Raw genomic sequence first — 144,179 nt, 5'->3', positions numbered from 1 at the left:
ACCTTAGGCGTCAATCAATAGGAACAGATAATGACCCTAATATCTCTGCAGTTGAGGATATTGACATGAATAATATTATTGGATCGAATCTGTCTGACACCCCAGATTTAAATAAATGTATACAAGGAGAAGATGATTGTAATGAGGGTGAGGTGTCCTGGAACCCTACAGAGAATTCACTTAATAACTCCTTTAATAGAGACATGAGCGGGGTCAATGCAAACTCCCTTGAGGTTGGGGAAAAATTTGATGCTCTCACTACTATGATGGTTTTATTGACCATCTGTACTAAGTTGCTTAAAGAACAGAGGGATATTAAGGTACTGGTACAACAGAACATTGACAATACCAGATCCCTTGGGTCTGGGATACAGGAATATTGGGGGGGGGGGGTGGAGTATCCAATGGAAATAAGTGACGATTTAGGAGAACTGAGTAAATTGGTCCTAGTGGCCGAAAATGAAAGTAAGAAAGAATATGCTCAGTCAAATCTACCCCCCCAGGAGCCGCCCAACCCTAGGGATAATATACCTATAGAAATAACCCCGAATGAGAGTATTGTTGAAGTAACAGTATCTCAAGGTTTGAAGAGACGAATTAGGCGAAAAAGGAAAAATAGAAAGCCCACTCGGAAAAGGGTGGTGATGGCTAAGGTCATAACTACTAAGAAAATTAAGAAGAATACTATGGCTCTAGCAGCTACGGCTTCTTCAGATTCTGAATGTGTTGAAGTGGGGAATCACTTTGAAATTATTGAACATCAGCAGATATCGGATCCAGGAAAAAAAAATAAAAAAATGGAAACAAAAAAAGGGGGTCTACAGAACTGGTTAAAAAGTAACAAACAGGTGATGGAGGAATCAGGAGCCAAGGATATGGTACCTATGGGAAATAATTTTAAATATGTTACAATACCTAGGAATAGTACTTCTTTGTCTCTCACTAAAACAGAGCAGGAAATATATATTAGGGAGATGGAGCGCTTGGCCATGCATAGTAATCAAAAAATTGGCATGGCTAATTTTGCTGGAATGAATGAAGAGCCTCAGCTCTCAGTGGGAAAAACCATAAAGATTATAGAAAAGGGCACTACAGATGAAAGCCCCTTTTTAAATCGGGCATGGCTATTGAATAAATTGTTATCCATACCGCAGCTACAAAATATTAACACAGGGGACATAGAATCCATCACCCTACCGAAAATTGGAAGCTGGGAAAATTGGGTCATTGTCCGATTTAGATCCGTGGTGTTTGTTGATCTTATACGGGAGAATTCTAATGGAATATGGGGGAATGAATATGAAATTGTGATATGCAATTCTCCCAAACATAAAAATCCTAGTGTAATAAATAGGGGTTTGGAGGGGTTCCCCTCAACTAGCATGGAATATGGTAGTAACTCAAAGGAAATAACAAGTTTGGAAGGAAACATCCCATGCTCTAACTTAGATAAGGGATGTATTAATGAATACACCCTTCTCTCTTGGAATTGTAGGGGTTTTAACTCTCTTTTACATGAGGATGGCATACAACTATTATTAGAGAGTGACATTTTTGCCCTGCAAGAAACTTGGATCACTGGGGAAATCTTATTGGATGGATATAATATATGGCATAAAACTGCCAATAAAGGGGAGAAGGGTCGTCCCTATGGAGGGCTTTGTATTGGGATAAAAAATCACTTTAATTATAAACCATATGAGAAACATGGGAATTTTCGGAATGTCATGTGTGCATCTATAAATAGAGGAAGCTCCACAAGGAAATTTCTTCTTATAAATATCTACTCTCAACCTGGTGGGGAAAATATCCGGGAGATTGGGGAGTATCTCAATTTGACTCTTGAAAGCTGGTCTCTGGAATCACCTGATTCTGATATTTGTATAGTGGGAGATTTTAATGCCCACTGTGATTTAGCTGTAAAGGATATGAATAGGTGTAAAGAATTGTGGGAGGAAACAGCTATAACTGCATCAATAGAATCACAGGATTGTATCGGGGTTGGGGGGAAAAGCCACCAAACCCTATTGGGCTGTCGATGGATGAATCTGATGACTGATTGGGGACACATGTACTGGGAAACAAATATAGGTACAGGTGATGGGAATACTTGGTCTAATGGAAAGGCCTCTTATAGGTTAGACTACATGTTCGTAAATAAAAACCAAAGATGTTCTAACATCTCATTCGAGCATGTAGATATCCTGTTGAGTGACCATATTCCTCTTAGGGGTAAATTTAACTATGACCCTGGAACCCAAAGATGGGGAGTGGACAAGGAGATGAACATACAATTCTCAGCAAGTGGAAATCGGATTACGTGGTCTGATAAAAATCTAGCTCTTTCAATGGTCTGTTTGATCGCTTAATCATTGATGGTCAAGACATTGCCTGCAATGGGCTTAACTCTATTACCAACTTGTTGGGTATAATACGACGCACAAATAGTAATGTCATTTTGAAAAATACAAAGGGGAAAAACTATTCACATAAGTTTGATCAAGCAATCTATGATAGGAAAAAAGAGATGATGCGTGACATCCAAAAACTTAAGCAGATGTGTGACTTAAATGACAAAGAGAGAAGTAAAAGAATTAGTAACATAAAGACGCACTATAAAAATTGGATAAAGGATTATAAATATAACACCAATAATGCAAATTGGAGATGCATATATAAGCTATGCAAAACCCATGACTCAAAAAAATGTTGGTATCTTTATCGACAATTTCTAATGGATGAAGACAATAGGGAAAATAATTATGTTGGCCAGGAGGCTTGGAAGCAATATATTACCAAGATCTTTTTCAAGACTAGTCACATATCTGATATTATTAACATAAATCCATGTGGTATGGCTAATTTCCCCTTTGATATTACAGACATTCTTAAAGTGATCTCAAAAATTAATTCCTCTCATGCCCCGGATGGGCTGGCCAACATTGCTATAAAACAAGACCCTAAGAAATGGGCAGGCATCTTTTTCCAACTATTCACAAGTATATGGGAAACAGGTATTATACCAGAAAGTTGGAAGAAAGCTATTGTTGTCCCTATTTTTAAAAAAGAGGACAGAAAATTGCTGGATAATTACAGACTACTGGCAATGGCGGATAGTAGTTGTAAGATCTTTTGTTCCTTGCTAGTGGGTAGTTTGAATAAATGGATAGAGTATAATAGTCTTCTCTCTATTCAACAAACGGGCTTCCGAATAGGGATATAGTACCCTGGATAACTTGACTATGCTGAACTACATCATAGCTAGCTCAAAGGATAAGGGGGAAAAATTATATGTATGTTTTATAGACTACTCTAAAGCCTTTGACTGTGTCCATAGGGGACTTTTGTGGGAGAAACTGAGAGGGAAAAAGATTTGTCCAAAAATTCTCCATTTTTTACAGGAAATGTATAGGGAAACCACGGTGACCGTCTGCTTGGGTAAAGGAAGGATGTTGTCATCTGAGATTAGAACTAATTCTGGACTCAAGCAGGGTTGTGTCACTTCTCCTATATTGTATAATCTATATGTATTAGACATGTGGGAGAGTTTTAAGAGTATAAACAATTTTCCACCTATTGTGGCTGGGAAACCAATATGCGGACTCATGTCCGCAGATGATACTATCCTTATGGATAAAACGCCGATAGGATTGCAAAGAATGCTGGATGGTTTGTCTGTTTATTCAGAGGCAAATAACCTTAATATTAATATAAATAAAACTAAAATTATGGCATTTGGAGTTACTAAACAAGAAAAGAAAAAGCTTAACTCGAGATGGCACATTAATAACATTAAATTGGAGGTTGTTGATGCCTACCCCTATCTGGGGATGCCCATTATGAGTAAACCATGTATTAATTTCTTTCAAGAGGTTGTTACTTTGAAAACTTTAAAGAAATGGAACGTGATAAGGAAATACATGGTTAGTAAGGGTGGTCACTCCATTGAAGGCTTTCTAGAAATATATAAGAGTTGTATTATCCCTGGAATCATGTATGCTATAGAAACAGTGGAAAGCAAATATCTGAGTAAATTAGACCAACTCGAAGGGAAGCTTTGGAGGCCAGTTCTTGGGTTACCTAAAGCTGTGCCTATACAAGCAATAAGATGCGAGTTGGGGACCACTTCCCTTTCCACGTTGTGGAAAATAGGATGTTGTAAACTCTACTTTAAAATAATATTGAGGGAAGAGGGGAATGAAAACCTTCTTGGTCTCATAGGGAAAAATAAAAGTGAAGGCAGGTATCAGAACTCTTATATGGTTAGTTTACAACAAACAGTACTACCCTTCCTTGAAACCTTAGGGTAGTACCGAATGAATTTACGGGGAAGGATAATATTGCATGCATCCTGAAAAGCCTCAAAGAAAAAGCGTGTATTTCGGATTTGAGTGAAAATCAGTCCTATCTATATAACATTCCTCGATATGCAGTTTATGCCCTTCAAGGTCTTAAACCAGCTACTCCTAAACAGTATTTGTTAAATACAGGAAATAGGACCCTGAGGAGATTTATTTTACAGTTACGTATAAATACTCTCCCCTGTAATGAAATAATCGGGGCTTGGACTAATATACCCCATGCTGAAAGATTGTGTAGACACTGTAAATTAGAGGTTGAGACAGCAAGACTCCTTTTAACTATGTGCACCAAACTAAAGGAATGGTATTCTAAAGGGTACTCAAATTTTGTTGGGGATCTTCAAAGGATTGAATCTAATCAATTCTGGTCAGCTATCTTTGATGGAGAAATTAAGGTTTTTATGGAGGCAGCTTTTTATATTTGGAAGCGAGCAATTTGTCTCTTTCAAAAAGAATGTATCATCTTTGTTCTCTATATATGAATAATATGAAATCAATGTATGTCTTTTCTCTTATTATTGATGTAATTGTTATTTGATAGTGTATAAGGTTTTAATTAACGAATACGCACTTTAAATTTAATTTTAAAAAAAAAATATCTGCCCGGCTGCTTCATGGGTGCACGTCTGCATGTGCCGTTGTCTTCTCGCTTCGCAGAGCACCCCACCGACATCTTGGGCATGCTGTGTAATCCTCCAGGCCACCACTGCTCGATGTTTCCCCTGCTGTGTAAAACCCCAGACCCATGCTATAATATTTATTCCACATAAGAAAAATCCCCTTGCATATTATGTAATCCTTTAGCCCTGCATAAAGCCAGCCCTGTGCAGTTGCATGACCTACACATTATTAAACAAACAAAAATGGGTGCCCTGGTGGACTGGCAGCAGAACGGGCAAAAGTAATGTTAGGAACACACAAAGGGGACTGCTGCCGGTGTTGGTATAAGTGTGGTTATTGATTTCTAACCACCGATGGGGTTCCTCTGGTGTAATATTCATTACACACTCTCTTATCCTTATCTCTGTGTTGTTTTTTTTTATTAATGTGGGCTTCTAGATAGCGCATGCACCAGCTATAAACCAACACTATTGCATTAAAGTATAGATTTAGAGAAATTGGCTATGCGCAGGGACACCCAGTGTGTAGTTGTTGTTCGGTTATTTGCCCACCCATTGACTGCCCATGATATCCCTGTTGCTATTCTAACCCAGTTCCCGTCCCTCCCTGCCAAAAACACTTCCTCCAGAGAACTCTTTGACTTTGCTTTAATCAAGCTTTACCATCAAACTTTGCACTCAAAGTGCCTGAAAGTGTTTTTTTGTGAAGCAGCCTTCTGAGAGTTAATGACTTAATTGGAGTTGTAAACCCACTACTGGTGTAATAAAAATGTCATCACCAGGTCTGCTTTTAGCCACTCGACTAATAAGCTAATAAGCACTATGCATGCCCTTCACTTAAGTCCTGTTAAAAATAAACATTGGTAAATTCAACAGTTTTGGCTTTTGTATAAGTATTAGGCATTTGCCAGGCACTGCCCATTGGTGCCCAGGTAATCACACCGTTTTGCACCTGCTACCATTAATGGCCAGTTAATACCAATACAGCGGTGCTTGGAAAGTGCTCTTCCCATGCCTCCACAAACTGTTGGCATTGCCAATGCTTGTTTTCAATATGATGGAATCGACCAGCCCTATTTTGTAATAGTGCCCCTTGGTGCAGTAATATTTTCCTGTGCACTAATATTGCTTGCTCATGCAGCGAAATATGGGGCCACTTTGATCAAATTTTCCAGGGCCTCTTTTGGTTCCCAGTCTGGCCCTGCTTTCTAGGGGGGGCAGGGGCTGGCCTTGGGGTGGCCTGGCCTGCCTGGCCCCCCTGCTGGAGCCAGGCCTGCTGCTGGATGATGGATGGACCGTTTAATTCCCATATTCAACACAAATGAGAACACTCAGACATCATCATGTCTTGCAGGGTGCAAGGGTGCCTTCCTCTGCATCCTCGCAGCATGCACTGCAAACTTTGGGCACAGCATTTCACACTGTTACCAAACCCCCTGCATGCCACAGTGATATCATCAGAAAGGCTCTGGCATGAGGATCAATGGAGCTCCCGTTCCAACAATCAACGGTGAGTTTCGGACACCTTGACCGCTGCAATGTACATTGAAGTGAGCGCAGGCCGGACCACAGGGGGCCCTCTCTCTACCTCTGCTTAAAATACCAAAACTGGACTTCTCTCCCCTTGCCACATTAGTGTGCCTTGATGGAAGTGCTGGCACACAGCGCTGGCTGCACTTTAGGTAGCCCCTCTTCCAGGCACTTAATTGAGCCCCTCTCAAGCCGCATGGGAACCAGTGCAGGGAATCATCGTAAAGCAACACTGGGGTGACGGTGCCATCAGCTTCCCAGTTGCTTCTCAGTTCCAAATTTCACTCATGTTGGGAGACATGCCTAATGTTGTCCTCCAAATAGCCTGAACGCAGCCCTACACAGCCTTACTAGCCCTGGGTGGTGGAATAACTTTGCTGTGGGAAGTGGAGTCTCTCCTTTTATCACTAACACATGCTCCTCCTTCGTGCATCCCCTCAGCACCTTACTTGTCTTTCCTTTGTCCTTGTCCATCTCACCAACTGCCCTTTCACCTCCTTGAACATCGCTACAGCAGCTGTTATCTCCTTCACTTTCAGGGCCCAGACCAAGACCAGCTTATTGCCAGTTGTTACGATAGGAACTTTTTGTAGACAGCTGAGGTAAGGCGTTACTTGTTACTTTATTCAGTTACATACGATAGGTACATAAGTTGACATGACAAGTATAGGATCAGGTAGAAAGCCAAATGGCCCCCACCACCCAGGCTACATGGTTTCCAACTGCCTTTCTGTGGAACACTCACACTAGGGAACATTCCACCTCACCCAACATTCCACAAATGACATCACTCAGACACTGACATTATTCACTCGGCACACACTCAGGTCTAGTCATCACCTGCCCAAGTCCAGTCATAACACTTCCTTCCCATCACAACCAAATACAGCAACATAACAAGAGGTCAGCCTACTACGCAACATTCCCCCTAGGGGTGTCCGTAAGCGGGACCTCACAGGGAGAGACTCCCCTCTTGGGGATAAGATTTCCTGTTCTGTGACGCAACTCCCTAATACTCTTTCCTATGAGACCCTGAGACCCTCATTGTCACAAGCAGTCCAACTTAAAGAAACTACTGTTTGATATTGTAATTTCTCTTCTTTTACTCAACCAAGACCTGAAACCACTGAGAAGAGGAAGAGTAAAAGAAACACAAAGAATGGCAATAGTTTGGAACCCAAAAGTACTGAGAAGAAGAAGATGAAGGAGCAATAACAACTACTCCTTCAGTGAAGATAGCCAGTACTGAAAAGAGTTGGCCCCAAGGACCTCTTGGAAACAAAGGAAGGACTCTGATCCTCCACTGGGGAGGGCCCAGCAACAGAGCATAAAAACAGAACAAAGACTTGGTAAAGTGAGAAGCTAGCATCAAGCCAGCAGAGCCCGTTCGCAGTACAGGGGACAACGAAGAAATGACAGAGAAGCAATCTGGGAGCTGGCAAAGGGCCGACTCAGTTGAAGCTTGGGATAATTCGGACAGTGACTTGACCTCAGGGAGGTGGACTGTGTGGTTCGCATACAGCGCCGGAACCACCAACCCAAGGGCTCTGTGTAGCCGCAGAATGAGAAGAGAAGCTGGGAAAAGAAACACTGAGAGCCCCTACTGGAGAGAAGCCAGCCCGAGACCCCAGGAAGAACTGGTGATGTGCACCTGCCAAGTCAGAGGTAACAGGAACTGCAGGAGACCCAGGAGAGGTCAGGGAATTGTGAAAGCCTTATGAAAGCTCAAGAGTGGCATGGGATGGATCTCATTAGTCACAGTGATTGTGAAGACCATAAGAAAAACCAAGAGTGTTACGGGAGAAATCTCCCTCATCACAGTGATTGTGAAGACAATAAGTAAAGTCAAGAGTAGTACGAGAGGGCGTGGCCAACTGTGAGATGCAATAGACCTGAGCCTCTTGAGCTCCCGCTACCGCGGCTGACATCCTGATTGTACCGCCTGCATATCTGCATCTGCCGACCTTTAAAACACACCTGCCGGTGTGTGACACCTTGGGGCACATCCACACCAAAAATCGGCGCATATTGCACCGAGGCGGCGAGACTGGAGGCTGGTGAAGATTTCCCCCGATGCCGCAAGCAACCAAGATTGCCACCGGAATCGGTCTAATGGGCGTACTGTGAGAGGACATCGGGACGGCCCGGCAGCTGTTAAGGACCGCCGACCCACCAGCCTGCAGCCTACCGCAGCGAGGATCTGAAGCGCTGGGTGAGGTGGAGGCTCCCCAGGCACATTGACTGAGACAGCGGTCGCATCTCGAGGATTGAGGGCAGGAGGACGCGAAGGAGCAAGGACGGAGAACCGAGGGACCCCGGCTCGGAGGGATCAGAAATCTGAGCCACCCGTTCGGGCCCTAAGAGGCAAGGAGGGGCCCAACTGAGACAGTGCTGATCCAGCACAGCGACAGCAGATCCTGAACCTGTCGGTGAGTGCTCATACCAGAGCCCCCCTGCGCGAAGCGCAGCCCCCCTGCTCACCCGAACGGGAGGCACACTGACCAGCCACGTTCTCTCTTGCCCCAGAGTGCACTGCAATGTGTGAGGAGCTCAAGAACCACCCGAACCCTACCCAGAGGAATTACTACGCGGCCAGCCAGCATATCCACGAACGCTGGGCCCATAACCCTCTTGAATGAACGCATAACTCATAGGGGTGTATCGACCGTGGTTCCCAGTTGCCAAGAGCTGCGTGGGGCGAGCCACGCATAAGAGAGGCAACCAGTGGGGTGGCAATGCGAACAGTCGCTGAGCGGAACCAGGAGAGCATCTACCTCACAATCTCCCCCACCCCTGCTCAGAACAAGCTAAACAGTGCTGAAACACACTGGGGCACATAGGGGCGAGAAGTGGCGCAGCAGGGCCTATAACCCACGGGGAGAACAGTAAACTCACAGTACAACAACTACTGCCTCCAATGACCGAGAGTGGCGGGACACCGGCCTGGCACCGCAAGCAACAAGTAGAAGAACGACAGGGAAGACTGTCACTGACCGAGGGCCGACTGCTGGGGGCAGAACCTTCGTAATCCCCCGCCCTCGCTAAAGCTTAATCGCTACAGAGAAGACGCCGGGCTTCCTTGGGGAGACCAGGCCGCACAACAACGTACTCAGCTCATCTGAAGAGTGTCAACATCCTGCAAGGCTGACAAAGATTACAACAGGTGAGAGCCGACCACCACAGCTGCAAACTGCAGCTTGACAACTGTGGTCCGCCATCGTTCAGGGGGCCGACAACAGGGAGTGAACCACACTGCACCCCCCCTCCTCGGAGCTGGATTAACCCCAATGTTTTGACATAGAGCTGCTAAGTGGGGATCGACCTTCGCAATAAGCCTTGCGATCAGCAAGACAGGAACCTCGCTATAAGATCACGCCCGCAGGGCCTGGCAGCAAGCATGGGAAAAGAAAAAACGAAGAAACGCACCATGCAAAATAGGATCAACCAATACACTGTTCCCCCACCACAGTCCCTCGAACTCCAACCGCTGCCCTCTGAAGACACAGACTCTGCACACACGCTCTCCATACGTGATGTCATGGCCGCCATAGCTGATTCCCGCTCATCCATGGAGCAGAAGATAGACGGAATAAGCCTGGATGTATCCCTCCTCAGACATGACTTACAGAAGCTATCGGCGCGCACTGGAGAAGCAGAAGAGCGCATTTCCAACACAGAGGATGGCCTACATAGTGTGCAACAACAACTACAAGGAGTCTCCGCCAAGCTCAAGACTCTGGAGGCTAGGGTCGAGGAAGGCGAAGGAAGGTCCAGACGTAACAATGTTCGCATACTCGGTATCCACGAGAAAACTGAAGGTCCATGTATCGAACTTTTCCTGGAGCAGTGGCTGACAGACCTGTTTGACCCGCAATCCTTCTCCAAATTTTTATCTATAGAAAGAGCACACCGCATGCCCACAGGTAGACCGCTGCCCGGCGCTCCCCCACGAACTGTGATAGCAAAGTTGCTAAACTACCGAGATCGAGATGCACTTTTACAGCAGGCACGAACCAAGGGCACAATAAACTTAAATGGATCCAAGATAGCCTTCTTCCCCGACTATACGAGGGAGGTACAGAAGGCAAGACAATCCTTTGGAAAGCTCAAAAGACAACTGCAAACATTAGGAGTTAAATACGGCCTCCTTTTTCCTGCGCAGCTGAAAATCTATCATAAAGGCACAACGGTCCACTTTGACGACCCTGGGGAGGAATGGCGCTGGGCAGAGCAGCACATAGAGAGGGACTGGTCAGCACCCTGAGGTAATGGGGCAGAAACCCCAGACCACCAGCGGACCAACGTCGAGTGCCGGACCAGCCACCACTACCGGAGCATCCGGCGAATGCTGAGGATGGACCCCCGCCCTGATCCCCACTGAGGGCTCAGAACCTACCGGCAGGCACAAAACCATTCTATGGACAACGCCGGAGCGTGTCCTCAGTAACCTACATAAGGCGTTCCACATATTTATAATGCGGTAAGCAGAGGCTTACTACCCTCGCACTTGGGGAACCCCCCCAACTTTCTAGTTTAACTCAATCAGGGGCTTTTAATGTTGACACCCTACTTCTTTTGAGTGTCAGCAATGTTTGGGCGACAGGTACTTCGTGTTGGGGTGGAGTATTGGGAGGGTTAGGGAGGGGCTAGTTGGGAAGAGTTTTTTGTTGCCCCAGGACCAATCCACCCATGCAGGCCTCAGGGGTTATTATGGTTCTTGGTTAGTTGGGACCACAGCATACTCGGACAGCAATTCAATCACCATTCTTCGCATGATTTACATTACATCACCATACAACGGGATTCTATCCCTGCAAGGCATCCGGCCAACCCTCTAATAGATTTCTTAGATGGCACCTGACCAATCTCAGTCGTTATCGACTGAACGTCCCAAGTCCCTGAAGGTGCTCACTTGGAATGTGAACGGGATGGGCTCCACGATCAAACGGCGCCTGGTTAAGCATTTACTCAGTAGACACTCCCTCGACGAGGCCCTGCTAACAGAAACACACCTAGCGCGATTACACTGTACTCTCTTCCAGAGATCCAATTATAGGACCGCCTTTCATGCCGGATACACAATGGGATCCAGGGGCACCCTCACTCTTATACACAAACGCATCCCATTTGGCTTGCTTCCTGGGGTCGCTATGTGCTAATCCTAGGAACGCTCTAGGGTGAGAAAGTTGGGCTTGTCTCAATTTACTCTGCACCTGGACTGGGGCAGGAACTGTTACATGAATTCACTACCCTCATGGGCAAACATCATCCTGATAAGTGGTTTCTGGGTGGTGACTTTAACGACGTCACGTGTAACACAATAGACAGCACCCATCTCAAACAACGCAACCCGAATACCCCCACGAGGCTGTCCAACTTTGTATCCACCTTATGTCTTTGCGACGTGTGGTGGGAACTACACCTGGAAACTAGAGGTTATTAATTCCACTCGGGAGCCCACGGTTCCCTCTCCAGGCTTGACTACCTCTTCCTTCTGCATATAGACCTCTTCAGAGTACTGTCGGCAGACTTAGTCCCCCGGGGAGTCTCCAACCACTCCCCTCTGACAGTGGAGATACGGTTGCAGGGTATAACCCTCCTAAAACGTGGAGGCTGAATAAATACAATCTGGGGTTCCCCGAGCTGATGGACTGCCGTTACTGAAGTCTCCACCAAATACTTTGAGATTAATGACACTGGGGAAAATGACCCGGTAGTGATATGGGAGGCCAACAAAACCGTGTTGCGGGGAGAAATAATTTCCTGGACAGCAAACAAAAAGAGGGAGAAACTTTGGAAGATAATAGAGGCAGAAGGGGAGGTAACCCAATGGGAGAATAACCACAGCCTTGACCCAACCCCTCAAACCCAAACATCCCTCAAACGCACCACCGAGCGCCTCCGAAACCTAACGCTAGATAATGGCAAAGAAGTCCATTGGGAATCCAGAGCAAGAGTATAAGTGTTTGGGGACAAAGCGGGCAAAATGTTAGCCTGGCTAGAGAAGAGAGATGAGGGACAACGCTGTGTCCGGGAGATCGTTCCCCCACAGGGAGAGAGGTGCAGGTCGGGCGCTGAGATAGCGGAAGTCTTTGCCCAATTCTACGCCGCACTATACCAGGCCCCAACCTCGTCACTAGATCCAACCCTCCTAAACAACATAACAATCCCAACCCTGTCAGCACAACAGAGGGCGACACTGGACTCTGACCTCTCAGAAGCTGAACTAGATGAAGCCCTAGAACAACTGCAATCGGGGAAAACTCTGGGCCCTAACGGGTTCCCGGTTGAAATCTGTGAAAAACTAGGCGGGGATAACATAACGCCCCACCTGCATCAAATGCTGCTAAGCGCCAGGGATCAGGGCACCCTCCCACCGGACCTGTGCAAGGCAACTTTTGTAGTTATCCCTAAGCCCGACAAACCCCAGGAGAGATGTGCCTCTTACAGGCCGATATTGTTAATTAACGGTGAAGCCAAGGTCCTGGCCAAACTCCTAGCTAACAGGCTCCAACCAATGGCAGACACTCTGATAAATCTGGACCATTGTGGCACACAAGTCAACTCGAATGAAACTGCGTCATCTTCACCTAGCACTAGAACGGGCCCCTATCATTGACACTCCACTCGCCCTTTTGGCAATTGATTTTGAAAAGGCCTTTGACTCGATCCAGTGGGATAGCCTTTGGGAGATCATGAAACGCATGGAGTTTGGAGATGGTTTCTTGGGATGGGTAAAACTGCTCTATATGAATATCCAGGCAGAGGTCAAGGTTAACGGATGGACTTTCCGATCCTTCCCTTTGGGCAGGGGTATGCGACAGAGTTGCCCCCTCTGCCCCCTCCTCTTCGCCCTCGCGATTGAACCACTCGCCCTATGGCTCCGCTAGAGCGCGGCCTGGACGGGATTTAGATGGCCTGAGGGACATGAAGACCGAACCTCCCTATACGCAGATGACCTCCTGGTATATCTGGGCAAACCGGCCCGGACCTGCCCTATAGTAACTCAGATGCTCATCTGTTACGGGGAGTTCAGTGGATTGAGAATCAATTGGAAGAAATCCGTATTCTTCCCGGTGAAGGGCGGAGGGCAGGCCAACCCACAGGATTGCCCGTACCGCACGGGCAACACGGCTTCAGGTACCTGGGAATCTGGATAACAGCAGATCTTACCAGATATGTATCGCACAATCTTCAACCAATCATTGACCGGTTTGTCAATAATGTTCACCACTGGAAACTTCTCCCTCTGACCCTCATGGGTAGAGTCGCACTTTTTAAAATGATGGCTCTTCCGAGATTCCTCTATGCCCTGCAGAATGCCCCACTGAAGATCCCAAATTCTGAATTTAACCGGGTTGAGACCCTTCTTAGGGAACTTATATGGGGTGGAGGCCAATCACGTATAGCACTGACCACACTTCAAGGTCTGAGAAGAAGTAGACTGAAGGAGCAATAACAACTACTCCTTCAGTGAAGATAGCCAGTACTGAAAAGAGTTGGCCCCAAGGACCTCTTGGAAACAAAGGAAGGACTCTGATCCTCCACTGGGGAGGGCCCAGCAACAGAGCATAAAAACAGAACAAATACTTGGTAAAGTAAGAAGCTAGCATCAAGCCAGCAGAGCCCGTTCGCAGTACAGGGGACAACGAAGAAATGACAGAGAAGCAATCTGGGAGCTGGCAAAGGGCCGACTCATTTGAAGCTTGGGATAATTCGGACAGTGACTTGACCTCAGGGAGGTGGACTGTGTGGTTCGCATACAGCGCCGGAACCACCAACCCAAGGGCTCTGTGGAGCCGCAGAATGAGAAGAGAAGCTGAGAAAAGAAACACTGAGAGCCCCTACTGGAGAGAAGCCAGCCCGAGACCCCAGGAAGAACCGGTGATGTGCACCTGCCAAGTCAGAGGTAACAGGAACTGCAGGAGACCCAGGAGAGGTCAGGGAATTGTGAAAGCCTTATGAAAGCTCATGAGTGGCACGGGATGGATCTCATTAGTCACAGTGATTGTGAAGACCATAAGAAAAACCAAGAGTGTTACAGGAGAAATCTCCCTCATCACAGTGATTGTGAAGACAATAAGTAAAGTCAAGAGTGGTACAAGGGGGCGTGGCCAACTGCGAGATGCAATAGACCTGAGCCTCTTGAGCTCCCGCTACTGCGGCTGACATCCTGATTGTACCGCCTGCATATCTGCACCTGCCGACCTTTAAAACACACCTGCCGGTGTGTGACACCTTGGGGCACATCCACACCAAAAATCGGCGCATATTGCACCGAGGCGGCGAGACTGGAGGCTGGTGAAGATTTCCCCCGATGCCGCAAGCAACCAAGATGGCCACCGGAATCGGTCTAATGGGTGTACTGTGAGAGGAGATCGGGACGGCCCTGCAGCTGTTAAGGACCTCCGACCCACCAGCCTACAGCCTGCCGCAGCGAGGATCTGAAGCGCTGGTTGAGGTGGAGGCCCCCCAGGCACATTGACTGAGACAGCGGTCGCATCTCGAGGATTGAGGGCAGGAGGGCGCGAAGGAGCAAGGACGGAGAACCGAGGGACCCCGGCTCGGAGGGATCCGAAATCTGAGACACCCGTCCGGGCCCTAAGAGGCAAGGAGGGGCCCAACTGAGACAGTGCTGATCCAGCACAGCGACAGCGGATCCTGTCCTGCCGGTGAGTGCTCATACCAGAGCCCCCCTGCGCGAAGCCCAGCCCCCCTGCTCACCCGACCGGGAGGCACCCTGACCAGCCACGTTCTCTCTTGCCCCAGAGTGCACTGCAATGTTTGAGGAGCTCAAGAACCACCCGAACCCTACCCAGAGGAATTACTACGCGGCCAGCCAGCATATCCACGAACGCTGGGCCCATAACCCTCTTGAATGAACGCATAACTCATAGTGGTGTATCGACCGTGGTTCCCAGTTGCCAAGAGATGCGTGGGGCGAGCCACGCATAAGAGCGGCAAACAGTGGGGTGGCAGTGCGAACAGTCGCTGAGCGGAACCAGGAGGTCATCCACCTCACAATCCCCCCACCCCTGCTCAGAACAAGCTAAACAGTGCTGAAACACACTGGGGCACATAGGGGCGAGAAGTGGCGCAGCAGGTCCTATAACCCACAGGGAGAAAAGTAAACTCACAGTACAACAACTACCGCCTCCAATGACCGAGAGTGGCGGGACACCGGCCTGGCACTGCAACAACAAGTACAAGAACGACAGGGACGACTGTCACTGACCGAGGGCCGACTGCTGGGGGCAGAACCTTCATAATCCCCCGCCCTCTCTAAAGCTTAATCGCTACACAGAAGACGCCGGGCTTCCTTGGGGAGACCAGGCCGCACAACAACGTACTCAGCTCACCTGAAGAGTGTCAACATCCTGCAAGGCTGACAAAGATTGCAACAGGGGAGAGCCGACCACCACAGCTGCAAACTGCAGCTTGACACCGTGGTCCGCCATCATTCAGGGGGCAGACAACAGGGAGTGAACCACACTGCACCCCCCCTCCTCGGAGCTGGAGTAACCCCACTGTTTTGACATAGAGCTGCTAAGTGGGGATCGACCTTCGCAATAAGCCTTGCGATCAGCAAGACAGGAGCCTCGCTATAAGATCACGCCCGCAGGGCCTGGCAGCAAGCATGGGAAAAGAAAAAATGAAGAAACCCACCATGCAAAATAGGATCGACCAATACACTGTTCCCCCACCACAGTCCCTCGAACTCCAACTGCTGCCCTCTGAAGACACAGACTCTGCACACACGCTCTCCATAAGTGATGTCATGGCCGCCATAGCTGATTCCCGCTCATCCATGGAGCAGAAGATAGACGGAATAAGCCTGTATGTATCCCTCCTCAGACATGACTTACAGAAGCTATCGGCGCGCACTGGAAAAGCAGAACAGCGCATTTCCAACACAGAGGATGGCCTACATAGTGTGCAACAACAACTCCAAGGAGTCTCCGCCAAGCTCAATACTCTGGAGGCTAGGGTCGAGGAAGGCGAAGGAAGGTCCAGACGTAACAATGTTCGCATACTCGGTATCCCCGAGAAAACTGAAGGTCCATGTATCGAACTTTTCCTGGAGCAGTGGCTGACAGACCTGTTTGACCCGCAATCCTTCTCCAAATTTTTATCTATGGAAAGAGCACACCGCATGCCCACAGGTAGACCGCTGCCCGGCGCTCCCCCACGAACTGTGATAGCAAAGTGGCTAAACTACCGAGATCGAGATGCACTTTTACAGCAGGCATGAACCAAGGGCACAATCAACTTAAATGGATCCAAGATAGCCTTCTTCCCCGACTATACGAGGGAGGTACAGAAGGCGAGACAATCCTTTGGAAAGCTCAAAAGACAACTGCAAACATTAGGAGTTAAATACGGCCTGCTTATTCCTGCGCAGCTGAAAATCTATCATAAAGGCACAACGGTCCACTTTGACGACCCTGGGGAGGCATGGCGCTGGGCAGAGCAGCACATAGAGAGGGACTGGTCAGCACCCTGAGGTAATGAGGCAGAAACCCCAGACCACCAGCGGACCAACGTCGAGTGCCGGACCAGCCACCACTACCAGAGCATCCGGCGAACGTTGAGGATGGACCCCCGCCCTGATCCCCACTGAGGGCTCAGAACCTACCGGAAGGCACAAAACCATTCTATGGACAACGCCGGAGCGTGTCCTCAGTAACCTACATAAGGCGTTCCACATATTTATAATGCGGTAAGCGGAGGCTTACTACCCTCGCACTTGGAGAACCTCCCCAACTTTCTAGTTTAACTCAATCAGGGGCTTTTAATGTTGACACCCTACTTCTTTTGAGTGTCAGCAATGTTTGGGCGACAGGTACTTCGTGTTGGGGTGGAGTATGGGGAGGGTAAGGTACGGGCTAGTTGGGAAGAGTTTTTTGTTGCCCCAGGACCAACGCACCCATGCAGGCCTCAGGGGTTATTATGGTTCTTGGTTAGTTGGGACCACAGCATACTCGGACAGCAATTCAATCACCATTCTTCGCGTGATTTACATTGCATCACCATACAACGGGATTCTATCCCCGCAAGACATCCGCCCAACCCTCTAATAGATTTCTTAGATGGCACCTGACCAATCTCAGTCGTTATCGACCGAACGTCCCAAGTCCCTGAAGGTGCTCACTTGGAATGTGAACGGGATGGGCTCCACGATCAAACGGCGCCTGGTTAAGCAATTACTCAGTAGACACTCCCCTGACGAGGCCCTGCTAACAGAAACACACCTAGCGCGATTACACGGTACTCTCTTCCAGAGATCCAATTATAGGACCGCCTTTCATGCAGGATACACAATGGGATCCAGGGGCACCCTCACTCTTATACACAAACACATCCCATTTGCCTTGCTTCCTGGGGTCGCTATGTGCTAATCCTAGGAACGCTCTGGGGTGAGAAATTTGGACTTGTCTCAATTTACTCTGCACCTGGACTGGGGCAGGAACTGTTAGATGAATTCACTACCCTCATGGGCAAACATCAACCTGATAAGTGGTTTCTGGGTGGTGACTTTAACGACGTCACGTGTAACACCATAGACAGCACCCATCTCAAACAACGCAACCCGAATACCCCCACGAGGCTGTCCAACTTTGTATCCACCTTATGTCTTTGCGACGTGTGGTGGGAACTACACCTGGAAACTAGAGGTTATTCATTCCACTCGGGAGCCCACGGTTCCCTCTCCAGGCTTGACTACCTCTTCCTTCTGCATATAGACCTCTTCAGAGTACTGTCGGCAGACTTAGTCCCCCGGGGAGTCTCCGACCACTCCCCTCTGACGGTGGAGATACGGTTGCAGGGTATAACCCTCCTAAAACGTTGAGGCTGAATAAATACAATCTGGGCTTCCCCGAGCTGATGGACCGCCGCTACTGAAGTCTCCACCGAATACTTCGAGATTAATGACACTGGGGAAAATGACCCGGTAGTGATATGGGAGGCCTACAAAACCGTGTTGCGGGGAGAAATAATTTCCTGGACGGCGAACAAAAAGAGGGAGAAACTTCGGAAGATAATAGAGGCAGAAGGGGAGGTAACCCAATGGGAGAATAACCACAGCCTTGACACAACCCCTCAAACCCAAACATCCCTCAAATCCACCACTGAGCGCCTCCGAAACCTAAAGCTAGATAATGGCAAAGAAGTCCATTGGGAATCCAGAGCAAGAGTATACATGTTTGGGGACAAAGCGGGCAAAATGTTAGCCTGGCTAGAGAAGAGAGATGAGGGACAACGCTGTGTCCGGGAGATCGTCACCCCACAGGGGGAGAGGTGCCGGTCGGGCGCTGAGATAGCAGAAGCCTTTGCCCAATTCTACGCCACACTATACCAGGCCCCAACCTCGTCACTAGATCCAACCCTCCTAAACAACATAACAATCCCAACCCTGTCAGCACAACAGAGGGCGACACTGGACTCTGACCTCTCAGAAGCTGATATAGATGAAGCCGTAGAACAACTGCAATCGGGGAAAACTTTGGGCCCTAACGGGTTCCCGGTTGAAATCTGTCAAAAACTAGGCGGGGATAACATAGCGCCCCTCCTGCATCAAATGCTGCTAAGCGCCAGGGAACAGGGCACCCTCCCACCGGACCTGTGCAAGGCAACCATTGTAGTTATCCCTAATGTCATGATGCCTACCCCCGGAGCACCAGGCCAGGCCCAGCACCCCCGGAAGCAGGCATCATGCCCTCGGGTAAAAGCCCAGCGGCCCCTTATAGGGACTCTTTGGACTCAGTCCCAGGGCCTTTGGCGCCAGGCTCATGTTGGACATCAGTCCTGGCGCCATAGGCGCCAGGCTCATAAAGGGAAGTGTTTTGTGCACTTACCTGATGCAGACCATGCTGCACGCTTCAGGCCTCCCTGAGACTTGAAAGGGACTATTTTTTCATAGGGACTATTTTTTCACTCGGGCGTGGCCAGGGAAGGATACATACCTAGTTGGGGAAGGATACATACCTGGGACTTCTTTGGAGGCTATTTAAGCCACGCCCAGACAGCAGCTCATGCTTCGCGTTGTTCTGCTTCCTGCAGCTTAACGCTCACCGTGTCTGCTCCTGCACCTGGACTCCAGCCACGCCCGCCTCGAACCTGGAAGACCTGCAAGGAAGGAAGAGAAGAGAAAGGTGAAAACCAAGGACTATTTCAAACTTCTTACCTGCATCCGTAATCTTCTCGCCAGCATCCCTGAAGAAAGACTTCCATTTAAAAGCAATGCGTTGCTCGCTGCAGCGCCATGCTTCACTCACCTGTCCTCGAGACATCTCCCGGCTCCATCGCGGCTGTCAGCATCGGGCGCCACATCTCTGCACCTAGGGGAGAGAGGAAGAAACAAAAGGTGAGCAGAAGGAACACAGAAGGAAAGCCTGATTAACAGCCATAATACTTACCGGCTTTTCTTCCACATTTCGGGTTGGTGCCGCCCCGTTGGCAGGTACCGTACCCCGGCCCCTATGGGGAAAGGACAAGAGACATTTCTGGGGAATGATAAGGACATTTAGAGGGATCGCCCTCATCACTACTCACTTCGGCAGTTTAACCCCTCGACGCATCGCCTTCATTCTGCACCTGAAATAAAGGACAGATCACAGGTTAGAAAGACAACATAAAGGGGGCCTCACTTGAACTTTGAACTTTCATACTTACAGCGCATCGCTCAGGAAAGTCAAGTGGATTTTGCCAGCGCCATTCTGAAAACCAGTGAAGTAACTGGACGAACACGCGCCCCTGCACCAGAAGCAGGATGGAGAGTTCGTCCTTCCAAACCATAGGGTGAGCTTAAACCGGGGTTTGGAGGAAGTTAGAGAGGAACGAAGGGGGAAGGGGGAAAGGGGGGAGCTAGCACACTATTCTGCAGACTGTTAATCCCCTTTCTCATCTGCAGAAGGATATTCCTACGGGCCAGGCAAGCACGATTTGGAGGTCCTGTCCAATCGGTGTTCCGGGTCCTGCTCATCACGCTAGAAGAGGCCACAGCAATCCAGACTAGACCAGCGCCCCCGTGGGAACCAGGTGAGCGTTACAGAACGCGAAGCCTTCCTACAAATTCCCACCCAGGCGCTATGGAAACTTCCGAAACTGACCAGTTGGCCCAATTACTGGGGGAATTACGGGCCTAAGTACACGCCGCTCATCAAGAGACTAGTGCCCTCAGGAGATAAGTGATTGTAATAAAGGATAGAGCTGATGACCTGGCTAGACAGCTTTTGCAAGGTCAAGCTGGACAAACTCCTTTACCCGGTTCCGGGGGGAACCCCGCTCCTATGGTTTCCAGTAACCAGGTGCAGATTAATCTACCTGGAAACATGCCACTGGCCCCACCTGAACGCTTTGCTGGGGACCCCAAACGATTCGCCGTATTCATGAATAAGTGTCGTTTGCACTTCCTATGCAGACCTGGGGCCTTCCCTAATGATCAGACCAAGGAAGCCTTTGTACTGTCATATCTCAGCGGCTGTGCTGCCGATTGGTCAGTCCCACTGGTAACTCAAGATGACCCGATTCTTCGTGATTTTCAAGGATTTCAAACAAGCATGGAAAGGTTATTTGCTCAATACTCCCAGGGACAGGCTCTGGATGACGAACTTCTATCTCTGCGACAGGGCAATCAAGACCTTCTATCCTACATTGCAACCTTCAATAGACTAATTGTGGAAACTGGTTGGCCAGAGGATAAAAGAATCACGTTATTCTATCGAAGTCTACGCGGAGAACTTAAAGATGTCCTGGCACAAGTTGTAAATCCGCCCCAAGAATGCACTGAATATATAGACTTAGTGGTCCAATTGGATCACAGGCTGCAAAACAGAAAAGCAGATCGGTCCAAGTTTGAAACCCGGGTGTTGGCCAAGACCCACGCTAACCCCAAGGGGGCTGATGCCTCGGAGCCTATGCAAATCAGAGGTGTTAAAAGGACCCCTAACTCAAAAAGAACGGGAAAGAAGACGACAGATGCAATTATGCCTTTATTGTGGGTCCTCTGGACACTTTCTACGAGATTGCCCGGTTAAGCCGCCCAAGAATGTGGTAGGAGCCGCTGATAAAATCCATGGAAACTCTGTATCGGGAAACGACCACGCCCGGCAAGCATAGGGGTCGCTTGCCGAGCTTGAAAACTAACTCTCAGACCTCGCATTTCATTGTGTCAATGGTCCTCGTAGATCCGGAACAGCCTAAACGGTTGCATGCTATAAAGGCATACATCGATAGCGGGGCTATAGGAAACTATGTGGATCGAGAATTGGTCTCTAGGATAAACCTCCCTCCGCATCCTAAAACCAACAAAGATGTCATCACCACAGTAGATGGAACCGAAATTGCCTCTGGACCGGTAACACATTCCACAGCTGAGGTGACACTTGTAGATCCGGATGGCCATCGGGAGGCAGTTGTGTTTGATGTAATCAAGGCTCCACAGTTTCAGCTTATTCTCGGAATCCCTTGGTTAGAGACACATAATCCTCGAATTGATTGGCGAGCGAAGAGAATAACCTTCCCGGATTGTGCACAAACCTGCTACCCAGAAAATCCAAAAATTAATCTAGCATCAGTAACCTCTGTCCCCGTGCAACTACCTCCAGAGTACCAAGACTTTCAGGACGTCTTCCAAAAGGAACAGGCCAACACGTTACCTCCCCACAGATCGTACGATTGCAAAATCGATCTGGTGCCCGGTGCACAACCCCCTTGTAGCAAGATTTACGCCCTTACTGAACCAGAGAATCTGCATTTGAGACAATATTTAGATCAATACCTCGCCAATGGTTTCATTCGCCCGTCAAAGTCCCCGGCATCCTCAGCTTTGTTCTTCGTGCCTAAAAAAGAAGGCGACCTTAGAACTTGTATCGATTACCGCGCATTGAACCAGATAACTGTTAAAAATCGTAACCCTCTGCCTCTGATCCCTGAACTCCTTGACCAGGTGAAGGACGCTTGCGTATACACCAAGGTAGATCTCCGGGGGGCTTATCATCTGGTACGAGTAAAAGAAGGCGATGAATGGAAAACGGCCTTCCGTACAAAATATGGACTATTCGAATACCAGGTGATGCCTTTCGGGTTGTGCAACGCGCCTGCAGCCTTCCAATTCTTCATGAACGATGTCCTTCGGGAAATCATCGATGTCTGTGTTGTCGTGTATATCGATGACATTCTTGTGTACTCCTCTTTGGAATCTGATCACAGAAAGCATGTCAGGGCCGTCCTAGAGAAACTGCGCCAGCACAAACTGTTTGCCAAGTTGGAAAAATGTGTTTTCCATACCACCGAGGTTGAGTTTCTCGGATTCATCCTGACACCTAAAGGGGTCCGAATGGATTCACGGAAAGTGGATGCCATCCTCAAATGGCCATCACCTAGTTCGGTGAAAGGTGTCCAAAGCATGCTTGGTTTTGCCAACTTTTATCACAGGTTTATCCCAGAGTTTTCACGTGTGGTGCAACCCATCACTGCACTATTGCGAAAAAATAAACGTTTTGAACGGACAGAGGAAGCCGAACAGGCCTTTCAGGAGTTGAAAGCTAAGTTCACGTCCGCACCTATTTTGAAGCACCCGCGTCCCGATCTCCCATATGTAGTCGAAACCGACGCGTCCAGCTTAGCCATGGGAGCTGTCCTGTCTCAGAGAGACCCTGAAACCAACCAACTGCACCCCGTAGCATTTTGGTCCAGAAAGTTCTCGCCGCCGGAGATAAATTATGCGATCACCGATAAGGAACTATTAGCCATTAAGTCCGCCTTCAAGGCTTGGCGGCATTATCTCCTCGGCGCCCGGCATACCATCACCGTGATCACTGATCACCGAAATTTACAATATTTAAAAACTGCCAAGGCTCAATTGTCTCGACAGCTCCGATGGGCTTTGTTCTTTGCTGAGTTCGTTTTTGTAATCACCTACCGCCCCGGCTATAAGAATGGGTCGGCGGACGCTCTATCCCGAATTGGAATGGAAGAAATAGACACAAACTCAGAACCTGTGCCGATAATTCCCGAACAAAGAATTTTGGGGATAACCACTTTACAAACCCTTGAAGACATTCAAGCACGAGTGAAACAATTCCTGGACTCTTCAGCCTTGCAGGATTGGATCAAAAGGGGGTCTCACTTTTCAGTCAAGGATGGCTTACCTTACTTCCAAGGACGCTTATTTTTGCCAGAAAAGGAATTGCAAGAACTGGTTATTTCCCGTCATCATGATACCCTGATGGAAGGACATCCTGGTATTGCCAAAACAGAGGAAAAGGTTAAACGGCAATTCTGGTGGCCTTCCTGGCGAAAGGATATTAAATCTTTTGTGAAGTCCTGTGGAGTTTGTGCCCAAAACAAAGGTCAAAAGACAAGACCCGCCGGTCTTCTTCAGCCCTTAGACATTCCACCAGCACCTTGGCACACCCTGTCACTAGATTTTATCACGGACCTGCCCTCTTGTAATGGTTACAATACTATTCTGGTCGTGGTGGATTTATTTTCCAAAATGGCCCACTTTATTCCGTTGAAAGGATTACCTTCAGCCTTTGTTCTTGCCAAAGAATTCCTCGAAAATATCATCCGTTTGCATGGATTCCCGTCCATACTAGTCTCCGATTGGGGAAGCCAGTTTATTTCTCATTTTTGGAAAAAGTGTTGTCAACTGGCACAAATCGACGTAAGACTCTCGACCAGCCACCACCCACAGACCGATGGCCAGACGGAGAAAACGAACCAGACCCTTAAACAATATCTACGATGTATGTTGCACCAATCGGAGGGTAATTGGAAGGACATTTTATGGGTGGCAGAATATGCATACAATAACTCGATACACTCTGGAACTGGTCAGAGCCCCTTTTATACCCTATATGGACATCACCCTCGTACTTCAGACTTGGACTCACCTCTGAGCCTTGAAATGCCCGCAGTGGACCATTTGCATTCTACGATTACTCAAGCCTTCAAGGATGCAACTGCACATTTGCAACATGCGAAAGGGAAATACAAAAAGAATGCGGATCTGCATCGAAGAGAGGCGCCTCCATACCAAATAGGGGATCAAGTATGGTTGGCTACCGAACACCTATCACTCAAGGGGCCTCGAACTTTTAATCCAAGGTATTTAGGCCCTTACTCGATCAAAGCTATAATCAACCCAGTGGCAATCAAGCTCGATCTACCAGCTAACATGCGGATTCACCCCGTTTTTCATGTGTCACTTTTGAAACCAGTGCACCCAGGAACCAGATTAACAAAGCCACCAGAACCGATTCAGATAGATGGGGAGCCTGAATTCGAGGTGAAGAACATTTTGGATTCTAAGATCTCAAAATCAAAACTTTTCTATCTAATTGATTGGAAAGGGTACGGGCCTCAGGAAAGGTCTTGGGAACCCAGTGATCACGTACATGCACCTCGGCTGGTAAAAAGGTTCCATCGGAATTTCCCAAACAAACCGAAACCTCCAGAAGGAACGACCTTGGGAGGGGCCTTAGGGGGGAGTGCTGTCATGATGCCTACCCCCGGAGCACCAGGCCAGGCCCAGCACCCCCGGAAGCAGGCATCATGCCCTCGGGTAAAAGCCCAGCGGCCCCTTATAGGGGCTCTTTGGACTCAGTCCTGGCGCCTTTGGCGCCAGGCTCATGTTGGACATCAGTCCTGGTGCCATAGGCGCCAGGCTCATAAAGGGAGGTGTTTTGTGCACTTACCTGATGCAGACCATGCTGCACGCTTCAGGCCTCCCTGAGACCTGAAAGGGACTATTTTTTCATAGGGACTATTTTTTCACTCGGGCGTGGCCAGAGAAGGATACATACCTAGTTGGGGAAGCATACATACCTGGGACTTCTTTGGAGGCTATTTAAGCCACGCCCAGACAGCAGCTCATGCTTCGCGTTGTTCTGCTACCTGCAGCTTAATGCTCACCGTGTCTGCTCCTGCTCCTGGACTCCAGCCACGCCCGCCTCGAACCTGGAAGACCTGCAAGGAAGGAAGAGAAGAGAAAGGTGAAAACCAAGGACTATTTCAAACTTCTTACCTGCATCCGGAATCTTCTCGCCAGCATCCCTGAAGAAAGACTTCCATTTAAAAGCATTGCGTTGCTCGCTGCAACGCCACGCTTCACTCACCTGTCCTCGAGACATCTCCCGGCTCCATCGCGGCTGTCAGCATCGGACGCCACATCTCTGCACCTAGGGGAGAGAGGAAGAAACAAAAGGTGAGCAGAAGGAACACAGAAGGAAAGCCTGATTAACAGCCATAATACTTACCGGCTTTTCTTCCACATTTCGGGTCGGCGCCGCCCCGTTGGCAGGTACCGTACCCCGGCCCCTATGGGGAAAGGACAAGAGACATTTCTGGGGAATGATAAGGACATTTAGAGGGATCGCCCTCATCACTACTCACCTCGGCAGTTTAACCCCTCGACGCATCACCTTCATTCTGCACCTGAAATAAAGGACAGATCACAGGTTAGAAAGACAACATAAAGGGGGCCTCACTTGAACTTTGAACTTTCATACTTACGGCGCATCGCTCAGGAAAGTCAAGTGGATTTTGCCAGCGCCATTCTGAAAACCAGTGAAGTAACTGGACGAACACGCGCCCCTGCACCAGAAGCAGGATGGAAAGTTCATCCTTCCAAACCATAAGGTGAGCTTAAACTGGGGTTTGGAGGAAGTTAGAGAGGAACGAAGGGGGAAGGGGGAAAGGGGGGAGCTAGCACACTATTCTGCAGACTGTTAATCCCCTTTCTCATCTGCAGAAGGATATTCCTACGGGCCAGGCAAGCACGATTTGGAGGTCCTGTCCAATCGGTGTTCCGGGTCCTGCGCATCACGCTAGAAGAGGCCACAGCAATCCAGACTAGACCAGCGCCTCTGTGGGAACCAGGTGAGCGTTACACCTAAACCCGACAAACCCCAAAACAGAGATGTGCCTCTTACAGGCCGATATTGTTAATTAACGGTGAAGCCAAGGTCCTGGCCAAACTCCTAGCTAACAGGCTCCAACCAGTGGCAGACACTCTGATAAATCCGGACCATTGTGGCACACAAGTGAACTCAAATGAATCTGCGTCAGCTTCACCTAGCACTAGAACGGGCCCCTATCATTGACACTCCACTCGCCCTTTTGGCAATTGATTTTGAAAAGGCCTTTGACTCGATCCAGTGGGATAGCCTTTGGGAGATCATGAAACGCATGGAGTTTGGAGATGGTTTCTTGGGATGGGTAAAACTGCTCTATATGAATATCCAGGCAGAGGTCAAGGTTAACGGGTGGACTTACCGATCCTTCCCTTTGGGCAGGGGTATGCGACAGAGTTGCCCCCTCTGCCCCCTCCTGCTAGAGCGCGGCCTGGACGGGATTTAGATGGCCTGAGGGACATGAAGACCGAACCTCCCTATACGCAGATGACTTCCTGGTATATCTGGGCAAACCGGCCCGGACCTGCCCTATAGTAACTCAGATGCTCATCTGTTACGGGGAGTTCAGTGGATTGAGAATCAATTGGAAGAAATCTGTATTCTTCCCGGTGAAGGGCGGAGGGCAGGCCAACCCACAGGATTGCCCGTACTGAACGGAGCAACACGGCTTCAGGTACCTGGGAATCTGGATAACAGCAGATCTTACCAGATATGTATCGCGCAATCTTCAACCAATCATTGACCGGTTTGTCAATGATGTTCACCACTGGAAACTTCTCCCTCTGACCCTCATGGGTAGAGTCGCACTTTTTAAAATGATTGCTCTTCCGAGATTCCTCTATGTCCTGCAGAATGCCCCACTGAAGATCCCAAACTCTGAATTTACCAGGTCGAGACCCTTCTTAGGGAACTTATATGGGGTGGAGGCCAACCACGTATAGCACTGACCACACTTCAAGGTCGATTTGGGAGGGTGGCATAGGGGTGCCCCGCCACCAAACCTATTACTGGGCCTCACAACTTGCGGTGGTCAACGACCTGCTTCACGGGGACCGGGAACTACCCCACATCAGGGCCGAGGTGGAGGCTATGCAGGCACATATCTGCTACATTTATTATACCAATCCCCCCAGAGACCCCCTCCGCCGACAACTATGACACATACCACTACTATTTGGAGACAGGCACATGTGTTTGTCGGGTGGGGAAACAGAATAACCGCGGCACAACCCCTATGGCATAATTGCAACCTAAAAGAAATCGAGAAACTCGAACCATGGCCGCGCTGGGTGAGGGCTGGGATTCTGAAAGTAGAAGATGTCCTGAAAGACGGTAAACCACCTCATTCGAAGACATGCAGTGCAAATTCCAACTCCCGGATACCGTACATTACCACTACATGCAACTAACCCATGCCCTGAGAACCCATATACCCGCAGAGGACACGGTCCCAGACTACACACCGATAGAACGCAATATGCTACCAGCGCACATCCCCACCAAATGCACATCTATCTTCTTTAACGCTATCACATCCTTTGCCACCCCTGAACTAACGAGCCTAAAAACCAAATGGGAAAAAGATGTAGGAGAGATAGACCCAGAGGACTGGGTCCAGGTACTAATACACCCACGGGAAGTGGCTATCTCCTCTAGGCTCAAGCTGGTGCAACTTATAATCCTGCACAGAGTGTACTACCCTAGAACTACCTTGTATGGCTGGAAGAGGGCAACAAACCCAAACTGTCTCCGGTGTGGAGAGGAGGAAGGAACCTTCTTTCATATCCTGTGGTCATGTCCCTGGATCCGCACCTTCTGGGACACTTGTTGCACTGAACTGACCAGGATACTCACTTGCACTATACAATTGCACCCAAGGGTCCTAGTCCTGGGAGTTCCAGATGAGACCGAACTTAATAAATGAGAAAAGCTGCTTTTAAACACAGCTGCGGGCCTAATGAAGCGCAACATCGCACAAAAATGGGGAGTGCCAGAGCCCCCGATAATGGAACAGTGGGTCATGAACATGGACACATGCGCTATGATTGAACGTTGGATATATAACGCAAGAGGCTGTCCAACCAAAACCTCTAAAAGATGGGGGAGATGGGAAGAGGGTGGGCCTTAATGACCAAGGACAATGGTGATGATAACATGAATAGAAATACAGACGGTCAAGGGAAATGATCTTGGTTCTGGTGATACTAATATTAATGCCAACTTATGATTGGAAATGCTGGTCCTCAAATGCTTTTCTTTTTTCTTTTTACTTTCTCGTTTTGTGGTTGTCTTGACTTTGTTATGAAAAACAATAAAAAATGTTTTATCCAAAAAAAAGAGTGGTACGGGAGTAATCGCCCTAATCACAGTGATTGTGAAGACCATAAGTAAAGTCAAGAGTGGTATAGGAGTAATCTCCCTTGTCACAGTGACTGTTGAAACCCTAAGAAAAGCCAAGAGTACTATGGGACTAACCTCCCTTGTCCTAATAGTGGGACTAACAGATTGGTGAACCAAAACCAAGAATCCAGGAAAGGGAGCATACATGAACAACAGTTAAGGAATGAACCGTTTTGGACATTGATAACCAATAGTCATTGGACTTTTGAGGAGAAAGACCAAAGAAGTCCCTTTGAGGAGCTGCAGGGGCTAATCAGAACTCTTACAAGAGACTATATGAAGATCTGTCACCAGGACTGAGCCACATGGGCCAGGAGAAGGGAGTCATTCTTCTAAGCCCCTTTTTATTTTCTGAATCCTTTTTCATTAGTGGTAGAGTCAGAAGTAGGTTTGCTTTCGGACAGAGGATTGAGATTTTACTTTGGACAAACCACCCTGATGACGAGCACCCTAGTTAGGGCTCTGTTAGGTAGGGCAAACCCTTTTAGTATAAGGAAAGGTAGGTATTTTTCTTATTGTTTCAATCGATGTCTTGTGGAAAATAACGCACCTTTGTCCAGCTCCTTCTTCCGACGTACCACTGTGACTTTTCTTTGTAAACTATGCATGCCACCCCAAGTTGACAGTATTTCTCCTATCAGCTGTGATGTGATTGCTGCTCCCATCGAGTCATTTTCCCTCACAGTATTGGGCAGGTGTGTTTTTTAACACATACTTGCGGCAGAACATCATTGATTGATGTAGCATCCAGGCTAACTCCATAAGTGGCCCCATTAAATTACAATAACATATACACACACACACACACAAATACAACCAATGTTAGTTTTCAGCTCCATTTTACTTTATTATTATTAGTATTATTATTATTATTATTACTACTAATAAAACTATTATTATGGTATTTATTGAGCGCAAAGTTAGCTTTGAGATGCAACAGAGAGCTTTACAGAGGTAGTCAACAATACAGATACACAACATAGCCATTTACAGAGGTATACACTACAGATGCCTAACTTTTCAGAGGTAAAAACAGAAAAGATATACAGCGGGGGGTTGGATACAGAAGGGCACCGAGGGGGGGCACAGCTGTACTGGGTGGCGTGGGCAGAGGGATGGACATCCTCTAGCGAGTCAGGTACCGTGAGGGGTGACGTGATGGCCTAAGTGTTGAGGAGGAGAGACTCTGTGAAGAGGTGTGTCTTGAGTCCTTTTCTAAATTGTAGGAGCTTGGGGGTGAATCTGATGCTGATGGGGTGGAGGTTCCATAGTGTAAGGCCATAGGCAGAGACAGCTTGTTTTCTGGTCCTTTCCTTTCTGCAGCGGCGGATTTCAAGTCTGCATGCGTCCTGGTTTGCAGTGGTGCGCTGTCCACCAGAGATGCTGAGTTTCTCTGCGAGGTAGCTGGTTGATTTGAGGGCGACTGCCTTATAGATGATGTATCAAGATTTGAAGGTGATTTGTACTTGCAGTGGGAGCCAATGAAGGTCGATGAGAGCCAGGATGATGTGGTTGCATCTGCATAGACTCTTGATGAGGCGTTCAGCCGCATGTAGGACATTTTCTCAAGGGCACAAGGGAGGACAACAGGAGGCTTGTGAAGAATAACCAATTCCATGCTTGAATGTCATGGTTGCAGTAGTAAACATGTTATGGTGCTAACATAGGTGACTTAGTATGTGCAACGTGGGCTTGAAGCATGATTGCACTGTTGCCTTTACCTGGTGATGTGGCAAGCTGTGGCAGATCAACAATTGACTTAACACACATCTGTCAACATGCAGTAACAATGACTAAAATGTGAGAAGATTTTTTGGGTCACACCGGTCATGTGACCTATAGATCATTGAGGATGATACATTTCATCAATGTGGAGAATATAGGCACAACCAGGGGCATGCACGCTTTGAGCATGAGGACAGCAGTGACGTTGCAGCCATTGTTAGCAAACACAAGCGCTAGTTCCAACTGTTTAGTCCAGAAGTCAGCCTCTGTCTAGGTTCGGCACAACATCTTCGTTGGGATAACAATATTTCACTTTCAGGACCCTTAATAAATCGGAGACTCTTGTTTCCTGGAAAAATGTCAGATTGTACAGGGATTGCCATGTGACTAGTGCCTAGTATACTGGTTCTCATTTACAAGGTCAAGCAGACATTGCTGCCCTCAAACCAGTCTAGCTATATGCCCCTGCAGAAAATGTTACAGGGGTCTGCTATCCCTATCATCCCCCAGAAGATTGTTGGTGTTGGCAGCAGTACCTTAGCGGGCAGGGGAATGAGGGTGAGTCATAGGTTGGTCATCACTCTTTGACTTTGTGGAGTGGTTAGGAGGTGATAAATCTAATGCATTCCCTCCTTCCTTATAGTGTGTATTGACCTGATGAAATCTGTTTTTCGTAAACTTCTATCCAAACAGAATGGACTGAACATCCTCCACTGTCATTTTATCAGAATAACAGCAACACCAGTGCTGTTGCTTCTTGTGAACATGGGTGGCCTTTGCAGAATAAGACATGTCTGTTGTGATGAATGGCTGACCAGTACCACACACAATTCTGAAACCTACAATACATACAGCAGCTGCCATGGCGATTTTCATGTCTGTAGCTTCAAGTCATGTGCATCTCAACTCCCAACAAATATTGAAGCACGTTGGCTCTCTAGCTTGGAAGAACTCTGTCTGATAAAAAATCACGCGTGTATAATCCTTAATTATATTCACTGAATGTTGCAAGGTTCTTCCTTAAGCCAGTCACAATGATTTCCTTTTTGCTCAGAAAGGTTCTGATGTTTGTGTCACTTGACCAGTCTCTGTGAATCTTTTTCACACCATCCAAAACGCACCTGTAAATAATAATGTAATGTGTTGCTAGTCACTCATGTCAATCACAGTGAGGCTCTGTTCACTCACAATAATACAATGTTACGTGAACAAGTCCTCCCTGATTGGTGCTTCACACGTGAAACTCATTTAATGGTGTAGATAAATATTTGAATGATGACATCATCAAGCCATACAATGAATGAGATGAAAATGTGTACATTAAACCATGCATTTAACCACTACCTCATTTTACATAAAACATGGAATTCATGAAGTGCCTTTCTGTAAATAAAATGTTTCGTGTACCTCTGTGAAATGGTATCTTACCAGCATGATGACTATCAAACACGAGAATAAACACATTAGCAGGTGAATAAGAAATAAATGTGAGAAAAACTTGTCAACATGCTATTGTGGGTTCACAGTACACACTTTGGTTACGCAAAATAGGGGCTGTTTGCTAATCACATATAGCCAAGTCCAAATAAAGATGCACACAGGCGTGACAGAAGAGACTCTTTTAAGCAGATGTCACATGGGTGATGGCACATATATCAGTTGCTGTACCTTCACTGCAGTGTTGGTGTGGCGGACATATTGCAGTGGTAATTAATAAATGCGAAGCACGTGGATGCCCATACCTAGACAAAACCTTACATTCCCATGAATAATGTATGTGCTGTAAATGGTTAAGGTGTGATCATTATTCATGAACACCTAGAATTAGTACTTTGAAATAATGAAAACCTGGACTGCAAGTCCAATGCAACTGGTGAAACAAACACTTTCAATTGACATGGGGCATTAGCATGGTGTGTCGACTTGGATTTGGGATATTTTTATATTATGTGTTATAAGGGTGTCTGTGTGAAATAGGGTGGCCATAATGGACTGGCTTATACAACACTTGAGGGACTATTAGTCCGAAGGAGGTGGGATTGAACCAGATATTGAGATATCTACCACAAGAAAAACACATTCCCTGCCTCTTAAGGTCAGGTAGAGTACAGTGAAGCAGATCACTAGACTTATAGGAGATGGGTCACATGTATACACTCTGAACATCAGGTATTTGTGTGTATGGAGGATTCAAGCAAATCACAATAAAATTAATCAAAAACTATAGCAAATTTAATACATATTCATAAAACACAGTTATAATAAAACATCATAAGAAACATTACACATCTCATAAAGTGACAATATGCAAGTGCAACCTTATACTGGTAGAAAGCCTCCAAGGGGTCTACCTGTACGAGGTTTAAGGTGCAAGTAACGTAGAGAACAAAAAATACATAGGGACGCACCTATTTACACTCAAGGTACAGATACTTGGCTACAACAATGGTGTCAATTTAAAGCAATGATCTGATGACCATATTAGAAACCACATCTAGAAAAAACAAACGGAAACCCAAGATGTAGAATACTAAACAATTCTGGTTACTCTATGGTTGGTACTTTTGTCTTGTACTGATCTAATAAGCAACCTTTGAGGATATTAATCTCGTTCAGAACATTTAGTATTAATGCTGACATGAACCCTACATGTTTTGTTCCTCTGAAAGAAGATTTTGTTATGGGAACTTCTTCAGGGGTGTAGTGGTTCCAAAACGAGGTTATTACTAAATCCGTGGTTACAGGACAGTTCAGTAGTCAATAACTGAGTGTCAGATGTTTAGAGCGGGTTAACATAGAGGATGTTATTCCCCAGTCGAACAGGTGTAAAATAACTTGTTCACAATTCTCTTCTCTGTTTAGTAGAGTAAGGGCATCTAGACCAGACCTGTACAAAAAAACACAAGAAAGGGACATAATTAATGAGGGTCACCTATCTGATTAACCACAGCAATAATTTGTTGTGGGATAACATGGGCGCTTACCGTATTATTGAGTAGGAAAGGTGTCCGGGGGTGGCTGGGCAAAAATGCTACAAGGCAGTCATCATAAACCCTGTGGATATAAAGAAGGGGACATAGAGGTAGTCTGTCATCTAAAGATGCGAAAAGCCGATAGTCAGTAAAAGTGTCTATCAAACAGATGGTATAGCACAGGCACTCAATCTGGGTAGGATTCTATCAACTCACTATGTAGCTGTACAGCATTATGTGTACAGGCAGCTTAATGCAGATTGTTGAAGTTGGGTACACCTGTAAAAGGTAGAAGTATTTATATATAAGTATATAAATATACGCATATTGGTCCAGATAGCACAAGGTCCAAAACACATGAGTGAGTGAAAAAAACACCTCACTGTGTCATGAGGCGCATCAGGATGAATGCTAAAAGCGTCATGGTGAGGGAAGTTGAAGTGACGTGAGTGGTAAAAAAGCCGTGAGTGACTGTATCATGCAGTATAAAATAGAGGGTAGATACAGTGTCAGTGACTGTTGTCACAGCCTAGCCCAACCAAGTGCAGTAGAGCTTAGGATTTATCAGAGTTTGCAGGAGTGTCACAACACAGTGATACATGTATCTGTTGGAAATCACTACAACAGTATCACAACGGCATGGTATGGGATCGAGTGCTCTGCAGGTGTTAACCACCACGGGTTCAATTGCAGAGTAGCTGGGGTAGCCGAAGTAAGGTGTAAAAAAGCTTATCGAAACCTAAGGCTCTAGAGAGACACGGTGGGTATTCAAGATTCTCGCAGGACCGCTCACAAGACGTGTTCTGCGCTTGGGAAAGAAGCACCATAAATGGAAAGTGGAAGACAAGGCACGTCTGTCTGTGTGTAGCGTCGGATGTCATGTTAGTAAGTAGAGACCACGGGGACTACGTGTCCTCTGTAGATGTACGTCCGACATGATGGAACCGTGTCGGAGATGCCGGTAGAAGTGGAAATAAATGGAACCTGAATTACAACAGAAGCGTGACGATAAGTCTAATCAACATAGGGTACATAATCCAATAGAGAATGAAAATAAGGTACCTATGTGCAAGATCCTATTTAGGTATAAGATCACCAATATACTTGTGCCAATCCTCAAAGTAAAATGGGTATAAATGTAAAGGGTAACTAAAATACACGTAGTGTTGTATGTAATGCATGGAGGGCCTAAGTAATGTGGGCAATGTTACTCATGAGTGGGTCAAAAACACGCTCCAATCAATGTTTTTGTTTAGACCCGACACAAGCCTTTTCGTGAGGAAAATAATTTTTTGCTCTTGTACACTGAGCCTGTGCTTACTGTTGTTTTCATTATCTGAGAGTCCAATTTTCATTACGACAGTCCATCTCAAATCTTCAGGTTTGTGGCCAACACTGTTAAAGTGGCCTGCTAGGGGTGCATTTAGTGTGTTGGTTCTAATACAACTTTTGTGTTCACCGAATCTAACCTTTATTTTTCTTTCCGTTTTGCCAATATACAGTCTATCGCAGGGGCACCAAATTGCATATACAACCATACTGGTATTACAGTTGCTAAAAGATCTCTGTTCCCACAAATTAGGTAATCCTAAATCTATCAATTTGGTCCTTTTTGTTTGTGCACAGCAACTGCATGAGCCACACGGATTGTGTCCAGTTGGTTTGGGTAGACCCCATTGTTCAGTCAGTGTGGTTTGGTTTACTTTGATGAGAATGTCGTTTCTTGTTAGCTCTTTAAGATTCTTACTCCTCTTAAATGCGTACTTGGGTTGTGGAAGTGGATAATCACCTTGTTCTAGAATGTGCCAATTGCTTTTGATTATTTTGGAGATTTCATTAGTCAATGGATTGAATGTACTCACAAAGACTAGGCTGTCGTCTAGGGCATTCTTTTATCTGTATTCCAACAATGACTCTCTGTTGTTATTAGTGGCCCTTTTTCTGGAGGACTTCACAACTTTCTTAGGATAACCTCTTTTGATTAGGTTCTCTTGCAGTTGGTTGGCTTCATGTACAAAGTCTTCCTTATTACTGCTATTCCTCTTTAATCTAAGGAATTGTTCCGAACTGTACATTTTGTCTGGTATGTTTGGGGTGGAAACTGGAGAATAACAGTAAGGAGTTTTTGTCAGTTTCCTTATGGTAAGGTCTAACTTCCAATACTGATTCAGTTTTGTTCATATAAATGGTCAAATCTAGAAAGTTGATTTAATCGAGACTTCTAGTGTTAGTAAATTTAAGGAATGGATTTTGTACATTCAGCCATACAATAAACAAATCATAGGTAACATCATCTCCGGACCACACCATGAGGATATCATCGGTATACCTCTTCCATAGTTTGATGTGTTGTAGTTAAGGGTTCATCTGGTTCAATATCACATTTGACTCAATCGTTCCAACATACAGGTTAGCCAACGTATGGGCCACTGCTGACCCCATTGCTGTCCAGTGTATCTGTTTGTAAAATTGACCGTTGAAAACGAAGTAATTTTCACAAAGTGCCATTTCGGTGCACCAAAGAATGAAGGAATTAGGGACTCTGCCAGTTTGTCTGGATTCTAGCAATTTCTCTTCAATCATGTTTAGGGTTTCAGTTTGTGGAATTTTAGTGTAGAGGGAGACCACGTCTAAACTTGCTAGTGAGTCAAGTGCTTCAATCTTAAAGCCTCCTATTAGTCTGATGACTTTAGTGGTGTCCTGTATATATGACATCATTTGTTTAACATAGGGTCCCAAGTAACGGTCAGCATATTTGGATAAAGGTTGCAAAAGCGAACCTGTTCCTGAGACCATTGGTCTGCCTGGGGGATTTACTAGGGTTTTGTGAATTTTAGGCAGAGTGTAGAAGGTGGGCACATTCGGTTGGGGTGGCATAAGTATTCTGCTTCTTGTTTCAAGATCCAATTCCTGTAGAGAGATTTCTTTACTTTGGTATTGATCAATGTTTGCAATCTATGTGTAGGGTCTCCCGGTAGATGTTCCTAGAAAGAGGTATCGCTTAATTGGCGATCACATTCAACAATGTAGTCTTGTCTGTTCAATATCACGATTGCACCTCCTTTATCAGCTTTTCTGAGGATGATCTCATGATTCATCTTTAATGATCATATCGCCTCTCGTTCTTTTTTGGAGACATTTTGGAATCCTCGTGTTCTATCCTTTGCCTCGAGTGTCTCTAAGGCGCTCATCAACCTTTTTTTAACACTATAGATTCTGTAGTATAGCTAGCAGTTGGTGGGTTGAATTTCGAGTGTCTGCGTAGACCTGTTTCATTCTCTTCACCAGTCGATGCATTCTCCATGAAGAACTGTTTCAGGTGTATTTTTTCTGAACGATTGTACGAATTCTGTTCTGGTCCTGAATTTATCACAGCTTTCAGTTGGTACAAAGCTAAATCCTTTTTCTAAATCCGATTTTTCCACTTCGTTCGGTAGGTAATTAGATAGATTGACTAGTAATGTGTCTTGCTGCAGAGTTGTCTGGGTTCGAAGTCCCATGTTGCTTGATCCTGGTCTAAAAAAGGAGATTGGGATCATGTGTTACCTCTTCCAATGTTTCTTTGAGGTCTCTTGGATTGGCCACGTCTGGTGTTGGATGCTCTTCTGCCTCTGTAAGCTGCTCTATTTATGGGGTACAGGTCATCGCCATCATCCATAGTTTCATCACTCGACCCAGGTGAACTGTATGAGGTATTCCCAAACCGTACTTTACATCCTCTTGGTGGAATTCTATCTCTTTGGGTGTTCGGTTTGTAGTTGTCTTGTATATATATGAATGCCTTTTCGTGAGTAAAGTTCATTAAGTCTTTCTTCATTCTCCTTACTCGATCCCTGGTAGTATAGTCTTTGAAATCATCGATTTCTTTGTTGATTTCACCTAGTCTTTTCTTGTAAATATCAAGGGATACAAGTTTTTTTATTTCGTCTTCCAGGGTTATCAATTCCTTAGCAAGTTTGTCTGTCATTTCTTTGGCTGTATCTATAATTAAGATAAGCCAATCTCTCCCGCATTTATTGGCTATGTAGCTCCATTGTAGGATGAACTGTTTATTGTCAAGGAATAGCCATGGTTCGTTTCTTACCACTAATCTTTGTGGTAGGGTTCCGTTGCAGTGGTATTTTTCTGGGATGACTTATGCCCCACTCTTTACAAATACTCCTAAAAGCATTCACTATGCCTCACTCTTTATACATTCCTGCACATGAATTCATGTGATAAAGTGGTTGTATACGAATTGACCGAATGACAACTGACCACATTTTAAAGGTCAATTAGTACATATATGCGGGGGGGAGCCCCCTGCAACCTCCCACCCAATCCAAAAAACCCTGCAACCTCCCACCCAAACCTATTGTATTATTTATAATACAAAATCAAACCAATATATATATATAAAAAAATAAAAGGTCAATTGTGCAAAAGGTCAATTAGGACCATTCAAATTCAACCAATTAGCTCATTCGGTCAATTGTGCTCGGTCAATTTGGGTAATACCAATAAAGTTATTGGGCCACACCAGCCAAGGGAGACGCTGTAAGTATGTGGGCCAGAGGAAGCCACACACTCCATGTTCCAACCCCTGAAAGAGGGCAAGTGGGGAATCCACTATACCACCCATGTCTGCCACAAGCTTGCAAAATAGATCTAATACAGGTGTCCCCTACAGGCAGCCAGGGCCTGTCTGAGGTTCGCAAGTTCATTAGTGAAGTAGGAGTCCTAGCCTGTCATGCTCTAGAGGAACAAATAACGTGAGATGGATGGTGAATAGGACTCTGAAGCAAGATATATAGAAGAGGCAGCAATGGAACGCAAGATCATGAAGCACAACATTGAATTCAAGATGCATGCTATATAGCGCTCCATGGTTATATGGAGTGTTCACGGGTGACTGGCATGCGCTGACCCCATGAAGTGTTGATATGTGAATGGTATTTTAGTCAAGCCTGGAATACTGTGCTGAGGGAGCTGGTGCGATCAGGGACCTGGGGATAACTCTGAGGGATCTTATGAGCGAATATAGCTGTTCATTATCTATTGTCACACCAAGACCACCGGCCACTAAGGTCATGTTCTTCACTATCCGGCTGGGCAGCTGAGCAAGTGAATTAGAGGCAGTTGTCAAAGGCGACACGCTGGGGTGAAGTCCACCACCAACACGCAGTAGTGTGGCCATCAGTATCACGGACGAGACGCCGGCTAACGGCTGAGCTAGGCTGGCTGCTGCCTCTCGGAGGAGAGGTCAAGCGATGTAGAGGCAGCCCGCCCAGCTACAGAGTCTGGCTATGAAGGGTGCAGAGGGAAAGAACCACCCTCCACAGAACGGCTCAGCTTAGGAATGATGACATCAGGCTCAGTGCTCAAATAACGTTTGCGCGGCTCCTGGGGATCCCTTCCACTAATGTAGGCGAATGCCCTGAGGAGTGCATAGCTGAGCTGAGAGGGGCTGGTGCTCTGAAAGAGAGACAGTCAGTCACAGCAAGACTGATTTTTGTTGCCCTTATGTTGCCAAAGGAGTGCAGAAAGACCAGCACTGTGAGTAGTGTATCACAGAGCTAAAGGTGTAAAGCACAGCCTGGATTTGGATGATAGGGGTCATTGTTGTGGCTATGACCCGAGTATCAACGGTTTTACCATTATTTGTGTATTAGAATTTGACCCTGTTGGCAAGTAAAGATAAGTTGGGAGAAGTGACGTGAAGAGAGTGAGTAGATGGCGATGCCAGGCGTAACAGGCCATCCCAACATTATAGCTTACAAAGCCCAGTAAAAGAAAAATGGAACCAATGGAAGAAGGGTTTCTTGCATTATGTCCGTGCTGCATGTGAGAATATCCTCTCTACTGACGGGAATGTGTCCTTTTCAGGGACGTCATTTAAGGGTCTCTAGGAGTCTCAACTGTGACCTCTGAGGTCTCCCTTGCTACCCCTGTGGACTCCCTTGCTACCCCTAAAAACAGTTTTTAATGCAAGCTCCTGGGCTGTCGCCAGCGCCAGCACCATGCGGCTGTTTGCTTCTGGAGTGGCTGGCTTTCATGTCAGGCCTCTTAAAAAAAACAAAAAAAGAACAGGGTTTCCACAAGTCTACAACTTTCAGCACTGACCCTAAATAAGAAATAATAGGAATACCAAATAAGGGGGTCATTCTGAGTTGGGCTGTAAGGGATACCAGGCACCGGTAAGGAGACCGGTGCCGGTAATCCCTTACCGCCCAATTCCTAGGTCCCTTAGCGGGAACCGTAAAGGATGTGTGGTCTGACCACACATCCTTTACAGGTCCCGCTAAGGGACCGGGGCGCTAATAACGGGCCTACTATTCGCGGGCCCGTTATTAGCGCCTTGCCCATTCCCATTGAGCCCTATGGGGGCTCAAATGGGAATGGGGAATGGTTGGTTGAATGGGGACTTACCGGGTACTCCAGGGTCGGAATCACCCGGTAAGTCCCCATTCAACCAGATCGGTGTCGGACCCGGTTTTGGAGGTAGCAATGGCGCAAATAGCGCCATGGCTACCTCCAAACTCGGAATGAGGCCCAATGTCTCTTTCTGGAATTCTGTGCAATAATTGCTAGACTCATTAAATGTTTATTTCAGGCCCACTTCAGGGGGTGAGTCACTGATTTAGTCTGTTCTTAAACACCTCAACTCAGCCTTTTGTCCTTTTGAGGTCGATAAATGAGTACCAACACAGGTTGGGTGACATTGGATGTATATTTTTTCTATATAAAGCACATAAGCGTAAATCCTATATAATAAAACATCATTATCATTTGGCCATGAACGTCTGCTTGCGTTCACAGTCATTTGGTAATATGGGCCTATACACACTGATCTTAATGATACATATGGCGATCCATTCTTGTATGAAATGTACACCACATTATAGTGATATCGTAACCCAATTTTTCGTAGTGTACTTAGGAACAATGCTATGTAATGCAACTTCCTGTTTTGTCAAGGGGTGAAAGGTTGTGTTCCATCACTTCCCACAATATCACTTCGGGGTGAGGTTAAATGACATCACGTCCTGTGATGTCATCAGAGGTCAAGGGTCACTTCCACTACCCCTGGCATTTTGGTGAAATGACGTCCCTGGTCCCTTTTTATTCACTTTTTCGGCCATGAAGTTCAGCACATAAATGAGACCTTGCGAAAGTTAGATGAGGCCACGGAAGTGTCAGCATCTAATTAATTTGATTCTGTGTTACTTAAACTAAATATTCACTTGAACCACAAGACCAGCACTATCTTGGAGAGATACAATTTTGGACTGAGAGTACAAGAGGGTGGAGAATCTATTGAAGAGTACATCACAGCGCTGCAAGATTTAGCTTTACCTTGCAAGTATGGCAACATGCTGGATATGATATGATATGATAGTTTATGGGTATTCAAACTAAGAATATGCTGGGTTCAATTGCAATATATATTTGTGTATCCAATGATGTATTCCCTAAAAGGTGGACAAGAGAAATCATTACTGCTCTAGCCAGTGCAAATGTTTCAATTGACTTGCTAATCAAGAATCCTGTTTTAGCAAAGAAAAGATTGTATTGGCATGATTGGAACGTAACACAAGAACAATGTAAAAAATATGTAGATTTTGATCGAAATTTGTTCCCTCACAAGAAGCTCAAACAAATGGCCCACTATCTTTTAAAGTCTCCATCACACCATGTTCGTTCTGAAATGTTAAGATTGCGTTTGAATTTACAGGCCACAAATCAAATTCTAGCACGAAGAGGTGTAATCCTAAAAACTGAAACATCTTGTCGTTTCTGTAAAGATGCTACGCAAGTAGAGTGCTTAGCTCACCTAGTAGTGGATTGCCCGGCTTTGAGTGGTATACGAAAACATTTCTTTAGTAATGTATTACAATTATACTGTGATCGCTCATCATATGAAATATGGACTATATTAATGACAAGCAATCGCACTGCTATTCACATCGCTTTAACGCAATTTATAAAAACGATATTACCTCGCAATTTATCGTTTATGGCCATTTGACAAATGTATTTTAAACTTCAGGATATGCGGGTTTTATTTATTCATCTTAGTTTTCAACTTTTAACATTATTTGTCAATTGTCCTTGTGAACAAAACATTGTCTATTACTTCTGAATCAAATCTGTAAAATTAAATCAATTAATCAAACATGCACATAGGCTATAGAAAGCTTGAAAAATTGTAAACTCGATAAATCAATTTATGTAAAAATGTTTTATGAAAAATTGTAAAATTGTAAAATTGCAAAATTGGGAAAGATTAATGTATTTTGTAATGAAGAACTTTTTTGAAAGGTTGAATTTATTCAGCCAACCAAAATAAAAAAAAAAAAAAAGATATGATAGTTTATTTATATAGCGCCTATACACAATGTGTTTTAAAGCGCTTCAAGGCAAGGGAGGGAACAAGGGCAAGTACAATGACATTCTTACAGGCCATGAAAAGTAAGGATGTGAAATTAACTATTGTACTCGGCCTGACGACATTTCAGATAGTGCAAGTGCTAAAACATAGATTAGGAAGGGAGGGGGAGAGTGGGAAGGAAATGGAAACAGACAGGCGACTACAGTACTAGGCCTGATGACATTTCTGGTAGAGCCGGAGAAAACCAAAAGGTGAGGGAGAGGGGTGCAGAAGGGGAGGAACAAAACTAGCCACTATCGTACAAGGCCTGACGACATTTCAGATAGTGCTGGAGGAGGGAGGGGACAAGTAAGGTGAGGTGGGAGGGGACAGACGAGGCTTCTATCATACTAGGTCCAGGGACAATTCTGATAGAGTAAGTGCATAGAAGAAAGTAAGGGGAGGAGAGGAGGAGATAGGAAAAGGGAGAAAGAGAGAGGAGGATAGAACAGAGATAAAGCAGTCAAAAAGAGAAGCAATTGCAGAAGTCAGTAGTAACACATAATGTTGCAAGCCAAGATACAAGATGAAGATGGCAACAGCATAATTCAGGCCCACCATGAGTACAAGATGCAAAGGAAGTCCAGCATGAGAGTTGAGAAAGGGTGACGCACAGTGAAACAATGAAGTCCAGCATTAGCCACAAGACGGTGATGGTCAAACCAGAATGTATCAGGACAGACTCCTGCAGAAGTAGGCTGGAGGGTGAGGGAGGAGGAGCAGGGTAGAAGAATCAAGCAAAAGAGCAAACACCTGTGTGCGAGAAGGGTGGATGGCACAAGGGAACATCACGGGGGACCAGAGGGCTTGGGGATGGCCTGTGAGGACCGAGAGAGTAAACACATGTTGGTGCATGCTTACCTGCTGTGTGAGCAGGGGTTCGGGCCCTGGGTCCTCCTGGTTCGAACAGGTCCACACAGGAATAGCCCTTTTCTTCATCTGCCCTTCACTTTGGACACCCGGGTGAGAGAAGCCCTTGAACTAAGAGTTAAGAGCAGGAAGGAAGAGGCAGGGCTAAGAAGGTTGCTGGTGCTAAGGCCAGGTGACCTAGATCCACTTGCACCTGCTCCCCATCTGCAAAGGAAAAGAGGCTGGAGGGCTCCTTAAGTATGGAAAAAGAGCAGCAACCAGGAAGGCACCAGGTGGGCTGGGCTTGCTAAGTGGGGAAAAAAAGCGGCAATCTGGAAGGAACCAGGTGGGTGGGGCTTAGGCCAGGTGACCTAGATCCACTTGCACCTGCTCCCCATCTGCAAAGGAAAAGAGGCTGGAGGGCTCGTTATGTAGGGAAAAAGAGCGGCAACCAGGAAGGCATCAGGTGGGTGGGGCTTGCTAAGGGGGGAAAAAGAGCGGCAACCTGGAAGGCGCCATGTAGGTGGCTTATGTAGGGAAAAAGAGCAGCAACCAGGAAGGCACCAGGTGGGTGGGGCTTGCTAAGTGGGGAAAAAGAGCAGCAACCTAGAAGGCACCAGGTGGGCAGAGCTTAGGCCAGGTGACCAAGATCCACGTATACCTGCTCCCCATCTGCCCTGGATGAACAGATCAGAGCCCAGTTTATGACCCACTGCAGCAATAACAAGATCAGGGAAGAGTTATGGTTGAGGGATGATCCTGGTCTAGATGAAGTTATGTGTACAGCAAAGTAAGTGGAACATTCCATGTAATGTGTCGCGAAGCTGCAGAACAATGAGATCAATGAGAGTAACATGGACATATTGAAAGTAGACACTGACAGGAAAGGGACGAAAAAGTTCAAAGGTGTAGCGCAATGACAGTGAGGAGTACCAGACACAAAAGGGAACAGACCAAAAGGTCAAAAAGTGGACGCCTGTGTTTTGATGTGCCAGTGGGATGCATTTTGCAGGTTCACCGGCATGTCCAGGGAGAAAAGTGACTTGTTCAATGTGCAAAACGTGTGGTCACTATGCAAACTGTTGTAAGAATGTTAACATGGGAGGGAATAAAGTATTTTATGATACTACGGATGGGCAACAATCTTCAGGGGAGAAGGAGGATGGTCCATCAGAAATGATAACCGTAAGTATGATTCAGAGTATAGACGATGAGATTTGAGAGTCCAGAGGTCAAAATGATGGCTGACTCAGTTGCGAAAGTGTCATTGATGTCATGAGATGTGTTTAAACGTTAAATTCAAGGAGAGGTTAAAAATGTGTTGCCTCCCGATATAAGAACTGGTGCCTATAACCTAGAAAGAATACACTTGTTGGGTTATTATATTGCAAGGTTGGATTTTAAAGTAAGGCATGTAAGTGCAAAAATATACATCACGAAGAAGGGAGAAACATTGTTGGGGTGGAGAGAGCAATAGAAATTGGGAGTAAGACATGATCCCAATACTGAAGAACAAGTGTTGCAAGTTAACTCGAGCCCCTGTATGAGCCTGGTAGATCATGTTAAGGATGTGTTTGCTGGAAAGATTGGAAGAGTCAAGGGAATGATACGCAAAATCATTCTTAAGGTAGCAAGTGTGCCTGTGGCAGCTAAACAGCAGGCTTGCCCATTGATATTGAACAATGGTGTGAAAAGTGAACCTAAGAAATTGAGCAAATTGGGTGTGATAGAACGAGCAGGGAGTGTATATTGTGTGTCTCCTTTGCTTGTTGTGAAAAAAACTAATGAAGAACAGAGATTATGCATATACCTCCAGAAGCTCAATAATTGTGTTGCTGTGGAAAGACACCCCCTCCAAAATATGTTGGAAATGTTGACAATAATTGGAAAGGCAAAACATTTTTCAAAGGTGGTCATGGCGCCTGCATACCATCAGACTGAATTGGAAGAAGAGTCACGTCAACTAACTGTGCTCATTACTCATGAGGGTATTTTTCAATTTCATAGGATGCCATTTGGCCTTGTATCGGCTTTGTCAGTTTTTGAGAAAATAATGAATAAACTATTCAAGGGTGTGAGTGGTGTGCACTGTTTGCAAGATGATGTATTGGTATGTTGGGAGATGTTAGAGAAGCATGAGGATACATTGGAACGAGTGCTGAAAATTCTGGGGAGTAAAGTTTTTTTTCTGAGGAGGGAGAAGTGTGTATTTAGAGAAGACTCTGTCCAGTATCTGGGACATGAGATTTGTATGGCAGGTCTTAGACACAAACCCTTGTGATATCTGAAAAAATGTGATTTAGAACAATACATTGTCAGTACATTTGAATGATTAACTCATAAGTGAAAATCAATCATATTTTCTTTTAAATGTCATATTGAATACAAACAATAGCAGATTGCAACTAATCATTCAAGAATTCAATTCATTCAACCCATACAATACATTCAATCCATCCATGTACACAGATACACTGTACATTCAATAGAACTGTGTACAAAAACATCAAGGAAAATTGCAAATAAAACAACAGAAAAGCCAAAGAATAAAGTATTTAGAAAAAATGTATAATTTGAAATGTAGACAAGAGAAGACTAGGATGGCTTAATCTTTCCAATGCTGACTTCCTGCTACTCCAAAAGAGACCAAAACCCAACATGGTGGATGCAGTAAAGAAAATCCTCTAACCAAAGGAAAAGGAAGAGCTGTGGTCCTTCCTTCGGATGATAGAATTCTACCTTTGCAGACAAGGTGGAGAAAATGAGATGGTTGCTAAAAAAGGGTATGGAATTTCTCTGGAATGTGGACTGTGAATAAGAGTTTGTTTGTTGCAATAAAAAAGAAGATTGGCATGGCAAAAGCCCTTGACTAGTTTGACACACAAAAGAGAATCATAATCATAGTTGGCTCTAGTGATAATGGTTTAAGTGGGGTGCTTTTGCAAAAATGGGATGAAGTGAAGGAAGAAGTCAGATCTCACGCATCAAGAGGGGTGCGGGGCAATGAGAAAAATGATTCTGTTCTAGAGAAGGAAGAATTGGTGTGCCACTGGGTCATTGAACATTTTTTAAATGTTGTTTGGGGTGCTGAGTTTATAATCAGGACAGACCATAAACTTCTCAAAGCAATATTTGAAGCGAAGGGGCTAGGCAAAGTATTCAGGAGAGTTGCCAGTTGGGTGGCTCGCATTCAAGGGCACAAGTTTGTGACGGAAGGGATTCCCGTCTGAGAGGATGTTTTAGCAGACCACTTGTTGAGATTAGGGGGTATTGAGGAAGGCGATATGCCAGAGATAACTCACTTGGTGTTTGTCACTCATGATCGTATGTTAACAAAGGAGGAATAGATGGAAGCCATGAGAATGGAGGAGGTGTTGTGCAGGATAGTACAGTTTATGGGTCAGGGTTGGCCCGATAAAATATTGTTGTGTTTGGAGGCACCCCAGACAAGGTGAGGAGCGATTTGGCTGTGGATGTGCTAGGGCCAATAGACCTCAGAGGAGGGCGTGGAAAATCTACAATGGTTTAGGCTGATATACTATTGAAGTAGACAGAGTTTAAGATCGCAAGGGAAGCGACCGGTGAGGTTATTTTGGAATTCTAACAAGGGGTGTTTGAAAGAGATGGTATACTGGACTCTATATTAACAGAAACAATGTGTTGGTGTATATTTTGAGGAATATGTTCTGTGATGTACAATAGAGCACAAAAGGACTGTGGTTTACCACCCAGAGAGTAATGGGGGTAGTGGAGAGGGTAAATCGATGTGAGATGGAGGCTGTCAGAATGGCGGTGGTGTGTGGTCTCAATAAGAAGGTAGCCATGAGGGAGAGGCTATATGTGGTTCGGATGGCACCCCATGCCACCAAAGGGTTAAGTCCCTTTGAGCTAATGAGGGGAATAAAGGGTAATACCAAAGTTACGCCTCCCTGGTTAGGGTGAGCGAGAGAATTGGACTGTGGAGTGGAAGAGTTGAGATAAGAAAAAGGAAGCATGGGTGAGAAGAGAGAATCAATTAAACAGATAGAAGGCAGTGAAATGCGTAGACGGGACTAGGTTTGTATAAAGCAGGGCATGGGAAAAAAGAAAGTGGATCCGCTGTATTGGGACCCTGTGCAAGTAAAAGATGTACTAAGAAGAGCTGTGAGAATGCAGGGAGGTTAGGTGTGTAACCTGGGCAGAGTGGCACTTGTGAAACAGAGAGCATGAGAAAGGGAAAGGTGCATAGATTAGGGAGATGAGATGTGTTGTATAGTTATCCATGGTTACATGGAGTGTTTGCGGGTGACTGGCATGCGCTGATCCCATGGCAACGTGGAGCGTTGATATGTGAATTGAGTTCTAGTGAAGCCAGTAATACTGTGCTGAGGAAGTTGGTGCAAGCAGGGAGTTGGGGGTCACTCAGAGGGATCTTATGAGAGAATAAAGCTGTTCATGACCCTGCCTGGCTGCAGCTTCATCTTTATTTCAATGCAAAATGAATGGAGAGAGAACACTTGTGACTGATGATAAGATGATGGGCGCACAAGCCCAGGGATCATATCTCTCCAGAACTGAAATCTCTGCACTGCCACCCAGTGGCAGCGAGGATTAAGTTCAATCCTCAATACCTTCAACTCTCTCTTCCTAAATATCTTCCTTCTCGAGCTCTTCGCTCATCCACCTCTCTCAGAGTTAGTCACTTCTCCAAGCAGCGAGATGGTGGTAGATCTCTTTCTTCTGCTGGGGCCTCCCTCTGGAACAGCCTCCTTGCCTCACTGAAACTTGAGGAGAACCATCTCGGTTCCAGAAGAATCTCAATAACGTCCTCTTTGCTTCTGCTTTCTCTCCTCCTCTCCCCTGTTGGTCTCCTGGCTGAATCTGATACTGCACTGGTTACCTGGCTACGCTCTGATCGCGGGCCCAGGTCCGCTCCCTGTCAGCTGCACACCACACCGCCACTCTGGCAACTCTTGCACTCAGGGACTGTTTCTGTATCCCTACAGCCCCTACTAGCACTTGACATCTGATGTCTGCACTTACCCCATGCACTTGCCTCCAGCTAGCTGCACTTTTATTTATTATTTATTGTCTTTATTTATTTGATTATTATCGTGTACATTATATGTACTGCACTGCCCCTCCCCTTCCCCCCGCAATTTCCCCCTTTTCGCTCCCCTGCACTTGTGCGATCTCAATGTCACCTAGCCTAGTAGGATTGCTGTCTCTGTCTTCCCTCTGTTTCCCCTCCCTTGCCTCGTTGTGCCGTGAAACACTTGTGTATAGGCACGTTATACATGCCATATCATATCATATCACAAACAAAACCAGCAGAAACCTCCAATTATGTGGATTTGAATTGGGGATAACCCACAGAAGGAATAGGTTGTACACAGGACTAGGTAAAACCAATAAATAATGGTAAGGCAGTCAGAGCCCATATTGGCTCAATCACCCTCTCGCCCACAGTAAAAATGGCAGGCATTCTCCACTAACTGGTTCACTTAGAATAGTGTTCTTGAGATCTGAGGTTAAATATAGAGCAAGAGTGATGGAGAGACATACAGAGAGTGAGAGAGAGCTAGACAGAAGATATGGAAAGAGATTGGATTGAGGAGCTAAAGGGAGAGCATGGCCAAGAGGAGTGGAATTAAGAACTGGAGCAGGAGGTAGTGGAGGAGCAAGAACAGAGGGAGAATCGGGTGTAGGAGCAGGAATAGCACGGCAATATCTGCAGTATAAATGCCTTAGGGATCATGTTCCCAATAGTAGAACCCAGGTGAAATCAATGATCCTTTTGAGAACCTGGCTACAGAATCTGGAGAGACCGGATAGGGTGTGCTGGAGAGGTTGCTGAAGTAAGGAAGGGGCACGCTATCTCATAAGTTGCTTAAAACAGTCAGGGGTTCTATAAACCCTTAACGTTGCTGAGAAAAACTTGGTGGTACATTCTCTTAAGGTTGATGATGAAATCAGGGGCACTGTACTTCCTTAAAGTGACAGAGCGAGCAGGCTGCTATTTCATGAGGAAAATACAACAACAGGTCAAAGACATGGAGGGGTTCAAACTAGGGTAGAAGTGAACAGGCCATCAGCAATAACTCAAGAACCTGAAGTTAGGACCAGGCAGAGAGAGAGGCAGTTTACCCATACCTACCCAAGTATAGGGGATATCTAAACACAATGGAGCTCATTATGGGTCTGACGGTAACTGTGCAGGTTGCCGCTGGACCCGCAAATATATACTTCCCAGGGATACTGGGGGATTACAACCCCAGTGACCCGGAAAGTCAGGGGCTGGTAAAATGTTGTTCCCCATTCCCATAGAGTCCCATAGGACTCTATGTGAGTGGGGACCACAGAAGCACTGGTACCGTTGCTAGCAGTGCCAGTGCTTCCAAGACTGTCTGCCTACCGTGGCCGATGTGCCCGGCAGAGTCAGACTTGTCAGGCACGCCGGCTCTGGCAGGGAGACCTGTAGCATGCCGGTCGGGAAACAACAGTGCCAGTAAGCTCACTGGCACAGTTGTTTCTGGACCGGAAAACTTGTAATGAGCCCCAATGTCTCAGCAGGGAAGGCTAAGCCAGGAAACGGGGGGTGGAGGGGAAATACTCACCTGGTCATTCAGACCGATCAGAACATGATGGGAACAACAACCATCAGTGGCCAACTAGACAGTATATAACCTGGGTCTCAGAGGACAAGACCTAACTAAAGAAGTGGCAGGGATATGGCCCTCATTACAAGTTTGTTGATATCCCACTGGTAATTCCAGCAGGAAACCGGCAAACTGACCTACCGTTTCTGCTGACTGATATCCTGGAATTACTGAGATATTACAGGTGTCAGAAAGGGTGGTAAATCCTCATTGCCAGGGGACTCCCAGTATTAATACTGACCGTTTTTTTTTCCAATGGGGGCCTGATTTACCTCCGACTCATTGCTGGTGGTAAATCAGGGAATTCCAACAACAAACCTGTAGTTTGCCTGTCTGGTAAAAGTGCCAGTCATGGTATTACCACCACTTTTACCAGCATTTTTCACAGACTGGCAAACTTGTAATGAGGGCCATGAGTAACTTCAATTAATTTGTCCTGAGTGTGACCGCCTCTGGAACTCTGCTGTTTAGAATAGAGGGTGTATTTTTGGGACTCGACCATTGGTCCACTTAGAACGAGGAATAAACCACGTGTGTTCACCATCCTGACACTTTGTTTTGTTTATAGAAAAATATCCTCTTTTCTATTATTTAGAAGAACCTCTTATTCCCCTAGGAGTTCTTTCGATCCACTCTTGTGATTCTTAATGTTTGAGTGCTTCATCCAGCAGGCTTCTGGCGGGTGGAATCTGGGATGGGAGACAGTGGGGGAAAGGGAAACGTATCAGTTGCAGCCTATTGTCCTCTTGTGCAGATGACTTTTCTATGTAGTAAGTCCCTACGGTGTGCAACTTCTTTATGTCTGTAAATGAAATCTGCCTGAAAATGTTAAAGTCCAGTGAAGTTGCACCTCAGGGATGCATATCCCAGAATACATTCTATTGCTCATTGTGGAAGGGTGCATATGGGACTATGTAGGAAAGATTAATGAAGATGGAATAAGGTATAATTAATCAAATACAATGTGCTTGGATTGTGCCTTTTTGTTATGACAATAGAATGAAACATGCTTAAAAGCACAGCCCTGTGTACTTCAATGAAGATAACTAGATCCTATTCTTTAAGATGCATCACCCTGTCATTATACATTTAAATAATGTGTGTATTTCTGTTGTTTTCATTTCTCAAATCTGCATCTCATTATATGTGGCAGCAGACTGCTCACTTTGAAAAATTGTGTATTTCCTTAACAGTAACAGATGTACCAAATGCATGGCCATTGCCATATAGAAATATGGCAAGTCAGACAAGCTGTTTGTAAATAAAGTTCAAATTAAACATTGCACACTTTAAAAACTGTACAGAAATCAAACCATACCGTGAGTGCAGTAAACAATCTAGGTGTTAAATAGACTTACATTACAGTTGGAAGAGGGAGAGAAGTATTGCCATTGTATCCTGAACACTAGGTCCCTGTCCCTTTAAGAATCAAAGGAGTGCAGAGCTAGTATCTGAATACATGATTTTAGAAGCATGGAAGGCCAGTAGCATTTGAAGTCATGATTAAGCCACCTGCTACAGTCAGGCCTTTCATCCATCATTTGATAAACCCATTAATTGGACTGCACGCCCTGCAATAAAGGTTCACTTTAGAAAATACCCAAGAAATACATTCAAATACACGTTCCAAAAATCTAATTTTGAGTGTCTGGGACTGTGTCATGAGCATCAGGCAGCCTTTCCCCAGCATTTTATAACTAAATAGAAAACATTTGACATTTTGCTCAGCTGATCCAGCTCTGTGCAAGTTAACAATTAAGTTTAAGTGGAACCCCATGTATGTAAATATTCATGTGTAGATTCCAGGTTGGCAAACATTTGCCAGAGAGCATTAGCTAATTTTATTCCATGGAACATGGGCTATGGACCCAGTGGAGCTCCAAGGCTACTAGGCGTTTCAGGCCCCTGCACAGAAGGGATCTAGGAAGCATCCAAGTGGATGGATATCAATATGATTTGGTTATTCCCTGAATTGGCAAGTAGTTTTGAGAGAAAATTGTTTGTTTGATCTCCAACATCTGGTTGTGTCTACTCCAGACGGTTTTTACTTTCTGCTATTTAATGTGAATAACAGAACGAACTCCATGACTACTGTTAATGAGATATGTGAACTGGTAACCAGATGGGGAGGATATGACCAACTAAATACCTACATAGTGATCGTGGGTGATTTCAATTTACAAATTGAACACCTATCTGATCTGGAAGAGATGCAGGACAACCGGGATTCAGCCTGGATGTACCATCTCAGTTGGCTGCCCAGCCTAAGCGAACTCAGAACTTGCCAGTTGAATCAGCCTGTTCACTTTTTTCGCTCGTGTTAAGGACGTGTAACAGGCATTTCTGTGAAGATCAACCTGTTGCCCACCAGTTTTCTGGGTCCAATGTATCTTCTTTGATCGACTATATCCTAGTTTCCCTTGGGGCCTGGAGATTTATAGCTAAGTTCAAGATTCTCAATAGACAGGAAAGCGTTCATCAACTGTTATCGAGCAACCTCTCGCTCCACTGTAACTCTCCTTCCACTTGGAGCCCTCCCTTGCCAACGCGAGCTGTGGCTGTTACAGGACATGCAAAGAAAGGGGTGAAGTGGGTGAATCTTTTGAAGCAGGCAGTGGTCGAAGTGAGCGGGAGTGGTCGGGAGCGGTACTCCTCTACTTTTTTAAATTACCTTTTATAGCTCCTATACTTTTATTTTAAAAATAAACTGTTCTGGAATGGTTTCGTTTTAAAATAAAAGTGTAGGAAGAAGTTGAAACTTGCACTTTCAGTGCACTGCACTGGACGTTCCCTTGGGGGTGTGTATTCTGTGTGGGAGGAGTGTGGTTATGGGGTTTGTGGAGAGTGGGTGCAGGCCAGCAGGGAACATAGTTCCACTACTTCTTTTCGTACACTTCGACCCCTGGAAGCGGGATATCATCCCAGATCTTTATAAAACAACCCTTCCATATATTGAGAATATTTGCAGCCCTGGTTCTAATGACCATCAGGTTCTTGCCGATTTAGGAGAGATTATCCTTGGCGTTTTACCTCTTGTAACCCACCCAAGATCAGCAGTAAAAAGACACATTATTAAAGGTGGATTGGTATGATTCGGAATGTGCCCAGGCTAAGCAGTGTCTGGTGGATTGTCTGTCTTCAATTTCACCTATTGATAAACCTCTGCTGGGAGCTAGACGCATGTAATACAAAAGCACCATTAAGAAGAAAAAAAGAGATGTATCTAAGAATGCAATGGGCTGACCTAGCGGATGCACGTGACAATGGCGATTCTATCACATTTTGGAAGCTGTCCTCTGGAACATAGGTCAATGGGGATACGACCATCAGGTTCAGCGTTACCTCTAATGCTTGGCAGAGCCATTTTTTACATTATTTGGGGGTGGACAGAATCGGTGTATGCGGAGTGATCAGGAGGAGAATTTAGAGGGTTGCATTAGTGGATTTATTATAACCTTGGAGGAGGTTGTTGTAGCCATTAAAACATTAGAGAGGGGTAAAGCAGAATGCTGTGACAGGATCACTGCAGGCATCTTTAAAGATGAGCGATTAATCTAGGGATCTGGTGTAATCATAATAAAGCAGTGACAAGGTATGGTCTAGCCGGCAAAACCACCCCACCGTTTGATGCCACCAAAGACATAAGGCAGCGGTGCGTGCCGGCCCCAGTGATTTTCAATATTAATATCAATGAGCTGATAGTTTCCCTTCAACAAAATTGCCTAGATCCCCCTCAAATGGGCACAGACATTTATCCTGGTCTATTTTTCACAGATTGCGCTGTACTTCTGGCTACATCCCTTCAGGGCCTAAGAGTTACCATGGCAACATTTACCAGGCAATGTGGGGAATTAAGACTGCTCTTGAACATCAGCAAAACCAAATCCCTTGTTTTTAAACATAGGTTCGCTAAGCACCAGGCTCTGGACACCAGGGTTAATGGACAAAAGCTCAAGCAAGTCTTGTTTTATGACTAACTTGTTACTCTCTACCACGAAAGCGGCCACTGGTCTATACAATTGGTTAAAGCCTGCTCAAACTTCGAAAAATATAGTGGAGCTACCCATGCTTTTTTTTTCTCTGGCATGGTAGGGGTGAAATAAAGCCAGCATTAGAACTGAATGAGAAGGAAGCCATAATTGCTGCTAAATTTGATCTGAACTCTGGGGTTGTGCTAATATATCTTGTTTATCGATAGCTGAGAGCAACATTTTAAAAAACATTGCTCCAACTACCGCAGGGTGCACCGGATATGTTAATTCAGATGGAACTTGATTTGAGCCACATAGGTAACAAGGCTTTTACAAAGCCTGTTTTGTACGGGTTAAGATTGAGGTATACCCTGTCCCATGATAATGTGTGGATGAGTTGATTTATGTAAAAAATCTGTAAGGTGGAAAGAGTTTGCCATGGGATGTCCATTTACATAAAAAAAAGCTTTATGAGATGGAGGAGCAAGATCTCTGGTTACACCCTCAGAAAATTACTAAGGCACTATCCAACAAGTTTAAGAAAGAAGCAATCGTATCTCACTCAAGAAGGGAAATGATACAGGCAAGCCAGAAGCTAAAATCATCAGGATAAAGCACGATTTTGGTTATAAAGCTTATTTTGACTAATTACAATCTACCTTTGCCTAAGCTCTTTTCGTCGACTTTAGGATGGCAAGCCTTCAGTTAGCCTCCTTCACAAAATCTTGGGGTATCGGTAACTTAGACAAATACTTTTGTGCGGCATTGATGGGGAAACTGAGATACATTTCCACTTTCTGTGTCCGCAGCTCATATCTCTGAGATATATTTATTTAAGGCCATTCCAGTTTTTGGGAACTGCTCTGCCCTTGAAGCCCTGTAACAGTGTAAACAGACAGATGATAAGGATAAGGTCCGTAGAGTAGAAACATGTATTCATGGTGCATGGTTGGTGAGAGCTAAAGCCAGGATGAAACAATGCCTATGACCTAAAAGGTTGAATTTACCTGTGGTGTGACTGATTATTCTGGACATCAAGCATTTGTGTATGTAAGAGATGCTTTTATATTGGGGGCTGCGAGGGTTGTCTCTCCTATAAATGGCAATTTTAGTAGGTTAGCTTTTTAATCCCTGTTTTTGGTTAGCATATTGATTGGGTTGTGAACATTCTTCCCCCAATATCTCGTACTATCTAGTTTTGTTTACGAGCAAATAGATTTAGTGAATGTATTCTGTGTATTTACGCCTTAGTGTGTATTATCTTGTTTTTAACTCTGCCTTTGTATTTTAAAGAAACAGTATGTTGTGTTGTTGTACTCTTAATGGTTTTAAAAAAAAGATAGGACATGAAATTATAATTAAGTTTAAGTGGACCCCCCATGTATGTAAATGTTATTTTAAATGTACCAGTTTAAATTTAACAACAACAAACACCTTTTTTCTCATATTATGGCAATATCTTGGTAGTTTGTGCAAGCAAAGATAATTCTGGAATCAGGGGTACGTGCCCAACAGAATGAGTCTGAAAATTATATATTGAGATATATATATATATTCATAATTAATAAATTGACATAGTTTAATACCTTTTCCATCTTGCATGCCACCAAAGCGTGCAACATGTCTAAAGATGCAAATCTGCTCTGCAATATCAAAAATGTGCATATTACTGATAGGAAAAATGCATGACAAATGTTTTTGAAGAAATATGGGTTTAAGTCTAAAATTAAACAGAGCCATTTCTAAATATGTTGGATCTATCAAAAATGAGCGTGTCTTCCCTGGGAGTATCAATTTCCTAATAGACCAAACGCAATGACTCAGTCAATCAAAATTGATTATGTCTGATGACACTATGTGGGAAAATGTAGACTCTATATAAGCCCAAGCCCAAAGAAAGGAGAGGGGAGGGGGATCTGGGATTCTATAAAGTTTACAGATGGGGAAACCCTGCCCAAGAGGATGTGTCCTGAGGTGAGAGAATACTGTGAGATGATGGGAAGACTCGTCAGATGGTCTTATCCTTAGGAAGCCTGAAGCAGAACAATTTCCAAGCAGAGGCCCAGAGGCATTCCTGACTGGTTGGTGCTGCCTGGCGATGTTTGATACCATGTCAGTTCTGCGCTTTGGAAGACACACCCAGAAATCAGTATAAAAGCCCCAATGGCATTAGATATATGTCCTCAGAAATCATTTCTCTGCTAGGCCACTGAAGAAGATGCGAATGGCAGGAAAGTCACTAAGCAACTGATATAAAATAGAATGATGCTGTATTTTCAGCATAATATACCTTGCTTTCTGACCATATTCAAAACTACTGGGAACATTATTTACAACAGAATACCATAGTAGTGTTGGCACAAAATATCACTTAGTAAAGAGCTGTTTGGAAGAGGAGTCTGCAAAAAACAGATGAAGAAAAGCGGCATACAATCAAAATACCATAAAAAGTCTCAGGAACAAATACATCAAACAAGGATCAGCGTCAACTGGCTAACATCACAGAATGCCAGCGAATTAAAAAAGAGGTCGGTCACTATGACTTATTGAGTCCCACAGTTGCTTCTCAGGACAAAAAGGAAGAAACAAAGGAAGAAAGGAGAAAAACAAGAACAAGGCCAGACAAGATGGTGACCTATTTTCAAAATGGGAAAAATGTGCCCAAAAGAAAGATCAGGAGGATCCAGGGGGTCAGGAGTCAGATGTATCCTTCAGATTGGAATATCAAGAAAATACCACCAATAAATCTGTACCTTTTTTGAAGTCTCTGTTAAATACATTTCCCACAATGGACATCAAGCTGTCTGAAACCTCTTGACTAGCTAAGGTAAATAAGCTCTCTTGGAAAGAAATGTAATGAAGATGTGGTAAGCCAAGCGAGAGAATGGTTTGAATTTGAAAATTGTGGCTCAACAGAACTACTTATTGAAGATATTTTCTGGGAAAAGAATGTACTGTTCAATCATTCCCGTGTTTTGGACGCATTACATATGGTGCAATGCTACGAAAGATAACATCAGCTGACATTGATTTGATTATGTTCTATGATGACTCTGACCTTTTACAGATTTGCCTTTCCAATGTGATTGATCAGCGCAAATTTACTCAGATAAAGGATAGCTCTGGAAAGTTACTATCTACTGTGACTGAGGATTGGTCATGACTACAAGGCACATTGTTCCATGAGTTGAAAGTTCTGTCCTAATAGTGAATTAATGTGTTCTTTTCTGAGTCCACTGTCTAGAAACTCGAGAAGCCAAAAGAAATTAATTAATGATACATGTTTAAGAGAATGATTAACTAAGCATGACAATGTAGCCATGCAAGAAACTTGGCTGATTGCTACGGTCCACTTCAGTGGCTTAATCTCGTTCTGTACTTTAGCAAAACAGAGATAGAAAGGTTGTCCAAGGGTAGGAATCATGATGGCAATCAACAGTAGATTGTACACACATTTATGCATGGAAAGGTTCACAGGCGATTTTATACAAGTGATTAAATTGCAGTTTAATGATGGATTATTGAAGGATAGTATAAGCTTAGTGATCAATATATGTGCTTCACAAGCCCGAAATATACATGTTTTTCTTATGCATAAGTTATCCACGATTCTTGAAAACTGGATGAGTCTATATCCATCTTCCCCAATAATATGCTCTGATAACTTAAATGTGAAATGTCCCTCATGGGTCCATATTGATGGGGTGAATAATCCTCAGATAGAAAGCATAGTCCCCACAGTTTTAGCACACACAAAATAATATCAAAGGAGGAATATGGGTATACTTGTTAAATGAGCATACTCCTAACAATGCTCCAGGAAGATTTACTAGGAAATACTTAACTGCTTAGTCTATGCCGGACTGTATTTCTGCCTGCTAAAATAATATGTCATTTCCCTCAATATAAAGTACACCACTAACACTGATCATTCTTTCCTTTCCATGAAAACAGAAGCGCCTCTAGTACAAGATTTGGCATTTGGCATTGTGGGCACATATTTTTAACTGTCTAAGTTAAAGTGGTCTGGAAAAATGTTGTGACTCTCCATGAAAAAGAGATTTTTAAACCTCTTAATGGCAACAGTGATGACAGCGCCAATATAAAGAGATCCTTGTGTGGACTAAAGAGGTTAATGTCCACCTTCTCTGCCATTCATGCTAACATCCCTCAGGTGTGTTATGAGAACGTAAAACAACAGCATTGTGATCCTGTTATAAATAAAAGAATGTTTCTATATAGAAAGGAACTTAGGAACCTGATTGCTGATTTGGCGGGCCCAGTGTTATATAGAATCAAAGTCACATAATTTGCCAAGAACATACAAGTTGGTTAATTTCCCATAGGCACATAGGTTGTCAGAATTTGAAAAAAAACACTATCAAAAATATTATATCTAAAGATTCACATAATTTCTGGAACTTGATAAATGCCAAAGAGGTGGGCTTCCGCCAGCTCTGAATTATACCAATATTCAAATAAAGCTGGAGGGAATAAATAACAGTTGAATTCTGCCCTTTGACCTGTTGTTGATTTGAGGAGGCTTCGATCCCATAGAGGTTAGAAAGACTTGATCTCACAATAGAGGATATATCAGGTGCTATAATTAAAATGAAATATTCTAGGCCCCCTGGGCTTGATGGTCTGTCCAACCTAATATTAAACAATAGACCGCTGTGGTGGGCAATGAGAATGAGACCATTATTGAACTACATAATTACTTCCAGAAATAAACCAACTTCTTGACAAGAAGCTCGTTTTATTTCCATATGTACAAACAACCCAGAAATGATTCAGGATCCTATTGTCTGACTGCATTATTAAATGGAATTAGCAAAGTATTTGCTTCATTGGTACTACGTCGGCTGCAGGGTTGGGACCATAAAAATAAAATCCTGAACTGTTGTCAATCAGGCTTTAGAAAAGACTGCTCAATGGCCCATAATATAATGATCTTAAATACGCTCAGTAAAACAGCAGGATTGAAAGGAAGACCACCTGTTTTTCTCACCTACATAGCTTTTGATAGCGTCTGGCGGGATTCTTTATGAAGTGAACTAATTTCAAATAAAATACATCCCAGATGGCTTAAATGTGTTCCAGTGGTTACTATATAGCCTGGAACAGCAGTGATAAATGTAAGCATGTGGCTTAATAGCCTGGAAGTGAACTATATGGGTGGAAATGTCTGGGCATAGACGGCTCCTCTCCTCTTACTCTTATTAGATGTGAAATGGGGCAGTTCCGCTTGCAGACTGTGGCCAATATCAGAAAGGGATCCTTCTCTCTAAAGATCATTACATCGGAATTATACACAGGGCCTCATCACGAATTGGGCGGTATCCCAGCGGTATTCCTGCAGGGATACTGCCCGCGCTAATAGTGCTACCGCCACCTGGTCCAACACTATTAGCGCCGGATCATGGGTTTGGCAGAACGGTCCTTCCCCATTCCCCAATGGGCCCAATGGGAAATTTTCAGCGCGATTACCGTCGGCGGTATTACTGCACAGTAATAGCGCCGAAAATCGGGTCAATCCTGGTCGATAAATACTGCCAAACCTGTGACTTGGTGGGCCCTTAAATGAGGCAGTAATAGCGTTACCACCACATTTAAGGGTTACCGTCCAACTCGTGATGACCCCAACAGTGTCCAATTTGCTGAAATGGGGGAATAAACATGGGGAACAATTGTCAACTAGTTAGGTACACGAAATCCATCTTTACACGAAATCCATCTTAAAAGTTTTAGAGAGAGAGTGAGTTCACCTGGACCCATTTGTATCCGCTATTGGTACAGCACAGCGTACATCAATGAAAATCTAATTTAAGAGACTGGGTGTAAAATGCACTAGCAGTATCAAAGTTGGCTCATTCTAAAGATTTTCATAATTATTTATCAGCTTTTATGTCTACTCAACCCTATGTTCATTTATTTCCTGACAGAGAAGCTTGCCGCATACTCATTACATTTAGTTTGAATCAGTTGAAAATTAAGGAAGTTTTGGGAGTGTTTAATGAGATAGAAAAAAGGCTATGTTATTGTCGTTTGGGTGGAGTCTCTGGGTGCCTAGAAACATTGAATCACCTATTTGTGACTCGCCCCAGCCTTAATGATTTAAGACGAAAACTGTTAAATTTGTATACAAGGCAGAAAGAACAGGGGGGGGGGTGAGGCTTTTTGGCGTAACTACATTAATTCACTCATTAAAGTCGTATTCTATCAATTTTTGCATATTGGTTGGAAACTATAAGGCTATTACTTAAAGCTTCTTTGAACTTGCAATATATTTTGAATATTTAAAACGTTTTAATTGTATTGTTTTTAGGAATTATGAAGAATTGTAAATGGATTATTGAATAAAGTTTATTTTTTGTAAACTAATTATGATCTTTAAATTACATTAAAAATAAAAGCACCTCTTCCCTAAACCCATGCATAAAGATTCTTATGCAACACACTATAGTGTGCGCTCTATATACATGCTTACCCTAGACACAAATGAGGAAATGTATGTTGGATCTCCTCTATTTTTGATGTTGATTTTCTCTGGCGCCTATGGCATGAGAGAAACTCCAATTGAATGTTCCTTTGAAGCATTTCTGTAATATCAACATTTGATTATGTTGGAGAAAGTAAAATACAGGGAATTATCTGTCATTCAAGAAAATAAAACGTATATTGAATTGCCTATTGTTGATGTACATCTTTACAATATGCACTGGCCTACAAGTGGCAATATTGGAATTGTATTATTTATTATAATCTAGAAACGTTATTTTATATAGATATGATTCAAATTGATATATGTGTGTCTTGTAAACTAGTGAGATAATAAGAGGAAGGTTATTTATTTCCGTAGACATGCTGCCTGTAAATTGCATAACATGTTTAGTAGAATAAAGTTACGGTAGCACCTTTGATTTTGTTTTACTAGTTGAACGTAAAATAAAATGACTAGAAAGCCCAAATACAGCCCGTTTTCTGTCAGGGAATGTTGGTGTTGGACTGTGTATGAGGTGAATTCAGATCAGGGGATGCAGCCTTAGAAGAATTTGAAATGTATCAATAATCATCCAGCAATGCTCAGTTCTGAAATGCACTCTACATCAGTACACGTGTCCCAAAACACCTGCAATTTCATGAGTGCAGAAGGCACCCCATCTCTCATAATAAACATGCCTCTGCAAAATGATGCACCCATATACCAGCTGATGTCCCTCGTTGCAGGTTGTTTGTTTGTTTATTAATGTGTAAGGCGCACCAAACCCGAGGGTATCTGGGTGCGACATCAGGAGGTTACAAGGTATAATTTAGGCATGAGTTACAATGATTGCAATAAGATATACAAGAATTTACAAGAACACTAAATGTCAGACAGCTCCTAAAAGGGCTACATGCCCCCAAAATGCACATTAGCTCATTCAGTACACACGTTCCTTCCAGACTACACACATAAGAATGCATTGAGCCTCACTTAGCACAAATGCGCAAGCAGAGCTACATACTACAGTTTCAGTACTAAGGATCTCCCGCTCACGTAGGAATACATATCCAGAGATGAACTCCAGTAAAAACATGGACTCGGTACAAAAGACCATAGAGACCAATACATGTTGCATATCACACTAAATAGTTCTTCTAAATTGAACTCATGCTTTTTCCAATGTTTCTGAAATCAACCTAAAAAAAAAGGTGATGGCAGACAGGTTTAGAATTAATCTTAACCTCTGGCATGGCTCTGGGCAACCCTCCAGACCATTGTTCTTCGTCTGCCAAGCCATTGAAATAGCAGATAGACTATATGCAAATCAGGCTTGGCCCCACCCCAAAAGGGGCAGCCCAGCCCAAACTGCTTGGTCACATTCAATCTGCACAAGACCACAAGCATCCCCAAATATGTGTCGTCCTTGTTGGGCCTCATCAGTGAGAAGTAGCTTGGGTCTTTAGGCACAACAGGCATGGGACCCATCCCTTTCCAACAAAAAAAGCAAGGGTCTGACCCAAACCTACTGGCTAACTTTATCCCTGTGTCCATCCTTCCACACTACTCTAAAGTGCTCAAAGGGGTTGTGTTCAACCATCTTACCAATTTGTTAGACATCCAAAACCTTCGACACCCCCAACAAGCAGGTTTCCACTCTGGTCACTCCACGGAATCTTCTCTCATGAATGTGTCTAACTTCATTGTATCTTCTATACACTCCAACCTATCCTCTATCCTAATTCTCCTTTATCTGTCTGCTGCCTTTGACAGTGTCAATCACTCTGTTCTCCTTAATGGTCTCTTTCTTCTTGGGATTCACGATCAAGCCCTTGCCTGGAATGAATCCTACTTTGCACCTCACCAATTCACTGTCTTCTGGATCAAAACACCTCTCAACTCACTCCTCTAACTGTTGGTGTTCAACGAGGCTCTGTCTTTGGTCTGCTCTTTTTTACAATCTACACCTCTGCTCTTGGGGCACTAATCTCCTCCTTTGGTCTCAAACTCCTAAATATTAGAACAATTAGGCACCTTCTTCCTTTCAACACTTCCAAGCATCTCTAAACCACTCTTGTCTTCTCTAAACATGACTCTATACAAGCATCCTCTTTGGTTTCCCCAACTATGCTTTCTGTCCACTTCACAAGATCATTAACTTCGCTACCAGGACTCTCTTTGAACTCCCTCATTTCACACCTACTTCTTCATATTTATCCATGGTAAGGCACCAATGTATCAAACCTCCTCTATCCAATTCTACAAGCCTTCTTGTAATCTTCATTCTGCCTTCTTAACTAGCCTTGTAGCTTCTCACCATCCCTGTGCTTCTTCTCGCTTCCGCTGTTTCTCTATTCTTGCTCCACTTGCATGGAATTCTCTTGCCCTGGACATCCGAGAAACAGTCCACAGAGATGTGTTAAAACCCAAACTAAAAGCCTACCTCCTCGCCTCTGAGTTACCCTGTTAACTACCTCTCATCTGACTGCTAGCTAAAATGTTTCCCTTGCCGTTAACCTGACTATGTCCCTCAATTCCTCAGCCACCACTTAAGCACTTCACCCATCATGGTCACATCCCGAGCACAGCTGGCCATACCGCCTACCTGCATCTAAAAATATCCAATGTTGGTTGTCCTTAACCTATGTATGTCCACTTATGTATTGTCCCCTGTGACTGCTCCATTTACTCCCCTCCGAAACCTGGTCTGAATGTCCCTCAGGCTTACCCCATTGTAAAGCTCACTGCTTCCCATCAAATCTGATTTCTTATCTATTGTACATGCGTTTGTGATCAAAAGATAATAAATGTTCCTCCTATATACAAATACATAAATAAATACATGTATAATATATATGTACCTTAGCTTTTAATATATTCTCTCTTCCTCTCCCCTGATGATGCACCTGATTGCTCCGCCCACTGGTCACCTGGTCTCCCTCTGAACTCAGGCCCAGGCTCCTACATGTCCAGTTGCCCTTGCACTGCCCACGGGCTCCCCAGCCCTTGAGGGTCTGTATCTGCAACCTTACAGTCCTTTCTCTCTGCACCTACTAGCCACCCGCTGGCTGCACTTGTGAGTTAACTGCACTTCCCCTCCCCCTGGCACTTCTCCCCTTCCCTCATCCATGCACTTGCGCAATCTGAATGGCACAAGACCTAGTAAGATCATTATTTTGTCCTCCCTTTGTTTCCCTTCCTTGTCTTGTGACGTCTAGAAAAACTTGTGTACAGGCGCGTTATAAATGCCACATCATATCATGTGCTCTAACATTTGAAGCTGTGTCTGGTATATTATAGCTGCACCTTTGGGTATAGGTTTTCACCTGGCATACGGTGGCACTAACTGAGCATCTGCAGTGTCAACAGGGCATGCAAGACTTTATCTGAGAAAATGAGGCTTAAACTGTGCAAATGCATTTACAGATGGCGTTGTGGAAGATTTAGCTGGAAATCTGAGGTTGTACAATTCATAGAATAAACCAATCCCTGCTACTGGCTTTTACATTGCAAACTTGCACAAATCTAGGGCAGAATTCCTACTTCATCTGGATGAGCTTCTCGGTGCGCCAATGTAGAGGCTCTGCCACATTGTCACAGTCCAGTATTCGCATATGTTCATGCACTGCATAGACCCATTAAAAAGAAACAGGGAGATTATGGAGGACAGTGTGCAGAAAATGTCTTACCTCAGTGTGAGGTGGCAGTGAAATGAGAGACACCAAATCTAAACGGTTTGTGGAATGGTCTCTTCTTGCCATGAGTGTGGGGGAGGGGTGTAGAAGCCAGATAAGAACAGGCCTGTATCTCCTTTGCTGGTGTGAGCATTAAAGAATCCAGGAATGCAGACAACCTCAGCTGGGATGATGTATGTAAATATGTTCCATGTACAGTGCTTAGGCGTAAGAGCTAAATAAATATAAAAAAATCATAATCATAAATCATAAAACGTGGTGGAAGAGGAAGAGAGAAGGTGGGAAAGGTGTTTTCTTCAGAATATCAGTCAGTTCCATATCATGGGAAAGAGAAAGAGTACATGCTAGCTAATAAGGGTAAAATTGGAACAGTGGCACTAGGCTGTGAGGAGAAAAGGGTGAAAACTGAGTAGTGGGAAGGGATACAATGGAAGGTGCCCATCCAGGTTAAGCAAAGAACGAATGACCAGGTAAAAAGCACAAAAAAGTAATAGATGTGCCCGGTGAGTGTATTTTATATAGTTTTTGCTCGGTTCACATACAATTCCACCCCACAATTCAGGGTTAGGAACAGACAGTGAGATGTTCAAAAATCGAAATGTATTACAAGAATTAGACCTTGGAGTCCACTACAATATGGTATTACATGGTCTGCGGTAGTGGCCATGTACTTATGGTTCGGTTGCTAAACCCATAGGAAGAGCACTTTTTGGTCGGTTTAAATCTTCACTCCCCCTGGACGAATCCTCACCAAACCTTGCATTAAAAGTATATGGTCCACTCTGAATTTTTTTGCAAAAGAGGTTTGGTCAAGGGGCCGCAAAGTCATAGGGGGGGTCCCAAATATTTTTTTTGCCATAGACATAATGGGAAAAAACTTTGCTCACTCCTACAGCCCAAACCACTGGACGGATTTACACCAAATTTGTGGCAGGAGTGGCGGCTTGGTCCCGAACATGTGCTTTTGTTAATTTGGTGTAAATCCGTCCAGTAGTTTCTTTTTAAAATGACCAAAATGTAAGGCAAAAAAATTAGTGATATCTATGTCCGTCCGCGAACACTGATTGCCTAATGGACTTGCTCCAAGTCCATGGACACACAACGTGTTTTCTGATTGGTTAGCGTGAAGCGTGAGGTGCGTCGGACTTTTGGAAACGCCTGTCATCTTGGATTCACGGACATCGGTCAGTGTCTGCGGACATCGCAATAAAAACATATTAAAAAACACAACATTGCACTTGTCAAACTTATCAAATAATCTCTGGGGATGTGAGGGGTGATGAGGATGGAATGGAATATAGCTGCAAGAAGCAAAAAACAGGTGTTTTTTGCCGCAAAAGTCCGCGAACAGTTCGGATGTTCGCGAACATTCCTGGGAAATTCAGGGACACTTCAGATGTTTGGGGGCAGGTTTTTTAGGATGGCTTATAACTTGGGCACCACTCAATGAAACTGCATGAAATTGTGCAATTATATTCTTGACCCCATTCTGAATGGGTTTGCAAGGTTTGGTGGGATCCTGTTTAGAGGGAGCAAAATTAGAGGGGGGTCCCAAAATATTGTAAAGGCTCATACATGTGGTCCCCTTTGGCAAATCTACACAAAGGTTTGAAAAAATATTACAGATCTAGATATAAATGTTTTCGTGAAGTCTGAATGGATTTTGTCAAGTGGGGGCTAGGTTATATGACGATTGTATGTGCATACATTTGATACTTTAAAAAAATAAAACATGGGTGGATTTCCAGCAAACATGTGTAAGGAGCATTGGCAAGGACCGGAAAGCATGGTTTTGCAAATGTGCCCGTGCTTTATTTTTTGACAAGTATCATAATGTAGGTACAAAAAATAGTGATATATATTTGGTGACTGAGGTGTAGCCTGTGGCCATGGGCAGTGGCTAGATTGCCTGGGTCATGGAATATGGTCATGATCCGGACAATCTGGCTACTGGCCATGATCACGAGGGACAACAAACGGGGTTAAAGTGGCCATGTCCACCTGGGACTGGCTTTGTGGTAAAGTTATTCGAAATTGGGATAGATTTGAAAGGGAAGAAAATTGTGCTTGTGGTAATAAGGTCATAGGGTTCTCTTTTTGCCTTCTACAGGCTTTCATGGAAAGGGAAGAGGGGCTCTGTATGGAACCCTGCCTTCCCTTTCCATGGTGGCCATCTTGGAAAAGGATTTTCCTTCCAAGATGGCCACCATGGCATCCCGGTGCAGGAAGAAAAATCCTTTTTTTTAGCACCCCGGGTTCCCGCTTTGGGAACCTAAGCTGCTAATGGCCTTCATTCCCCATTACAGGGGAGGGAATGGGGGATAATGGTCCAGAGACCTCGTTATCCACCCTCGCTTCGCTTGGGCTGATAACTTGGGCTGCCGGGCCGGTATCCACCGTTCCAGTCCCTGAAACGGAGGATGAACGCCACAATATAACCATTAGCATAGCACAAAATGTGAATGGAAATGTTGGAGAATCCTATGGAGTCTATGTACTTTACTGAGAAATATAAAGTAAATGGAATTTATAAGTTATTTTTTTTTCTCCTATTTTTTAACTGAGAAAGGTGGTTCGTAAAGGAACATTTCTTTTGTTGTTTTTGGATGTATTTTTTTTGGGCAGGAGAGCTAAGAACGAAAGGTGGGGAGGAAATCATGGAAGAGGCACCAAACACTAATATGGAAGGGTATGTGGACAGGGGAAAATGTTGCGCGTGTGTTATTTCTAAGGTAGGAGGCAGTGTTTCTCATGCTCCTTGAACACAGTAGTGGTGGTGGCTCTTGGGGAGGAGGGATGGCATTAGCTGATGCCATTTTAAGATAAATAGCAGTTTTGCTAAAAGTGTGTACTGTGTACTAAATTGTTAATGGATAATGAAGAGGAATAGGTGTTGGAGATCTGCTAGGGAAATTTTGAAGTTGAAAGTTCGTAGATCAGTAGAAGATGCAGTTCCAAACTGTCCGCGAAGCACGGATCTTATCGTGAAGTGCGGACAGGTTCTCAGAGACGTCATCATGCCGTGCGCCAGCTTATGGTCATATGGCACTTTCCAGAAGGTCCGCAATGAAGTCAGATGTTCGTAGATGTCCACGGATGCAAAAGTAGTTGAAATAGTTGTAAAAAGTGTATAGAAGTGTTAAAAATGATTCTAGAAGGTGGGAAATGGCAGAGTTTTAAGGTGACACTTTGTAAATTGGACACAAATATTGCTATATTGGGTAAGTATGATATTAGTAAGTTGTAGGAAAATAGCACACACTGGTAAAAACCCATGAAATTCACTGAAAAAATATTGTTAAAGGGACGTTAGGGTTAAGTTGGACTAATAAAAACCTATGAAATTCACTGAAAAATGTTGTTAAAGGGACGTTAGGGTTAAGTTGGACTAATAAAAACCTATGAAATTCACTGAAAAATGTTGTTAAGGGGACGTTATGGTTAAGTTGCACTAATAAAAACCTATGAAATTATCCATTCTATAATATGGTCATTGCTGGTGGCATTAAAAGCATGGGTAAGGCTCTTGTAACCAGGACTCGTGTCTGGCAGAGAGTCTCCCAGGACCCCCCTTGTTATTTGCATATTTCAAGTAACTTTGGGTCCCACCCTAAGTTACTAGGGGAATCCAGATGTGGACCCCTTGCTCACTATTCTTAGAGAGGCACAGCTACACCCTACTGATGAGGTTTAACCAGACCGAAACACATCCCTGGGGTTGCTTTTGGTACTCTTGTTCAGAGGAGAATTGCAAGTCATTTCGGTGCTGGACTGCCCCAGGGCAGGACAAAGACTGATATGTTTAGAATATTTCTCCTCTGTGAAAGATAGTGAGCTAGGACTCTGGGTAAGGCTCTTGTAACCAGGACTCATGTCTAGCAGAGAGTCTCCCAGGACCCCCTTGTTATTTGCATATTTCAAGTAACTTTGGGTCTCACCCTAAGTTACTAGGGGAATCCAGACGTGGACCCCTTGCTCACTATTCTTAGAGAGGCACAGCTACACCCTACTGATGAGGTTCAACCAGACCGAAACACATGTCTAGGGTTGCTGTTGGTACTCTTGTTCAGAGGAGAATTGCCTAGCATTTCGGTGCTGGACTGCCCCAGGGCAGGACAAAGACTGATATGTTTAGGATATTTCTCCTCTGTGAATGATAGTGAGTTAAAGACTCTGGGTAAGTCTCTTGTAACCAGGACTAATGTCTGGCAGAGAGTCTCCCAGGACCCCCCTTGTTATTTGCATATTTCAAGTAACATTGGGTCTCATCCTAAGTTACTAGGGGAATCCAGACGTGGACCCCTTGCTCACTATTCTTAGAGAGGCACAGCTACACCCTACTGATGAGGTTCAACCAGACCGAAACACGTGTCGGGGGTTGCTGTTGGTACTCTGGTTCAGAGGAGAAATGCCTAGCATTTTGGTGCTGGACTGCCCCAGGGCAGGACAAAGACTGATATGTTTAGGATATTTCTTCTCTGTGAAAGATAGTGAGCTAAAGACTCTGGGTAAGGCTCTTGTAACCAGGACTCATGTCTGGCAGAGTGTCTCCAGGCACCCCCCTTGTTATTTGCATATTTCAAGTAACTTTGGGTCTCACCCTATTTGGGTCCCACCCTAAGTTACTAGTGGAATCCAGTGTCATGATCTCTGCTTCCAAAAGGTCAGGGTTTTCCCAACTCCCTTGGAAGCAGATCCATAACCCAGGTTCCGAGTGCCAACCAGTCCCATTTGGGACCTTTTGGACCCAGTCCTGGCGCCAGTGGCACCAGGCTCATAAATATGCCCAGTCCCAGCGCTGGAAGCGCTGGGCTCATAATGCGTGGGTGGACTTACCTGCAGCAGACCATGCTGCTTACTTGCCTGCCAGTTGAGCCTCTGATCCTCTTCTGTTTGGAACTACTTTTCCTGTTGGGTTGGGCAGGAGCCACTCCCTAGATTCAGAACACTGGAACTCTTCTGGAAAGCAGGAACTCTTTTCCTACCTAGGCGTGGCTGTGGAAGGAGACACCTAAGCACTACAGGAGGCTATTTAAACCACACCCGATGGATGAATCTTGCTTTGCGTTATTCTGCATCCTCTGCAGCAGACCGCTCATCGTGTCTTCTGCATCTGATCCTGGGCCTAAGGAAAAAGGCTTACCATCCTGAATCCAGTCTTCAGCAACACCTATAAAGACAAGAAAGAACAGGTTAGCATTACGGTCTTCAGTGACAGCTCTTCACTTACCTGGTCCATCGGCTGTCACCAACGCCTCGCGCTGCATTCCGGCATCTGAAAGACAAAGGCTTACCTACTCTTCGTGCACTCCGGAGGTCTTCACACTGCATTCCGGCATCTGAAAGACAAAAGCTTACCAACTCTTCGCACGCTCCGGAGGCCTTCGGCGCTGCATCCCGCATCTGAAAGACAAAACAAGGTGCGTTTAAAGACATTGGGGAACTTTAATACTCATGTGCCATTACTCCTTTCCACATCTAACCCAGTGGGTATTCCGGCACCCTGCAGCCGCTCCGAACTTGTACCTGCAAAATAAAAAGACAGTTAGAGCGCATCGTGAAGCAGGCAACAAGTGCTTACTTACGTGCTTACAGGCGCTTCTATTCATCACACAGGCTCCATCTTCAACTCACTTCAGCCCGTCATCCGCCATCGCCGGAACCCTGCAAAACAAGAGACATCATTACTAAAGACTTTAAAGACATTAGGATTACTCGAAACTTACCGTTCGTGCAGTAAACGACGGACAGCAGTCCTCTGAAGTCAAGAGGCCTGCTCCCCTTATCCAGTGAAGAAACTGGTTACAGCACCCTGCCCCGAGGCAGATGGAGAGCACAGCGTTCACTTACCTAAGGTGAGAGCGTTAACCTTTGGGGTTCTACAGGAGAAGAGAAAGGGAAGAAGAGAGAGACATTCAATAACCCAGTTCCTTAATCCCATATGTTCTATCTGCAGACATCTTACCGTTCGAATCAGACATACAGTGCACAGAGGTCCAGCCCAAAGAGCCAAGAGTTACACATCACCTTTGAAGATACAGTATACGCCCAGTCAAGACCGGCGCCTCTACGGGAATCAGGTGAGCATTACAGAACGCAAAGCCTACCACAAAACTCCCGTCCAGGTGCTATGGAAACCTCGGATACCGACCAGCTAGCCCAGTTACTTGGGGAACTAAGGGCAGAAGTGCATGCAGCCCGTCAGGAAACGAACGCTCTAAGAAGGGAACTGATTATTTCCAAGGAGCGAACAGATGATCTCGCTGGACAATTGCTACAGTCACAAGCAGGACAGACCCCGTTACCCGCATCTGGGGGAAATCTTCCTTCTACATCCTCTATGAATCCAGTGCAGATCAACCTACCTGGGAATGTACCTCTGGCTCCGCCCGAACGATTTTCTGGTGACCCAAAGAGGTTTGCAGTATTTATCAATCAGTGCCGGTTGCATTTCTTATGCCGGCCAGCAGCCTTTCCAACTGATCAAGCTAAAGTAGCTTTCGTGCTTTCGTACCTTAGTGGCAATGCGGCAGACTGGTTGATCCCTCTAGTAAATCAAGATGATCCGGTCCTCCATGATTTTCAAGCTTTTCAGCTCAGTATGGAAAAACTGTTCGCAAGACATTCACAGGGGCAGGCCTTGGACAATGAGCTTCTTTCGTTGCGACAAGGTAATCAAGACCTTTTGGCTTATATTGCGTCTTTCAACAGACTGATAGTGGAAACTCAATGGCCTGAGGACAAAAGGATTACGCTGTTTTATAGAGGTCTACGTGGAGAGCTCAAAGATGTGTTAGCCCAAGTAGTGAATCCCCCACAAGATTGTTCGGACTATATAGACTTAGTCGTTCAAATAGATCACAGACTGCAGAACAGGAAGGCCGATCGTTCCAAGTTTGATGCTCGAGTATTTTCCAAACCGCCAACTCCTTCCAAAGGAGTAGACTCCGGGGAACCCATGCAAATAGGGGGTCTGAAAGGTCCTCTAACACAAAAGGAGCGGGAAAGGAGAAAACAGTTGCAATTATGCTTCTATTGCGGAAACTCAGGGCACTTTCTTCGAGACTGTCCGGTGAAACCTGCCAAGAAGGCAGTAGGAGCTGCAGTTACCAAAGTTACAAACTCTGAGCAGAGAAACGACCTCGCCCGACAAGAATAGAGGTCCTCTTGCCGAGCGTGAAAACCAGTTCCGTGACCTCGCATTTCGTGATACCTATGGTCCTCATTAGCCCTGATAATCCGGATCGATTACATGCAATTGAAGCTTACGTCGACAGCGGTGCCATCGGCAATTATGTGGATCATGAAATGGTTTTGAGGATGAATCTAACTCTTTGTCCCAAGGCTGTAAAGGACGTCATTACTACGGTGGATGGTACAGAGATAGCCTCCGGTCCAGCAACGCATACCACTCAAGAGGTGACGCTAGTAAGTCAAGATGGACACCATGAGAAGATCGTGTTCGATGTGATCAAGGCCCCTCAGTTTCAGATTATTCTAGGAATACCTTGGTTAGAGAAACACAATCCTCTGATCGATTGGCAAGCAAGAACGGCACAGTTTCCAGAATGTGTCTCTACTTGTCACCCTCCATCTGGTGTTGCACTGGCAGCAATTTCTTCAGAGACTCCCCAGTTACCTCCCGAACACCTAGAATACCAAGATGTTTTCAGGAAGGATCAGGCTAACTCTCTACCTCCTCATAGGTCTTATGACTGCCAGATAGACCTGATACCTGGATCTACTCCTCCTTGTAGTAGAATTTATGCCCTCACCGAGCCTGAGAACCTTCACCTTCGACAATACCTGGATCAATACCTGGCAAATGGGTTTATTCGTCCTTCCAAGTCCCCTGCTTCTTCAGCTCTGTTCTTCATTCCAAAAAAGGAAGGAGAGCTTAGAACTTGTATAGATTATCGCTCCCTGAACCAGATCACTGTTAAGAATAGATATCCGTTACCTTTGATCCCTGAACTCCTGGACCAAGTCAAAAAAGCATGCATATATACAAAGTTGGATCTTAGAGGAGCTTACCACTTGGTACGAGTAAAAGAGGGCGATGAATGGAAGACGGCCTTCCGCACCAAGTATGGGCTATTTGAATATCAGGTCATGCCCTTCGGACTTTGCAATGCCCCGGCCGCCTTTAAATATTTTATGAACGATGTCCTCAGAGAGCTCATAGATGTGTGTGTTGTTGTTTACATTGACGACATCCTCGTTTATTCTTCATCGGAATCTGAACATCGGAAACACGTGAAAATGGTCCTCGAAAGATTGCGTCAACACAAACTTTTCGCTAAATTGGAAAAATGTGTTTTCAACGTGACTGAAGTTTAATTCTTGGGATTCATATTATCACCTGGCGGAGTGCGTATGGATTCAAAGAAGGTCGATGCAGTTCTCAAATGGCCATCACCATCCTCCGTAAAAGGTGTGCAAAGCATGTTAGGCTTCGCTAACTTTTACCGCAGGTTTATCCCCGAATTCTCTCGAATAGTCCAGCCCATCACTGCCTTGTTAAAGAAAAACAAACGTTTTGAATGGTCTACCGAGGCGGAACAAGCTTTCCAGGATTTGAAGACTAAATTTATCTCTGCACCAATCTTAAAACACCCTCGCCCCGAACTCCCCTACATCGTGGAAACTGATGCTTCAAGCCTTGCCATGGGGGCAGTTCTATCACAAAAGGACCCGGTAACCAATCAGTTGCATCCCGTGGCATTTTGGTCCCGCAAATTCTCGCCTCCTGAAATCAATTACACGATTACTGACAAGGAACTTCTGGCTATCAAGTCTGCCTTTAAGGCTTGGCGGCATTATCTGCTGGGGGCCCGACACACCGTTACTGTGATTACGGATCACCGAAACCTGCAATATTTGAAAACCGCAAAAGCCCAATCCTCTAGACAACTCCGTTGGGCATTATTCTTTGCCGAGTTTGACTTCATAATTACCTATCGACCTGGTACAAAGAACGGTAAAGCTGATGCCCTTTCTCGGATGGGAGTGGAAGAACACTTGATCAACCCTAAACCTGTACCAATCATTCCCGAACAAAGAATTCTGGGTGTAATCGCAACAGAATCCATAGAGGAAGTTAAGGATAAAGCCAGGCAACTTGTAACTCCAGCAGACATACAGAATTGGCATCTGCAGGGAAAGGACTTTGCAGTAAAGGACAACTTATTGTATTTCCAAGAACGATTATACCTACCCAGCACAGATTTACAGAAAAAAGTAATCTCTTGTTATCACGATTCTTTAATGGAAGGACATCCCGGTATGGCCAAGACCTCAGAAAAGATCAAGCGCTACTTCTGGTGGCCGTCTTGGAAAAAAGATATCAGAGACTTTATAATGTCCTGTGGAGTATGCGCCCAAAACAAGAGTCAAAAGGAAAGACCAGCAGGCCTCTTACGCCCTATTGACATCCCACCTCGCCCTTGGCATACGCTTTCTATGGACTTCATCACCGATCTACCTCCATGCTCCGGATACAATACGATTCTAGTAATCGTGGATTTATTCTCCAAGATGGCGCATTTCATTCCGCTCAAAGGCTTGCCAACAGCAGCAACTCTGGCCCGAGAATTTCTCGAAAACATCGTCCGACTGCACGGTTTTCCTTCGGTTCTAATTTCGGATCGAGATAGTCAATTTATTTCTCATTTTTGGCGAAGTTGCTGTCGGTCGGCTCAAATTGATGTGAGACTATCGACCAGTCACCACCCTCAGACCGACGGACAAACCGAGAGGACCAATCAAACCCTGGAACAGTATTTACGCTGCATGCTGCAACAAACGGAAAAAACTTGGAAAGACATCCTTTGGATAGCCGAATATGCCTACAATAACTCTGTCCATTCGGGAACTGGGAAAACCCCGTTTTTTCTTTTGTACGGCAGTCACCCTCGAACCTCGGAGTTGGATCCCCTCCAAGATCTTGAAACACCAGCAGTAGACTACCTGCATTCTACAATCACCCAAGCCTTTAAGGAAGATGTTTCTCACCTTCAAAGCGCTAAAGAACAATACAAGAAAGGAGCAGATCAACATCGGAAGGAAGCCCCTCAATATCAAGTAGGGGATCAAGTCTGGTTATCCACCAAATATCTACCTCTAAAAGGGTCACGCACATTCAACCCAAGATACCTTGCTCCCTATTCCATCACTACCATAGTAAACCCAGTAGCGGTCAAGTTGGACTTGCCCCCGCACATGAAGATACATCCGGTCTTCCACGTCTCTCTATTAAAACCCGTGCAACCTCAAACCTGACTAACTAAATCTCCAAAACCTATCCTAGTTGATGGAGAACTCGAGTTTGAAGTCAAAAGCATTCTGGACTCCAAGATCTCCAAATCTAAACTATTTTACCTAATTGACTGGAATGGCTACGGCCCCCAAGAGAGATCCTGGGAACCTGCTGAATATGTCCACGCTCCTCGCCTAATCAAAAGATTTCACCGAACATTTCCTGACAAGCCAAAACCCCCGGAGAAGCCCGGTTTGGGAGGGGCCTTGAGGGGGGGTACTGTCATGATCTCTGCTTCCAAAAGGTCAGGGTTTTCCCAACTCCCTTGTAAGCAGATCCATAACCCAGGTTCCGAGTGCCAACCAGTCCCAATTGGGACCTTTTGGACCCAGTCCTGGCGCCAGTGGCACCAGGCTCATAAATATGCCCAGTCCCAGCGCTGGAAGCGCTGGGCTCATAATGCTTGGGTGGACTTACCTGCAGCAGACCATGCTGCTTACTTGCCTGCCAGTTGAGCCTCTGATCCTCTTCTGTTTGGAACTACTTTTCCTGTTGGGTGGGGCAGGAGCCACTCACTAGATTCAGAACACTGGAACTCTTCTGGAAAGCAGGAACTCTTTTCTTACCTAGGCGTGGCTGTGGAAGGAGACACCTAAGCACTACAGGAGGCTATTTAAACCACACCCGATGGATGAATCTTGCTTTGCGTTATTCTGCATCCTCTGCAGCAGAACGCTCATCGTGTCTTCTGCATCTGATCCTGGGCCTAAGGAAAAAGGCTTACCATCCTGAATCCAGTCTTCAGCAACACCTATAAAGACAAGAAAGAACAGGTTAGCATTACGGTCTTCAGTGACCGGGTCCATCGGCTGTCACCAACGCCTCGCGCTGCATTCCGGCATCTGAAAGACAAAGGCTTACCTACTCTTCGTGCGCTCCGGAGGTCTTCACACTGCATTCCGGTATCTGAAAGACAAAAGCTTACCAACTCTTCGCACGCTCCGGAGGCCTTCGGCGCTGCATCCCGCATCTGAAAGACAAAACAAGGTGCGTTTAAAGACATTGGGGAACTTTAATACTCACGTGCCATTACTCCTTTCCACATCTAACCCAGTGGGTATTCCGGCACCCTGCAGCCTCTCCGAACTTGTACCTGCAAAATAAAAAGACAGTTAGAGCGCATCGTGAAGCAGGCAACAAGCGCTTACTTACGTGCTTCCAGGCGCTTCTATTCATCACACGGGCTCCATCTTCAACTCACTTCTGCCCGTCATCCGCCATCACCGGAACCCTGCAAAACAAGAGACATCATTACTAAAGACTTTAAAGACATTAGGATTACTCGAAACTTACCGTTCGTGCAGTAAACGACGGACAGCAGTCCTCTGAAGTCAAGAGGCCTGCTCCTCTTATCCAGTGAAGAAACTGGTTACAGCACCCTGCCCCGAGGCAGATGGAGAGCACGGCGTTCACTTGCCTAAGGTGAGAGCGTTAACCTTTGGGGTTCTACAGGAGAAGAGAAAGGGAAGAAGAGAGAGACATTCAATAACCCAGTTCCTTAATCCCATATTTTCTATCTGCAGACATCTTACCCTTCGAGTCAGACATACAGTGCACAGAGGTCCAGCCCAAAGAGCCAGCCGTGTGTTACACATCACCTTTGAAGATACGGTATACGCCCAGTCAAGACCGGCGCCTCTACGGGAATCAGGTGAGCGTTACATCCAGACGTGGACCCCTTGCTCACTATTCTTAGAGAGGCACAGCTACACCCTACTGATGAGGTTCAACCAGACGGAAACATGTCTCTGGGGTTGCTGTTGGTACTCTTGTTCAGAGGAAAATTGCCTAGCATTTTGGTGCTGGACTGCCCCAGGGCAGGTCAAACACTGATATGTTTAGGATATTTCTCCTCTGTGAAAGATAGTGAGCTAAATACTCTGGGTAAGACTCTTGTAACCAGGACTCATGTCTGGCAGACAGTCTCCCAGGACCCCCCTCTTGTTATTGGCATTAAAAGCATGACATCATCCCAGGCGACAGTGCTAGCTTTGACCCACCATGACTCAACACCAGTTTCAACCACTGTTTATATTCTTAACTAATATTTACCTTTACCAAGGGAATCCCACTCAAAATAAACCATATCTCACTGTGTATTTGGTATATAAATGAGGAAACATAGGGCATTGGGATATCAGCTCCTGTGCCCTTAATTTAGAATTTTACGACCTCTGCATTCCTTGTCCTTTCCCCATTCCAGATTTTACCCTGCTAATGGTTGGACAATTTTAGGCAATGGTTAGAGGTATCTTCTGATTTACCTTTTAGGATGCAGCATCTTATTTTTGGACAACTAGCCAAGGACCTAGTCAGACAGGTGTCATCCCTCTATGGACTGCTCTGCCTTTTTTCTCAATGGAAAGGGGTCAGGGACTTGTCTGCCATATGCTAAGAGTCAGTTCTCTTGCTCTGCAATCTTCCTCCCTGAATATTCCATAATCCAGACTTATCCCCTTCTCTCCCATATGTTTGCTATTCTTATAGGAGTTTACCTCAACCCTATTTTAGCATAGAGGTATGGTTTCCCAGCCCTCTGACCAAAAGGAAGAGGGCTACTGCTCTTTCTGAAAAGAAGATCATTTTGTGTTATGCTCTAACTTCTGAATCATCTGTACTACCGTGACAAAACTCATATTATTCTGCACATCGAGGAGAACATTTTGAGATTATGAAAAAATGTCTCTGTTGATGTTATGCATTTTTAGAAAATGTTACCATTTCCAAATGACATTTAATTCCATTTCAATATTCTGATAGAGCTTTATTTTATATACATATCAATAGCTTTAATCAATCAGAGTTTTCCTGACAATTCAAGGCTTAATTTCATTTTTACACATTGAAAGTAAGATTATGATCATATACATGCATTGATTTAATTGGTGTGTACTTGAAGCAGTTCCCCTCAAGAAGGTAGAAACAATACTTTGCCTTAATCTTCCTTCTCCATATTACCAATATTTACAACAAATGGACTTAGTTGTACATATCTTCAAATCCTTTAATCTTGACTATGCCAAGGCAGCTGCATGTAGCTGTGCATCTAAATGTGACTGGCACCATCTGCCGACCTCATCTTGCCTTATGTGTTTATGTGAAGGAAAGCATGTGACATCCCTTTGAAAGTCTGTCTTGAATGCATTAGTGCATTCCTGAAGACAATGTATGGTGTTTACATACTTTGAAAGCCTCTTGGATAATGAAAAAAAAAGCAGCCATATGGCCAGAATATAACTTGTAATTACTTTCTGACCGGTTCCCACTGGATTGGAACCCTGAACGCGTCAGTGGTAACAGAGCATAAAATGCAATTTTTTTCTCTTTACATTCCAGCTCTTCAGTTTCAAAAAATATAGTTTGAAAGTAGCCATCACCCCTGCTTAGGTGGGCATACAGGGCCATTTACGGTCTGCAAGCCTGAGCCTATGTATGCCTGAGTGAAGCAAGGGGCTGTCATGGTCATGAAGTCAGGGGCACAGGCATGCAAAGGTCGCATGCACAGGAGACCTGGGTGGACACTGCCCTGGCGCCTTTGGCACCAGGCTCATGAACAAAAGTAAACAAGAACATCCATTTAACACAAAAAAGCTTTTATTATGGACATAGCACTTCAGATGCATTAACCTAGAACATTCCATCCATTAAGCAGGATGCATTAACCTTGAACAGTCCATCCATTAAGCAGACCCAAGTTTATTCTTGGGTGTGGCTGCTAATGGATTGCTTTTGCATGTGCTCATTCTCTAGGAGTGGCAGGGTGTGGCTGGTAAGATGGCCCTAATGGGTATGCCCACGATCTCAGCTAGGTGAGCTGCCCCGATCCTCAAGACAGATGCTTCATGTTATTCTGCACTTGCAAGCAGCGTAACGCTCACCGTCACCTGAAGTCAGACTTACCTATGAAGATCCTGCTTCCTGGACATCCTGCTTCCTACTAGCATACTTACCAACTGGGGGAAGCTGTTCTTACCTGTACATCTCTTTCGGCGAATGAAGTATTAATCTTTACACTTTCCAGAATGCCGAAATCTGCTTCTTGGCACCGCAGCACGACACACTCCAGCGTCAACAGCAGCGCCTGCAAGGAAAAACAGAAGACAAGGTTAGACATCGAAAAAATAGTCAGTTTAAGGTTGCGCTTCGCCATACTTTGCGCTTTCCTTAAACCATCACTTAACTGAGTCGAACATTGCGGTAGCATCCATCTTCCATCCGACCGCGTCACACGTCTCACAGCTGCATTGAGGCTACACTTCCATCTAAGGGAAGAAAAGAGACATTATTGCGGGAATAAATAGGTGAAACATATAAAGACATTAAACAGAACGAACAGCATCACAAGAGCTCAAGAAAGACTTACCAATCATAAGGCGAAGCATGGTCACAGCTGGTCTGGAGTAATCCTTCTCAGGGATCAGTGAAGGAACTAGATCCCATTTGACACGCCCCTGCCAGAAGTAGCAGGAAGGAGAGTTTATCTTCCATAATTCACAGGTGAGCTTTATGGGCCGGCGTATGCTCACAGAAACCTTACTTTGGGGCGAAGGGTTCGAGAGGTACAACAATCACAGATTGGTGCACTCACACACTCTTATCTCCACACAGGAGCAGTATCACCACGTATCACCGCTCACAGCTTTTCTACTAAGGGAGAGGCCTGAAGGGGGTGATTCAAGTTCAGGGATGGCTGCAACCATGCCCCAACACCTCCGCAGAGACCAGGTGAGCGTAACAGAACGCGAAGCCTCTAATACTCTCTGCCTGGGCTATATGGAAACTTCAGAAACAGATCAGTTAGCCCTCTTACTAGGGGAATTACGGGCTGAAGTACATGCTTCAAGACAGGAAACCAATGCATTACGGAGGGATCTTATTGTAACTCGAGATAGAACTGACGAATTGGCAAAACAAATGCTACAAGCACAAGCAGGACAGGTTCCACTGCCTGGAGTGACCCATTCTTCTCATTCTTCCACACCACAACAATCAACACCGGTTCAGGAGGTTCTTCCAGGAGCAATGCCTCTAGCCCCTCCCGAAGGCTTCATTGGCAACCCAAACAAGTTTGCTGTATTTATGAACCAACGTCGCCTTAATTTCTTGTGCAGACCAGGAGCCTTTCCTAATGACCAAGCCAAAGTGCCGTTTGTACTCTCGTATTTAGGAGGTAGTGCGACGGACTGGTCTATACCTTTGGTAAATCAAGATGACCCTTTACTCTGGAACTTTGGGAATTTCCAACATGAGATGCAGAAATTGTTTGCCCGTCATACTCAAGGAAAAGCTCTGGACAACGAGTCGTCACTCAGACAAGGGCGTCAAGATCTATTAACCTATATTGCAACCTTCAATTGTCTCATAGCCCAGACCAACTGGCCAGAAGAGAAAAGGACTACACTCTTTTACCAAGGGTTACGTGGAGTACTTAAGGATGTGTTTGCGCAAGTGGTGAATCCCCCTGAGAGGTGTGCGGACTACATAGACCTGACAGTGCAACTCGATCATAGGTTGCAGAATCGGAAAATGGATTGAGCTAGATCAGAGGGATGGTCAGTTTACATACGACCTTGTGAGAATCAGACTAAACCACATGAACAGTCTGAGCTAATGCTAATTGGTGGATTACAAAGTCCCCTTACCAAAGCAAAAAGGGAAAAAAGAAGACAACATATTTGCTTATATGGGGGACAAGCAGGTCACTTCCTCCGTGACTGCCCGGTAAAACCACCCAAGTAAACGGTTGGGGCAACAGACAAAACTGATGATGAAGAAGAACAGAACTCGGGAAACGCCAATGCCCGGCAAGTGTAGGGGTCTGCTTGTCGAGCATGAAAAAGGAATCCATACAGACCTCACATCTAGTCCTTCCAGTGCTTTTGGTGAATCACAAGCAACCATCAAAAATACATGCCTTGGAGGCATATGTTGATTGTGGAGCTGTGGGTAACTACATTGAGCAAGATTTGGCTCTCCGAATAGGCCTTCCTCTCCGACAGAAGCAGAAATCGGAAAACGTCACTGCTGTGGATGGTTCTCAGCTATCATCCAGCCCGGTGACACAATAAACCGAGAAATTCAAGCATCTGTGTCAGGACTGGCATCAAGAGGACATTACTTTCGATCTCATCAGTGCTCCTCAGTTCCAGAGGATATTGGGAATGCCCTGGCTGGACACCCACAATCCTAGGATCGACTGGCGAAAATGAGTTCTGACATTTACTCATGATTGTGCCGGCACATGTTACAAAAAAGACAGGGATGGCTGCAACCATGCCCCAATGCCTCCGCAGAGACAAGGTTAGCATAACAGGGGCTCAGCCAGGGATCACGGACCTTACCATCTGTGTATGGCCCCCTAAGCGGGGGTGATTGCTATTCACACCCTGGGGTTCATCCGGGGTGTGAATAAATATATATATATATATATATATTAAAACAGAAATGGGCTCCATGTGAATTGTGCTAGCACAATCTCCCAAATAAAAGAAGGCCACTGCCATAGTAGATATTTCTGTTGGGGCAGCTGCCACAGGTGGGAAGGAGCGCTCATAGACGAGCACAAAACTTCCAGTCCAGCAGGGTGGGGATGGAGGGGTGGAGGAACAGTGAAGGATGCCTTTGAGTGTCAGGAGGAGAGTGGGAGCCTAGTGTGGCAACAGGGTAACTGTGAAACGTGGATGGCAGATGCGTGTTCTCACCCAAGTTTCCAGCCAACTGATTGGCTGAGAGCCTTTCCCTGGTATAAATGAATTATTAACATGGCAGAATAAAAGAACACAATACATTCTCTCACATTGACTGGAACACAGATTTTTCTGTAATTACATCATCTTTACATATGCTATTCACATTGGAAAGACAAATGAAGAAAGCAAATTATAACTTTTGAATAAATGCCTTGTGTTAGTCCCTGCAAAATAATGACTTTAATTATTAACCTACCTTTCACATGTAGCATGATTAATTCATCATAGAACACTTTAAACCTTACAATTTTCTCTGCTCAAAGCTTCATTCCCAAATGAATAACATCCTGTGCTTGTTAGTTTAGGTTCAGGCCTTCACACATGGCAGAGATATGCTTTGCCAAGAAGGCTTGTGTACTCCATAACACATTCAAAATGGGCATTGACTGAAATACTTTTTTGGTACATTTTCTATAAGTTCCAAAACAGCTTGAAGAAAACGTGTCTGTGTATATCGGTAATATGTAGTATGGCTCTGAAAATAAATTCGTTCAACAGTCCTTTTTCAACCTTGTTCACACCGCAATTTGACATGTGCCCCTTTTAAACATGGCAGCAAGCAAGTGACAGAAATCCTTAATAAGTGCCAATGTTGGTACATTCTATTTCTCTCTCGATTGCTAGGAAGGCCTTTCTGGTTTTATTCATTTTAGTCCTCATCCTTCTGATCTATAAATTATGCTACAGCCCTAGGGAGAGGGTTGGATGAAAACGTGGGAGAAAAACAAGGAAAGAAAGCAAACAGAAACAAAAGTGAATGAACAAATTAGAGCAAAAGGATCAAAGTTATAGTTTAGCTAATTTTTTTAAAAAATGTTATTGGTTTCAACTCAAACCTTTAAAATATTACACAACAAAAGAAAACAACATTTAACATTTACATCTTAATAATGCCCCTGATACCTTCTTCCCTTCTGCACCTTCCAATGTTAACAGGGGACCACTCCCCAAAGTGATTTTCCGACTGTGCAGTCGGCCCATGTTTACTTTTTGGTCAATGACTATGGATCAGTTTTGTTTATCATCTCCTCGATTACTGCTAAAAATGAGGTCAGGGGCATAATTAGTTTCCGATCCATCCCATTCCACAGATTCTGCCACCACTCCTCTGCACTCACTGATTGATGGTTTCCATACCACTGACCCAAGTGAATGGACCTTTCATTTTTTAGAGAGGGGCAGAATAACACAAGATGTTTGAGGGATTCCCGCTCCTTGCAACAGAAGCGCAGGTAAAGTTTGGGTCGGTAACTCCTGCTCGAAGCCTGATGCGGTCTTTCGTTTTGTATGCATTCAGCCTGAATAACATGAATAGCCTGCATGCTTTTGAGTTTGGGAAGCGATTCATGTATGGTTGCAATACATTGTAGCTTCTCGCTTCCGCAGGGGCATCTTTCATAGCGCTAGCGAGCAGGCGCTCGCTACCTGTGTTGATCCAATCGGCGCACCATATCTTCACTTTCGCTGCTGTCGGGTTTGAGTGGAGGGTTTGTAGACTGATGTTGTGGATTGTTAGTATATCGTCTCCTCGTTTCACCCATTGAGACAAAATGTATGGGCCGTTGTCTCCCGCATGATGAAAGATCTTGAATTGGAGGATTCCCTCTTCAGGTTTAGATTTCCGGAACAACGCTAATTGGTTCCAGCAAATCCTGGCATGCAGCGATACCAGAGCGAGTTCATACCTTATGCATGCAGTAGAGATTCCTATCGGAAGGCTTAACGCCTTGGACCAAAACATGTGCTCCAATGAAGCCCAATGTGTCGGTGGGCATCCAAAGGCATTTTCAGCACCGTATGTCAGAATCGGGACCACTTTTTGCTCATAAAAAATTCTCAGTGGTCGTATTGAAAAGTGCTCGTATTTTTTATGGATTACAAGGGCCTGACATGCCAGCTGGCCGCATTTCCTCTTGGACTCAGTTACCCACGGGTCATCACAGATACTGGAGTTCAAAATTATGCCTAGATATTTTAGGGAGTTTGACGTCCGGAGATCAACATGATTTAGTGACCACACTTGTTTTGAACGCATTTGTTTTTGACACATTCTTAGGTTTTCAAACACCAAAATTTCGGTCTTTGCTGGGTTGATCGTCAAGCTGTTCATGTTTACGTATTTTTGGACCTCGTCCAGTTTACGTTGGATGCCGATCGGAGTTTGATCTAGAATTACCAGATCATCGGCATACATCAAGCAGCTTATCAGCGATGAGTTGAGCTTCGGAGGGAAAGCCCTCACGGATTGAATTGCTTCTCCGATATCGAAAATGAAAATTCTGAAAATTGCAGCTGCCAACGGGCAACCTTGCTTCACTCCTTTGAGAGTCCTGATTTTGGCAGACAGGGTGCCCGCATGATCAAGTCGAATTGAGATTGATGTGTCTGTGTGTAACTCTTTGATTCCTGCAAGTAGGTCTTCCGGGCAACCCCAGATTTCCAGTTTATGCCACAGCACTTCCCGATCAATCATGTCAAATGCCATGGAAAAGTCCATGGTATTTGACATGATTGATCGGGAAGTGCTGCAAGATTAGCTGCAAGATTAGCAGGTTCAGTGCGCACCCCACCATTTTCACAAATCCTGCCTGTCTTTCGTCCACTTTTTTGGCAGATTGGGCCCACTTAGTCAGTTTGTTTTGCAGCAAGGATGCATAGAGCTTACCTAGAACGTCAAGCAGTGCCACTGGTCGATAGTTTTTTGGTGACGCTCTGTTCCCTTTCTTAAATATTGGCACTATTATCCCTGACTTCCATAAGGTTGGCACTTGTTTCTGCGAGTTTATTCTTGCAAAAAGGTCGAAGCACAGGTCAGCCCACAGGTCAGGAAATTGTTTGATCATGAAGTTTGATAGACCAGCCGGGCCCGGGGCCCTTGAGTTTTTCGTCATCATTATTGCCTCTCGAATTGCAGCTCTTGAAAAGTGTAAATTCCAGTCGGATTCAGTTATTGTGTGCATATGTGGACCCAGGGTTTTGTGATATAGTTCAGTGAAATGCTGGACCCATTCAGCTTCCGTCACCTGGCATGTAAGCAGGACCTCTTGTGGGGTTTCCATCTCATTGATTGTTCGCCAGAGCTCTCCGCTGTTCTTATTTCATAAGATCTTTAACATGGCCTCAGCGTCATTCTGGTGTAATACAAATTGATGGCTTTTGATCCAATTTTTATATCGCTGTTTAGTTATTTTGTTTCCTTGTGTTATTTCGTCTTCTGGACCTTGATTATTTTTCCTGATTTCAGCTTGAATGGATCTTTTGCGTTGCATCACCATTAGATCAAAACAATGTTTTTTCCGGAATGACCAATTTTTCATTCCGTTATTTTTACTTTGACGGTATCAACTTGAATTGGGAGCATATGTTGACCACTTCGTGTTCTTCCAATCTTATTCGCAGACGATTTGATTCTGCTGAAATTTTCGATCCCCATTTTTTGCTTAGGACTCCTTTTGTGTAGTGAAATTTTGCTACCAGCATTTCGTGGTGACTATTTGGCATTGCACGAATATTCAAAGATTTTATTCTCGCATGCACTGTGTCAGAGATAAAGATGTAGTCAATAGTCGAACTGGAGCTTTCACGCTGCCACGTGGGCTTCGGTGGAATGTCTCCTAGGGTACAGCTATTTAACATGGACAGGCCTCTTGCATTCATTTCTGCTGACCAAGTTTGAGAAAGGCGACCTTTGACGGCACTCTGGGGTTTAAAGAGATCAATATTTAAGTCGCCACAGAGTATCAAGCCAGATCCACTTGATGATTCGAGCAGATTGTCAATTATGGAGGAAACTTGATCTATGAAGGGATAAGACCTGGTTGATTGATGATTCCAGTACACATTAATTATGTGGATGACATCATAAGTCAACCGTTTCTCTATAAGCTTTCTTATTTCGCAGACTTGAATGTAGGGCGTATAATTTTTAGAGTTTATCAAGCGGTAACCTGAAGACCGTTTGATCAATGTTAACAGCCCTGCTACCGGCCGCCCCTTGTCAGCTTTTGTTGCTGGATTCAAAGCACCCTCAAATTCAGATGTCACGGGCAGGTCGCAAAGCCAGGTTTCTTGCAAGCATATCAGGTGCAAGTCTTGGAACCAAGCGTTATTGAACAGATGGAGAAAACCGCGCGTGTTCCATGACGCAAACAAACACTCCTGGTCCGAACTAGGCTTTGAACATTAGCTGTGATTTTTATTATTTAGAGCTGAAGCCAGCCAGTTCCATTCTTGCGTTACAACTTTTTCTTTTCCGTTAATTGGTGCTGAGTCCACCGTGATACCCTCTGGCTCTCCATTGATTATCGTTATTTTGATTTTCGCCATCCATCGGGCTTGATCTGTCTGCCTCGGCCTGCTCCCTGGCTACAGTGTTTTGGGAAGTGGGAGCGGAGTGTTGCCTGTTATAGTGTGACCCTCCTGACCCCTGCTGGATCTGTTGAAGCTGAACAAGAGCTTTAGAGCTATGAGAAGCCTCTCGAAACGGCGGCGTTTCCTTTAGCGTGTGTCGTGAGCCGCATATTCCATCAGTCTTCAGCGGTTTACTGCATCTTTCTGGCTCCGCTAATTTAAGTGTCAAAGCCCAGCGATAGCAAATCTTCATCGGCCTCTAGAATTACATTCGCGTTTATATTGGAGTTTATATGCAAGATCACCTTGTCTTTACACCGCTCGTCCGGGAATTCAACTGTTTGCAGATCATTTGAATCCAGTGATCTAAGCCGAGGTATATGGTGAAGTAATCTTAACACATTAGATCTGTTCAAGATTAATTTATCGCCACCTACCAACCTCTCCAACATCTTTTTGATCAAGATATGTATTGCATCCAATCCGTTTTTTTCCTGTTGGTTCTCAGTCTTATGATTGCTTCTTTTAGACGATGCGTCTTGATAGTGGTCGAGTTTCTGTGGTGAGGCTTGTATGGCGAACGGTGCAGACATCACAGGCCCTTCGTTTTTTTGTGTGAGTTTGACTCCGTTCACTGCTTGTTGGCCGACTTCACAGAGATCCAACTTCTTCTTCTGATTAAGCAGTCTGTGTCTTTCCCGTTTCGCTTGAAGCGTTATGAACTCCGGGCTCCTAGGTTCAAAATCTCTCTCCTCACCTTCTCTGACCGGAGACACCAGCTCACAACGCCTCTGGGTATTACCTCGTATTGATGTCGACCAGGAGCTCTGGCTCACTTCCGTCGTGACTCTTTTGGGCGATACTAGTTCTTTTTCCGGAATCTTCGAGTCAAGGCTCAGTTTCGGGCCGAGTGTCACTTGGGAATTTTTTTGTGTACCTTGTTCACCGAGCGGTGCTTTCATAGTAGCGACGCACTCTGGTTCTGTCTCCTCATAAACAGATAGGTCCATTAACTCTTTATGAATTGCCAGGTCTTCCTCGCCTGGCAGAATTTCAACTGCGGACGTCTTATTTTCCACTCTTTTTGGTTGGACTGCTGCCTTATCATTGATAGTGTCCGCTAGTTTAAGACTTGAAGTGATTGCTTTGTCAACCAGTTGGAACATGTTCAGATTCTGTAAAAATTTTCGTGCACCCTTTTGTTGATTTTTTTTCCGTGCAGGTAGATTCTTTTGCTTTTTCTCTGTGCAAGGTGGAATTTATTTTGCAACCATATTGACTTTGGTCTGAGTTTCAGAGTCTTGATTTCCGAAAATGGGGAAAAGCCCCACGGAGGTCTCAATAGCCGCCGGGCATTCAATCAGCTCAATCACCTGAACTACTTCATTTGCAAGAGGCATTGAGCCAGATGCCTTTTGAGAGTCTAGTAAGGCAGGGTTTGCAGCGTTTTTGGCATGGTGGAAGGCCGTGTTAAACGACATGTCTAGAGCATAAGGAAGCCCCACATTTCCACTCTCCGGCACGCCGTTGTTTATGGGAATCTCTACCACAGATGCATCCAATGATGATACAACGTTGTGCACAATTGTGAGACTTTCCAGTGGTCTGACACTCAGGTTCTGAGATTGCAATGGCTGGAGCAGTCGTGTCGAATTCCTGGTCTGCTTCTCAGCATTAGATACGGCTTTTCCAGGGCATTGCAACTCTGGCCTTAATGTCTCAGTCATGTCGCTGACACAACCCAGATCTTCTCCTCTTTGTGTGATCCGAGATTTTTGAAAGAGGGACAAAGCTTCCTTCGCAACCTCTGCAAACAGGTTTTTGTCGATCGTGTCATTCTGTTTCACATCGTTTAAAGAATTCAATCCTGCCACTATATTGTGATTTAGCTCCTCTTGTTTAGCCTTTTGGTCAGTGTGAGATAATTCTAAATGCACCACTTTTGAGTTCATCATGGCCAGTAAAGTTGTAATGTCTTTCACATTTTAGTTTAGAGATTCATACAGCTTGGTGAAGGGCATTAAGGAAATAGCCATTGCAGATGTTAAGGCTATTAAGAGTTCATTTGCCGGTACATGCGCACAAGGGGCTGCATGTCCCTCTCTTCCTTTCTCCTGAGAGACACGGGGTACTCGTCTATACCGAGCTCTGTCTCGCCGTATTTTAGGAAAAGGGCATTCGATAAATGAAGAATCTCTTGCGGTTGAGTCATTTTCCGAGTCTTCGCTAATTGTAGAAGTGATTTCTTGAGTTTGAGGACACAGCCTGGGTGTAAAAGCTGCAATACTGTGTAAGGGCAGTCTTTTCTGAGAGTTTACTATGTTGCTCTGGTGTGACGATGATGACTCGTCCAAGGATCCAGCAACCACCGGTTTGGGTCTTTTGTAGTTGCCGGATCCCCATATATCATGGTTTACATTTGTGATATTGGCGCAATTCCTTTTCTGAAGAACTTTAGTCATCGTGTCCTGCACTGGGGTGGATGTCACAGACTGTTTAATTGAGTAGGATTTATTGAAATTAATCAGGTTTTGTAACACCGTGGAGACCACCTCTAAAGAGTTTCTCTTGTCAGCGGTGGGTGGGCCCACATCACTGCCCCTCACTGCACAGCCTGATTGTGAAACACACATTGCAGCACAAGTACGAGCTGCTGGTAGCAAGACCACAGGGGTTAGTATTGATGGTAAAGCAGGGGGCGTAATCTCATCAACGATTGCCCTTGTGGTTAGGGACAGGTTTACAATATCACTTGTATCCTGAGAAGCACATGCCTCAAGCACGACATTAGAGCCGGCAGTGCTTCTAGCAACGAGTTCTACATTCTGACTCTCTGAGGCCGCCGCAGCAACGCGGCTGGCAAGGCGAGCCTCTGTCTGATCCAACAGGCATTGTTCTGCCTCCGCGTCTCCAACGATCGGAGCGCATCCTCCCATCGCTTCCACTTCCTTTGACAGGCTCTGCCCACCATCAACAACGGGAGCTGCCGAGTCTGCCGACAGCGGCCTTGCCTCCCACTGCTCTGCCTCAGTTCTAGCACTGGCCGGGGCCGCTGCAGGCTCCGACCGACCTAACGCACAGAGAACACCCGCCGCCCCAGGAACGGGGCACAGCTCCCCCAACCCCACTGGTGAGTCATGTAGAACGACACGTTGAATAACGACTGTGCCGTTCACGGGACTGCCAGTACAAGACACGTGTTGATTTTTATCTTCAGTTTGGTTCGGGTTATTAGACGCGGGCATTAGGTGAATAGTGTCAAGGTAGGTAAGGACTGAGGGAGCGACTTGATTTGAACATAAGCAATCTTCGTGTAACAGAGGCTGAAATACATCGTTGCGCATCTGGGTGGCATGGTCTCTTGTAAGATCTGTGATTTCTGACGCTGAGCGACAGGAAAAGTATTGGTTCACCTGTTTCTGGCGCGCGCTTTCTTCTTGAATAGCCATGCGTTTGGATTGCGCTCTGGTCCTTAGAGATGATGTTAAGTTGGATGGGTCCATCATCTGCACTGCGCCACGGGCCACAGCCAAACAGTGTCCTCCTCAGCCCTTAGTCCTCAGGGCTTAACGCCACAAGGGTGGTGGAGGCGACCTTTTGTGTCTGCTGACCCGGTCAGGTGACTTGGTCAGGTGGGAATTAGTTAAAGACACAGGCACACGCACCTCCTTTCTCCTTTCTCCACTTGGATTCTGTCACTCGCCACAGCCAAACAGTGTCCTCCTCAGCCCTTAGTCCTCAGGGCTTAACGCAGTAGTTTAGCTAATAGATTGGATGGAACAATGAATATGAAAAAAGACAAAAGGCATTATCTGAGGGTGCTGGGTTGGCAGTTAGTGTTAGGAATGTTTACAGATAGCAGAGGCTGGAGTGGGAATTGCCTTGCTCTACGAGATAGGTAAATGGTCTTTAAATGGACTATCAGCATGAAAGCAAACAAGTGGTGCCACCGACCCTCTCAAGGTCCAACTAATATGCGTTTAGCAGTTTGGTGACACTAGGTAAATAGAGGTGTGTAAGGCTCTGATTTTGCAGATGATCTATCACCAGATAGACTGGCTTTATTTATTTCATCTATATGCACCTTGGGACTCACAGTCTCAATTCAAGAACACAACAATGTGTAACTCCAAATTCATAGATACATACAAAAATCCAAGGCAGAATTGGCACGTCACCCAGATGAGGTTCTCTGTTTATTGCAAATTGAGATAGATACAGCAGTTAGTAACATTTGATAAAGACATTCATATAAAGAATAATAAATAATAAATAATAATAAAGGTTAATAGCCCATAAGCGGCAGACATAAATGGCCAAAATAGCGCGTATGTATTTACATACTGTGAATATACCTTCAAAAACATTAGATGTGCTTCTTTGTTAAATCAGCTATCAGTGCTAATATCTGAGTGTACTCTGTCAATTCTCCAAGGATTAAAAAAGCAGTGTTCCTGTCTCTGCAAATTGTTAAAAGAAAATACCATTTTAACAGCATGGATATTTGCCTATTAATGTTCAAATGGTTTGTTTGTGACACAGCGCCATGTGTCGTCGCTAAAAAACAAACTCTATCGATGATTATAATTATCTTTAATTTGTGAAAGACCGCATTGAATAAGTAATTGCTTTAGTTCCCAAAAATCCTTGCATTTATCTCCTGAAATAAAGACACTGCAAACTGTCATGCAAGAAATACTGCGGTTCCTTTTTTCGTGCAAGTGATCATTCTCCTTAGGTTCCATGAAGGGTATAATCACCCAGCCGCTCCTGCTATTCCCGGCTTCGTGTAGTCACTGGTTTATTGCCTGCGCATGAAGTCATTCGCCAGCCCTTCCCAATGTCTGATTGATATCTTTCTAATGATTGCTTTGTTGGGTTAACAATGCTACCTTGTATTTTTCAAAAGTGCCTTGCAGGCGGTTTATCTCCAAACTCAGTAATGTCTGCATGGAGCATCTCCTGCTGTAATGCTTGTTAAATGTTGTAAAATGTCAACAGTTCATTTTTCAAACATGTTCAGCATTTCTGATTGATATTCACGTTAATGAGTCTAACATTTAAGGTTTTCATAGCGTTCTTTACAGGCAACCATTATTAGTCATATGGCAGTCAAGGTCTTAGAATGAGTGGCATCTGTGGAATGCACGTCCCTTGCGCATGACGCAGTTTAGGATTTTATTGTCACATAGATCTGCACTCTCTTCACCGCTGTAAGCCAGTGCAAGTTATGTTATGTTAAAGGTACTAATATAGCGCACCGTCGCCAATGGAATTGGTCCCCAGGCGCGCTGGCGGATCTGTAAACAGAAAGGACGGGTAGGGTTAGTTGGGAGGAGGGGATAAGGCGAGTGGGAGAAGTTGTGTGCTGTTGGCAGCTTGGTATACACCGAGTGCTGGGTTTTGGTGCTAGTATTGAATCGGGCGAGGCCTCGAGTGCTGTGGGTGATGTTTATGTGTTGTTGATGCGGTGTGGTAATGTGCGTGCGGATTGCTGGGAGAGAGATGATTGTGTGGCTTTGTGTTGGTTAAGTATGCAGAAGATTGCGGGTTGGGTTAGTGGGGTCTGTATCCTGATTCAGGTACTTCTGGTTCCGTTAGAGTTGTATACCTGTGGGTTGGGTTGTTGCTGGTTCCTCGTGGGCCGACTCGCTTTGGTGGTGCTGCGCTGATCCAGCTGTATCATAGTGAGTATTGTTTGGATTGGTAGGTGCGTCTGAACCTTTTTTTCGGGTGTGGGACTGGGTAGGTAATATCTATTCTCAGGTTACTTAGTGTGACACTGGTTGGTTGAGGCTTTGAATGGTTCAGGGTCAGAGTGGTGTTGATGTGGCATCCTAGTGCATCCGTCTTGGTGAACCTGTGTATTCAGTCATTCGTTTCCTTCTGTCCTGACTGTCTTTCCGTTGGTTGTTTGTTTCCGTGGGGTGAACATCTTTGGGGCTATTGTTTAGTTGTAGTTTTTGTGTGGTGGGGCATTTTGCTTCATGCTGTGTATTGGTGGACAGTGTGTAGTGATGAAACATTCTGTTTCTCACCCCCTGGATTGGGGCTCATGGTGCAGTGCTTCCTTTCCCTCTCTATATGTTGTCTTTAGCGCTGTTGGGGATGGTTATAGTTTAAGGTCATGGTCCTCTTGATGATTCGTCCTAGTGTTTCTGTCTTTGTCTTGCTATGTCTAGGGTCTTTGGTCGTATTGCGGCTGTTTCCCGGTTAGTTGTTTAGTATGTCGTGGGATATTTACCTTAGGGTTTTTCCCAATTGATTGCTAGGTGTGGATCAGGATCTCTCTACGTTCATTGATGTTTTAGTTGTGTGTGTGCCCCTGTGGCCGGTCTTTCTAGTTATGACGTGAAGAGCCAGGTTTTGAGTAATTTCCTGAATAATAGGTGGTTTCTTGTGTTACGTATGTACTTTGGAAAATGTCGTTCCAGGTTTTTGAGGCTTAGTGAGAGAAGGAAGATCCTCCAAGTATGGAAAAAACATTCTTATTACCAATGGACAGTTGCTTTATGGGGGGCAGTTATGTGTAAACAGTGCTCTGAAGTATGACCAACTACATAGCTTCAGTGTTCATATATCACGTGCACATTAGCCACACCCAACGTCCTCTAGTCCCGCCAATCACAGAACCGTCAGTGGCACTCTGAACTTAATGCAGCACAACCAGGATCAAGATTATTCCCAGGGTGGTGTTAAATCCTGCGCACGATTTACCATTCAAAAAACATTTATTTGCTCGAAGCCAAGGCCAGTCACTGGCTCGCTGGTCTTCAGTGCATACAAGTAATCAATTGGTAATTTGACGGATTTGGACTTCTGGCTCCCAAAAGGGCTGGAACATTCTTGAACCCATGGGGGTCTGAGCATGTTTATGTTGTGTCAACAACTGCATAAGATACTGTAAGGACTCCTGGAAGGACATATCAACCATATCAGATTCTACTGTCATTGCAGTAATTAAAATGGACACAAGATAGCTTAGCTAGTCAGGACCTCGACTCAGGCGGGCGGCTGGCTGCTCGCCACTTTGAGCCCTGTCAGTTCAGACACAGTGGCAAATATTATTTAAGTACTTAGAAGTGTGGGGAATCTGGCTTTAAGCACTGTATAACCATTATATTATTACAATACTATGTATTTGTGAGCTCCTATATTAGTGCTTAAAAAAAGTATTGTTCTGACAGGCAGAGCATTGGTTGACCAGCTGGAACTCCATGAGTCTTCTTATGAAGATCGATATGAAGGGTGGGCCCATTCGACATATCCTTAAAATTGAATAAAATGTTCACAACTTTCAACTGCTTGCCACAACTTTCAACTGCTTGCGTTTCAGTGGCAGATTCAAGGTTCAAGCTTACACTTTAAAGAATCTACTGTTCTGTGGAACCTATATGCTACTCGTGCTTACAGCCATTTCAAAAATTCTCTAAATTCAGCGTTACTGGTTTATCTGAAAAGTGATCAAAAAATAGTCCATAGGCGCCCCTCTGCGAGAACGAACACAGCCCATTGACCTGTTCTTTGGGAAGGTACCCACTCGAGAGTCCACAGCCACACTTTAGCTCACTGTACCTTTCACAGATGGGAAAGGTCCATCTGCATATCAGTCTTTGTTCCGCCCACATGGGCAGTCCAGCACCAAAATGCTATGGCAATTCCCTTCTGAACAAGAGTACCAACAGCAACCCCATACACGTGTTTCAGCCTTGTTGGGCCTCATCAGTGAGGTGGAGCTGTGCCTCTTTGAGCACAGTGAGCAAGGAGTCCATGTCTGGATGACCCTAGGAAACATAGGGTGACCAAATCTAAGTCCCTCAAATAATCAAAAAATAGTCCCTGGGCGCCCCTCTGCGAGAACGCACACAGCCCATTGACCTGTTCTTTGGGAAGGTACCCACTCGAGAGTCTGCAGCCACACTTTAGCTCACTGTACCTTTCACAGATGGGAAATATCCATTTGCACATCAGTCTTTAGCCCAGCACCGAAATGCTATAATTCCCTTCTGAACAAGAATACCAACAGCAACCCCAGACACGTGTTTCAGCCTTGTTGGGCCTCATCAGTGAGGTGGAGCTGTGCCTCTCTGAGCACAGTGAGCAAGGGGTCCACGTCTGGATGACACTAGGATTATCTGAAAAGTGTTCTTGTGTCATTGATAAACTATAGATACATTTTAAAAACAGGTTTTGAGTTCAATAGTCTTTCACGGGCTGACGCCAGACTAAATGATCTCTGTATACTTACTATGGCTCTCAACTGTTTCTTAAATGCTTGCTGTACACATTCTCAACTCATGGCATATAGGCATTATGTTGTTGGTCCTTCCTTTTTAATCATTATGCTCAGTGGAGGTAAAGATACCGCTCAAGTGTGTGTGTGTGTGCACTATCCTGACCTTTTATTTAGTTTTGTTATTGCAAATGGAGATATCTTTCTCTCTCAGAAAGTGAGCTGTTCTAAACAGGCCTCAATTTCAACTGGGCTTCAACTGGCTGAGAGCAACACAGAGCTCATCACAACACCACAAAAGGCACTCATTCCATTTGCCTGAAGCTGCCAGCAGAGGTCAGCAGACCAAACAAGAAGCATCCAGGATTGATCTATGGGCTGCTCAGGTGACATCTGACCCCAAAACCGCCATCTTTGAATGATCTTTCAACATACAAAAGGGCCATCAACTGGGCTAAGAGCAGCACAGTGATCATCTCAACACCATCAGAGACACTCCTGCCATCTGCCTGTGGCTCCCCACAGAGGTCAGGGAACCTACAAGAAGCATCCAGGACCAATCTATGGGCCACTCGGGTGACCTCAGACCCCACAACCACCATCTTTGAATGGTTCTTTCACCTCCAAAAGGGGCTTCAACTGAGCTGAGAGCAACACAGAGCTCATCACAACACCACCAGAGGCACTTGTTCGATCTTCCTAAGGATCCTGCAGACGTCACAGGACCTACAAGAAGCATCCAGTATCTGTCTACAAGCTGCTCACATGACCTCTGGCAACGTTTATTGTGTAACTCTCTGAGAGTACTCCTGCCCCAGGTTGTCCAGTTAAGGGTTAGGTTTAAACTCCTGCACCCTCTTTGGGGTGACATTTGGCATCATGAAGTCTCCTTGGCAGCCCTCCCTCCTTCTCCTTAACTCCATTCTGTGATCCTCCATCACTCATTTTGATATCTGTTTCCTGTTAAAGTACTTTGGAAGTTACTTTAGGCTCGGTAGCACTGTCCTTGGGGCATCCATTGGACCGCAAAGGGAGGACAGAGCTAAGGGTTGCTGATATATCTTTCTCTGTTTCATTCTGTGTTCCCTGTTAGCCCCTGGTGGTCACAGGTTGCCACAAAAATGTCTCATATAATAAGTTACCGGTGCGTTCAAAATCATCAATGTTAGGGGCTGTAAATCATAGGGATCTGTAAACCCTCAATCTTATAATATTGATACTTTAACAATAAATAATCATATGTTTAGCTGTTTGCAATGACACTAGTCCCACATAGCCTACAATACATGTTCCTTATCTAAACCCAGCCGACGTTCCAGGACTTCAAGCATGTGTATTTAGTTCCATTTCAGCCGTAGATATGCAATAGTAATCCTGTTGTGTGGATAATGTCGTAAATAGTGTGATATAGCAACTCGTTTAGTGAGCTCTAATAGATATTCTCCACTAAGTCGCACCTTTAAACACTTGTGTATAGGTGCGTTATAAATGCCATATCATATCATAAGTGATTTGGTTGCCAGGTTAACCCTAGTCTGTTCCCAAACAACAGCATAGCAGGCTGATTTCATGCCTTGCTTGAATCTTTGGCATAGGCAGCCAAGGTGATCGGCAGGTATATGAGTGCAACAATTGTGGCTGTCATCCATTATCAACCTAAGACAAGGTTTTCCAAAGCCAATAACAGAAATGGATGTTGCAAGTTGAATAGTGTGGGGCAAATAAGTGCCAAAGCTGTTCGTGAGTTTCCAATGAAGCAGGGTACACGTTACACAGAGAGCTGCAACTATATTCATTAATCCACATTCGGAATGGATATATTCTATCGGATTGGATCTAGGGCAACAGGTTATGATGGCCTTAAGGCACATCCCCTAAATCTTGATGAGTTCAGAAAGGTGATTCCTGACCCGAAATTCAGGACCATATAACAGCACAGATCTAATTTTAGCATTTTAAATCCTGTATTCTGCAATCAATGGAGAATCCACTCTGTTCTCGAGCAAATCGAAAGACTGCACCAAGTTGCGGTCGCATCTTGATCACAATTTGTTTCACCTGTGGTACCCAGGTCAGCTTACTATCAATAACAACTTCCAGATATTTATAGTTATTAACAATGACAATGGGGTTTTAATCCAAAGCCCATTTATAACTGTTTACCAGTGGAATGAAGATTAAAAGTAATCATTTTTGTTTTACGGTATTAACGGCCAACCAGTTATTTTTTGCATGCATTTCAAGGCTATCAAGTTGGATTTGAAGCCCTTCTGGAGTACAATCAAGCAAAACTAAATCATCGGCATAGCCAAGCCATTGCATACAGTGCATACCCATCCCAGGAAGAAATATACGCTTGCCACACAAAGCCTGCAGAAGGTCAGAGAGATAGAGGTTAAACATGGTAGGTGCAAGAATGCACCCTTGTTTAAGACCAACCAACGTAGGGAGAGGATCCATAACTAAGCCTGTAGATTAAGTTTGAACTTTAACTCTGGTCTAAATATGCAGCAATACAATCATACTATAAAGTCCCTGTGGGACACAGCAATTGGTAAATTTAGTCTGCAAGCTCTCTCGCTGGATGGTGTCAAAAGCGGCACTAAAATCAATAAAAGCGGTATAGATGCTTTGTTTGCTGACCCACCATGAGTACTCAATCATAGAGAGAAGTGCCAATAAATTTGTGTCGGTACCAAAGCCATTACGGAACCCTGATTGATGCATTCATATGATATCATTGTTATTAGCCCAGTCAACAAGTTCTTCAAGAGATCCGGTCCAAAGATTGTTGACGGGGGATCTAGCATCACTAGAATCCAATAGTTTTTGAGATCTGATTGGGAAAATTTCTTGTACACTAGAACAATGGTACTATTCACTGATGAAGTGGGAATTGTGCCACAGAGTCTGACGATCGTAAAGAGAAGGTTTAATAGCCTGCCACACCAACAAGGGTTTAGTTTAAGGACAGCTTTGCAGAAGCCAGCCGGGACAGGGGCCCTAGAGTTTTTAAGGGACTTGATGTCAATGACCTTTTCAGGCCCTCCAGTGTACAACAATATATCTGTGATAACGGGATGGGGAAGAGATGAAGAAGTCGGCAGCCCTATCTTGCACCTAATGTGAGTCTTCCAATCCTCCTTAGAGGTGACTCCTCGAATTCGATTGTCAATAGGTTCTCCAGAAACCACAGCTATCATTCTGTTTAGACACAAGTATAAATGAATTCCACTGTTATTTGAATGTATCCTATGATTTTCCCTCAGCCAGGTTCCATAGTGAGCTTACAATGATTTAACAGCGCTATAACACTCTGAACGATCACAGGTGTGATAGCATGCCCAGCAACTTCCCTGTCTCAGTCTGCATTTAGTGTCCTTGATGTCCCTATCATAACAATGCCTATGCTTGTTAGTAAGGAACTAGTGCTGGTGGGAGAGCTTCCATGGGATGAATACAATTCCTTATTGATACGGGCAACTATAAATCAATGTCTCTCCAAAGCATTCTCTAAAGAACCAGTCTCAAAACAGTGTTCAACAGTAACATTGCGTAATGGAGAATGGAGATTGGAAGTGCGGTTAGACACATTGTGACGTGCTGGTGGAACGTTGGTGGGACGCTGAGAGGTCCTTTCCTCGCATTCTCTTCTCCTCTCTCACCGTAGGGAAGCAGCCGAAAAGCAAGCGAAAGTTGAAAAGTGAAAGGCAAAAGGTGTCTGCTTCAGCCTTACCTTTATCACGAACAATACAGCATTTGGTCGGGCCTGGTAGGGCTTGTATCCCAGGGCTTCAGATGTGGACGGAAGGCTCCGCGGCCTGCTATGCACTTATAATTAAGATAACATTCTTGCTTTTAAGTGCTTTATTTACAAGTATTTTCTTGCCTCATTACCCCATGGAATTACCCCATGGATAAACATGCGTGTAACCTCCATGGTGCTGGTACTCAAGTGGATTGTAGCAGCCCATGCCTTCTGGACATGCACCCCCTAATATCCCTTTACAGTCCTGCAAATTCCATGAACAATTTAGGTAAACCGGAGTATAGAGTTGTTGCCACAGTGGATATTATTGAAAAGGGGATAGACGTAGTGCCGAGGCCTGACATGTCGACCAGTGTGCGGAATCCCTATTGAAGGTAGTAGAGGTTGAGTTGTTATCACAGATTATGACTGAAAACAGCTCCTGCAGGGTGGAGGCAGTGAGTGAGTCCCTGAGTGTTTTACCTGTGGGGAAACAGGGCTTTCTTAAATTGACTGAAAATAAGCCTGACTTGACAATGAATGAATCCACTTTTGTTTTTTTTGGCTTTACCTGCTATTGCTAAAATTATTATCAAGTTGTCTGTAAATATTTCCTTGACAACAATGCGGAATGCATCTGTGGCAATTTCACCAGAAACAATCTCTATGGGCATGAAGAACAAGTAAAAAAAAAAAAACACAGTGCTTAAAAGGCAAAGAAATGAAAAACTCAGAAATACTAATACGAAGGATCGCAGACTTCTATCTGAGTAAAACTAGTCATGCCACGCAATGCTGGACTGTTCCAACTAGTGCTGTAGAATAAGCACGAGTGTCAGTACTCCTATAAAAAGCTTTATAACACAGGATGTATGTGTTGAGGGAGAGATTGAGATGTCTGGGTGCTCTAAGGATCTTCTTTCAGTCATAATAGAGCAGGATATGGGTGCAGGCGACCGTACGGAGGTTACAACTTCTTATCAATTCAGTACTCCTTAGTCTCTAGCCTCTAATCATACAAGTAGAGCACCTATTGAAAAAATGAAGTCTGAGTCGTCTTGTTCCTCAGAAAATTATATGGTGTTAAAGCTACTATTGAGGAAATGTGATCATATTTACCAAGAAGTGAGAGCCCATACTCTAATGCTTAGCAAAGGTAAGCTGAAACTTGAAGATCTTCCTTCGGGTATACAAATGCTTACTGTGAAAATGGGTCAACCTAGATACCCTTTGAAAACTGTAGAATTGGGAACTCAGGTAGACATTACTGGAAAACAACCCCCAGTAATCACGGAACAGCAGAAAAAATCTAAGGAAGGAGTAGGAAAAATCACAATCAGTAATCCACCCAAGCAACATATATCTCCCCCCACAAAGAAAAACAAAAAACAAATGAGCATGGCTGACAAGCAGAGCCTTGGTCCGGTCCCACCTGGATGGTGGCAATACCCTTTTCGAAGGCATTCTGATGACTACGCTGGCACTCCTGAAATGTGCCCTGCATGCTGCTGCAAGACTCATTAAAGCACCCGACCCTCATCAAACTGCACTGGCTCCCACTGCAAACCTGTATCATCTTCAAATCCTGTTGAATCTTCTACAAGGCTGTCATCCTAAAGTCCCCAAGCTACCTCACTGAGATACGCAGCATCTCCAGAGGCTTGCAATCGATCTGAAGTATTGATATGTGTAGACTTGAATTACGACCGTGCAGGAAGGAAATAACCAGAAGACAGGCATTCTCTGCCTACGCTCCAAGACTCTTGCACCTCCTCCCTGTCAACATCAGACTTTCCGCATCACATCTGCAGTTCAGGAAAGAGCTCAATACCTTCCTCTTCAAGGATTGGCTCCCCCTTAACACCTAGGTCAATATACAATGCACTCGGTGATGCGCTCCCCATTGTCTCCCCCCAGTTGCTTGTAGATCCCTTGCTACCAAATTCCCACACCCACCCCTCTTATGCTACCCTCACCGTGTTCTTCCCCCATGATTGTAAAGCACTCCATTGCTTCCCAAAGCCACATCCATGCTCAATAAATACCCTAATAATAACAATAATTATAATAAAAATTCAAGAAAGTAACTTAGGGACTTGAACTTAATGTAAGAACTAGCTTCAAACGCAATAGCAGTGGTGGAAGTACATGATGTGAGTGACACTCCAGCTCCATGGGTAATTTCCTCTGGATTGACATTGGTACGTTACTCAGGCACCAGGCAGGGGGCCATAACCAAAGAGTAAATCCCCTAAATAGAGATGCATCTGCATGTTCCTCAGGCACCAAAGGGGACCTTATCGGAGAGCAAATCCCCTAAATAGAGATGCAGCAGCTAAACATTCTGCGGCTCCAGTTCAACAAATCAGTATGCAGTGTAAATTAGATCACACCCCTGACTATGGCAAGAAAACTCAAGCTTCTAAAGGCTCTCAAATCTTGGGGAGAAGGGACTTAGCTCCATACAACCTGTCATTCATTTTGAAAGTAAAGAAGAGCCTCCCCATACTGATAGGATAGGTGAAGACGCTAAGTGTTGGGCATAGATGGAGCATAGAAAAAGTGAAGCTGGGATCATAGAACCTCAAAGCAATTTTTGTTGGAATTTGTTTTGGGAAGAGCAACTGATGTCATATTGAACAGACACTACATCGTGAACCTAATTCATGAGATACCCAAGTTATGCCTACTGTCTACAAGGGAAATTGATTTGGTGGATTTCCCTGATGATAACAGAACTAAACTTAGTAATATTCAATGTGCATCTGGCTATAGCATATGATTTACTGGTGACAGAGGACCAGGACCTCAGTTTGATGGGTTGTGATACTATCCTATTTTATGGTTATCAGTATTGGGAAAGTCAAAACAGTATGTTGACAGATATCTGTTATTTCAAACATTTGTCTAATGGTATAAAGTATAACAGCTTAAAAATGCAATGTTCTAACTGCTCAATTGGTAAAATAACTATTAAAATGGGAGATGCAGAGGACTTTGACAGTACCATGAGTATATAACACCTGTTTGGGGACTACACCATTACCATCATTCATCAAACACCATATTTGTGGGAACTTTGACATCAGCATCATCTCATAATAACTTTGCTGAAACCTTACCTACCATAATTGCACACCATTTCTGTGGGAACGTTAACAACACTAACATCACACATCAGCTTTGTGGTGATTTTGTCAATACTACTGTCATGCAGCATCTCCATGGGGACCTTAACATTACCAACATCACTAACCATCCCTTGGGGACCAAGACACTACCTTCATTAGATATGACCATCTCTTTGGGGATTATAGCATTACCATCATCACACACAATCTCTGTGAGGACAGTATCTTGATTATATACCATTTCTGTCAGGGCTATAAAATGCAAAAAACAAAGGGGGTCCTGGGAGTCTCTCTACCAGACATTAGTTCTGGTTGTGAGAGCCTTACCCAGATTCTTTAGCTCACTATCTTTCACAGAGGATAAATATCCCTAACATATCAGTCTTTGTCTTCCCCAGGGGCAGTCAGCACTGTAGTGGTAGGCAACTCTCCTCTGAGCAAGACTACCAACAGCAACCCAAGCCATGTGTTTTGGTCTGGTTGGACCTCATCAGTAGGGTGGAGATGTGCCTCTCTAAGAAGAGTGAGCAAGGGGTCCACGTCTGGATTCCCCTAGTACTAGGGTCAGACCCAAAATTACTTAAATAAGCAAAAAACAAGTGGGGTCCTTGGAGTCTCTCTACCAAACATTAGTCCTGTTTGCGAGAGCCTTACCCAGATTCTTTAGCTCACTATCTTTCACAGAGGAGAAATATCCCAAACATATCAGTCTTTGATCTGCCTTGGGGCAGTCCAGAATCGAAATGGTAGGCAATTCTCCTCTGAACAAGAGTACCAACAGCAACCCCAGAAATGTGTTTCAGTCTGGTTGGACCTCATTAGTAGGGTGGAGCTGTACCTCTCTAAGAATAGTGAGCAAGGGATCCACGTCTGGATTCCTCTAGTAACTTAGGGTGAGACCTAAAATTACTTAAATAAGCAAAACACAAGGCGGGGTACTGGGAGTCTCTCTATCAGACATTAGTCCTTGTTGTGAGAGCCTTACCCAGATTCTTTAGCTCACTATCGTTCACAGAGGAGAAATATCCCAAACATATCAGTCTTTGTCCTGCCCAGGGCCAGTCCAGCACCAAAATGGTAGGCAATTCTCCTCTGAACAAGAGTATCAACAACAACCCCAGACATGTGTTTCGGTCTGGTTGGACCTCATCAGTAGGGTGGAGCTGTGCCTCTCTAAGTATAGTGAGCAAGGGGTCCACATCTGGATTCCCCTAGTAATTTAGGGTGAGACACAAAATTACTTAAATAAGCAAAAAACAAGGGGGGTCCTGGGAGTCTCTCTGCCAGACATTAGTCCTGGTTGCGAGAGCCTTACCCAGATCCTTTAGCTCACTATCTTTCACAGAGGAGAAATATCCCAAACATATCCTTTTTGTCCTGCCCAGGGGCAGTCCAGCACCAAAATGGGAGGCAATTCTCCTCTGAACAAGAGTACCAACAGCAACCCTCAGACACGTGTTTCGGTCTGGTTGGACCTCATCAGTAGGGTGGAGCTGTGCCTCTCTAAGAATAGTGAGCAAGGGGTCCATGTCTGGATTCCCCTAGTACTAGGGTCAGACCCAAAATTACTTAAATAAGCAAAAAACAAGTGGGGTCCTTGGCGTCTCTCTACCAAACATTAGTCCTGGTTGCGAGAGCCTTTCCCAGATTCTTTAGCTCACTATCTTTCACAGAGGAGAAATATCCCAAACATATCAGTCTTTGATCTGCCCTGGGGCAGTCCAGAATCGAAATGGTTGGCAATTCTCCTCTGAACAAGAGTACCAACAGCAACCCCAGAAATTTGTTTCAGTCTGGTTGGACCTCATTAGTAGGGTGGAGCTGTACCTCTCTAAGAATAGTGACCAAGGGGTCCACGTCTGGATTCCTCTAGTAACTTAGGGTGAGACCTAAAATTACTTAAATAAGCAAAAAACAAGGGGGGTACTGGGAGTCTCTCTATCAGACATTAGTCCTGGTTGTGAGAGCCTTACCCAGATTCTTTAGCTCACTATCGTTCACAGAGGAGAAATATCCCAAACATAGCAGTCTTTGTCCTGCCCAGGGCCAGTCCAGCACCAAAATGGTAGGCAATTCTCCTCTGAACAAGAGTATCAACAACAACCCCAGACATGTGTTTCGGTCTGGTTGGACTTCATCAGTACGGTGGAGCTGTGCCTCTCTAAGTATAGTGAGCAAGGGGTCCACATCTGGATTCCCCTAGTAACTTAGGGTGAGACCCAAAATTACTTAAATAAGCAAAAAACAAGGGGGGTCCTGGGAGTCTCTCTGCCAGACATTAGTCCTGGTTGTGAGAGCCTTACCCAGATCCTTTAGCTCACTATCTTTCACAGAGGAGAAATATCCCAAACATATCGTCTTTGTCCTGCCCAGGGGCAGTCCAGCACCAAAATGGGAGGCAATTCTCCTCTGAACAAGAGTACCAACAGCAACCCTCAGACACATGTTTCGATCTGGTTGGACCTCATCAGTAGGGTGGAGCTGTGCCTCTCTAAGAATAGTGAGAAAGTGGCCCACATCTGGATTCCCCTAGTAACTTAGGGTGAATTCCAAAATTACTTAAATAAGCAAAAAACAAGGGGGGGTCCTCAGGGTCTCTCTACCAGACATTAGTCCTGGTTGTGAGAGCCTTACCCAGATTCCTTAGCTCACTGTCTTTCACAGAGGAGGAATATCCCAAACATATCAGCTTTGCCCTGCCCAGGTTCAGTCCAGCACCGAAATGGTAGGCAATTCTCCTCTGAACAAGAGTACCAACAGTAACCCCAGACATGTGTTTCAGTCTGGTTGGGCCTCATCTGTAGGGTGGAGCTGTGCCTCTCTAAGAATAGTGAGCAAGGGATCCACGTCTGGATTCCCCTAGTAACTTAGGGTGAGACCCAGAATTTCTTAAATAATCAAAAAACAAGGGGGGTCCTGGCAGTCTCTCTACCAGACATTAGTCCTGGTTGCGAGAGCCTTACCCAGATTCTTTAGCTCACTATCTTTCACAGAGGAGACATATCTGTCTGGGGTTGCTTTTGATACTCTTTTTCAGAGGAGAATGGCCTAGCATTTCCGTGCTGGGCTGCCCCAGGGCAGGACAAAGACTGATATGCTTCGGATATTTCTCCTCTGTGAAAGACATTTAGCTAAATAATCTGGGTAAGGCCCTTGTAATCAGGACTAATGTCTGGCAGAGGGACTCCCAGGACCCCCCTTGTTGTTTTGCATAGGGCTATAAAATGATCACCATTCACCCCCTACCTTCTATTTGGGCACCTTGACACTACTCTAATTGCACACCATTTCTGTGGGGAGATTGATACTACCAATAATGCACAATATATCTGTGGGAACTTTAACATCACAATCATTACCACACCATTTTTGCGGGAGCTTGACATTAACAACATCTGATATCGGGCCTCTTACGAGTCCGGCGGTAGCCATGCCGGTAAAACTGGCAGGCTGCCGCTGGACTTGGAATGATTTACAGCCACCTGACTTGACGGAATAAACGGGGCATTACAGCCGCAGTTATTGTTAGTCCCCATTCCCATTGAGACCCATAGGACTCAATGGGAATGGGCACCATGGAAGCACCAGCACTGTTAATAACGGTTCCGGTGCTTCCATGAAAGTCTTCAGGCGAGTGCCGTTCCGCCATGCTAGGGCAGAACTGGTGGGCGGAAAGGCACCCCGCCCACAGACTTGTACTTTGCTGGAAAGCTTACCGGCACCGCTGTTTCCGGACTGGCAAAGTTGTAATGAGGCCCATCATCTCTTTGGGAACGTTGGCTCTATCATAATTGCACAGCATCTCTTTGGAAATGTAAGCATTGCTAATATCACCATTATCTCTGTGGGGATTTTGACACTCGCAACAAAGCACACCACCTCGGTGGGAATTTTAACATTACAGCCTCACACACTATCTTTGACATTAGCAACATCTCATGCCAAATATGTGGTATTTTTGGTCCTACCAGAATTAGATATAATGTCGGTGAAAACGTACTCATTACTAGCATCGCACATCATCTGTGTTGGGAATTTGACAATAGAATTATCATACACCATCTGTGTGGGGACTTTGACACAACCATCTAAGTAAACAGTAACAACCGTTTCAAAGGAGGCAACATAGCCGTGGACCCGCAATATGTACATGATTACTCATATAGAGAAAATACTTGTATATGTTATGTGTCACACCCTAAAACAAGCATATCACCATTTTATCAGCTGAACATATTAAATTCCAAATAGGAGTATTGAGCAAAGTCCCCACAAGGAATGTTACACTTATTTAGGACCACATGATGATGGTAAAGTACACATGATTAAAAATATGCATTCATGAAAATTCGAAGAAAGATCCTCTATTATGATTTTTTCTGAACATGTTTCTGTTTTTAGCACAATTCTAAAACCTTTTGAGAGCTTAATACGGACAAGGCAGGTATCCACACAGGGTTTCATCAAGGTAGGGAACGCTGTATGTGTGTAGCTCCCTGATGGACTTTAACATCACTGTTCTCACACGTCATCGCTGTGAGGAATTAAACGTCATTATATTCACACCATCTCTGTGTGGACTTTCAATAACACCATAATCACATACAATCTTGCCCTCAACCATAACCACACAGTTTTTGGGTGTGGGGAGAATTTAATATTGTTTTAAGAGTACCAAAATGTTGATCTGTCCATCTATGAAACTAACCATAGGCTGGGGGGGTTGGAGTCCCTAAGGGATTGCGCAAAGAAAATGAAAAGGCTTGGCCATTTGTTATTATGCAGACACAGCAGGGCAGGAGCTTGGAGCCAGTAGGGGGTCCCTGCTGAACCCATGATATACCACAGCACATATTTTTGCTGCAGGTTACAAACCGGAATTCTGGAATTAAGCCAGCCATGGCTGGGGCAGTGTGCACCCCAGCATGCTAAGCGATTTTATTTTTCACATGTTAATGTATTTTTCTGTCCTTTGAATGCCAGGTTGTAGTGTTAATGATTGTAATGCATTGTCCTTTCTTTTTTGCAGACATGCCCATTGAGCATTGCCTAGGCATGGTCTTCAGTAACTGCTCTGGGCGAAGTGAACAAACACAATGATATGATATGATAAGTCATTTATAACACACCTGTACACAAGTGTTTTTAGGCACGACAAGACAAGGAAGGGAGGACAGAAGGAGGACAGAAACACAATCTTACTAGGCCTTGTGTCATTCAGATCGCGCAAGTGTGGGGCGGGGGGGAGTGTCAGGGGATGAAGGGGGAGTGGAGAGTGCAAGTAACTAGTAAGTGCAGCCGTGAGGTGGCTGATAAGTGCAGAGAATCAGGGGGCTAATACTGCGCGCTAATACAGCCAGCGGTAATACCACCAAAAACAGGGTGCTAAATGGGATTTTCACCTCCAGATAAAAATAGCTGGAGGTAAAACAGCACATTCAGCGCAGAACTCGGGATAGGGCCAGCCCATTAAATGTGGCGGATATACTGTTACCGCTGCATTTAAGGGCTACAGCCCAACTCGTAATGAGGAATACCGGCCAACTGTATTAACTGTTTGTACTCATTCCCCATTAGGTCCATTCGGGAACTTTTGGTGCAATTACAGCGCGGTAATACCACCAGCAGTTATTTCACAGAAAATTGCAATTTTTCCAGTGTGTTTAGCCCCAGCTCTCAGCTGGGGGTAAACACGCCAGACTCCACATTGGGTGGACCATTAAATGCAGCGGTAACACCGTTACCGCCTCATTATGAGCTACTGCCCAACTCATGATAAGGTCCTTAGTTTGTTGTTCAGATTGCATGAACATCTTCTGTTATCGATTAGGATATTTCTCCTTTCTCACTCAACAATGGTGTTATCTAGTTAAGGTTCCCATTGTTCTTTTAGTTGTGACAGACCAACTGCTTCTTCTTCAGCCAATCTTTTATTCAACGAAGATAGTCTTAACTTTTAATTAGTCACTGTTTCTTTCATCAACTTTTACCTAGCACTGATGTTTTATTTTAACTTGGTTGCTAGTTGCACCCCACTTCATAATCTCTCATATCCCTTGTTTTATCATATGTTTATATTACTGTACATATGCATTGAATTATTTTCCACTTACTTATTTTGTTATCTTCAAAGAGGATATGATATGATATGATATGAAATGATATGGCGTTTATAACATGCCTATAGACAAGTGTTTCAAGGCGCAACGAGGCAAGGGAGGGGGAACAAAGGGAGGACAGACAACGATCCTACAGTGGAGTAACCTTCATGAAAATGTTGGGGGGGACATGACATCTGAAAAAAGGTGCCCCAGCCAAATGAATGGGGCCAAAATGGAGAACCATGAAAGTTGCGGGGGACAAACACCCCTGTGCCCCGCAAAAATTATGCCCAAGCGATCCTACTACGCTAGGTTTCATTCAAATTGCGCAAGTGCATGGGATGGGGGAAGGGGGAAAGTGTGGGTGGGAGGTGGAGGGGACAATGCAGTACATGGGAATAGAACAATAACAATAAGTAAAAGTAAGGGCCAGCAGGTGGCAAGTGCAAAGGTAAGTGCAGACATCAGGTGTCAAGTGCTCGTAGTGGGACTGTAGGGATACAGAACACAGTCCCCAAGTGCGGGGGTTGCCAGGCAGGCAGTGCAGGTGTGTGTGACTTGCGGGGGAGGGACCTGGGCCCGAGGTCAGAGGGTGGCCAGGTAACCAGTGCAGTTTCAGTTTCAGCCAGGAGGTCAGCAGGGGAGAGGAGGGGAAAAAGCAGAAGCAAAGAGAAAGGTTTTGAGGTGTTTCCGGAACTGGAGATGGTTCTCCGCAAGTTTCAGGGAGGCTGTTCCAGAGGGAAGCCCCAGCCGAAGAAAGAGATCTACCACCAACTCGTTGCTTGGAGAAGCGACAGACCCTGAGTGAGTTGGAGGCGGATGAGCAAAGAGCTTGAGAAGGAAGATATTTACGAAGAGAGAGTTGAAGGTATTGAGGCCCCAAGCCCCAGAAGGCCTTGTGGACAATGCAGAGGGTTTTGAACTTAATCCTTGCAGCCACTGGGAGCCAGTGCAGAGATTTCAGTCCTGGAGAAATACGATCCCTGGGCTCGCAATCCTGTTCTGGATGAGCGGCAGAGGGCGGAGAGTAGAGGCAGGCAGATTTAGAAAGAGGCTGTTGCAATAGTCCAGCCTAGAGAGAACCAGAGCTCGGCCTCAAAATATGTTTGGCAGTAAGGCAATAACGGTGTCGGTAGCGCTACCGGCACTGTTGCTACCATACCGCCATACTACGAGCTGTGCTTGCAGGGGCTGTCAGCCCGCCAGGTCTGACCTGGCAGGCAGTGTGGCACCCGCGAGCACAGCTAGTCGGATGCACTGGTACCATTGTAAACAGTGTCGGTGCATCTGATGTCTCCATTCCCATTGAGCCCTATGGGCTCAATGGGAATGGGAATGTACCGGGCCCGGCACCCAGGAAAGAGCAATTACCGGGTCGGCTGGGCCGGAATAGCCCGGTAATTGCCAATTCATGGGTGCCGGACCCGAATGCGAGTTTGGAGGTAGCCTTGCCGGTTTTATCCGCAAGGCTACCTCCAACCTCGTAATGAGGCCCAGTGAGCTTCTAAGGTGTTTCTGTGAGAAACATATCTGTCATCTTGCCCAGTTTTGTTTTAGGGTTTACTAGACTAGATTCTTTCAAAGTTGCGAAGGGTCTTCCTTGAATAATCTCACTGTCGCTTCTCATTCTGATTTTGCATAGTTAACTGTTTTTATTTTCATCACTATATTCTCATTACCCATTTTTGGTATAAATAATCTATGTTCAGTTGCAGATTTAAGGAAGAGTTGCCTCCAATGAAAACCCAGGCCGAAATATCTGTTTCATTTTTTTATTCTCAATGGCAGGTGTCATGTCACACGAAATCGCAATGTTATCATTTGAGGTTTGGGAGTTTTAACCCACCATTTTTCATTGGTAGGTGTCTTCTCTTCAGACGAGGAAATGGTTTCTTGCTTTTGCCCCCACAAGACTCCATAATGCAAATTATGTTGGACCTTATTCTGAGTTCTGTAGTAATTCAGCGGTAAATCTGCTGTTACCACCGTTTGGTTACGTGGATTTAGCACGGGATTCTGAGGTGTGGTAGGGTGGTGTTAGTCCATAGGACTCCATGTGGATGTTGGTGGTTTTACTTAAAGCAGTAATTCTGCTACAGCACATCCACAGATGTTTGCCATTAAAATTGCGGTGTTACCTACAGCATTATGCTGGAGGTAAATCCTCGACTTCAAAGCCAAACTCCTAGTTTGATGGTGCGGTAAAAACAGATGTAATTCTTTTGTTGCCAAAACAATGGAATTAACACCAATTTTGTAACAGACCACCAAATGTGTAGTCTTTTGCAGCAATTTGGCGGGATCCTTGTTTCAGGAATATTCTCAGTGTTTATAGCATGTGTGGGAGAACCATTGATTTGAAGCAGCATACGCTTGCGCAGAAACAGTGAAAGTTGTTTTCATCTATAGACAATGACTTTAATCCTAGCAATCAGCCGATCCTGCTGTGCACTTTCCTGGCAAGTGCACAGGTCACTATATCCACAACAGTGACCTGTGCTTTTTCAGGGGGCTGTCCTGCAGAGCAAATGATGTACTGGCCAGATTACTTTAATAAATTGGTGTGAGGAGTGTTCTCTCAACACTAATGTATGACAGGCTTCCAGTCTCCAAAAAGGTGCTGTGAACAAATTACACAGTGACATACCGTTTACTGTAAAAAGTTTTACGATTCTATCTCTGTTTGAGGGATAGAAATGCAAGTGTGCCAGCAGCAAATTAAATGTTTTAATATGCCATTTAAGAAATGCAGGAAGTGTAAGAAATGACCCTGTCTTGCATTGCACATGAGCCAGGCAGGTGTTTGGTTTCTGTGCATTCATGCTGTTCGTGATTTCGTGGTGCGCTTGAAATGTGCAGAAACACCAATTGATGATTTTGTCAAATGTACAAATGGAGTGACAAAGGGCATCTTAATATGCCCAATTATGCTGCACAAATTAAGATGCCCTTCATGCATTCCATGCAAACAATTCTGGCATAAGTTTATGGGAAGCTCTTCTGCATCCTATCACTTGGGCGAACACATATTTGGGGCATTGGACCCACTATGATCTTCATCTTTCTGGGGCAAATAAGTCTGAAATATCTAAATGTTTCCAGTTTCCACAATGACCATGATTACATGTGCACTCAAAAGTAGTTTTTAGATGACAATAAAACTTAATATTTCTCCTTATTGGCTTTGGATATTGATATTTTGTGGAAATAATGAGTGCCAATTGGTGCTTTGAATATCAGATGGGAATCAGGAACTTTCTTTGCTGCAGGTACAGACTCAGCCGAATTGCCAAATGATAGATGAAATAATACAACTGGCTCTCGACCCTAAATATAATCCATCTAAAAATGGTCTCCCTTACCCACAAAGCACTAAACAATGCTGCCCCTAGCTACCTTGTAGATAGACTACACAGAAGAACTTCTATCAGGCCCATGCGAGCCAGTAACGCAAACTGCCTTACTGTACAAAGACGCCAACAGCTTTCCCGTGAAAGCAGCCAAACTTTGGAACTCCCTGCCACACCGGCTCAGAGAAGATCAACCATACTTACACTTTAGAAGTAATTACATCAACCTGCTCAAATCCACTGACCACTAGTTTGTGCCGCTCCATTATATACACCTAGGATGCCCCAACCTATTCCTTCTAATTATATTGTAACATTTGTTTCAGGGCTTATTTATCCTTCCTGCACATAACTTGTATATTTGTATATTTGTCTTACTGTGACCATACTTGTAACTATGTAAGCTTTGCATTTTCTTATTGCTGCGCCCTGTTACCCTTGGGTTTGGTGCACATTAGAAATAAACAAATAAACAAACAAACATAGAACAATAAGGTGTTGTAAGCAGTTTGAATCAAAATGGCTGTTTCCCCGTGCTACAAACAGTAGAACCTATTGACTAGGGAACAGTACCATTGTACTCCACGGGGAATTCGACTATTGAGACACAGTAGCCCTAGTCCTTGCATCACTGACCAGCAAGGCAAATTACCATTTGGCTCTTGAAGACAAAAACAATTAAACAACCCACTGAAACCGGCTGACCATAGATTTTAGTGGGATGCCCAGCTAGTAACTGGCACCCTGGATTGAATAAGCTTTTGCATTATTTCACATTGTCTTTTGGGCAGACAAGTATTAAAGCACATTTCTCTTCCACTTTTGCCCGAGTCCATTTTTCCTTTTGCAGACTTTGGGCCTCATTACAAAGCTGGCGGTCCGGGAACTATGGTACCGGTAAGCATGCCAGTACCGTAGTTACCGGACCGCCATACTACGTGCTCTGCTCGCAGGTGCCGTTTCACCTGCCAGGTTTTTCCTGGCGGGTGTATTGGCACCCGTGAGCAGAGCACGCAGGATGCACCGGAACAACTCTGAATGTGCCGGTCCATCCGACGTCCCCATCTCCATTCTGCCCTATGGGGAAGAATGGGGATCGGGAAGCCCTTGTTTCTGGCACCCACAAATGGGCAATCACCGGGTCCACCAAGCTCGGCATGACCCGGTTCTTGCCCATTCGCGGGTGCCGGGAAAAATGTAACTCCGGCGGCAGCCATGCCCTTGATAAGGGCACGGCTACCACCAGAGTTGTAATGAGGCCCTTTTTAACTGAGTACATTTGTTTGGAAACATTCATGCTCTTGGACTTTCTAGCCTTATTATGAGGACGATCAGCCTCTTTTCTGTCCCCAAACCCTAGATAGGCGACTCATCACCTCCGTCTAGGAATAGTAAACTCTTAGGGGTCAGTTAGTTATGATTGGAGGGTCATTTGAGGCGATCCATTCATTATCTGCATGACCAAAGTATGAAGGACCTGTAACTTGTGTGTGTTTAGTGAATACGCACTTGCCATATGTATTTAAGGCTATCTTAATTGATTCTCTTTCTTAATTGATATGTGAAATAAGGCAGACAGTTTTAGAAGAGCAGAAGCAGAAGCCAAATACACACACTTCAAAACATTAACTAAAAGGTACCAAACTGGAATTAACTTTGAACAAGGGATTAATATACCATGACATGCACATTTCTAGAGTGCAATGTAAACCCACAGAAGGGTGATGATAAAGATCTAGATAGATAGCAGATGTATATTGTAATCCAACGTGACATTGCACATTTTATTGACCAAGTTGAATCGATCACCATGCGGTTGAACACATATTCCTGTATTGGATGCATTAGACCACAAGCCAGAGTCCCAGATTAATAGTTGGAATTCAGACAAAGGGCCTCATTAGGACCCTGGCGGAGAGGGTGTTACGCCAGCGTAGTGCATGGCGTACCTCTCCGCCATACTACGAGTTCCCGTAGCGCCATGGAGGTTTTCTCCGCCTGGTTTTACCAGCCGGAGAAAACCATGGCGCTACGGGACCTCGTTGTTAATTACGCCACCGTATTTTACGGTGGCGTAATTAACTCCTTCCCCACTCCCATTATACCCTATGGGGCGAAAATGGGAATGGGGAAGGGCAGAATGGGGATTGGGGATTTACCGCTCCGCCGAGGTCGGAATGGGGCGGTAAATCCGCCAACCCCCATGGCGCTATCGGCGGCTTTCCGCCATGCTTCGCGGTGCATTTAGCACCGCGAAGTCCGCCTGGGTCGTAATGAGGCCCAAAATAAAGACAATGAAGGGATTGAATCAAGACATAGTGAGATGTCCTTTGTTGGAGAAGCAACAGATGCAGTTTCGAAACCAGAAGGTAGGGACAGAAGAATGGGCTACGGAGAAAGAGACGTGACTCAGAAAGTGCTGAAACTAAAGGACAAGATAAAAGGATAATGATGATGTCCACAATTGTATCCACATGGTACAAATCGAAGAGACACTAGTAAATCCTAATGGTGAATATGTCAAAAAAAGATTCTGACACAATAACTAGCATCATTATTTGTGTAATGATTATCATTTTTTCCATTTAATACGTTTGGCAATACATACACTCAGATATAAGGCTAAAAATATTATGTATCAAGTTATCAAAAAGTAATACATTCAAGATCAGAAATGCTTATCCAGACATAAGTCACACGATCAGAAGATACTTGACCAACCAACCGTGACCCACCAACCTCAGACAGGTGATATGTGGGGCAACAGAACATTAACTGAGAGTGAGAAGACACTGAAAGAGAGCAGGGTAGATACCGAAACCCTCCCAAACCCAAAATGGAAGCAAAACTTACCAGATGAAGAACATCACACAGAAAATGAGCATCCTGAGCTTCTGGTTGCTTCCCTGCAAATGGAGAACGAAAAGGGGTGGGTGTAAGAGTGGTTTGCAGGGCGTTGCACACGTTTAACCCAATCACTGAGATAGGAATATCCACAGATTACCCCATAGAATCAAGTGACCGCTGGAGCTAATGGATGGGGTTGGGAGGATAGAACCAGGAAGAGAACAGTGTACAAGGGGAATGAATGAGAGACAGAATGTGGGTTGTAGGGGTGAGGTCAGGAGGCATGGAGATGGACTGGGAGAACAGGTAGAATATGGACGGTGGAGCAAAGTGCTGAGGAGCTGGTGGCAGAATTGGTGTACAGTGCAGTGGTTTCAGTGGTTGTTAGTGGTGAGGGTGGGGTAGTGCAGAGGGTATTTGGAAGAAATAGGTAGAGAGAGTGTGGTAAGATTAGGGGACAGAAATGTGGATATCAGTTTCTGTGTAGGAGAGAGGTGGAAAGAGTAGAGGAGTGTGGAGAGTGGAGAGGAGAGGGGTTATGAGAGAGATGAGTAGAGGGGGGTGGAGAAGACTGGGGAGAGAGATAAGGAGGGTGTGAGCAGAGAGGTGAGGATAGAGATGATGAGAGACTGCAGACATCAAAGTTACAGAAGGTGAGAGAGCAAGAGGAGGGCAAGATTACCAGAGATTGCACCAATGGCCACGAGCGGGCATCCGCTTTCAGAAATGTATAACTCTCAAGCCATTTTGCCTCACGGGTGTGGGTAACAGGATCAGTCTGCTGCTTGGCTAAGGTTCTCAGGTCTCCCTGAAGCTCCCCCTTTCTTTCTTTAATCATTTTATCAGGACAATATGTATGAGCATTATTAAGATCTATCCCAACCCTGCTTTATGTGATCTGCATCACTAGAGAGTGACTTTTCATTTTGGCCAGGTCTCTTTCAAATATGCTTATGGTTGTGGTTGCTGCCTCTTGGCGAAATGAAAATCTTATTCGGCCACAATCCCTGAGGTATGGAGTAAGTATTTCCATTGCGGCTACTGATCCCTCCCCTAACTTTTTATCACTCCAAGAAATTAGATTAGGGGAGCGTTGATACTCAACGTGCCAGATGGAGATTAGTACCTCTTGCTCAGTAAGCACATTGAAATGGATAATTATGGGATAATGGTCACTTTCATCACGTTGGCAAATGGATACATTAATGAGCAGAGACGAAATGTTATTGAAAAAGGTGTAATCAAGTATGGCACTGGAGCTGTAGCCTATATGTGTACATTTGGGAGGATTGTCCAAAGGGTACATGCGATTTACCATCGTAAAACCAGCAGAATACAACAACCTAGCCCAATTATTACCCCATTGGCAGAACATATGAAGCATATTGACCATATCTATCACCCCAGCGGAGTGCAGGTCACCGGCAGGTCACCAGCAGCATATTGGGGGATATGAGCAATCATAGATTTAAAGTCCCCACAAATAATCACAGGGATAGCACCCTACAATACATTGATGAAACCTACAACTTCCCTGATAATCTCCATTGTTTCTTGTAGGGAGGATCGTATATATAGGTAATGAGGAACTCTCCCCCAGAATGGATTGCATGGTTTGCAGATGGAGTGACTCTTCCAATTAGGATATAGTCCAATCCACAAGCGATCGCGACAAGGCCCCAAGAGTTTCTTGTACCCAGGATTAACCCACCTTTAGGCCGTCCCCGAGGCCACAGGTGGCCTATTGGGAGTCAATGTTCCATCCGTCAATAACAAACTATTATGTAAGCCATGTTTTCTGCAGGGCTACCACAGAAAGTCTGTCTATATTTTCCAATAGCAATCTGCTACATACAAGTGCTTACAGACAACCTAGACTTCCTGGCCATCTCAGAATCCTGGCTACATGATGCAGCAGGCCCTGCCCTATCATTAGCAGTCCCGGACAACTATACAATTCTACGAGCAGACAGACATACCTCCCGAGGTGGAGGCCTAGCAATCATAGCTAAGATCAGCCTAGATATGAGAATTGTCACAACCACCACTATGAAATCCTGTGAATGCCTCACGGTCAAAATAGCCATCGCTAACTCCCAAACTCTAAACATCATCCTTATCTACAGACCACCAGGTCCTATTGGAACCTTAGCCGAGGACATCTCGACATCCCTGTCCAATAACCTAAAAAATACATCCCAAACAATAGTGCTAGGGGACTTCAATCTAGGCTATAATGACACTAAGGATATCCAATCTACAGTGATTGCCCTGACCCTGAAAGAGCTGGGATTCTCCCAGAAAGTCAAATTACCCATCCACAATAAAGGTCTTATCCTTGATTGGATAGCAGAACATAAATGCAAAGTAAATATCACGGATTCTGTACCTCAGATCTGGACTGACCACCACCTGCTATTATTCACAGTGACGACTAACCCTGCTACTGCACAGTCCTCACTTGCCCCACCCTTGCCTACGAGGAACAAAAAACTCATGACAGCGGAAAATCTGATGCCCGTCATAATACCTAAATTAAACTCACTACCAGACATTATGGACCCTAATGTGTTAGTTGAACAGTATAATGAAGCTATGAACTCAGCCCTCGACCACATAGCTCCGTTCAAACTAAGAAATAGCAAACCGAAAAAAAACACCTTAACTCATGGTTCACGCCCCATCTAAAAAATCTCAGGCTGACCAAAAGAAAACTTGAAACCATTTGGAGACTCTCCCCATCAGTCGAAAATAAACTCAACCTCTCCAAAGCCTCCTCCCAATACAAGAAAGAAATTCTATTAGCCAAACAGGAAATTTATAATACTAGAATATCTAAATCGAAATCTAGTGTCAGAGAACTGTACAGCATTCTGAAAGAATTGGAAACTCCCGTTGTACCTCAAGAAAACTGCACCAAGGACAAAACATGGTGCTCTAGTATACAACTTGCCTTAACAAACAAAGTAGCTAATTTACAAACCAAAATTGCTCTCAAGAAGGCATCACTAACACCTCACATCCCTCAGAGCTTAGCGCCACCACCACAGCCTAATCAAGAAGCCCGATTCTGCTTTTCTAAGGTATCGAACATTGAGGTAGAAAAGGTCATGCTGGGACTTAAACCGTCCAACTGCAAAGGCGACCAATGCCCAGCACAACTTATCAAGGATGCTGTGAGAGAACTATCGCCATTTATAACCAAATTTATCAACTCCTCCTTAACCACAGGCACAGTACCAAATAACCTAAAAAAGTCATGGGTACTGCCACTATTAAAGAAACAAACCCTCGACCATGCCATTCCCACAAACTTCAGGCCCATCACAACTGTGCCCTTTCTTCTAAAAATTCTAGACAAAGTGGCTTACATGCAAATACAAAACTTCCTAGAATCCAACCACCTACTCAGAACCCGCCAATCAGGATTCCTCCCACAACATGGGACTGAGACAGCTCTAATAGATCTTAAGGCCCAAATAGCCGAATGCAGACATAATGGCCAAGCAGCCCTTTTCCTCCTTCTGGACCTATCAGCGGCATTCGACTTAGTTGACCACACAGTCCTATGTAGCCACCTTGACTCTGCAGCCCATTTCTCAGAAGAGGTGATAACATGGATCAAGTCATTTCTGAGTAACCGGACCATGAGAGTCTTCGCTCCATCAGCCTCAGCAGACCCGATCCCTATAACATGCGGTGTACCACAAGGATCTTGTGTGTCACCCACCCTCTACAATGTTTTCACGAAGCCCCTCTTTGATGAAATGGATCATCTGGGTATCGCTTACACCAACTACACAGACGATACCCAGTTCCTCCTCCCGCTCTCTGGAGTTTACGCCAAGGATCTGGCCCTAGTGAACAGAATCTATAGCATCGTTCAGGCATAAAACCGAGTTTATCATCCTAGGCACCCCAAACTATATATCCAAACTCAGCTCTGATTATGCCAACTTCATTATTGATGGGAACAACATAAAAGTAGCTAACAAAGTTAAAACCCTAGGATTCTACCTAGACGCCACCATGAACTTTACCAAACAAGTTAACTCACTAGCCTCTGCTACAGCATACACTTGCAAACTTATCAGAGCTAGTAAACAATTCCTCTCCACAGACAGCTGCATTACACTTGCCAGAGCCCTTATACTATCCAAATTGGATTATTGTAACGGACTCTACATTGGGGCTAATAAACAGACCATCCACAAAATTCAAGTCCTCTAGAACAATGCCTTGAGAGCAGCACTCAAGATTAACAGAAATGAGCATATATCCTCTATAACAAGAGAACATAAATGGCCATCCACTTTTGATAAAATTCAACTCAAGATCGCCTCCCTCACCCACAAATGCCTCAATAATAAAGCTCCACCCTACCTCATGGACAGGTTATGCAAAAGAACCTCTTCCAGACCAACAAGGTCAGCTAACGCAAACTGCCTCCAAGTTCCGCGCTTCAAACTCTCCACTATAGGAGGACATAGCTTCCCAGTCAAGGCTGCGCAGCTATGGAACTCCCTCCCCCATGACATCAGAGAACCTCAGCCCTTCACCAATTTCAGACAGAACCTAACTAGGTGGCTGAGAGCCAATGACATCTAATGACTCTAACATGCATGACCCTCTAAATGCTCCTCCCTTGACTCCCACTCCCTGCTCCTGAGCCCACTTACCATGCGTTTGAAGCTCCGTGAGCAGCACATCATTCTGACATTGGTGACCTGATATGTCACACTGTACATAACTGTATATCACTACCTTATGACTATGCAGAAAACATGTACCCTCTTACCATTTGTTCCTTGACCCTGACCTTACCTTGTACATACCTGCCTATATTGTAACATTGTTGATGTCTGTATTTTTTTCCTACTTTTCATGTACTTGTAACCAAGTTGACCATATCCTTGTCTGTTTGCGCCCTGATGCCCCAGGGTATGGCGCGCCATATAAATAATAAACTAAACTAAACTAAGTGGCCATGTCCGCGAGTGTTCCAATTTAAAAATAAAAGAGGGTGATTGTGCTTTTGGGTAGATACGAGAAGGCCGTCTTTGCTCCACCTTATTGGCTAGTCATGCCCAGTGTGACACTTCCCCCCCCCTTGAGCCACTATCACTAAGGGGCCCTGCAGAGTTTATGCTTGTGCCAGTACTTAATACTGTTGTTGGAGCAAGCATTACACTGTGTGCAGATGTTTTTGGCTGCAATGAGCCACTTGGATTTCCTCCTCCTTTGGGGTTAGATCTGAACTTACTTCTCCGTTATCAACCACCTCAAGCAATGTACATTCATACCCCAGTTTGTTTAATAAAAATCTATGGGCCATAATGTAAGCCACAGTTTCCTGAAAATATTAAGGAAATTATATGATGAGGTTTTCTCTTCTGTCAATTTCGCCTTACTTAACTTAACTGTATTTGCTCTGCTATCCCGACATTTAACTCTACTAGGAGGGCAATTGTTTGAATTTAAATAAGATGGCACAATTTGACGTATGTGGACCCTTCCTCTGCGAGGCTTTAAGGTTTTTCTTCTGGTCTTCTGTTGAAGCAGGGCCTCTGCTCTGAGAAGGGGAAGACTCAATCAGGCTTGTCATCATCACCCTCTCATGTGTTTTCCTTTTCCTTCTGGTTGACACTTCTTCATACATACAAGCCTGTTGTGCCGTCTTTTTTTTCTGCCTTTTGCGAACATACCAGGCTGCAGGAACAGTGGCCATTATAGTAGCATCCACCCGAGATTGCAGGCCTACGGATGTTAAATGATCCTCAAGCTGTTGTAATGTGGTTATCACGTGTAAGTTAGAGGTCTTTAAGCTGTTTGAGAGGTCAATTATAGAATGGTGAATTTTATTCAGAGATCCCGATATTGGGCCCGGCATCCTACCTTGATTATCCATCCGATTATCCGTGTGACAATGTCATCACATTTGGTGTGGAGTTGTTCCATGAAAGTTTCCAAAATATCAAACATTGCATCAGAGGAGTTGCTGGCTGTAGACATGTTGAGCTTGCTCAAGTCTGCCTCCTCCTCAAAGGAGTAGGATTGAGCTTGATTTAGTGCAGGTGTCTTTGTTAAGCTCTCTCTTGCTATTTGTAGCAAAGGTATGACATCTGGGGACAGTAGTTTCCCAATGGGCCTGGCCAACGTGGTTTCCACAGGACTTAAAGGATTGTCAATGTCAATAACAATGGGAGTCTCCCCCTGTAACGAGCTGCTAACATACATTGAGGAGTTCAAGCAACCTCCCACACCTAGTCTTATTAGCGCCCTTAGCACAGATTCGATTGTCTTGGAGCCAATACAAGGGAGTGAGGCAGTTAGCTCCTCTGTGAGATTGGAGCAAAGTTTGACAATCGAGGAAGCAATTTGCCCAAGAGGTTTGCAATGTACAGTAAAAGTCAGTTATTTGTTGTTGCTTTATTTACCGACTTAGGCTCCTTTAAGCCTTCTTTAATGTTCTCCCCCAATGCAACAGTGTGCAGCAGGCGCCCCCTGGATGCCCATCTGTCGCTTTAGCCAGCCACAGCGACCGACAACAGTGATTCACTTCCCACATCCAAATTACATACCATTGCATAGCAATTGGTTTTAGAAGAGGGTTTATTAAAACTCTCAATTTCTTCAGAGTCAATGCCAGTATCCATATCGATGGTGTCAAAGTCTAGATGCAACAAAGGGTTTTGAGGGACAGAGTCAGCATCAATTTCAGAGGCAATTATTAATTCCACTGCGAGAGTCTGTTTTACCACTGGGCGCTTGGCCACTCATGCCTCGATTATGCCGGGTGCACATTGTTTCAGCATCAATGGGAGATAAATCTTTTAGTGAAAAAAAAAGTATGACGCTAGTAGCTCAGACCAGCCATGCCCAGCTCGTGCTTCTGCTTTGAATGGGGTCGCACTGAGATTACCATATCAACACTGGATGCCGCCAGTAAGAAGCTGTGTTTTGTCGCAGCGGACCGCGACAGGCTGACAGCTTCTCTCCGAAGTAAAGCTAGAAAGCAGAGGGAGGGTTTACCTCTGTAGCTATGATGGTCATAGGCAGCAATCTGTCTGAGCCACGGGAACCTTTCCAATGCACACCCAAACACCACAAAACATTCCTTGCACTCTGGCACTGGGGTCTAAGTAGCGGGGTGGAAATCTCATGAGTAATATCCTGAGTATCGAGCCAATGGAAACAGTAGAAAGACTCAATTCTATCTGCAGAAAGGTAACTAGTGCTCCCACCTACCAGACACCACAAAATACTCCTCACACTCCGCTCCAACTGGGGTCTACGTAGCGGGGTGGAAATCTCCATAGTCTTGAGCCGATGGAAACAGTAGAAAGACTCAATTTTATCTGCAGAGAGATAACTAGTGCTTCCCAGACACCACAAAACACTCCTCACACTCCACTTGCTCAGCTCCAATTGGGGTCTAACTAGAGGGGTGGAAATCTCCTGAGTCTCAAGCCAATGGAACCAGTAGAAAGACTCAATTGTATCCACAGAAAGGTAACTGGTGGTTCCCAGACACCAGCCACCACAAAACACTCCTCCCACTCTGCTCGCTCTGCTCCAACTGGGGTCTAAGTAGTGGGGTAGAAATCTAAGATACGAGCCAATGGAAACAGTAGAAAGACTCTCATGTATCTGCAGGAAGGTAAGTACTGCTTCCCAGACATAAGACACCACAAAACAGTCCTCGCACTCCGAGCGTATTTCAAAATGTGCATGGACGCAAGTGGCTGGTGGTTGCACTTATGATTATAAGTGCCTTTTTTAACAGTATAATGATTTCCCGGGGTGGAAGGTGAAGCGATTTAAACTGTTCTACCAAGTAGATTCAAATTCTGGCTGTCGCAATTGTGTGGAAAGGTAAATAGTATAGAACTTGTTTTGAGCCGGTTTTTTTCATAACATTCATAATATCAGTAAAAGCAGAGGAGCAGACATTACCACTTTTGAAATAGCCCACATCTGCCTGCAGCCCACAACTTTTGTTTTAAAGAGTTGGTTTGTTGCTGTCTGCACTGTTGAGAAGTGGTCTATTCCCAACATTATACAGATATTTTATTTTGCTTGAGAAAGACCTTGAGAAATGTGGTGTAATAATACCCTGTGTGATTACTTTGTCTTTCTCAAGGTATCAGAAAGGATTATCTATTAAGGTATCTGTCTCTTTCTTCTCACATGTAAACAGGCTCTTCGGGATTATGGGAAATCTTCGGCGTTAGCATCCGTCGTGGAGTTGTGGCTGAGCTGCAGAACTTGTCTGCAAAGGGGAATTGTTTCAGCTTGTGGGGATATTAAGTTGAATAGTGAAGCACAGATTCACTATTGATTTGGTTTGGAATACAGGAGAGTCCATTGACAAACATTTGCTTTTCAACTCAGAATGCACGTCTGCGAAAACTGCTGCATTGTGGGTCCGCAGTTATAGGTGGTACCACCAGGACGAGAACATGAATATCCTACATAGTACAGGGGTTTTGGGGAGAACACGGCTGTCCAATTAATTAATGTCTATTCACTCTTCCAAATAATTAGGCAATCGACCACATGCATTTTCCACATGATTATATTTAAAATGAAGGAGTTGGAAGGTTGCTTATACGTGTTCCTTTTGAACATCTTTGTTGGTAAAATTTCCTAGCATCTGAGTGCTGAACTTCCTTTGTTGGTGCGACTAGACTGATATGGAAATGGATATTTCTCCTCTGTGAAGTGAGCGTATGTGTTTGTAGACCCTTCTGATTGGAATGCATCTCATAGAATAGGTTATTTGAACCATGTTCATTCTCAGCAGATGAACTCTCACATTTGTATCGATTTTATAAAGCTTGGTGTTTTAAAGTTAATAAGGGCAATCCAGACATGGATCCCTTGCTTATTGTGCCTTACGGAGGCCCAGCTTCATCTCACTGATGAGGCTCAACAAGAACGAAACATGTGTCTGGGGTTGCTGATGTTACTCTTGTTCAGAGGAGATTTGCCTAGCATGTTGGTGCTGGAAAACACTTGTGGGTGGGACCAGACTGATATGCAAATGTATATGTCTTTTCTGTGAAGGGAATAATGAGCTAAAACACGGTTTAGATCCTCCTGATTGGGATACATCCTATAGAACAAGTTATTTGAACCATGTTTGTTCTCAGCAGAGGGGCTCCCACACTTTTATAAAGTATACCAATGCAACAAGAAATAATGTTATGTCATGGCAGTTCACATAGTACCCCAAACTTGGAACATTGTCGTACACAGCAACTGTGCCAATAAAAGCACAATGCAAGTTATAATGCAGATGTGTAGGTACTCTGGTGTTGTACTGCACCAATCAGTAGTGTCTGGAGAGATGGCATCACCATTAACCATTGGGCATTGGAAGTAAAAATGAACACTGTAGCAGAACAATAATAGCAACTACATCTTGTGCTATATTAGAGAATAAGAGTATACTTCAAGGTGCGGGCTGCTAACCCAATTGATGAAACTTGAGGTGGCTGGTTAATTTGAGACATCATTCAGGCATTGGACTTTAGTACATTATTTCACTCATTTTTTTATTCAAAACACAACTTTGATTTAGTCACTCTTTGTGTGGCTTCCCATTAACATAGAATGTAGAAAAAGCATCACACATCCACAGCTTAGTGGGCTATCCCTTACTGGTACCAACAAGAATAGTAATGCTGAGGGTTGTGATGTGCACGGCTGAGGTGTGGTGTGTTGCTGGATGTCAGTTGCTTGTGCCGGGTGTGTGTTTACAGTACGGACATTGTTTTATACTACCACCACACCTATGCAATGGTTTGCAGTACCTGGCCCCGAATTCTGTCCTTGCCTGTTCTTAGTTGACTTGGCACCTGTGATATTTCATGTGCATTCCTGATTGGAAACTGCCATTTTGTTTGGGCTTGTTTTGAAACCCTGTTACCGTACATCTCGCACATGCATCCGTTGCTAGGAGACCCTCAGCTGAGTGTATCTGTTCGTTCAGTAGCAGCACAGCTCGAAGCCCTTTTTCCTAATGTGGGCCCATGATATTGTGGTGAAAATGAACACATACTATGACTCGCTTAGTGCTTAGCTGATGCTAAACGTTTGGAATAATTGTCCCTTTTATGAGGGTGAATCCACAGAGCACTGTGTAATTCACATGAAAGTATTTGGAGTGAAAAAACTAAAAACATGCACTCTATAATAAGTTCAAACGACTTCATTTGTGAGTAATGGTATTTACAAAATAATCTTTTTTTTAATCGATTTCCAAATGGGATCGTGTTCATGTTCTATAATTACATTTCTAGTGAGAGCTATCTGGAATTTCTCAACAAGTTGTAAAGGGGTTTATTTTTTTTTTCTCATCACATTTCATGCTGGAAGAATTTGTAGGAATTCCGCCTGGAAACTAATAATCAGTGGAAACTGGCAGCCACTCCTAATTTATACTGCGCTTCCAGATAGGAATTCCTACTGCCTGAGTTCTGCATTTAAAAAAAGATGATTATCACTCTTCGGAGACCACATCAGTGAACAGTGACTGGAGGCGGCGCTTGAGCCTAAATACCAGCTGTACATGGAGTTTTTTCTCAGCAGTGAGCACTGTATTACTGGAATTGAGCAGAGGGACAAGTGAGTAGGCGTCTAAATGGCATCTTAAAATAGCGACCATTGGGACCAGGTGAAGTCATAATTGGATGCTAAGGGAATTCGGCATGGACAATAGGAGCCTTCATCTCAAAATGTGAGAATAGAGAGAGACTGCCTAATTGGCAGGGTTGTTTAGCTTACAACAGTACCGAAATAAGTAATGTTGAATGCGTATAAGAAAGCAGCAGCAAAACACAACCCTCCCATTCAGGGACGTCATTTAGGGGTTGCCAGGGGTCGCACTTGTGACCCAGGAAGTCTCCCTTTCTACCCTGTGGTCTCCCTTGATACCCCTTAAAAAGCAGGGGGTTCCACAAGTGTAACTTTTTGAGCAGTGACTCTAAATAAGAAAGAATAGGAATAACACATAATTTGACTTTCTGGAATTCTATACAGTAATTGCTAGACTTATTAAAGGTTTATTTCAGGCACGTTTCAGGGGGTGAGTTGCTGATTTAGTCAAACACCTCAAATTCACAATGCAGACAAAATCCTCCAAAAACCATTTAGAGTAGAATAAACATCCATTTCGGACTGAGTATTTTGCTTTTCACAAGTTGCAGATATAGCATGTTATTTACTGCAGATACATATGGTGATCCATTCTTGTATAAAATTTGTATAAAATTTCTGGCCCAGACATCCACCGGCAGACGGAAGGAGCAGGCCACACGGACGAAGGCCATAGGAAAAGGCGTTGACCACTGGGGTGAGCCCCACTACCAGCATTTCCAACTGGCGACCGAGAGGGCAGGAGCTCCTCTGTCCCAGCACCAGCATCATCTCTTGACCACGCGGGCGCATCGATCCACAAGCAACGTGGATTTCGGAAGATCCGTGAGGATCCTGCTTGTCTGAGCCCTGACTGCACCTGGAGCACCTCTTGCACCGACGCCGCTGCCCATCTGCGACGCGGTGGGTGAATGCTCTGGAACAGCTGTACGAGCGTTTCCTCAGCTGAGCCTGGCCCTAAAATGGCTGGCGCAATGCAGCCTCAGAACGAGGCTTGCCAAGGTTGCTAACCAGCCTACTAAATTTCTAGCCAGACATCCGCCGGCAGGCGGAAGGAGCCAGCCACACGGACGAAGGCCATAGGAAAAAGGCCTTGTTTGCCGTTGTTTGCCGGTGACGCCTCAGACCGCTCAACTTTTCCCCAGCTTTCTTCCTGCCTGTCAAGAGACTATAGAGGCCAGGGCACGGAACATTTTACGCCGCCTTCTTGACACTTATGAAAAAGCTTGTGGCACTATCTGGTAAGCTACACCTAGCGCACCCTCTCACTGTTATGCCAGCCTCTCACCCTCATATATACAGCACGTGGTTTGTTCGTATCTGCTATAGCACGCTCATCGTTTTGTCTGCTCAGTTAAGTGCCACCTTATTCTAATAGCTTACAATGTCAAGCCCTGTGCTCACTGTTTAGCCTGATAATAACATCTTGTTTTATCTTTTGTATAATTTGCTGCATAATCATGCCACCGTTATGGTTAGCTTGTACCCTGCGCTACCTGAGTTGCGTTGTACTGTGATACCTTAGCAAACTTGCCTGGATCCCTGCGAGTCACCCTGCCGCGTGTCTACTAGCTTGCCCCTACCTACCATTGATTTGACTCTCTGGAGCCTCCTCTCCTGTTGCTCTCCTGGCGCTCCTGTGCACTCGCCATTTGAATAGCCGGTTGCTTTACAACACCACCATGCTCATTAGGACCATCCAGAGCCTTTATTACCACATGGCCCTACCTTTAGCCATCATTTCCCAGATACTTATACTGGTAACAGCTACTCATTCCCTGCGTGCGCTCTCGCTAAACTTCTCCCCCTCACTCACCGCATTGCTCCATCAGCCATCTCATAGGGCTACCACACCTATCCCCAGCCACCAGCTACCACCCAGACTCATCCTTACTATGGGTTGCCCTATGACCACCACCTCGGAACACTACCGATACAGCAACTATGCCAACCAGTACCTTAATGACCCTGCTCTATGGCTGGAACACTTTGCAAGGAAACCCACACCCAAGCAACCTTGCTCCCTCGCACTCAGAAATAGGAGACTAGGCTCAAAATTCCATCACTTACACACCCCCAATAACAATTCCAAGCACACTACACCCAAACCACTGTGCACTCCCTCTCTTATCATTCCTAGAACAACCACTCCAACAGGGAGTGCACTTATCAACGCCAGATCTCTTCCTGCCCACGTACTTGACATCGCAGACCTTATCACGTCCCTAGATCTTGACTTTATTGCTATATCTGAAACATGGCTACATGCTGCATCAGGACCATCACTATCCTTGGCACTACCACCAGACTATGGTATCATTCGATGTGATCGCAACACTCCTCAGTCTAGAGGGGGTGGAGTTGCCTTTATTCACAAAAACTCACTTGGTCTAAGAGTGGCCACCAACTTCAAACTTGATTCGGCTGAACTACTTTCAAACTACCACTATGGCCCAACCAAACGGCCACCCTTCATCTTATCTACAGACCTCCTGGCACCGCACCTTCATTTGTTGGTGAAATGTCTACATTACTTCTTGATAAAATTAAAACCAACTCACAAATTATCATTTTAGGCGACCTCAATCTGGGACTCAGCGACCCCAAAGACCCTACTGCCTCTGACCTGGAGAATGTCCTAACTGACTTCAGGTTCAACATGCACATTCAAGAACCCACCCATACCAAAGGGAGGACCCTTGACTGGTTAGCTGGTACCAATTGCAATATCAATGTCCTCGATAACACCCCCGCTTATGGTCTGACCACCACATCATCAGCTTTAATATTGAAGCAGCCCCACGCCCTCCTCCTACGATAGCACCAGCCCTCCCCACGAGAAATAAAAGGGACATAACCAAAGAGAAACTACTCCCACTTCTTCTCCCATCTCTCGATACAGCCACTCACTCTTGCACCGACCCCACAACTTTAGCAGACATCTATAATCGCACCATGCTCACAGCCATTAACTCAATTGCCCCCATCAAATTTAGGAAGTCCAAACCACATGCACATCTCAACTCCTGGTACACACCCCGGTTAAGAGTGCTCCACAAAGCTAAACGCTGCGCTGAAAACCGTTGGAAATGTCACCCTTCCGACGAGCATAAGGACGGCTTCATCCTTGCCTCCATCTTTTACAAAGATGCCATCATCCTTGCTAAAAAGGATTCTCTCAATAACCGTATCATGCAAGCAGACTCTAACATGAAAGAACTCTTTAAGATCTTAAAGGAACTTGAATCCCCAGCCACCCCCCCTACATCTGTGCTAAGGATAGTAAGTGGTGAGCCAACATTCAGTCCACTCTACTGAATAAAATCTCCACTCTACAATCCAAAATCAAAGACAAACAAGACAGCCTGAAGCTGGATAACCGTCCACCTTTAAGGGTTGCCACTCTACCCTCTACTAATATTAAACCTTTTGCTTTTTCCCCGCTCACCATTGCTGAGGTGGAAGACATCATCAAGAGAATCAAACCGTCCAACTGTCAAGGCGATCCTTTCCCTACCCCTATCATTAAGGATTCTGCCCACGACCTGGCCCCTTTCATCACGGCCTTTATTAACTCTTCTTTCAAAACAGGTATTGTCCCTGACAACGTTAAAGATGCATGGGTGATCCCACTGCTGAAAAAAACCATCACTAGACCTGCTTAAAATTTTAGATCATGCTGCATACCTCTAGATTCAAGACCACCTGGAATCCAATAATCTCCTGGGCCTACGTCAATCGGGATTTCGTCCCAGACATGGGACCGAAACCGCTTTGATAGATTTGAAAACCCAAATCGAGGTCTTGAAAGACAACGAGAAACTAGCCTTACTACTACTCCTAGAACTTTCCGCTGCCTTTGATTTGGTTAATCACCAAATCCTATGCCAGCACCTCCATTCCGCTGCCCACTTTTCTGACTCAGCCACCGCGTGGATCAAATCCTTTCTGAGCAACAGATCCATGAGGGTCTTCTCACCCTCCGCAGCAGCAGACCCTGCCCCGATTCACTGCGGCGTCCCTCAAGGTTCTTGCGTGTCACCTACACTGTATAACGTCTTCACTAAACCACTCTTTGATGTACTTGATTATCTGGGTGTCTCCTACACTAGCTATGTGGACGACACCCAGATACTCATTCCCATCACTGACAACTATATAGCTGACACCAAGGCCTTGAACGACGTCTATCTGGTCATCCAGGCCTGGATGGCCCCAACACGAATTATGCCTTAATGACGACAAGATGGAGCTCCTCATCCTGGGCTCCTTGCAACGTCTCAACAAACTATCCCCGTCCTATCAGTCATTCACCATAGATGGAAACATCATTAAGGTATCTGAAGACACCAAAACCTTGGGTTTCTATCTCGACGCCACTCTATCTTTGATACAACAAACTAATGCAGTCAGATCAGCCTCTGCATACACCTGCAAACTTATTGCAGACCTTTTCTGACCACACCGAACAGCATCACTCTAGCCAGAACTCTCATCATGTCTAAAATAGACTACTGCAGTGCTCTCTACCTAGGCACAAGCCAAGGGAATCTCAATAAACTACAAATCACCCAGAATAATGCCATCAGGCCAGCTCTAAACATTCCCAGAAACCATCACATTTCTGAGTCTAGAACTAACCTACATTGGCTTCCTGTCAAACAGAGAATCTCACTGAAAACACTTGCCCTCACCCACAAATGCCTTGACAATAAGGGCCCCCCCCTTCCTCTCCAACCGGCTCTCCCTCCATACCTCTACCCGACCTCAAAGAACTACCCAGATCCACAGCCTGTCGATACCAACGTTTAAACTGCAAAAAGCTGGGGGCTCGAGCTTCCCTGTTCTAGCCTCTAAGCTGTGGAACACCTTCCCTGCCACCATCAGATCTGAGGACTCATTTAACATCTTCAAGTTAAAAACGAAAACATGACTCTTGAATCAGAACTGAGGCCTTCGTATTGCATTATACGTCATAGCTCGCAGTCACCTGCCTTAGCCCCAGACTTGTCAATTTTATTGCACATTTTACCTGCCGTACTTATGTTAATACTATGAGGACCGCCTCACTCTTTCCATGCCATGCTCTGACCTATGCCCTGTGCTCGCATGTAAATATTTCTGCCACTACATCTCACCTCGCAACTGCTATTGTAAATACATGTATGTAACGATGTGAACTTTGTATGTAAATCATTTCACATGGAACAATGTGAACTTTGTATGTAAATCAACTTAAACTTGGCACCCTGATGCCCCCGGGCCTGTGGCTTCTGCGTTATAAATAAATAAATACAAATACAAAATGTATATCACGTTTCACGGATATTGTAACCATATTTTTCCTAGTGTACTTAGGAACAATGCTATGTGATGCCACATCCTGTTTTGTCAAGGAGTAAAAGGCAATGTTCCATTACTTCCTGTGATGTCACTTCGGGTTGGGATCAGATGACATCACTTCCTGTGATGTCATCAGATGTCAAGGGTCATGTGATGTCACTTCCACTACCCCTGGAATTTTTGGTGAAATGACATCCTTGCTCCCATTACTTAGATGCATGTTCGCAGGTTTGCATGTTGCAAAACAAGTGCAGAAAGTGTATAAAGAGGAACAGTTGTCATGTCAATTCATGAGGTGAATGCTTCACAATCACATCAATTCAAGAATGTTTACAAAGGTTTTTATTGAATAAAGCATCGATGATTAAGTGGAAATGTAGTGAAAACTGATATTGGATTGTGAGGGCATCATGAAGCAAGACACAGACAATAGATTCAAAGTTCAAACAAATTTAGTTTTATTAAATTAAATGTCAGGATGGTTGAAGCCCTATCTTGCCCTATGCTAAGGTGGGATTTCCCTACCTAAACAAACTAAGGATAGTCTGATCGTAAGTGCAACTTAAAAGTTTGTCTGTCTCCAAAACATTGATTTGCCCTCACAACTAAAGCTAAACAATGTGTAGGGATGTCAACAACAAATCAAGCAGTGTCACAAAAATACATTTCTGAACTTCTTCCTGCTCTTGGCTTGCTCTCCAGCTACCCTTCCCCAAGTTCAAGGTAGTTCTGCAAAGTCTCTCGGCTCCCTTCTCCAAGAGGACAACACAGTTGCAAAATAGTCTTGGTGTTCCTTTCCCCAAGAAGACAACACAGTTTCAAAATGGCCTCAGGGCACCCTTCCCCAATGTGTCAGCTTGTCCAGCTTGTCAACTCACACTTATTTTCTGTCTCTTAATACTCAAAACCAGTTCTTGGTCAACGTTACACTTCTTCTGATTCCTTGACAGTTTATGCAGATTGCTTTCTTCGGCTTCACTTCAGCAATCTCTTTCATTCATATAGATTTATTTTTTGGATGTTTCCTTGACTTTCACAGGTATGGTATCCTTGTCGAGGTCCAGTTGTCGGACCACACGGTGCACCGATTACAGGTCATGCAACCGATAACCCTAGGCTTTCTTGCCTACACAGTTTTCTCTGTCACTGCACTTGTAATCTGGTTCACATTCACTTTGCTTTCTCCTTGCCAATCTTTTGGCTTTGCCATAATACGTTCTTCCATACAGTTCACTCTGTGGTGCTCTCTTTCCTTCACCACATTACTTTCACACTCTTCAGTAATGTTCATTACTTGCTTTTCATTGTATTTCATAAGATTTGTTCTTTGCCTTTCAATATATATTACATGTGCTTCTCAATAGCTTGCATTCCATTCATAGGCTTTTCAAAGCGTTCCTTTAGTTTGGTATTCAATAGTTCTTAATTTACATTCTTTCTCTTACAATTCACTTTATTCGTATTGAACAACCCTTCTCTTTGGGTTCACTCTAACTTGCATATCTAATTTTGTTTGTTCATCAATTACATTTTCCCTGCAGTAGGCAACAGGAGCGCCCCAGTACGAGTGTTCGCTTGTTTTCATTCACCAGTCCCTGGCAGCTCCTCTGAGCGACTTCGTTCCTCTTCTTCTGCTCTGCATACACGTCTCTATGATATTGCGAGATGCACTCACAGCTTGGAATTCTCTCTGTGGGTTGCTGGCAGCGCTGCTCACATCCCGCAGATGCTGTCAATAGCTTGCAGCAATGGGGTCTATCCCATGCCCTACAGCTCCTGCTGTGCACACCCAATCAGGGAAGCTCTACCCGCTGTGACCCTCTCATGGTCTGCTCTGGCCTCAGCGTTGCAGTATCTCCTGAGTGCTTGCCAGCGCCCTGGCTCCCAGGCAGCGCCCTTCTTGACAGCCTCTTCCTTGACAGTATTTCACTCCTCACTGGCCTGACACACTCACCCCGGCTTCTCTCCTGCTGGTCTCCTCTTCCTCATTGTCGGCTCCACCATTTATGCACCTGCAACCACTTAACAAGTTGCAGGTTTGAGTAGTCAAGTCCAGTTGCCTGACCATAGTTATTGGTGTTCTCTGGACATGCCTGATGCTCCCTCATGACAGTTTTCAGGACTCTTCCTCGTCTCAGTACCAGAGTGCTGAAATGACATGTTAGTGTGTACCACTCCTAGTCGCCTCTTCCTCGTCCTCATCCCAGTACTATAGCAGTATGACTGAGGGGACATTAATTGAATTGACTGGCAACAGCCTATAAAGGATGGGGGAGGGGAAAGTTGGTAATTACAAAGAAAAGGGGGTACCATGTCTGACCGGCAGATATCCTCTCCCCAATTCCTTAGGACCATCCACCCATGTGATCCTCCCTTGCATCTCCACCCCCAGGATCAGAATCCAAAAGCGATGGCCTTTCCCTGACCACCTGAGAAGAGGATCCAAGGGGAGTAGGTGTGAGGATACCCGCAGGTTTCTCACAGTATGTAATTGAAAAAGACATGATCGAAACAACCTGATCTCGAATATGACTCATTTATAAGTAGCAGACCTGTGTTCAGGCTGAAGCACATACTGTGGTTCTTAAAGGGAATTCCAACTGTAGTTCATATGATTAATTGCTTATTTCACATTCACAACATTTCGACCACTGTAACATCAAGAAGGATATTATTTAATGTATGTATCTGTTTAATGTATTAAATCATTTACTGTCCGGACTCGTGATGGCAGGCATAGATAGCACCACACATGATAAACAAGTTCAAGGTGCATCAGAAATGGAAACGGTCCTCATGAAGATGGCCTTTAGAGAGCTCCTCACAAGAGGAATTCCTGCTTCAAGGCATTAAATTCCACCTCAATATATCCTCTTTTTTTTGTTGATATTTATACCGTGAACCAGTGACCCTGAGGCTTAAGGACGCAGACAGAAACAAACATTAAACATGCATGACGTGGCCCAAAGAAATGATCACACAGACTGAAACACCAAACAGAAAAGAAAAAGAAGCCCATGCTTCTATGTGACAAGTAGGGATGAATTATTTAAACAATTCTTCAACTTCTTTCTAAACATTACGGTGGAGCTCAGTTCCCTAAGATCAGGCGGGATGGCATTCCAAGCTCTTGGGGCAGCCACAAAGAAAGTGCATTTCTTCACCTGGGACTGTTTGTAAGCTGGTATTTTAAGTTCATTGGTGTTATTTGATCTAAGAGTAAGAGTACTTGATTTGGTCACCAATGCTTCACTCAAATATAATGAAATAGACCCCATTAAACACTTGTGCGTGATAAGCAAGAGATGAAAGTCAATTCTTTCCTTTATTGGAAGCCAGTACAGACTACGCCTGGCATCAGACACATGATCTCTCCTATTGTGGCCTATAATCACTCTCAGAGCAACATTCTGTATGGTTTGAAGCTGATTACACTCTGATTTGCCTATCCCCATGAGCAGACGGCTACAATAGTCTATTTTGGACCCAATTATAGCTCTTGCTACAGTCTCACAATTAGCTCTAGGGATATAAGGACACAGTGGCACTAGCAGCTTGATATAGTATGCAGTGGATGAGACCAGGCTACTCACATGAACCCTCAAATTTAAATTCTGATCAAAATACAACCCCAATGTTTTAAAGTTTTCTTTTGTTTTAATATTACATCCTGCATTAGTGAAATCAACTTTACTTTCTTCCAGTAGGTTGAGGAAGACAACAGTAAAAATCTTATACAGAGAGGGTGAGAAACACACCCCATGAGGCACACTGTGAGTCAAAAGAACCGGTTGAACTTCTGCAACCTTACTACTAATCCAAAAGGCTGCATGATCTAAGAAACCAGCCACCTGTAGTATTTATTTTGGGGTTATATCTAGTATGTCATGGTATTTTTGTGGTATTTTTCCATACTTTGCTATGGTGGTATTTTGTGGTATTTTTATAGTGGTGAGAGTAATTTCAGAATACTGCCCAATAATTATTTCACCAGGGTCACTAACAACAAAAAAAATACTGGACGTAGTACACTCTTATCTGTTTGTGGTATCTTATGTACAATACCGCTTTTATGCTCTTTTGGCTGTGTTTTAAAATACATTGGTGATTTCACATAACAAAATAGTTGTACTCACACACACACATAGCACCTCGGAAAGTTTCAACTCCCACAAGTAATTTACCTTATGTTTTGCCACATGTGGTCAAATGTGAATTACCGCCTATGGTAAAATAGGCTTTCCATCTGTTGGAACTCATACTATGTGTTACCAATAACTTGGACACATAATACAATGCTAGTCCAAGTTGTTTTTCTCTTATGGTTTTATAAAATGGTAAAATTTAGAAAATGACCAAACAGTTGTATTCTGCTCTACTCCTTTACAGAGACTTACATTTAGACATGGGTAAAATGCATTTCATTAGGGAGCTTGCACACATTAAATAACTTTTCTAACAATAAGCTTCAGTTACACATTGGTTTGCTGGCTGGCTAACACACATTCTGATGTAACCATAAATGTTTCTTTCATTCAATTCTTGGCAGCTATAATTCTCTTATCTTAACAAAGCTTGCTTCAAAATAGGAATTCACGCAAAATATAGTTTGTGAGTTACTGTAAGAAAACAAACATATTACTATCACACAACCTGTAAGCATTTCTAACGTACAATACATGCTCCTCAATTAATGTTATATTTACCTGGATTAAGCTGGTGATATTCGCCGCTTGCCAGTAAATCCTTCCACAGCCTTTCTGCCTGCCTCACACAGGGTCAACCCAGATAAGGATTCTCGAGACTCTGCAGTTCTTCTAAGGATAACAACAATATCCACGATTGGATCAGTGAGACGGGATGACACTCTTTTAGTACATATTCACATTTTATTGGCTAAATTTAGCATATATAAAAAACATTTTTCGCAATATAAAAAATCTGTAAAAAACTTTTCATAGCAACATTCATAGCCACATACAAAACTCATTCATATTTCCACACATAATATCAGCACCCGTGACATTTCATTTATCATTGGGTTACTTATAAGGATGGCAACCCGGGAGAGAGAGAGATACACAGCCCACCAGACAGTCAGTCTGCCCAGGAACCAGCGCTTCTGCCTCCTCCATCAGCCAGTGCAAGAATAGGAATGCCTCTTTAACTCTGCCTCAAACCCTGTGTCAGTCAAGAACAAAGAACACCTCCCCAAGACCAGATCCTCCTACTAAAACATCACGTAATATCCTCTGTTTGTTTCTCATTGTGCTAACTGCATGGCCGAATAGAACTTGCTAAATTTTTCTTGCGCTTCCTGCTCCAATATAATGCACATATTTCAGTTTACAACACAGACCCAGTCTGTACATTTAAATTCCCATTTTCAGAGCATCATGCATTTTGCTCAATCTACATCCAGCTTATTTCATGGACTAATATGCACTAAATTTTATTATGGGAATCTTACATTTTAAATGGGGTTGGGTTAATTAGTATATTAGTTTCATGTTAGTATTGTATGTTTTAGTGCAACTCAGGTCATCAAATAGCATCATGGAGCAAAGTGATAATTTTCTATTATGTGCTCTGTGCATTGTGCATTGTCATCTATTTAATTTCAACCAACTCTTGAGTCCGACAATGAGTCTCACACTTAGCCCTTATTGAAGTTCAAACCCTTGCTTAAATGTGAATGTTGAAATGCAGAGACTATAGGTTAAAATGCAGAGTCTGGATGTTGAAATGTGGAGCCTAGATTCTTCCTACACTCCCTCCTTTTTTATGCTGGGATATAACCCAAAATCACTGCAGGAAAAACAAACATATCATAATCCCAATAAACCACATCTTAATAGTCAAAAATAAATAACATGCAAGTGGTAATATTCATACATGAGAAACTTTATGTATATATCTCTAGTCTTGAGCAAAAGAGTCTTGATACTTGAGCAAAAGAAAGAAGAAAATCTTCAAGAGAAAACCCTTTTTTTAGAATGTTATTTTCTTTAGTTTTTTCATTTTTTTAATCTCTTGATCACCTTTATCTTTTACATTCTTTTAATTAGTGATTTGTTTTTTAATTAGAATATTTTTTGTTGAATCATTTTTGTTTAGAATATATTTATTTTTTAAATATTAAAAAAAACATTTTCACATTTACAAAACATAAGTCCATAAAACCATGCCATTGGCCTCAGTCCGATATAAAAACCAGTAAAAATCAGTTTGTGATCAAAAATAGTCTTTGTAAGTAGTTTACAAATCACACAGGAAACCGTTCCTGGTGGAATGAACTTCGATTCCGGGACTTCCTGGGATTTTTTTCAGGTCATCAACTTCACATCTTTCGGGGTCATCATCTTCACCCCCTTCTTCGGTCCAGGGGGCTTTCCAGGGGACTCCAATCCAGTGGTATCCTCTAGGGATCTGGTGCTCCCAGGATCCATCGCTGATGCGGAAAACAATTATTTTTCTAGAGTAAAAAGAAAAGACAACTTAAGTATCAAGCACATCAAAACCTTTACTTTTCCTTTCTCACTGGGATATCTGCAATCAAATTCAGTTATGCACAGAAATGCAGATCATACCAAATAACAAGTCATGCAACCAAGAAATCTCCTTATGACCGACTGAAAATGACATGAATTACACACACTAATACCACATGGTATTTTTCAGATAACAGTCTGAAACACAACACTCCTTTCTCTTAGTTACTCACTTGCATTGGTGTTCACCAACTTGATTTATTACCCTAAACCTCATTTTGACATCTTGAACTATTTACGCCGATACACCTGTCCTGCTAATTCTATTTAATAGGTACCCGCTTCACTTTTTTACACCCTGCTAGTCTCAACTCGCTCTATTCTTTTCACTTCATGTTTCGGGTGAAAGGGATGAATTTAATTAACATACACAAACTGCTCCACTGTTAATTCTCCCTCCTTTTTAGCAATTCTGTAAACCACAGGTGAAACCTTATCTACAATTTTATGTGGTGCTTGCCATGCTGCAAGAAATTTAGAGTTTTCATATTCTCTCACAGATCCCGTCCTATCATAATATGTCTTTGCACCATCAGCAGCCTTTCCCAAATTTCACTGCGCAAATGCAAATGCATATTGCAAGTGCTTTCTCAATTCTTCCGCATATTCATGAATTGTGGACGCATTTATAAGCACGTGTTCATTTTTTCTATAAAGTAAGTATTGTGTCAAAACCATTTTTCTTCCTGTAAAGATTTCTTGGGGACTGAGATTTGCTGATTTAGAGGGCATTAGTACCAATGGAGACTGCAAATCCCACTTAGATACTGCTTCCAATACAAACTTTTTCAACATATCAACTATCGATCTGTTAAACCATTCTATTCTCCCTGAAGAGGAGGGCCAGTAAGAAATGTGTAGCTTCCTCTTCACACCCAAGATTTGCCATATCTTTGTCATTAATGCACTAGTGAAATGTCTTCCATGGTCTGATTCTATTCTTTGAGGTAAACCAGAACTTCAAAAAATATGATTAACAAGTAAAGTGGCCACCGTCTGTGCACTGCAGTCTGGAGCTGGAATGCATGCCACCCATTTAGACATTGGACAAGTGACTGTCAGTATGTACCTGTTTCCGCTTGCTGATCCGACATAGTCAACTTGTAAATCAGACCATGGGAGTGTCAAGCCCCTTTTCATCAATGTTGATCTATGAGTTGGTGATGCAGGTTGAAACTGTGCACACACTACAAACACTCTGGTATAGAGCTCAACATCTTTGGACATGTGTGGCCAATAGGCATAACCTTTTAAAATTTCCAAAGTTTTATGTGAACCTCTGTGTCCTGCAGTTATGGCATCATGGGCATGATGTAACTTTAATACCCAAAATGACAACGGCACTACCAATTGGATTTGGCCTGTCACAGATTCTCTAATCATCAGTCCATCCTGTATCCTAATTCTCTTTTTGTTTTTTAAAAGCACCCTTAATTCCTCTTTCCCTTTTTAGTCCTCTTCAGTCAGAGGATTTTGTTTTGCATTTAGCAAATGGTTATAAAATAGGCCTGCGCTTTGATCAAGTCCTGATCCAGAATATCAAAACTCCATTGTGCCACAGGCTGTTCAACTGTTTTGGGAGCTTTGGAACGTGTTATCGCATCCACCTTTATTTCACCAAGCAGGTGTTCAATAGGAAATAACTCCCCCATTCCAGCTCCAATTTTGGCTAATTGATCTGCCTTGCCATGTACTTTCTTATCCTCACCTGGTGTTTTCAAATGACCACGTATTGTCCTCCAATGGATTATCAGGTAATTTTCTGACACAAGTTTGTCTATAGCCTGAATCATCTTACCATGTTTAAGTGGCTTCTTGTTATAGGTGAGTATGCCTTTCACCTTCCAGCCAGGTAAATACTCCACAAAACTATTTCGCGCATAATCAGAATCAGTTTACTAGAATTATTTCTTTGACTTTATTTCTACTGCTGTAGATATTGCCTTATAAATAGCGGCTAATTCTGCTACTTGACTACTTTTGGGGCCTATCCTCATGCTCACTCTTGAAATGTTGTCACACTTAAACCATATGTTTCCTATTCCTGCTACAAGCACTTTTTTTGTATCATTTTCTACATGGTACGCACATCCATCTACTTACACAGTTGGTAAATCCTTACATGTTTCTTCGTGGAATGGCTTGTGTGGGGATTGCTCAAATTCATTCAAACTTGTCCCTAGCTCTGTGTCATCAGGCACACATACAGCTGCACAATCATGCAACTGTGCTAGCCCTTGAGCTACTGGGCTCTTTTTATTTTGTCTTTATCTCACTTCTACTGGAAATCCCTGAAGTGCTAATGTCCAGGAAGTAATTCTTGACTAAGCCAAATTCTTTGATCTGATTTGCTTACTTTGCAAAAATTGCAGAGGCTGGTGATTTGTTTCAAAAATCACCCACTCCCCTTGAATTATGGAACGGAAATGTCATAATGCCCAGACAGTTGTCAGAAGTGCTTTTTCGCATTCACTGAATTTGGTCTCTACCTGTGACAATGCTTTGCTAGCACATGCAATGGTTTTGTTATTTGCCTCATGTTTTTGATATAACACTTCAGACATGCATTGATCTGTGAATCCTATCTCTACAAAGACGTCCTTGTTTTTCATGGGATATGCGAAACATGGCGCTTTCATAAGACACTCTTTTAGCATGGCCACTGTCTAATTTTGTTCCTTTTCCCATTTCCAGGGCATGCCCTGCTTCAGTAATCTCGTTAAAGGTTATGTAATCTTTGCATAATTTTCAATAAATGTCATGTTGTGACTTGTCATTCCTAACAAGCTCTTTAAACGTTTGAAAAAAGTGTGATCTTTTAGTTTATGAACCGTATCCACCTTTTTCTTTTGTGGGTTTAATCCGTGCTCTGTCACTTCATGAAAGGAAGTTTACCCTGTTTCTACACCACTGTGCTTTCTGTAAAGATACATTTGCCCCAGCCTTCTGTATCTGACTGATCACATGTCTAATCGCATTGAAGTGGCTTTTCAGATCTTCATTTTTGATCAGCACATGATCCACATAGACTATTGCCCCTCTTTTAGTTGCATCTGGAAGTGCCTTGCTCAGGAATATCGCAAATTCACTTCCACTGTTGACATACCCAAAATGAGTCTGGGACCACGGATATTGTGATTTGTCAAATAGAAATGCAAACACATGTTGAATGTCTTCAGCTAGTGGCACACACCAGTATCCAGCTGTAAGGTCTTATGTGATAAATACCTTTGGCCTGTGAACTTGTGCAAGACCCTGATCAACAAATGGAAGGAGCCACATTGAAACAGGCACCTTTTCCTTAAATTCATGTAGGTCTGCACACAAGCGCCATTGGCCACTGGGTTTTAGCACACCTAATGTAGGGGTATTTGATGTACTATGAATAGGCCTTATTCCTCTAGATTTTACATTTTTAATTATTTCAGCTAGTGATTCCAAACATGCCAGGTGTTACCCATATTGTCGCACAAATACTGGTTCCCTACCAAGTTTCGTGTCAGAATCGTAGACCTCAGTGATAGGGATGATGATTTGGGTGTCATCTGCATAGTTAGTGTAGGTGACACCCAAATGGTCCAGGTCATCGAACAGAGGCTTAGTGAAAATATTATACAGCATCGGTGAAACGCAGGACACCTGTGGAACACCACAGGTGACGGCTGCTGGATCAGCCGATGCACTTGGTGCGAAAACTCTCATGGTCCTATTGTCAAGGAAGGATTGTATCCAGGCAGTTGCGTTGTCTGAGAAATAGGCTGAAGAGGTTAGGTGATTACACAGGACTTTGTGATTTACTAGATCAAAGGTGGACAATAAGTCTAGCAGGAGAAGGAGGGTTAAGTTACCTTTGTCTTTTTGATCGCCCAACTGTATTTTTTAAGTCTAGTAGGGCAGTTTCGGTGCCATGTCTTGGTCTAAACTCTGATTGACACAGGTCCAGAAGATTGTTGGTTTCTAAATGTACATGTATCTGTAAATAGGCTTCCGTGTCTAAGATTTTTAACAAGAATGACTCAGTGGTAATGTATCTGTTGTTCATAGGAATATCTGGATCAAGATTATTTTTTTTTAAGAGGTAGGACCCAGGCATCCTTCAAGTTGGATGGCACTGTACTAGTTTCAAATGAAGTGTTTATAAATGTAGTGATGAAGGGTGCAAGCTCTCTTGTTGCCTCTTTGATAATAGTGGCAGGACTGATGTCCCAAAGACATTTGGATGGTTTAAGGCTAGTTATTATGTTTTCTACTTATTTAGTAGAGAGAGGGGTGAATTTGAATGGGCTACATGGGTTAAGGTTGGCAGGAATAGGTTGAGACTTAGGCGGGTGTGAATCATTGGACATATTCAGTATTTTGTTTTCGATTTTAGCTTGGAAAAGCGTTATTTTATTGAGCAGAGCTTTTTGTGTATTGGTAAACCATAACTTATTCAGGGTGTATTAGAAAGCATATTAATATCACAATTGAGGTCTACAATTAAATCTAAAATTCTACCTTTATTGTGTGTTAGCTTGGAAATGCGATGTGAGAATCCCAGTTCAGTAATTGTATTGGCTAAGGTCGTGGCATTGTCATCGGATTTCACCAAGCAGCATGATTTGTGATCCTGGTTTGCTGTTGGCCGAGAGTAGTTGTGAAATATCTTCCTCGAAGGTGGATATAGGGCCTGGAGGTGTGTACACAAGTTTTATTTTTGGGGTCCGTGAGGCAGAAAGTGGTACCTTAGTGGAGAGGAGTTCAGCTGATGGGAAAGGAGGAGTGGGACAGGCTCTAAGGCCAAGTGAATTTTGGCAATAACGGCAACTCCACTGCCTCTGTATGATTCTCTATCTAGTCTAATGATAGAATATTTATCTGAAATGACTAAACAGAGTGTTGGTCCTGCGGCGGCATGGAGTCATCTCTCTGTTATGGCTAGGAAGTCAAGCTCATTAGAAGTAATAAGGTCAGCGATGTCTAAGGCATGTGCTGTCAAGGACCTAGCATTGATGAGTGCCCGCTTGATGGGTACGGTGATGTCATTAGGGCTGCTTAATGTCTCTTTGGCATTGGAAGAGAAGGTAGTTTTGTTTTTGGCAGTGTTATTGTTCCGTTTAAGTGTCTTTTTCGTAGTGGGCATCGGCTTGGTTTTGATTTCACATCTGTGGTTGGATGAATCAGTCTGCCTGAATCTCGATCCTAGTCTTATGTTCCTGGTTTTCATTGGGCATGGTTGGTTGGGAACAGGTTAGGAGGCATAGTGGTGTTGACATAGCAAGGGAGATACTAAGTGTATTAGGTGAATAGAGATGCTCATCAAAATGTAATAGGGTATCCGGCTTCTCTTCTATGGCAGTGGGGACTGAGGCGTGAGTGTTCATAGTGATCAATAAAGCTGCCCTGAGTAAAGACAGGAAGCAAGTGGGTATGTTGTTGTTCTGTGGCATGAATCGCAGGTTTGGGCTTTTTTAAAGAGGCTGTGCACCAGTGTATTATTAGAGAGTTAATAGTTGTAGTCTAGTGGTTGGTTGGCTGAATCCTTCTAGTGAACCCTGGGATGTGTCTGCTAGAGGTAATAGTGCGGATATGGGGGAGGTGTGGCGCAGGGGCCAATCTATCGTGGTGTGATGAAGCGTGGAGCTTGATCATGGGAAACTTGTTAACACTCCAACACTAGTCTGTCATAATCATATTGCTCAGGCACTCATTTTAATCCATATGGACATTTTCACCAAATTAATCAACAAAGACATTTAGATACCTCTCCACAAAAGTAAATATAACATAAAATTGCACCAGACGTTCTAACGTAAATGCTCCATGCCGTAGATGCATTCATTATATTTAGAGACTTTCAATGCAAATTTAGATTTTATAACATTGACTTGCAGCATGTATATGGAAGGTTACTAGTTTTGGGCACCAGCCATCCTTCAGGGCAAACCAATACCAGGCTTCCTCTCTGACACTGCCCTTTTTTGACTAAAGGAGGTCTGTGTGGGCTATAATGTTGTAGCTCTTCTGAAAAGCATGAGGTTAAGCATGATGGTGAAAAGGCAGCAACTAATGAATACATCAAATAAATATAAAATAAAATGTAATGGAACGTTAACATTGACCATGAACTGGATAAAAGTTGATCCCGCCCCTATTACATGACCACCCATTCCCCTGAGATCTGTTTAGCAAACCTTTTAGAGATGTCCTTATCCCTTTGGACTGTGCCATTGCTTGCTTGACAATTAACTAATTTCAGCATGCAATGCATGAGCTGCACTGGAAAGTGCTGAAAAACAGGGTTACTGTGCAAAGGAAGAAGGGCCCTGTTTGGTGGATTATCCAGCCTGGACTGGTATGAACAACAGGACTGTTCAGGCGCGAATAGATGTTGTCATGGGAATGGAGGGCCAATGCCCCTCAGAAGAGATCAGAAGAGATCAGCAAACCGGAATGCATCATATGACATTTTAGCTAGTAGTAGACACTAAAAAGTGACCGCCTCATAATGAATGAGTTCATGGTTTTGGCAAGAGGAGGGATAAGTGCACTGGAAGGCCTAGCAATAGTTTCTAGAATTTTCCTAGGTTTCGATTCAGTCAGCTCACCCATCTATATATATATTTCTGAAAGTGTGTTTGTATGTTCAGGGTTGGCTCCAGGGCCATAACAGTTGATGGGCTGAAATTGTGGCCCATAGTCTGCATACCAGTCTGGGGTGTACTGGCGATAGTGACATTTGGCCAAACTCACCCATTTGTCCCTTGTGTTTGGAAGCTCGAGAACAAGAGCCCCTCTTGTCCCTGAGTCCCTGGAGTCGGACTCACTGCAACCTGAGGAGTAAACTGCTGCTGGAGCAGTACCTGCTTCTCAACCATCTACAGTGGTATCCAGGATGTCACTGTGTTTAAGGATCTCTGCAGTTGTGTGCCAAAATCCCCCATGTTTGGGAGCTCAAGGACTAATCTTGTGTTTTCACTGTTGAAATGATAGGACCCTGTAGTGCTGCCTTTTGCACTCTGCTGAGTTTCAAATCGTTGGTACATTGCCAAGAAGTCTGGTTCAGCGCTGTCAAACTGTCAAGAACTTCAAAAAGATATTATTGATTGTGGGCCCTAGTTACTGGTTAGGCCACACATTCCCCTTTTGCATCCACAATCCTATTTAAAGAACATTGTGGTGTTTACTTGCCTTACAACCCTGATTCATTACTGTGAGTGCTGCATTGCTGCATTTTGCTATGCTTGTTTATTCTCTGTTCTTTCCTCAGGGGTGGACTTTGTGTTGTGTTTTTCTATTTAGTTATTTTGCACATGGTGTTTTTTATCAAAGTAGATTTGTATAGAACCTCGAATGGACATTCCCTTTATTTTGGTCTGTTATGTTTTGCTGTTTGTGTCGCTAAAGAATCACATTCACACCCCTCTTAAGCCTTCCCTTGGCCCATGTTATCACATAAGGCAAAGGAGGTATGTCTCTTAACTGTGCCTGTTTTACCTTTATGATTGTGTTGGCTCTTGGTTTGTAGAGTGTGAAGGCTGAGTGGGCATGTTAGCCTCTACTCATCCTTGTACTTCTGCAGGGCAGAATCCAATTTGTCGCATTGTCAAACAGAAGTGGAAGAGTGTTGAGTGAGTGTTGCTAAACAAGGTACAGATATGGGCAAGGGGCATTCGAAGTGGTTGCACATACAAGCAAAGTGTACACCTCCCCAATTCATGTTCACTAACTATAACAGTGCCAACGTGGGAGTTTTTGACAAAGTCAGGCACCATTTAACAAGGAAGGACAATCCCACTCAGTTCCAAATGTTTAGATATAGTCCAGGACTTCAGCGCCCTCTTGAAATGATTTACACATCAACACACTGCTCTGCGATGCTTTGTATATAAGCTAAGCGGAGAGTGCTGTTGTTGTGTTCTCACTTGATCTTGCCATCTCAGTGTGGTTCGGCGTCCTTCTTCCTCTTCAATATTTAGGCACGTTCATTCTGCTGAACACTCATAATTCGGGAATTCTGCTAAATAATCTGCCTGTAGTCCCCTGTCAATGATATAGATGCAAGTGTCCTCCAAGAGAAAAGGCATATACTACATCTCAGAGAGGGTGATGCGCCCTGGAATTCCCATTCCATCCACCTTCTTGGAGGAGCGTAGGGTTATGGGTCAACCGCCTCCATCCGTGTGAATTTGTAGCCACATGCAAAAGGACGAGAAGCTCCTCTAACTCACCACTGGGCCCATGTCTCTTAATCTAGGTCCTGCTTCCCAAATCCACCATTAAATAGATACGAGGGATCATAAAGGTAAGTGCTCCAAACACCACAACATATTGCCTTCTTGTTCCACACATCTATGTATCTTGCCACCAGTGCTAGCTCCAGTACTGCATAAAGAAAAAAACATTCTGACCAGTTGAAGCAGACTGTGTTTGAAATTGTACACGCTGTTCATACACCTAGGGATAATTCCCTCCACAGTAAGTAGGAGAGAACGTTCTGGAACAGAACTAGGGTGGCCATTATCACTTCAGGAAGTGCCTGCAAACTAAATCCAACCTTGAGACTGCATGATACATGCATACCTTTTACTTCTGCAGACTGAGTGCCAGAGGAAGCCTACAGATGCATTCCATCAGCTTCAGCACCAGGTAGTACCAGTTGTGTACAGTGTAAGCAACAATATTTTTTTCAGGAACAGAGTCAGCCAGAGAAGACTTCCATTCGAAGGTGTTGGCCTAATATGGAACCTCTGTAAGGATTTGCATGTGTAATGACTGAAACATTGATTCCATATTCCATTTTTTCACTGCATACACCTCAGTAGTTTCTGATGGAGCATCTCTGGAAGATAATGTGGACAAGAACATTGTATCATCTCTGAAACATGCTTATGCTATTGCTAATGCATGAATTTAAACTACCTGCAAACCTCACCCCCTGCTTAAGAACGTCCCGGAGCTCATGGTGGTACCCTAAATTGTGGGTTTTACTGCAGCCCCTGAATCAAAATTAACACGTGACAAATAATTATTACATTTCATTCAGTATCCTTTGTACCACTACTCTAAAATCACATGTTTGTGACAATGATAAGGGGAATGGAACCTCACAGAATGCAATTCTCCTTGAGCTTTGGTAGAAGGCATTTATGGCAAAGATGAAGGAACTTCTGAAGCAGGCATCAGAGGACTCCAAAACCTTCTGCCACTTACGCGGAAGGCTATCGTCCTCTTTGAATG

Source organism: Ambystoma mexicanum, chromosome 4q (genome assembly GCF_040938575.1).
Source record: "Ambystoma mexicanum isolate Mex_15411 chromosome 4q, UKY_AmexF1_1, whole genome shotgun sequence".
NCBI classification, from domain to species: Eukaryota; Metazoa; Chordata; class Amphibia; order Caudata; family Ambystomatidae; genus Ambystoma; species Ambystoma mexicanum.
This window is presented reverse-complemented; position numbering follows the sequence as displayed.